The sequence below is a fragment of the Rhopalosiphum maidis genome, chromosome 1 (genome assembly GCF_003676215.2).
Source record: "Rhopalosiphum maidis isolate BTI-1 chromosome 1, ASM367621v3, whole genome shotgun sequence".
NCBI classification, from domain to species: Eukaryota; Metazoa; Arthropoda; class Insecta; order Hemiptera; family Aphididae; genus Rhopalosiphum; species Rhopalosiphum maidis.
In genome coordinates this window covers 45,351,803-45,495,981 of record NC_040877.1, presented here as the reverse complement: position 1 = coordinate 45,495,981, position 144,179 = coordinate 45,351,803, and the positions used below count along the sequence as shown (strand labels likewise).

The 144,179-nt window shown below is 28.5% G+C and overlaps 2 protein-coding genes and 1 pseudogene across 4 annotated transcripts; 1 reads left to right on the top strand and 2 right to left on the bottom strand.

The window, feature by feature from the left end:
* Positions 1-36,784: 36,784 nt before the first annotated feature.
* Positions 36,785-64,997, bottom strand: LOC113557484 (endothelin-converting enzyme 1-like). Its single transcript, XM_026963034.1, has 14 exons — positions 64,202-64,997; positions 41,877-42,012; positions 41,618-41,779; positions 41,364-41,512; positions 41,235-41,297; positions 40,893-41,093; positions 40,630-40,757; positions 40,231-40,555; positions 39,982-40,163; positions 39,309-39,425; positions 38,949-39,204; positions 38,741-38,836; positions 38,275-38,351; positions 36,785-38,082 (listed from the first exon to the last, which is right to left on the bottom strand). Exons 1-14 carry the CDS (start codon positions 64,607-64,609, stop codon positions 37,992-37,994), a joined length of 2,391 nt encoding a protein of 796 aa, XP_026818835.1. The 5' UTR covers positions 64,610-64,997; the 3' UTR covers positions 36,785-37,991.
* Positions 64,998-82,582: 17,585 nt separating this feature from the next.
* Positions 82,583-115,077, bottom strand: LOC113551154 (6-phosphofructo-2-kinase/fructose-2,6-bisphosphatase). 3 transcript variants are annotated; one of them, XM_026953230.1, is made up of 10 exons: positions 114,485-115,077; positions 93,213-93,338; positions 92,940-93,100; positions 92,039-92,173; positions 91,516-91,773; positions 91,091-91,309; positions 90,704-90,938; positions 90,459-90,586; positions 87,644-87,683; positions 82,986-83,100 (listed from the first exon to the last, which is right to left on the bottom strand). In XM_026953230.1, exons 1-9 carry the CDS (start codon positions 114,654-114,656, stop codon positions 87,663-87,665), a joined length of 1,455 nt encoding a protein of 484 aa, XP_026809031.1. In that variant the 5' UTR covers positions 114,657-115,077; the 3' UTR covers positions 82,986-83,100; positions 87,644-87,662. The 3 variants fall into 3 exon arrangements, with proteins under 3 accessions (XP_026809021.1, XP_026809038.1, XP_026809031.1); XM_026953220.1 differs by lacking the exon at positions 87,644-87,683 and having other exon boundaries at positions 82,583-83,100; positions 114,485-115,075; XM_026953237.1 differs by lacking the exons at positions 87,644-87,683; positions 114,485-115,077 and adding an exon at positions 96,802-97,096 and having other exon boundaries at positions 82,583-83,100.
* A 14,952-nt stretch (positions 115,078-130,029) lies between these two features.
* On the top strand, positions 130,030-140,523 carry LOC113548983 (annotated as a pseudogene).
* The last annotated feature ends 3,656 nt before the right edge of the window (positions 140,524-144,179 follow it).

Genomic DNA, 144,179 nt, shown 5'->3' with positions numbered 1-144,179 from the left:
AAATTAAACGTTGTATTCGTTATTTATAAAGTAAAACCGTGATGTCCTGTATGTAACGGACCCTATAATACGAGAATACAACAATTGCTTAAATTTGTGTCAGCTTATTTCCATAAAATATGATAATGGCGTACCTAACAGTTGTATGTCGTGTAGATAATAGTTTATGAACACGTCGAACCAAAACTGCACGAGCGCGTTTGATATGTTATACTGCTTTTCAAAATTGTTGGAAAACCGCATAAAAAATTACAAAATTGTGTAGTAGGTACTACATCATAATAATGTAGACGTTGACGTTAAAAGTTAAAAAAAAAAATAAATATTTTAGTATTGTGTTGGCTAGTATACATCATTGTGTACCTAAATATATATATGTATATAATTTACCGCACGTAATAGTAATCAATTATTAATTCAATAAAATATTGCGGGGTATTATATTTCATGTTTGCGACATTATAATACCTTGACATTTAAATTCAATCAAATTAATCAAAACTCAGAGAAATAGGAATATAAACGTTTTTCTCGACATATAAATGAAGTAATACAAAAAACAAACAAATCTCATAAGACACATAAGATATATATTTATCACGTATACGCGGCTCGAGGTATGTATCTACCTATAAGAACAGTCTGTACATGTAATATTATCATTTATCTATTCATTTGTATTATTATAAATCTATTAAGTAACGACGGTCGACGAGTTAAAAACGAATCGGTTTTTCAAACGATATCATATCTGTCTCTCTCCCCTTTTCGACGACCAACGTCTGTGTCCAAGTTCCGAATGGGAATGGTACAGAGCACGTATTAACCTATAAGAGTACAAGACCTCGGTCCGACACTGCATGGGCCCTCCTGAAATCTCGAATAACGCTACTATAATAGTCATTAATTTCTTTTGTGAATGCGCAAGGCGGCGGCGTTTTCTCGTCTCGCGGAGCGCCTTACAAGTTACAACACGATAATATATATATATTAAATATATATGTATTAGTCTTATATAGGTACTCGTCTGCTGTCAGCTGATAACGCAGCGCTGGTTCGATTGAATCAGACGCGACGGTAACTATCGTGATACCTATACGAGTTACAACCGACCGATTATTCAATACCCGCGACCGTTAAACACCTGAATAAAATATTCACCTTGGCCAGATTAAAATATGTATTCATATTACCATCATTACTATTACCACGCGGCGCGTACCTATTATACATATTATTATTATTATTATTATTATTATACGTAACGTGGGCGGTAAAAACAAAAATTAATGTTTCTACTCGTGTATAATAATAATGGTAATAATATATAGGTGTACGTATTTACGGACGTTTCCAAATGCCTGGCATTCTTTCGTGAGTTTATTAAGTTTCTATTGGTACCCACACCGAAGTGGCAGTCGCGGGGATACCGCCTAATATAATATTATTATATATTTTATACGGTATATGTCGTGTGTATACAATATAGTATGCGTAAGTATATATATATCGCGTGTGTGTGCGCGCGCGCGTTTGTATAGCAAGTCACCGCAGCACACGTGTAATACCGTATAACATATTATATATTAGAACCTATCGAGTCATATTATTATAGGATGTGTATGCGCTGCAATGATATCACATCGTACCCTATAGGAGGCCTCGAATTTCGTTTTGAGTCGTACTTAAATGCACATAACGACCGCCACCGCGGCCTGTGTGCAGGCGAGTGTGTGTAGGCGCGAGTATACTGTGTGTGTGTGTGTGTGTGAGTGTCTATTTTTTATTGTAATCGAATGCATTCTTCGAGTGCTTTCCGTACGACGTTTGGTCTCGGCCGTACTACTGCGTCGAGAAGACGACGATGCACTGGCGCATGGTATAATAAATATACGATTGCATTATTAATAGGTAGGTAAAGTCCGAGAAAGGTATATTATAAACACGTACTTATAGCTGCGCCCGTTGAATTCCACAGCGGCCCACCGAAAAGGGTCGCGTGTGTCTTCCGCTGTATTGTCCGCATTAAATATATATATACGTATACAACGCATATTATACATATATTATGTAGGTATTATATTATTATATATTATATTATATAGAGGTGTTGGTGTTAAAAAAAAATACCAACCGACGGTGGAATATGTGGTTAAAAAGTACCTATACAATTCGTTCCACTCGATTTGTCCACATCACGATGTTAATTATATTGTATAATATATTCAGTTCGGACGCCTCTCGTATATAATAGTTAACAATCGCACCCATTTTATACGAGTGTGCGCCTGCTCGTATAATTTCGTGACATCCAGGGACGATCGCTCTAATAATATTTCCCGTATACGATTATTACGAAACGTCGCGTACCTATATACTTAGGTACATGTATAATGTACATTATTGAGTCGTATTTACGCTCGAAGCAGCTTAATGGTCCACGCCGGCCGCGGCACCGTGTCCAGTCTTAACGATGTATATTATAAATGTTTTTTTTTTTCGTTAGTTTCATCCTGTATGACGGAAGAACGTGAATCGTTATCACGCGAAATCTATAGTAAAAATTTTATCGATCACTATTTCTTCACGGTTCAGAGAAGATCCGGCAAAAGAACTTCAAACTCGGCCATTTAATTTCTATTTTCTGATAATCACGTGGGTGTTGCCTAACGTTTACCTATAATTTCATAAGATTTCGTAAGTATTTTTTATAATATATTCCAACGTCTCGTTATCATACCTAGAATCTAGATAAATGGACCAAATTTTAATATAATATTATTTCAAAAAAGTGTATAAAATTTTAACCACATTAAGAATAATACATTATGAATCCTCAATCTTAAGTACAAAGTGGTTCATCGAGAAACTCGCCGGAATATTTTTCAGTGCTTAGATTTGTATATAACCTAAGGAGTGTCCTGCAGTGGATAAACAAACTTCAATCAACCGATTAACATTAATTGTTAAATTGAATTGGTTTGATAAAAAAATTTGATATAGTAACACATGAAAACACCTTTAATTATATAAAAATCTAAGGATTTAAATTAAAATCCTTAGATTTGTAATATAAGTAAATTTAAATCAAATACTTGCAGAATTTTATTAAAATGATTATTAAAAGAAAAATCGAAGGTTGTGCATGCTTTGTACTTTGTTTATCGTCCTACAGTATATTATTATATACGTATTCTATGTATGTCTGATTGTCTATCTAAGACCATCACGTATTCACGTGTGACACCACAAAAATACAAAATACGAATGGCGTTCGTTTGTGTATCAGCCCCCGGTATACTGCAGCCATAGTAGAATAATGAAATACCTATGTCCTATAGAACCTATATTTGGCACACGCATAAATATAAATAAAATACGATATACAAAGGCAAAATAGGTATACCTACTATAGATCGGAAATCGGAATAAAATGCGACCTAAATTTCTTTTCATAGTTATAATTTTTATATACGTTCGCGTATTGTATCAAATTATTTACGTGTTATCGATTTGTTGGATCATTTGCTTTTTTTACGCGCATTGTGACGACCGACGTGTACGGTACAAAATAATCTCCTACGATATAACAATATTATATACAGTTCGCCGATATTTTGTCGTGACACTTCGTGTACGGGACCGACACTTTCGACATTTCTACGTGTTCCCGTGCAAAAGAGTTCCATACGTCGTCAGACGCGCCCGACGTCCGAAGTACTGCAACTGTCAAAGTCGCATAAGATAAACGTGGTCTATATATAAATATGTGTGTGTGTGTGTGTGTGTGTGTGTGTGTGTGTGTGTGTGTGTGTGTGAATATATATGTGTAACTTCAGTCTCCAACATGCAGTGACGTGCATAAATTAAATTTAAGATCCCTCATGAGATTCACCTATGTAACACGCGCGGCTATAAACGACAAACGGCAAGCAAGGATAACGATTGCTATTCCTTTCATACATATACGTACATATTATATGTTATGTTATTATTTATTGTACACTTATAATATAACATTAATGTACATTGGTTCGAGGAATTTGGCCTGTACGGGTCACAGTTTTTTCACAATCGGTTTATATTGGTACAAATGGATGATTTTTATCGTCAAAAAACAGATAACTTTTCTGACGCACAACTCACGACTATTATACGAATTGGTTTTTATGTTCTATATAATATGACGTATACTATAATAATGTTATCCAGTATATCTTAGCTAGTAGCTAGTATACGGGACAAATTATATTACCGTCACTTCATTCGTCTCGACGTATCACGATGGTTATTACTTACAAATTAAAATATGGCTATGTTGTAATCATAGAAATGTTGCCTATTAAATGAAGCAATATTTTTTAACTTGTTCTATCAATTTTTATATACAATTTATTTTCTTACTAAAACGATTTACATAATAACAGAGAAAATAAATATTATATATTATTATTTGAAATATCTATATTTACAAGTATTATGTACCTATATATAAAATATTATTTTATTAAGTAACTACTAGTAGCATATTTATGCAGACTAACATTACAATAATTAATATAAAATTGCTTACTATTTATAGGTCATTATTTTTATAGATAACGCAGAGTAAAATTTTGAGTAATAAGTAAACTATAATATAGTTAATATTTTAACTTGAACTTAAAACAGTTGAGTTTATTAATATTGTTGTTCATTAATTTTTACTACGATAAAGAGCATTTGTTATATTTTTATTTATACATTTTAAATAAGTGTCTATAGGTTAGATTTAATTTCACAAATTCCATTTTTTTTTTCAAATGAAAAATATCAAAATTTAGTTTTTACAATTCCAGTCTTATTCTTATGCTGTGTCCAAGATGTGCAAAAGATATGTTAAATCTGTTGTGGTTGTTGGTATAATTCTGAGGACAGTTTTATAAGACACATTAACGTCAATGGGTCGTATACTCGTATCAGACGTTATTAATTTTTCTTATTTTCTATACTATGTTTTTTTTTTTTTTATATATATATCGGACTCAGAAATCACGAATAAAGAACCACGGACAACTATACCATATTTTATTACACGTTTGATTTAGCTAGTTTTAAATTAATTTTAATGTTACCTTCAACCTTTTGAGATACATTATTATTATTAGGTAATTTGTAAGTACATATACAATATTATACACTATATATAATATACTACATAACCTAGGAGCGAACGTGATGTACAGCACCGTGCGAAAGTGTGTCAAATAATGTCAAATAATCTTTCTCTAATTCTTTTGTTTGGCGCAGAGGAAGAGGTGTGTCTGTGTGCGTATACATATGTGTGTACACAATACGACCGGGCTAATTGAATCCCACGTACTAATTTTAATTACACGCGCATACATGTGCACAAGAGAGGTTTCACTATTACGATCTTTGCCGGGGTGACAACGGTATGATATATAGGTGTAAAATGTGAAAAAAAAAAAGAAGATTTTTACACCTACTCTGGTCCGGCGCGTAGGCATAATGTATACACTCGCGAGAAATTATATTTTGAGAAAATCGACGAATGACCGACCGAGTCGTTATAATGTTATGATACACGTTAACCGTACAGATCCCGGCGGACAGCTTGTAATGTGCATTATAAGCAATATGCGCACACTACTCGTCGACGATAGTTCTGCGCAATGATCGCGATGATTATTGTCGTACGAATAGTCCGTCAAGTGAACGCGACCTCGGGGGCCCGTCCCAGCGTCACTTGCACGCCCTTATACCACCGAGGCGTACCATAATAATAATATTATATTGTATTGTAATTCGTTATTTATGTATTATTTCTTCCATGTACGCGCAGCATCACATACATTGTACACCGCATACCGAGTACGTGTTAGGAGTTATTACTTATTAGCAAAACGTCGTAGCTATGTTATTATTGTTGTTGTTATTAACAAACCAATAGGTATATGATATCATACAAATGCATAATACGCGTACCACTCTGAGCTGATGGTGGCCAATAGCTTGTGTGTGTTTGTGTGTCGACTTATATCTCACCCGGGCAGACGCGTATTATGAATATATATCTATATATACACACACATGCTATATCTATACTATAACATGTTGTGGCGCCAACGGGTTACGCCATCGCGCGAGACGATAATATAAAAATATACGACTGTTTCGACGTGTGCGCAATTTGCATACAAACAATATTATTACTGTAAAAGCGATTGTAAGCATCGCGACGCCGTCCTTAACTTTTTAACTAACGTGGACGATCGCTTCGCTCCACGTCTATATACGCATATATATAATATATATATATAGTATAATATTAGTACCAGCATAGAAAGATAAGTACCTATATATATATATGTATACTTTAGAGTTTAGAACGACACGAATTTCAACGTGCATGTGTATTTGAACATACGTATGCCGACATTTTATAGTCTTAAATGCCATAACAATCGTGGTTAAAACTAAAAGAAAATATATTTTTTTAAACAACCACTTATTATTTGATATCCTAAAATATAAAATAAAGAGTTGACCAGCATCCCGTGGTTTTAAGGGACGCTCCACGAAATTTCCTTGACACCCTCACTCATTTATTATTATATTATTTTACTCATCCGTCGATCTATATAGTCAATATTACATAACATTATATTGTCATGGATTAAACACGTCAACTGTCGTCGACGAAATCGTCTTACCTAATATCGCGTCTACAGGAATAATTTCCGCAAATCGAGTCACGCAACGTCCGCTGCTGCAGCAGTATTATATACGTCCGCGACGACGCACATGAATTGCATACACACTACAACGCTTTGTATACGTATAATATATTAGTTTCCCTGTTTTAACGACAAACATTATCCGTGAATGATATTGCAATTATTTTCGGAATACACGACTCACGAATGTATAGGTAAATCATAATATCAATGGCGTAAACAATTGTTTCGTGTGGTGCAAATGTGCAACCGACTGTATTTACTTTCAGTATATAATATTATATTATTTACATAATAGGTACACGCGTACCTCTATCCGAATATCGTACATGAATACATGATGCATAATATATGCATAATGAACAGTGACAGTTTTCGTTTAGACGCTCGAGCCTAATTATATTGCCGGCTTTATACTGTACACAGCTTATCATCAGTCCGTTTGTTATTCAAATTTAAAACGTACTTATACCTATACACTACGCGTTACACAATGGCGGGTGGCTATTGTTTCACAGAGTATAATACTATTGGTATATTATTACGTAACAGGTACAATGAATATCGGAAGTGAATATCAGGATTTTTTGTCGAAAATAAAAACCAAAAACCGAACAGTAGCTATTACCACATTCATAATATACTCCTCCCGATGTTGCTTGCAATGTACAATGAAAATGTACTCTATAATTATTATAATATGTACAACGTGTACATGTATGTTATATCGATATGCATAATATTATGTCGGGACGCGTGAACCTATTCACTCATGTATTGAACGTCATCAGCATGACGACGATGGAAGTATCGTGGCTGGTGGCAAACTTGTTTTTCGGAAACGCAAGACATCAATTTTCTTTTCCATTTCAATATTATTGAATACTTGTATGCTTTGGTCTACACGATTTTGTTGTTCGCCGAATTCATTATTTATTATCTCTATATTTACCCAAGTACATATTATACTTTATAATATTATCATGTAGGAATTCACGGGAACGGGAAGAACTCATATATATATATATATATGTATAATATCTACTATTATTAGTGAAGTAACATATAATTACGGCTAAATTTAACAACGAGACTAGATTACGAACGTCACACAAACCGTGTTTGGGCTTAACATGAAGTAGAAATGAATGTATACAAAATAGTGAATTTAAGCTAAAATGAAAAAAAAATACTGAACGAATACATCTGAATTGAACCAAGTCTTGAGAAACATTTGTAAAATACTCGTAAATGTTTTTATTAATGCAATTTGTTGATTTCAAGCCGTGAGTGCATTAAATGCAAAAAAATCGAAAGTACATATTTACGATTTTCACACGCCATAAATTAATTTTACCATAACGTTTTGGAATTCGATATTAATATATCAAATAAAAACCAATTACATTACTTAATGAAAATATTTTTATACTTACGTTTTTAATATTTACATTAACCAATGTGATTGCAACCGCATGTATAACATACATAATAATAATAATCGGCTAGTATAATACATAGTGTGTATACTATACATATATTTTTAAACCGTAATTTGAAATTGTAACATTTTCGTATTTCATATTATTTTTGACGATTGTTTGCTTGATATAATTTAAATTTTACACCTCTGGCACACAATACAAAAACCTTAAACTATACGCCACAAGAAAGCATGCGCTTGATAAATCGTTTTGAACGATACCACAAAGATCGTCGTTTTCGATTGTCCGTTACAGCAAAACCGTGACTTTCAACATCAAGTTCTGCCATCTGCTTCGCTTTCGTTGTTACCATAATGGAACGCGGCGTCTTTATCCCGGATTTAAAGGACAACATAAATACCATTTTTGGTGCCAAACTACAACCTATATTCAGTAGATTTCCCAAATCACAACTTGCAGCCATATTCAGTCCAGGTAGGGTTTTTTTGACTTTGTATTATCTATCACCGCAGAGCACGGGGAATCGACACCGGAACACGAATCACAAATACAATGTATGGCATCGAGCTGTATCCTTTTTTCGAAATCGGTCAGAATCATCCCGGAAAGCAGTCAACACCATGATCTCAGTTCCAGGCGTCGATAAATCGGTATCGATGTGAAACCTTTGGCGAATGAATCAGTGCGAGGGTTAATTCATTAATTATATCGATGCAGTGTAAAGTCAAGAATACCAATGTTGAAATATTTGTCAGACAGAGATGAAATAAATATATTTTAACATCGGAAAATCATTTCCACAACAACAACATTACTATTCTTTTTATGTCAGATAACTTTATTTAATATTTAAATTAGAAAACAAAAACCGTGCCAAGGAATGCGAAACCTAGTAGATTATATAATTCAAATATATTATGTAAAAATTATATTAAATAATTTATTTTAGATTATAAAAGTTGTTATAGAATTTAATAATTTTATCTACCCATATTGGCTTTATATAATGAATACGTCATTTAATAATAAAATATATATAAAAAAAATGTCAAAAAAGGGTGAAAGTAGGTAAGTTCTTTATGTTTGTCCGTATACAATATAATAAATATACGTTCAAAGTTTCATATACGCAGGAATAATATTTTTAAAATACAAAAAATAACTAAAATTATATTCTGCGTTTAAATACCTAATTTCGTATAAATTTGAACATCAAATTAATAATAACGATTTGTACTACATTTCATAATCTTATCTAGGGAATTTTATGAGCTTAGAAATTATTTGTGAATATTCAAGATTTTGACAAATTCTGTTAAAAATCTAACTTTAATAACTTAAAAACGTGATATACACACATATATATATATATATATATATTGTAACTATATGTATTTTTACTATTTTTAATTGGCAAATAAATAGTATATGGAGAAATTTGTATTACATTTCCAATACTTATCGACATTTAAAGAAAAAACAATTATTGAAAACTTCAAATATCTATAAATAACTAAAATAAAGAGTCAATTAATTATTTTTAAAAATAACGTTTTACTATTTACTGAAAAGTTTAAACTACAGTTTAAAGTACAAACTAGTTCCAATTTGGTATCTAAACCCACTACCATTTTTGAGAATTAAAGCATTTTATCAACAACTTATCGCGTAGGTATTAATCCGACATCAACACAAATATAACCACATCGATATATAACCAATCGATCGCTCCGCTCAGAATTTAAAATTAAATTTTTTCCAATCTATGCTTTTGGCAAATTGTTTCATCTCTTCATCTTTTAAAAAACGTTTAGTATTCCTGAGACCTCGGAATTAAAAGGAAATTTGTAAAGGTAGTAAGAAAAATATTACTGTACCATACGTTTGTCGTTGATGTATAATAAAAGTTTATACTATACCTATACCGGATATAACTATCTGCAGTCTATATAACTTAAGTACTGGAAAGTACCTACTAGAAAAAGTATAAAATAATATTGTATTATAAAAACTGAAGTTTTACTTCACAGCTATCTTTGTGATCGTAGAACACTGAACAGTACATAATATATTATTGTATTGGATAAACGTATATATATATACGTGACATAACACAATATTGCTTATTATATTCTGTACTTTATGACGTATGAGATTGGTTTTTTAAACATATATTACAATAATATGCGATGTATAATATTTTAATGTGAACTGTTAGTTTTATATTGTTATACCCTGGACGCTCGACGAAAAACTCTCGGTTTCATTCGCAAACCGTCTCGATGTATACCGTCCGTGTTATTGGTAGAGCGATATGCATACGCACGGCCCGTGTACACTCGATTCATTATTATTGGAAATCTACTTTGCGCTCGCCTCGGGCCCCGTGACGCTTTTCTCTTATAATATCTACCAACAGCGTGCGCGCGTATATTAATTATAAAATATAAATATGCACATGCACATTGTACGAACCTCCTACGCAGTACGTAAGTACAACAGCGAGCACACTTACGCAAAACCAAATATTTATTCTACACTCGACCACCGCGCGCCGCCAGTAGAAACACAGTGTCGGAAACGAACGATGAGGCTGCGAGGACAATGGACGGCGACGCGACGCATGCAAGTCGGTTCAGCTGCAATCGTCCCGGTCGGGAGGCACACGCATATATAGGTATAATAATATTATATTATATACACGACGCCTTGGCAGCTGTGGTTAATTGAACTGTCACTTCGTTCTACGGGCAAATATAATAGTGCGGCGCGTGTACCGTCGCAATAAGTCCCCGCGCGCGCGGTAGTCGGCATCATGTATATATAATATATATATAGGCAGGGTACGTCTTATAATACGTAGTCATTTGATCGAATAATGTATATATATGTAGTTATATTTTACGAGCCGACGTTTGTATTTATTATTTCAATCTCGGGTTTCGAGTCTGATGGCACGATATGTTGACTATCTTGTATTCCATAAACATATAACTAATACACGGACCAACGTATATATAGTTGTTTGGCGCAATCGTTTCACGGTTTACGAAATAGTTACTCGAGGGAAAATAATACTGCACTAATAAATAATCGGTAATAATTGTTTTTAGAAAAGCTTAGTCTAGAAGTTAAAAAAAAAAAATTCTATTTGTATTATCGGTTGAAGTCATACTTATTGAATTGTTATCAGATCACGTGATGTTCTTTGACAATAGTTTATTCATTTTTCATAAATTTCTGTAGTCACACTTTAAAACCCGCTATTATTCATATAAAATTCGTTTTGTGACAGATATCCGCAAAAAAATACCCCCCGAATCAAACCCCGGAGCGGAACTTTTGTGATTTTATGTTTACTCGTATTAATTCACGATAAGAGAAAACAATACAATTACAAGCTTCCACATGATATTATTATGTTACAATATAATATTATAATATGCACACCGATGCAGAATTAATATGGTATTTGAATCATATACCCGGTTATCCACTGTTCGAGTTCCCTGTAGTTGCGGCATCTTTGACATACGAGTCGCGTAATATTATAGTCATCGCTGTACACGTATAAGACAGACGTCGTCACACGATTAGTTTCAGCGTTTCCGGCGTCATGTCGAGTCAAATTAATCGCGAAACGGACGCGTTCCAATTAATTTTTTTTTTATAAAAAAAAAAACCTATGCGTTACATTTCATGAAATGCGTCGATTCTCCGAACGCCTCGCGCCTGTTGCTTATCATTACGTTACACGGTCACCAAAAGGTGACAGCTAATAAGTATATATTATATTATTATTGTCGTCGGTATCTCAATAATGATATCCATTTCGCCGATCGTTTCTCCGCACCACATAACTAATAGTCCGGAAATTCTTCTATGCTATCGATGATAATAATCGTCGGCGTATCGTTTTTATCTGTTTTACGTGCTACTGCGGATTAATCATCAAAATATAACCGCACGTTCATCATCCGACTCGGACAAGTCGCAACGTTCCACGTCGATCTATAATATTGTTATTATTTCATGTCGAAAATCAGTGCAATAATAATATGACGAAGTTTAATAATTGCGATATCACGTTATATAATATTATTGCATGCGCCGATTATCATGGAAATATTCGCGTGCCAGTTTCTTAAAACCACTGTGAAAACACTAGTGTATTTGTGTGAACAAAATACCTATATATTATGTTTATATAACTAATTTATTGTTTACTTTTTTCAGATATTCATTTCGATTCTTGTTAGAAATAATAATACCTATTGCTACACAGTGCATTTACATTATCGGATTACCTATAACGGTATACTATGATATCATTTAATCCAAACAAATGTATGTTTTTCTTGCAAAATTATAACGAGTACCTTATCGACGAATGATTTATAAATATTTACATTATAATATGCATATTACGTGTACAATATTTACGAATCTTAGTTAAAAACATAGTTTCTCGAACTTTTAAAAATTTTACAATATAATAATACTAAAATATTAAAGTGCCATTCAGAAAATTCAACAAACTCTTCATAATAATAATAATATCAACTATTAAACTATTTAAACTTAAAATGGTCAGTGAGTTTCAATTTCGCAATTTCACTACAAAAACCGTGTACATACAAAATGGCAATTGTTGGTATCTTTTTATTAGGAATTTTAATTTTTGAGAAGGAGGGTTTTCTAAATAAAATATAATCAAATTCTTATGTTTCGGTTTATTCTTTATAATAATAAACTCGAGAACGAAATAATAGAAATATACAATTTTATACTCATCAATTTATTGAGAAAACATTTTCAATTACAAATTACTAATCGATTTATGTGTAGGTACATCGTATGTATATTGTGAAATACTACTTTGACGACGTATCTACCTACCTATAATTAATTTCGCGTCGTTTATTCTCTGATACGACCATTGTTATGATACGTATTAATGAAGAAACACGTCTGGTAAAAAGAAAAAAAAATGAAAAGTAAAAAAGGTGTGCACATTAACAATTTTGCGCCTACCCATAATTTAATAGATTTTTCTTTATCTTTTTCCTTTCAATTACAACAATAAATTATTATAATTACGCAATAATACAATAAACGTACACTGTAGTTCGTCGACTATAATAATAAAAGACATAACTATTTATTATTATTATTATTATACATGTATTCTAAAACTTGATAATTTTTTTTTCCAATCGGAATGTCAATCGGTTTTAGTTGCATTATAACTAATGATTTGTACATGTTTTTCTACCATATAGATATATGTTATAGTGTTATGCACCTATATACAAACGACGCAACTATAGTTGTTCCATGGCAATCATTATAATATTTTATATAAATAATAGGCATGTTAAATTTAAGGAGGCATGTATGATTCAATATAGTGATCAATAAACATTTTAAAAAGTATTCATCTGGGGGATGTATTTCTAAACGGCAAGAATAATGGACGTTGTAAAACTATGGTAATTTCCTTGCAGACCACGTGAGAATTAATATTTTATATTCCTAATTTTTTACGTAATACCTGCTTTATTTTAATAGCAGTTGAAAATTTAGAATAAAGTAAAAATAACAGTTTTTATCCGCACGCAACAACATTAGTTCTATAGTAAGTATATGCTTAAATCCGTATGTTTTGTGATTTTTCGTTAGCATACATAATACATTCTTTTACTGCGTATCTTATAAACGTTTATTAAACTCGTTTTACACGAAGATTTTGATCGCGGCTTGAAAGATTCTTGATGCATAGGTGTTGTATGTATAGTAACGATTTTTTATTATTATTATCATTTATATTCGACCGATTAGAATCATATTTTTACTTGAATAATTCGTGACCATTAAATATTAAACTAAATTATAAACTAAATGTTTACTCGCGCTCTTTTCCCATTTACTATCGGTGTATGTCAGATTTTACATTTTTTAGTTCATAAAATTCTACTAGTTTGTTAATGTTATGATGTAATGTGTATGTGAGTGTTTTTTACGATAGGACCCAGCATTATTCGTGAGAACAATTTAAATAAAATAAAACTATTGAATCCCACTGTTTATATGAGAGATGCGTATATTATAGTGTTCATCTACCACACTCGAGCCTATACTGAACAGAAATAGTTTTATTGTTTTTTTTTCTCAGAATGCTGTTTACATTTAATCGGCCTTCAACTCTGCGCAGATAATAACGTTGTTTAATTAAAAGAAGATCATCATTCATTGCTGCGTTTACCAAAATCGATAAGCACGCGTGATAGACTCCGCACACTGTGTAAGTTTGTTCACATGTCTCGTTGACAAAAACGTCAACTATTTTTTAATTAATTCACTATAATAAACAGTATAATATCAAAGAATAATAGAATAATTATTCTGTCATTATATAGACGCGATGACGATAGCCTTTGTATAAGAAATATTTTATAAGTGATGATACGCGTGAGATTTATTTTAATACTAAATGTCCATAATTAAAACATATCAAACTATTAATTTATAATATTATATATACAAGCTAATAACTTTAACTTACGAGGTATATTTTATTTAATTTTTGATAAACAAATACAGTAAAATACATTTAAAAACATATTATACAAAAAATAGTCGAGTACAAAATTTATCAATTATAAAATATATTTTTAACTTGATGGAAAATGGTATTTTCATTAATTTAATCCTTAATTTTAAGATCTAATCAGATAGATTAAATTTTATTTGTAGAAGACTTCCACATAACTACTCACCTAATATTATATATTTATGTATAAAAAATATTATCTGAACTATAAAATTATTTTATAGAATACATATTATATTAAAATATGTATTGATTTTATTCAAAAATTAAATAACAACCAAGAGACTTAAATGGAATTGTTAGATGTTCAGTGAACTATGTTATGTATCTTTTCCCTTGATATTGCTTCAAGTTCTAAGTCTTAGAATCTAAGACGTATCGAATATAGCCCGAGTAAGAACGCCACGCATATATAATATTATAATAAGTATTGCGTTAAATAATTCGAAAATAATTACGAATTATTAAACATGAAATAGTTGACTTAATAACAGTTTATAAGTAGTATAAAAAAGACAAAAACATCATTATAATCGTATTATATATGCTTGAAAACGTTTAAAAATATTTAATCTGCAAACATATTGAGAAAACCACGAAGAAGCCGGTGGCAATGGTGGCATACTATATTATGCATAAAATATATCATATAGGAATATATTATTGTATATTGTATTATTACCCACGAGTAATAAGTATACATTACAATATAATTATCTCTGTGCCTTATCAAAGCCGGAAGAAATCTAGTAGACTTATTATACGTATAGGCGGTAGTAAACTCCCCGAGTAGGATAATTATTATTCAAAATGGATAATAACAATAATAAGTAAGTAATTATTTTTATAAAATCATCCTACATAGACCAATATAATAAATAATGACCGATGTCTATATTTTCGTTATTCGTCGTCATTGTGGGCGATTAATAATAATATTATCAAGAAAAATATATTTTATGAATTTAATAAAATATTTAGGATCAGTTAACACTAAAAAAAAAATGTATAAAACAATTCACAGTTTATTTTCAAAAAAATCCAATAGGTACTTGCAATATTGGTGAACTTGGAGCTTATATAATATATATAAAATAAGTATTGAAGTGGATATTTTATAATTTAATAACTATTTTTATAGCATTTAAAATTTAAAATTACTGTATAACACATTATCTTTGTTTTTAATTTGTACATACTTTAACATTTTAAAATATTTGTTTATGTAAACTACAAATCTGGTATTTAAATTATATACACACATATTCAGATATATACCAATGAAGTTACAAAAGCGTTTGTGTATATGTATGTATAAATAGAGAAAGGCCATTCACCAAGCGTGCTGACCCCCATTTTTCTTCAATAATGCAGTTATTCCAAATCCGATTTTGAAATTCTTAAATAGACTTATAGAGATCATACTTAAAAATTCTTGAGATTAATCGTCTTATACAAGTATCATGTATCATGTAAATATACAAACTTAAATTTTTCAAATGAGAACCTCTTCTTTTACTGTAAATTATTTAACGGATATTTTTCTGAAAATGTTGATGTATCAAAGTCAAAATTCAAACAAGTTGTGTGTATACTTATGAGCTTGTGTACTAAAAATAATATATATTCATAATAATATGTTTAGATGAAACGGAAACTATTGAAATTTTAAAACTTAAGTTATTAATATTAATCTAACAGTATTTATAATTTACAAAAATGGTCCAAATATAATAATGAAGAAGCACTAGTTTCAATGTTACATCTATTTTATATTTTTGTAAAACCATTTTTAAGGACTATTATCTTTTATATTTTAATAACTGAAAACTACTTCATCAAATTTTGCATTAGATATATCAACATTTTCAAAATGACTAGCCACTTTATAACAAAATAAAGGATTTCATTGAAAAACAAAAGTTTGTGTGATCATGATGGTACATTCTTTAAGTAGTAAAATAATTTCGAGAATTTAAAAACAATATGTACTTTAAATATATTTTAAAATTTAAAAAATCAGATTTTGAAAAGTTCATTATTAAAGAAAAATGGGGGTGAGCATACTTGGTAAATCACAATGTATATACTGAATTGGATCAAAAGTGTTATCGTTCCTTAAAAAAAATAAAAAAAAGCAACGCACGCGCGCAACACTCGACTCGCTCACATATGTGTCGAACACTCGAACATTAACTATTTTAGGAAACCATAACTTCCAGGTGTCGGTTGGGCCCCATTAAATCGCGAGCAACCAATGCTATGCAGCCGGTCGCGGCGTAGCACTCGAGTGATATTATAATAATTTATTGCACTATAATGTATGAGACATGACCGAACTATAAATATTATACTGTTTGCAGCACTCGCGGTTTGCGCATGTATTAACACTATACATTATCATTTTTCGTCGTTACACAGGTATCATTGTAACCATTATTTCGTTGCACACACCGTGTCACCCGTTCAGTTATCGATGATCGATGTGTGTATATATTATATTGTAGATTATAACAACGCCGATAACCACAGCTCCAACTGGCTGTTATACACAATTATTATACGTATTTATTGTAATATAGCTACTCGTGCTGACGTGTGCTCAGCAGTCAGCACTACCATACCACGCTCTATAATCACCCCGCAAGAAGTCGACGACAAGTTTTGACCGAGTATTATTATTATAATATACAGTATAATATAATATACTGTAGGCACCAGCTATAATGTGTTTTACAACACCGTTGGCGTATCGTTATTATATAGTATGCTTATATTATATACGGCCACGACAATAATACTATAATTATTATTAATGCGCGATATTAAACGGTATATTATTATTATTATTATTTTAGGTGTATTATAATATAATAATATGTATTATAAGTTATTACAACCGCGCGGTCGGTAAACGCATCCCAGTGCAAACGTGCAGTGCGCAGGCTGCAGTGAAACGAGTGTCCCAGCTGCTGAACTGCGGAACCACCTGACGTTTCAAACTAGGGGCCCGCGTGCGGCTCCCTCTTCTAAAATTGAATATTTTTCTAAATGAAATGTGATTTTGTTTCACAATACCTACGCGCGTCCGTATGTACGATATATATTATGTACAGGAAACGACAAATTACAATATCCACTGGATATTATAATATTATCATTTAATACGTGGCGGGATGGCGGCAGACGTTATTTAAACGCAGTTGTGGGTAGAAACCCATTAGCTACGACTACAACAGTTTTTGACTAAGTCAAAAACGAAACTTTTTTAATTTAAAAACAGTCAAAATACAGGTTCCGGTTTTTTTTTTTTTTTTTTTTTAATATTTCTTCGTTCTTTACTCAAATGTCAATAAAAATAAATAAATGCAATATAACATTGGACTCGGTGCACCGGGATTTAGAAATGGAACTAAATAAGGAAAACAACAATAATATGCCTACCAATCTTGGTATTATTCGACCGTATTTATCAAATACAAATCGTATAAAATAAACTCTGAATATATTTTATAACTCTAATATATTGTTTTATAAGTATCACTATTTTATTAAGGTAAAATATTCGTTTTTTTAACCACAAGACAAATAATTGGAATTGCTGTGCAGCCTAATAAATTTCTATGAGCGTCGTTACGTTATATATATTTTTTAATGCCAATATATTCAGTTTATTCACATTTGAAAGAATTATATGAACGCCTTCTTTGGAGATCGCGGAATATACCAGACCAGATATAATACTTATTGTAAATAATAATATCGGATTTCGGTCGTTGCCGTATACCTGCATGATTATATAACATCACTCTCAAGTTTCTTGTTTGAATAATCCGAAGAGTTACTGCGAAAATGCTACGGAAAAAACTATAAAATGTTATGATAACATATTATAGTCTTTTAGGATTTATATGGCGATTTTAATTATTTTACGGTGGCTGTTGATCGTCACCACAGATTAGTCAGAAAATGTTGGGGAAAAAAAACATAAAAAAAAAAAAAAAAATAAAACTAAAACATTATCACCCCATCGATGGTATCCAATGTGTAGGGTTCGCGCATTGTTCACCCAAATCCGCATTATCCGAAATAGGGTCAAGATACCACCCTACCACCACCGCACACTTTTGCACTATTATTATACTCCGACACAGCCGAGTCGGGATGCGACATCTGCAGCAGCGATAGAAAATTTCCTCATATACCTATTACATATATGTATTATATTGTATATATGTGTTTGGACGAGATCGAACGCTCGTTGATTTACAGAAATCGTCCATTGTTCGCAGTACAATATCCTCCACGTCACCCGGAAACTTACGAACATTATACAAGCGTGGTCCGACTATTATTAATTATAATAAAATAAAACATTATCTTATTGTGTATATATATATATATACACCTTAAGTCATTAACCTTAGTATTACGGTCATACTAAACAATAAATTAATTCGTAATTAGTTATAACTTATAATCATAGTCAAGTTATAAATCGATATGTTATTTCATTTCTGGTAGGTAGAAAGATAGTTTAGTAGTTATGCGTAAGAGCAAAATCATCTTAGGAAATAGTTTTTTGAATGTAATATTTTGGAAATTCAAATTCAAAAATTGCAAAAAAACAAGTTGTTAGTCTGAGAGTTTGAAAAAATTGTATGTCAATATTAATTATCGCGTTATCAAATTGTTGATAAACGATACTTTAAAATACGCAGCATGAAAAGTACATTCACCAAGAGTTAAAATTAAATTCAAACGTTCGTGCTTTAATTTTCTCTATATCCCATAAGGTTTTTTTAAAACCTCTGACAAAAGGATAAAAAAAAAAAACCGGAATCCATAATTGGATTTTTGAAATTCGTTTATTCGAAATCATGCCTAGTACCGTCCACGTACTATACCCGGACTGCCGCGATGACTATATAATAATAATATTATAATATCACGTTTTCGTGCAACCACTCTCTAAATGTTTACATTTCCTTCGTTGTCGTCGTCGAGGTTGACGGACAATTTGAAGGAGACATCGACGGTGTATATTGTTATACGATTGTTTGCGTTGTGCGTACCTAAATACAATATAATATATAGTATATGTAGATATTATACATATATGCATATATGTGCAATATGTTATCATAATATATATTATTATAATAAAATAATATATATATATATATATATATTAGCTGAGTAGTTGTAGTTCGCTTTTCGTTTTATTCTCTGAACAATGTGATGGCGGGCGACGTTTGAAATTTAAACGATTAATATTATAATATTATGTATATGCATATAAATCGGTTAAAAATATGATTTCGAAAAATGCACATGAAAGCAAAATTTAATTGAGTGAAAACGCAATACATACCTATATATATATATAAATATATTATTCGGTTTAAATGTTTAAAAGTAATATACAATGTTATGTCGTGCATATATAAATATTATATAGTTATCTCGTCGATAATTTATTATAATATCTTATATATGATACTGTACGATTTATATTATAACTAGCAACACTGATGTGACATTCAACGAGACTGTTTTGTATAGATATCTAAGAAATTATAATAATTTTAAATATTATTTGGCAAAATGTCAATTTTGTCAATTTCATCGCTCTATTATAATTTTTGTCCTCCAAACACGCTTATGGTACTATTTGATATTTTTTATACTCAAACGGTATTGCAATTTTCTTACTGACTCGGGGAGTGTATAATATGTAAAATGGTGGTAAGAGCATCTTAATCGTGGAAAGTTGAGTTAAAATAAAATGTGCACGGTAATATTAAAAGAATAATCACTTTAGAAATCAAATATATTATTTAGGTACATATGGGTTTTTTTGCAATAAAACCAAAATAAATTTAAATATTAAAGAAGGGTATTTATGTAAAAGTATAATACAATTTATAATATAAGTAGGTAAAGACAAAGAGTTTATCTAATAAAATGCATAGTACATATTAAGTATAAAGTATACTTATATAGCTCATATTATACTATATATATAACATCGATTTTTTTTTTTAAATAACTTATTATATTTTATGTTATTTGGTTTTATTATTTTACATAACACAGCTTTTTATTTGCTTCTATAAAATAATGTCCTATAATATCAATATTGAAAGGAATCATAAAAAAATGATAATAATAATAATAAATCGCATTAATATAAATAAAAATTTTAAATACGATAAAAAGTGTATATGATTTGCATAGATTATACAACTTTAACTTTTGATTAAAATATATTTTTCTAGTTGGGCCTAAATTTAAAATAAAAATCAATTAAATAATAATTTAAAACAAATTGACACAGAAACAAATATTTTAACAAAATTATTTAGTTAAACGAGTTCACATGACTGTATAATAATAATTGTAATTGTTTATGGTAAAAAGTTAACAATAATAACTTATTATTAATAAAATATTATATAAATAATTTATAGTTGATGTCCAATCTATTATATTATAATATAAAGAACAGTTTTCGTCGACGAATTATATACTTTTCAAGACATGTTTATTGTCATATTTGATTTTTGAATAAAAATCAAATCATCAATGTGCCCTTATAACAGTAATAGTCGCTATGGTGGGTGGACCTCGACGGGTGACATACTACTCGTATAATGTTTAAAAATAGTAACCTTTGGAATTTAATAAAATATCATAATAAGTTATTTCGGTTCTACGACCTAACGTATGTGTTCCCAACCTCCTCCCTCACATCGACATTTAGAATTCTTTTTTTGGAAAATATTTAATACGCAAACAACGTAAATATTTATATATTTCTATATAATATGTAGTGTTTTTGGCTTTTCGTCTTTTCTTCACAATTTTAAATTTTCTTAAAATTAATCCATACTTTATTTTTCTGAAAATACCTTACTATTTTATTAAAGTAAAAAATAACCGTAAACGATACATTTTTTAGTTGAAGTTCTGCAACCCCAAGTGAATAAAACAAAAAGGTGAAAAAAAGTCGAGGGTGAATATTTTTATTTTGAAATTGCGCTCGTATTGCGCACGCCCTAAACTATAGGATAGTAACGAAAAAAAGGTCAATAGTCAAAACGCTCAAAATACGTTTTTCAAACACGCAGTCTCCGAAATTGTATTAAAAAATAATATGAACAGTATAATATATTATGTAGCATATAGACAGCAACGGATTAATGTTTAACACACGTAATTACTAACTAATCCAAATGTGGTTACGTTTATCCTAATAATATTGTTATCATATGGAAAAAGTGTTTGTATAAACATTTAAAGGAAAACAGGCACGTGAACCGTCGACTATACGCCGACCCCTTTATATAGTAGCTCTTTCAGATACAGCATATTGAACTATTTAGATCCGGAATATTGTTAATGGTAATATTTTGTTAATGTATAGATAGAAGATAGAATATATTAAAATATAATTATTATGATATGTATATAAAATCGTATATGATTGAAACAATTTTGACGTACATCGTATAAACACGCATACATAATAATGAGTGTGGATAAAGCATTAAATAATGATCTCATCGCGGCATCCAAGCGATTAATTATTATTCTTTTTCTAATGGTTTAAAATATTATGTTAATGAAATATAATATTTTTAATGCACTTCTATACACTTGTGTTTTTGTGTGCTTTTTAAATATCTAAAAGCTAATTACATATACATATATTTATTTAGCCGAATAATCGTACACGCCAGAACTGTTCGATGTAAACGTGTCTCCGCAACCGATTTGAATTTCGAAAGTGTTTGCGGTCGCATATAAAATATGATATATTGACATGCGTTTATATACACGAGACGATCGAGTTTGAAATAAAACGTCATTCAAACGCGAATAGTGAAATAATAACACACATTATTATATTATCTATAACGGGTAAAAACACGTGACGAGTCGCAATTCCATCGCAAGTACCATAATATATTATTTCAGTCTGCGGTGGCACAACACCGACAGTGGGCGTATGACGCGTATAATAACGATAATATTAATATTATTATACTCCGGGCCGGACGATTTTCCATTTCGTAACGGTTCTTATCGCGCACCGAAAACGCGCCGTTCAAACGGTCCTGCGAGGAAACCTCGTGAAAACGTTATGTAATTATCATCGCCGTACCCGAAGGCCTATCAATATATCTTCATCTGCACCAGGTGGGACAAAACCCGTGCGCGTCTCTGCATCCGACCGCCGCTACACACACGTAGAAATACATATTGTACCGTACCCATAACATAACGAGAAATACAACAAAATGTGTACGAACGTTATGAATGTTATGATATTATTATGTGCTGCAGCAGTTCGCCCCGCGGTCCAGGTGCAGCATTGTAATATGTATAATACGGAGGAGGATATATTTACACCCCAAAAAAGGAAAGGAAAAAAAAACAACAAACAAACAATCATCATCGTATCGTCTAGATATTATATATTATATATTTATAACATGTATATGAGTATATGAGTATAATATGGCGTGCGTGTCGTGCGTTATACTTGCGGGCGGGCGCGGGCCAAAAACTCGACAGATGTCGGTCGGTCTCCCCGATTTATGCTTTATATTATCATTATTGCGTACGACATGCAGCACGCACGACGTCCTATTGCTCTCTCAGCCACCCAATCAATATTATTATTATTATTATTACATTTACGACGATAACGTCGTCGTATGTACAACTAGTTCGGAGCTTTCCCCGGGGACATTGACGAACGCCGAACAGCTACGATGGCAACGACGTGGGAAACGCCGATCTTTTCTGCCGCTGATCGATGTAGATCACCCGTGATCGCACAAACGCGGTACACGCAATGACAGTTTAGTATAATAAATCAGTGTTAGGATCTTGTTACTAATGCATTTTATAGATTATTCCGAAAATTGGTTAGGTAAGTTACGAGTCTTTGTTTCGTGGCATGAGCATTGTAAACATGAAATTTTGCCTATTTAGGTTAAATACGGCATATTTTGACTTTTCGAACTTATTACTTCACAATTCTTATGTATTTTTGAGTTGAGATCTCATTCGAACTTTGATTTTTGATTATAGAATGACTGGAAAAATTAAGTCCTAAATCATTTTATTTGAATTACCTAAATATCGCAGCAGTATAATTTTTATTTAGTGAATTTCACGTGTATAATATATATATATATATATATAATTATATACATGTTAAACAATGTAAAACCCATTTTTTTTTTTAAATTCATTTTAAAATTGATTTTTGTAATAAAAAAAAATAATAATTTAAAACTTCATCCTTTTATATTTTAAAACATTTAAACGGTACATATTTGAATTTTTTTAAGTGCTCTAAAATACGATACCTAAATTAATGACTATAACACAACACACTAATACGGACTATACGCACCTTCAACAGCGACACGGGGGGGCATGGTTGGTGGAGATATCCACGAATTTGCGTTTGTCCGATTTCCTAACGGGCTCAACCTTGGGAGCTGTGTAATGTAACGTGCTCGTACAATACTATAAATCGTATTATTTTATTTTCGTATGTATTTATTTATTTATGATATTATGATACCTATATAATATACAACTATACACTCAAATAATGGCGTAATTCACTATCGCCGGATTTCACTTTGTGTACGATATAATATAATGTGCCTATAGATAGGTATAACTTAGTCACAGATAATCGCCAACGGCTATTTTAGAGCAGTGTATTAAGGTAGTTATATGAATTTATAATATATGGGCGCCCACGTGTTCGCGGACATTATTCCTCTGTTTTTTTTTTTTTTTTTGTTTAAAAAACATCTTTTAATATTTTCGAAACTATTATTAGCCATATATATTGTGTTCACGACAATGTGGTCTATTCCATTCACATTTCATATGTTTTACCATCATAATATAATATAATATATAGCATTCAAGATAAATTATTAAAACTGGTAAGATATTATTATACTCACTATATTTACACCGGTTTTAGTAACAATAATAATTTACCCATACAAACACTCAACATTAATGTACATTTTTCAAAAAATACTACATCGTAAAAATAAATTATTTTATACAGGTACCGAAATTTATTTTGTCTACAATTCACCAAAATAATAACGCATGGTAATATTTATATGCGTTCAACTATTATGGATACTGAAAAATAAAGAATACATTTCATGTTTTTTGTGATAAACTATGTGATTACTAATTGTTTGTTATACATAACAATTAATAGTGTGCTATTGCTATACTGTATACGTTTATGCGTATAATTGTATTATGTGAATTAAAAAAAGAAAACATAAAAAATTAGAGTGCATTAATTTTCTATTGTTAGAATGTCAATATGATTTATACTAATATTTACTTGGAATTAAAACCAATAGTTCTGTACTGTACTTAAATCCGCTTAGTTACCCTTATTTTAACCCCAGATTTAGGGGTTGGATAATGAATTGTTGACATGACTAAAAATAAATGTGAAAAATATATCGTGAAAATCCACCATAAATATATTGATTAATTGATACTTCTAAAAAAATATAATGTATTTCGGTCTATGCACGTGAAATATTGTATACATTATTTATCCCAAAACATGTAAGTATAACACAAGTCACGACTCACGAGACATCCCTTACATATATATTATATATATATGGTATTTTAAAAATACCTAATAGTTTTAAATGATAATAATTGATTAATGTTTTGTACGGAATTATTTAATGGGCGGTAATGTACAGTCCTAATCTCCGGAACTTCGCAACTTCGTGAGTACCAAAGATTTTTTCACGAATTCAAATCTTAGCACACGTTTGATGCCTCCGGGTGGATACATTTTCCTGATGTTTCACGTACATGACTCTTTAGCAATCATTATTTGTACTGTCGGAACAACTATATGTGGAATAATATGTGTTACACACAAAATATAATTGTATTGGCCGCCAGCGACAGAGCCATTATAATAAGTGAGAAAATAGCTCTCTAACGACGTGCATTTGCTATTTGCAAATATAATATATACAATAAAAATAATACATTTAAGGCGTAAAAGACCATCTGCACCATTCGGAGGACTTCGTCGGATGAAAGGAGAGAGACCCCGGATGACTCATTAAGGATACGCGACGGATTTATGTCCCTCCGAGGAAACGACAATTAAAATCGATCTACAAAAGGGGATGATAATATTATATTGAGCTGGGGACTAGAGATTTCCCATAATACAATAATTGAGGCCTTTGTAGACGAAACGATAACATTTGCATGGATGCCAGAAACATAAACAAGTAAATTTTCAAACCACCCGGCGATATCGGTGCGTGTTGATTACGATATCTGAAGTAAATTACAAAGTTTCCCGCGACTTTTAGTAATCATTTTTATGACACTACCGGGACTTGGTCTTATAATTTTCTATACGTATATTAGTTTGTTTACTATGCACTTAATCCTATTTTGGTTTACGATGCGTACAATATATAATAAACCAACATCAGAAATATTAGTTTTCATAAATCATTGCCGCTTAAATGTCGTAACGACTTATGTGCCGACAAAGATGATTTAAATTTTTTCAAGAACCGCAGTGAGCAATACATAGCATCTATAAAATATTTTAATGCGACATCATCAACTATATATTTTATAAATTGTATAATAAATAATAATATTATATATGTTAGTAGTGATGAGTGTATTTGTCGTATCCAAAATATTGTTTTATTTAATCCCTACAGTATTGCGTATTCGCGTGTAAGTACCTATACCTATTAGTATTTATAGTAGTCTATGAACTATTACATCATATAGAGCAATTATATTATAAGAGATATATTTCACTTAGACATTTGGTCAACTTTATACGATATGATTTTCTGGGAAAAATAAACAGTATAGTTTACAATGTTTACATATCAATAAATGATTTATTATAGCTTTGCAAATACATAGTGGTTTTCTCATATCTAACTACTTTTATTTTTTACAGTTATTGATATGTTGCACGGTAATATAATATCGTGAAACATGCAAATCAAACCATTCAAATCCTGTTGACACTCGACGGAATAAGAGAATATTATTGAAAGTAATATTTTTTTTTCTAATCTTATAGGATAGGTGTTATGGTCAATCAAGAATAATTTTACTGTTGAGTTAATAATTGTTTCCATTTTTATTATAGTGATAGAAATAATAAAATCGTATGATACAATTATATGTGTATATACAATCGTGTGTACAATTACTATAACACAACACAACAGCGCGTATAATACATGTACGTACCTATCGCGCGTGATCTTTTATTCTTATAGACTTGGACGTCAGGAGGTGTAAAATATAAACTTACAACGTGATAGAACTCGAGTTAATGAAATCTTTAAGTATGTCATTATAATATTATAAAGTATACACTTACGTAAGGTTGTGAGAAATGTGAGTTTAAAGTTGTTATACGTATAGGTTAACATTGTATGTTGTTATTACAGCAAAAAAGCTAAAATATAAATTAAATATTAGCTTTAATTTACTGATGTCATAACGTACCTATATCATAACTGTAATAAATTTGTCAGCAGTCAGCTAGTTTTCTATCGACATATTGTACTTAGAAGGTATGATAGCAACCACTGTTTATAAAATGGATATTACGACCAAGCTAGGTGTATCTGTTTTCAATATTATTATATTTTAGAAATATTAGTTATATGATGAGATGTGGTAAATCATTTTGAATTATCAGTCATTCCGTTTTTTTACAACATATTTTCACATTTACCGCATCGTTAACGTCATTACCATATTATTTAAGTCTCTGCGTGTAGGTACCTAATTGAAACATTAAGACAAAAAGCTAATATCGTTTACAACGCATAAGAATAATAAATAGAAGCAAATGTATAATACCACGGTATAATTTATCTATACCATAAAATAATAAAGTTTTTCGTATTTTTATTTTTATTTAGTATAAACCTTAATAGTAAGCATGTTTAGTTTATGACTTAAGTAGTTGAGTATATTTTTATCGTTCCAAGTTCCGGCTCACAGCTTTCGGCAGTTAATCGTATATATATATATGTATATGAAACGTAGTTAAACATTCAATTATATAAAAATGACTATGCATATTATTTAATATTTGATTTTTTTATTTGCTAAAAAACAAAGATTTTATTGAGTAACAACCTATTTAATTTTACAAATATGACGGTTAAAATGCAATATTTTTGTTTCTTATTTATTGTAACTAATTAATTTTTTTTTTTAATTATTGCGAAAATATATATTTGAAACACTGATATAAATGCGTGGTGATACCAAAATGATACCATTTATCTTATCAAAACAAAAATAATAGTGTAAATTGCTTACAAGTACTAAGTATTATTATTATATCGTTTATGGTCACAATTTCTCGTGCAAGGATGATGTTGGTATTTAATGAGTAAACCGAATTTTAATTTAAACTATGAATATACACATATATCATGGATGAGACAGATCTAGAAATTTAAAATAAAAGAAGGGGCAGTAACAATTACAGTTATAATTTAAGTATATACATAAAATATTATAAATAACAATAAAAATATGTTTTGATAACAATAATATTGACAATTTCATATATGTATATATATATATACGTATACTAGACAGATGGATTCTAAGACGTGCAAACCATTTATTTTATAAATAAATATAAAATAAATCAAATTTCCAAAAGTATTTTCCCCCTGTATTGGCGCCCGTGAAGAAAGAACCGTGATATTATCCTCCGTCGGCTCCATCAGCACACCGATCATTGTATCACGACCTTCTGATTCCTTCCTGCATTATAATATACACACATTACACATTGTAGTATGTCTAAAAACTGAAATTTGTGTGCATGTGTGTGACGCGTGTGTCATATTGTACCCGTCCCAGAGACGCCTAAACGATTAGAAACACCTCTGCCGAAGAAAGTGCCTGTACCGTCTAGACTCTCGAGTCTAGACGCCCGATGTGTACCTACAAAATATGTCTCTGTAAAGTGTAAATAATAAGCCTTCCATAACTAGATAATATTATTGTAACTATGTCACTGGCTGTCGGCGTTTAACAGCACCGGAAGAAACGACAACAATATTACTTAAATAATAAAATACTATATCATTATATTATATGTACAGTGATAGAAAATGGACCCGGTCGAATAGACACCGTTTCGCGTCACATATTATTATATACACACGATGGTCGGCACTACACATGACGACTATGGCCACAATAAATTATACGTTTCTGTGTGTAAGATAATATTTGTAACGGTTGTTGTACGAATTGAACGAATCGTAGTAATTACCTATGCGTCGTCGAGTGTATCCGGTCGAAGAGAACCGACCGGGTGGACACTGGACAGAAAATGCACGAAAACATCCTACGAAATTTCGTGAAATTCCGGTAAACGTTGTAGAGTACCTACCGCGGAATAACGAATATTTTAATATCCGTATTTTACACGCAAGCCGATAATATATATAGCCTTGTTTGAGCCGTTATAGGACTCGTCGACCTGAGCAACCTGATTCACCGTAATAAATATTTTACTATATTATTATATTATACAGAAGTTTTGCAAAAGGACATATTATTTTAACTGTTTAGGTCTAACATGTTATTATCTCTAAAAATCTTCAGAGATTTGATTGGACAATTTTCTAAATTTACAGTATAAGATACGGTTTAGGTATGTAGATTTTCAAAAATTAAAAAAAAAATACTCATTTTTGTATTCAAATACGTACGAGTATTCGTAAAACACATTATTTTTAAAGGTATTTTTAACACTTTTTCATGCGAATACTAGTATTAGTATTTGAATACTTTTTTTAAAGTATTTTTTACAAGACTATACAGAACACACATACGTTATTGATATACGGGTAGTTGCAATATATGGTTTTGTAATCGTATCCACGATTTTATGTACGCGATTGCGATTGTTATTAAAAATCTCGAATTCACTCTGTCGCGAATAAAATATCCCCGTCGCATATTTGTTCTATCGTGAAATTACAATCTTTGCGGAATAAATCCAAAATAAACGAGGACGTGTTATAGGTTTACCGCCAGCCATGACAACTACAATGTGAGTATTTCGAGTGGCGTGTTGTGGTTTTCGAATGAACTGCACAACTGCAGCGCAGAGGTATACGATTTCCGACGACCTTCTGAGAATTGTAAATCTCCCTGTCGGCGACGCGCGGCGGCGGAAGTCGCCGTCAGACCCGCAGACCGTATATACTTGACACACTCGAGGGTGTGTGTTCTAACGCCCGCCACACCCTTCATAATAATTATGTCAACGTCACTGACAAAGCGAGGCGCACATAGTTGTTATTATTCCGTGCTCTATTCCGATCGAAAAACGCATTTCTACGAGAACAATATTGTAGTTGTATAAATCTAACGCGCGATCGCGATAATCGAAAAACGGGTTTGCTTATCACCGCCGAGACGATGTCGGTGTCTCGAAGACGCGAATGTTCGGCAAAAATATTCCATAACGACGTTCGGTAGCCGTTGTACGCCGATGATTGTAAATGCGGTCTTCGAACGAATTCACTGTATTCTGCCCATTGTCGGCTATTGTACGTTTGTGAGAATATGAGTAACGCGCGCAAGTGAAAATAACGTCAAAATCGCTGTAATATTGTCAATAGCCCGTGAGATTTACTTCACCGCTGCAGATGAGTAATGCTAACGCACTGCAGTTATTTAAGTATACACACATGGCCAAAATCGATATTATTAGAAGGCGAATAGATTCGCAATTAGGTGTGTATGGGTACACGACAAAGCTTTTAAAATCTATGTTTGTCGATGGCATAGTAGATTTAAGTGCCTATATTACTATAGCGACAAGGTGTGACTTTACTTTACGACAAATATATATATCGCTAATTTTACAGGGTGATTCACCGAGTGCCTCACTCTGGACCCGTTTTTTATTATTCAATTACGCAGTGATAAAACTCTGATTTTCGGGAGTTTTAAATGTACGACTACTTAGAGGAGATATTTTCAAATTAATGTATTGATTATTATTGATAAAAATTTACAAATTTCTTTCATTCAAACGAGAACTATACAGCATATACATCATTTAACATGCATGTATAAATTCCAAAAATTAGATTTAAAATAATTGAACTGTTGAAGAAAATAAAGGGATGAGCGTAATTGATGAATCACTCTGTACATTATAAATAGTATCTTTTATCGATTATAGCACGTATGTTGTTGCAACTGTACATCACACTCATGTATTCTTCAGACATCAAAGATTCAAAGGGGAAATGGTATATAATATACACGGTTTGTTGAGTTTGTTCTGTGTGACGAATACGGAATGCTTTAAAGCAGCGACCCCGTTTAAAAACGCGTAAACTCATCAATAAAAACCTTAGGGCTGTTAACGGTGGCGATGTTTCACGATTATTCGACACGTGTCGCTCAACACTTCGGAGAAACGACATGCGCGACATCGCGTTACCATATTATTACAACGACGATGTCGGCGGTAACGTCGGACTGTGCGCGTTCGTTAAAATCTTGACGAAACTATATAGGTAATATACATTAACTACATAATATACCAGAATGACATAATAATATAGGCAACATTAATTGTTCATTGCGATTAAGTCAAAATGTCAAATACCTACGGTTGTGGTGAGTGTAATCTCCCGTTAACCTAAAAAAATAAAAAGAAGTAATTTATATGAACCGTGCCGTAAATATTAAATTGTAATTTGATTTAATGCCATAGCATTATGTTAATAAATATGTACGAGTGGTACGTACTTTAATGATACAGGCGATAAGAGTGTATAACGTCTCATCATGTTATACCGTTTAAAAACTAATCGAAAACATTTTTTTTTTCATACAATCTCATAATATTGGTGTAAAATATTCGGTAGGTATAACAAACCGTGTGAGCAGTCACAAAAGATCGAAAGGCTTGAGGCAATATTTCTGTTTTGGATTGTATTGTATACGCGTGAGATACGCACGTGTATAGCGGATACGTTTAAAGGACCTTTTTCGAATAGCGTCTGTATAATATGAATCTTTTACAACGATATGGTAAAATATCATGAAGTAGCCTATATTATTTATAACCAGATCGCCGAGATCGTGGCAAGAAATATTACATTTTTTACTTTATAATCTGCACGCAAACATACCGCTCAGAGATGATTTAAATCTAATTGACCCGGTTTGAAGTGTACGCGGTTTTATATACAATTCATATTATTATGCTGTACCACAATGCGATTAATACGGTCGTGGCGAGATGTGCAGCATCCCGACAACGCGTGTGCGTACCCATATATACTGTATCGTCTGTATCATGATATATTGGCGCACTGCGGGAAATCAATCCGAAACACCGCCCATCGGTCGTCTCGATACATGCGTATATACTTACGGCGTATATTTTACCTGTAATACAGCAACAGCGCATCATCGTAACAGTATTATATTGTGCGTTACTTTAGTGTAACAACGGCGGTCGGACGTTACACAATGGCTGATTATTCGACAACTATAAGATAAGTGTTATAGAAAAGATAATATTACGCTTTATGATAGACATTATACGCCCGTGAAGTCGGGGCAGCTGTGTATATATAGCACTTCGAAATTAATTATATACGTCGCGCATTGTACACGCGGCTTTGATTTGAGTAATATTCAAATACGACGCTGATAGCTCGTCGCCAGTCCCTCGGGCTACAGTTTAAGACTGCGTGAATCCCACACCGCTACGACATTGGCGGGATGATATAGAGAGGTGTGGTGTGGATGTACGTCAGATGTCAGTCTTCGAAGTCCCCCGACGACGGCGACAAATAATATATGAACATTGGAATATAAAAGATATCGTGAGCAGATATACAGTTTTCGAATATTATAATATTATTGCAACGACACCTATAAATATACGAAATCGCCGATATAACTTTGTGCAGGATTTCGCATGAAAAACCTTTCGCGTTCGTCGGGTATAAAAACTTAATGGAAAGGTGTGAACACCTATAAGCCGCGGATTACTGACTGTTGTGCCATTTTCGGAACATCCTTGTAAGTTGTAGTCGTATTATTATATCGCGTTCGATTAAAAAAGCACGCCATGCGATATGAATCTCATCTTAAAAGTCGACCTTTACTGCTGTACGACATTATTCAAAATATTATTATAATTGAAAACGGTACAAATATACTATAAGACTTTATGCGTGTTCTTTTGCTGTTGTATAACCGAATAACAATGTAAATTCAAAAATCAAAAATCGGGATAATGTGTTTATAAATAGGAAGCACGTAAATTTAAATTATAGGTAAGTAAAAGTGCAGAGTATGTATTGCAGACGCAGCTTAATGTAACACCCGCGAAAAATGTCATTAAAACGTATACCCACTGCCTATAACTGCTATTACATTATTACAATATTTTATATTGTGGTGGATAGTGTATTTATTATTATGTGTTGTACGTCGTTTTAAAAGTACCTGTATACTATCTAATGTCGTGGCGTGTGCTATATAACGCGTAATTCGGTATTCATCCACGCCGAGTACAAGTATTATATAGGTAATACGCATTACATAACGCACATCATCATCGTTATATCATACGCGCGTGCATTTCAACAGGATTGCCAATAACGAAGTCTGATCATATATTATTGTGTTGTCATATTTTCACCAATCGTTTACTTTTAATCCGTTTCAGACGTAAGCACGGTAAAAAAAAATTATAATCTCCCCCTCCCCTGCCCAGTCAGTTGAATGTCATGCTAACTTTGATAACTGCCGCTATTTAAAGGTGCGTGGACGACAACAATTATTGCGGTTAGCTAATTTATAAAATAACTACGTCTCAACTAACCTATATACCAATAAGTATATCCTATACCATAATAATACCTCACTGCATGAGCGCGATCAATTAAATTTTTTTAATATTTCTGCAGTTATTAAAAAACTGATTTTGGAATGTTTTTAACACGCACGGAGACTTGTTTTAAAATGTTGAGATTTTTTTGTACTGTTTGATGAATGTCCTACGACTCGAGGATACTGACTTATTTTCAAATGAAAACCCACTTTTTTACTATAATTTATTTAGAAGATTATTTTTCTGAACAATTTTTCCTTGACGTATTAAAATCGAAATCCAAACAAGTATTTTTTGAGTTATTTAATTTTTATTACTAGAATATGTTAGGAAGCAATTGATAATGGATTTAGAAGATTATGAGGGCTATGATGACTTGTATGTTTTACAGTAATTTATATTAATATTCTATCAACATTTATAAATTGATATGTAAAAATTGTCGTAGTATAATAAATACTAGATACAATGGGTATTACATCTATTTATATTTTTGTAAAATAATTTAAAAGGTATATAATTGTATCCTTGTATAAGCATAGAAATAACTGAAAGAATACTGGTTTGAATTTTTAATTAGGTTGGTACATCAACATTTATAAAAAAAAATTATATTGCCACGGGATATTCCTTAATAGCCGAACAAAAATATCAAGAATTTTATGTTCAAACACTCAAAAGTGAGAATTTGAATAAAATCATTATTGAATGAAAAAACTGGGGTGAGCACGCTTGGCGAATCGCTCTGTACATTATATAATATCTATGCGCTTTTTAACACGAGTAAAATTATTATACTATTATATAGGCCGTCCGTGCAAACCTTTTAAATTTAAGTTATATTCAAGTATAGGTTTACCTAAGACCACCACGGCTGTAGGTTAGAAAATATCAGGTTTTCTCAGAATTTAAGACAAAAACCGTTATTACGATCGGAGATAATATTATAATGTATATTAATACGGTACTGGTTTACAAAAAAATAAAAATAAATAAGAATTTATTACGGTTACCAGCCGGTTCTTCTAAACAAAATTGATTTAATCAGTATGGTTGTCGGTTGAACTGTTTAGAAGAATCTTTATAAAGATAGGTAAAAATAGGTATGGTTAATGAATTGAAAAAAACAAATTAAGAAACATAGGTTATAAGCTTAATACGTACCTATACACCAGTCATGTATTATATTAAAAGTTTTTTTTTTTTTTTGAAAACGACCCGGCGGATTGTGAAATTAAAATCGTCCCACGTGACCTCGGATGAATACTCAATTGGCTGCTACTGGAATTTTCAATGTAACTTGGCTGTTCGAGCACTTTTGACCGGTAAATAGTAATTGTTATGCCATGCACAATAGCATATGATTTCTGTTTAGGTATCATTACGAATAACCAGGAACGTTCTTCCGTATATCAACGCATATTTTTATCGACGCTTCCTACAACGTTATCTCAATACAATGTTGTTTTTGTTTTCGCATTTAGATTGCATACAATACACCGTCTTATCGGTGTCCACACTAAGCCGTGGTATTTTTAGCAGGAAACATATATTATTAATATTGTACTTGTTATCGGTAATAGAATTGCGTTTGAACATTTTTTTTTCTAATCGTATTATTTCTACTTTTTTTTATTAAATAATTCATATTATAGTCTTATTGATTTTCAATTATTTAATTTTGAACATTATATCTATAAAATATACAAGCGATAATGCGATACATTAAATAATGAAAGTAATTATTAAATATACCTACTATTTAAAAGTTAATATAAATTAATTAGCTTTATTGTATGAAAAAAAATAAACTAAGAAATCATCTTTATGTTATATTAATATTAAATAGCAAAAAAATATATGAAATTAACATGTTTTTCTATTAAGTTAGTAGAAAAAAATGTTTATTAAATGTTAGTAGAACTGACAATCTAAATTTAAACAGTTGAGGTACCTACGAATTAACTATGTTGTACACTAGCGCGTAGGCCGTACGTTTAGGTTTTAATTATAACTAAAATAATTGTTTTGGGTTTACTTTTAGGAAACTACCGACTTACAAGTACAAAATGTTAAATAATATCCTCTGACCTTTATGCACATAAACATTATTTTACGTAAACTTTTAATATAAATATATGATCTTTAGTAAACGACTAAAAAAAAAATCGTTTTTCATTTAATACGATACCCAGATACTATTCGAAAATAACAAAATTTAAAATATAGTAATATAATAATAATGGTGGATAAATATAAATAATTACATTATATAACAATAATGTAATTATAACGTTATCACATCTTACGAAGTATTTTAGATGTACCTAAATAGCATTTTGTACAGAGATAGTACAATATACCTGAAAAGTGCAAACAGATATGGTTTGTCTACATGAGATTAAATTAGAATTTTTTTTAAAGTAAGATATAGAATAAAACCTAATCTTTACATAAATTATGAGAAATCTTGATTAAGACTTTAAAGGTAATTAAAAATGTGAGAAAATCGATTTCGATAAACTTCACGAATAATTATAATATGTAATTTGTTTTCAGAAGACTTTCACACATCATTAGGTCAACTGGTACAGTGGTACGATTGACAACATTTTTTACTGTTTTGGTAAAAAAAAAACCTAGTCGGTATATTCGATAAACTTAAAAAATTAATTAGATTTAAATAAAAAAAATGAATTAACAAGCATATTATTTTATAGAATGTACACATTGCCATACTATGGCATAACATCGATATAACTATAAAAGTAATATTTTAATTTCACATAAAAAATAGTTATAATTATGTTCAAGACATACTAGTCTTTTTTTATATATAATTTTAAAATTAGATTTTTTTTATTTGCACATAAAATAAGACAATTTTTTATTAATTATGTTTAAACATAAAATACAAACATCATGGTATTTGATATTGTTTTACTCATTAATTAATAACTATGTAATAATTATTAAATTGTTCAATAATTTTAGCAAACTTGATTCTAGGACCAATTAATTTATTTTAAGCTCACCACTAACATTTTATAATAATTCAAGTGTGCACATGTGTGTGTTTATTTAGCTAATTTAAAATTAAAATATCTAATTAAAAATATAAACATGTTTTCATACTACCTACTTCTATTAGTAATTATAAAAGGAATGCTATCATGCAAGCAATTTTCGAAAAGGTCAACCCACTATTGTAATGTTTATTGTTGAGTATGACTTGTTCATTTTAAAAAACAATTAACATAGTATAATATAAATACAACGAAATTCGATGGTAAACCAACAATGTTCAATTGATGCACAAATGCGAATGTTGGCCAATGAGAAATTAAAAGCTGCATAATAATAATAATTATATAAAACAATAATATATAAAATATCTTAATTTAATGGAAAATCCTTAAGCCTATAGTGTTTTTATTTATTTTTAAATATATTTCATAATTTTGTCATAAGTCTTACACAATCAATGTAAAAAAAAAAAATTTAAAGTACAAAAAAAAATATTTCATATTTACATTTTAAATGTATATTAATATCAACAACAAAATAAGACTTACATTTAACGTACGTGTATAATTTATGTACAATGAGTTCGACGTATAGAGAGAAAAAATGCAAAATCTTCTACCGACTTTATTTTGTTTTAATACCCTGTGTGTGAATTTGTAAAACTAAATACAATAATGACAATTTCTTGACATCTAAGTATCGCCATAAAAATACATAATTGAACAGTTATAAAAAAAATATAAAACAAAAACACACACATATCCAGTCTTCACAGCACACATACATGATGCATGTCGAAAATTTATCAACGTTGAACGTTGATACATTAAAACTGTTACGATTCATGTGTGCGCAAATATGTTTTTAGAATAGGTACATAAAAATACTAATATGTATAATACGTATTGGCGATAAACTCTCCATCCGAAAATTATGTCATGGTCAATTTGCGCAAATTTTATCGTAAACAATAAAAATTTAGTAATAATAATAATAAATGATATCGATAATTATAGTAGTAGTAATAATAATAATAATAATAATTATAATGAACGAGAAAAGTCACTAAAATAAATTTGAAATACTCGTCAGTGCATAATTCTGAGAAACAGGATGCACTCTGATATTATAATGGTATTACAGGTTTACAATATCATCGATCAGTAGATGTATTTGCATGTTTTCGTTGGTCTCCCCATGCAGTTGAACGCGTTTTTGAACGATTCTGAATGTTCAGAGATCGTTTTTAATCTGTAAAAAAAAGTAACACCAACATGAAAAACAATTTAATCGGTAATAAACGAAAAAAAGTGAACACGGAACTTTGGACGCCTTACATAAAGCCGCACTACCAGCTTACATAATGTGTTGCCTATTCAAAACGCCGCGTTTTACTCTCGATATACCATATTTATAAACACATAATAATAATATTATACTTACAAAAGAGATTCATCAGACATTAAGTTATACATGGTGTCCAAATCTTGTTGTTGTGGAGATTTTATTGTGCACAGAGACTGTAACGAAACAAGCAGAAATATTGTTATTATAATATTAGCTTGTTGTATCATAGATAATATATATTATATATTTTATTAAATATACAGACACCGAAATATAATAAAAGACATTCTTTATGATTTTATACACTCGGTCGTGAAATAACCGTACTCTAAATATTGTGAGAATTAATAGCAGGTCAAAAACTAAAGTTTAATTTGATTAAATTTAACAGAACATTAAAAAACTTAATACATCACTTAATAATATTCAGACCGTTGCGGAACTAAAAATCTAATAAGGGACGTGTAACCTAACCAGACTCGAACATTAAGAAGTATTTAAAAAAATCGAATTAATTGTCTGTATTAATTTCATGTAATTATTGTACTGCAGACGTCCTTACTTGTGCGTATCCTATGAAGAACAGCGCGTCGTATTCATATGATTCCATAGCCGGTTGATGGTAATGTGGTTCAGTTTTTGTTATTTTTGACAAGCTCTGTAAAAAACAAGGCATTAAATACAATCATCACTTTATGAATTATTACGGTGATATAACTATCACTATATCACACACACACACACATCATTATATCATCTGATAAACATACCTGCAGGGCAAACCGAACACTCGATACTGATAACATGGCTGTCAACACTGTGTTGTTCGCGAACTCCACCTGCTGGTCCTTTAAGAATTGGCCAAAGCAAGCGCGAGCCTCAATGGTGGCGCCGATACTTCGGTTGACGGCCGCGGAGTGAGCTTGTAACAAGACACCGTCCGAACCGTGAGCCACTCCTGGTGGATACACGCTGGACAGAATGGCTGAACTGATTTCTACACCCAAACCTCCATACAATAAAGCTCTGTGAAATCGAACAGTCGTTAGTCTCAAGATAGATTTTACAAACGGTGTATATGGTTTAGCCAACACATATACACATATATTTTATATTTTTTTTAGACTTACTCGGGATAACCGGTCTCGAAATAAGGAGGAGACAACAACGACAGTGGTACGATAACTTTGTTACTGGCTACATTGTACGTCACTTTTGGATCTTCAGACACCAAGTCATCCAACCATCTACAGAAAATAAGACGATATCTAGTTAAGACAAATCTATATGTTTTACTCAAAAAGATATGCACAATATGCTGAAACCAAAATTGTTCGTTGATTGACCGTTAAACAGAAGTTTGTAAGTAATAACTATAATTAGCAATACGTATCTTAGTAAATTTGATGCTGAAATTCTTGTACAATCTACTCTAAGATTTATAAAAAAAATAAATAATAATAATAAACAACATATTTATGAATTACGAGTATACCAAAATATGTTAAAATTATTAGGACTAGTATAACTTTTCTTGATTATTATTAATAATATTGCTGTTTATTTGTATTGTTTTTCGTTTAAATATTTCACAAATTATATTACTGTACATGTTTTTTTTTAAATTATTATAAATTAAAGTACGTTATCAATATGTAAGTAACAATCTAACATTATAACAATAAATAATACCCTACAAAGATTTCCAACGTAAATTATTTAACTGAGACTCAGTATTTCTAAGTAAAAATTAAATAAAAGTATAGATATAACAGTTTTTTTTTTTTATCATATGAAACTTACCCATACTCTTCTTTCTTGGACTTGAGTTTGATCTGCGAATAGTCTTTAACGAATGATATGGCGTAATTTACATTTTGAAAAAAGTCGAGCTTTTGAATGGGCAACTGGCTGTAGAATTGATTCACGTAATTCTCTTGGAGCATATTCTCTGGTAATCCAATTTGTACTGTTAATGAATTCAACTAAAACAAAAATAGGTGAATAGTCAGTCATTAACCAATCTCAGTTATTTTAAAGGTACAAACTTACCTTGTTAATAACGTGTTCACGCAGTTCGGGTTCTAAGTCGTTGTTTTTGATGACATTTGATGTGATCGACTCTTTAATGTTCTCGAAAACATCCTTCACTACGGCCACAACACCGGATTTATTTTCGATGTTCGGTTCTAGCGTAGCGGTTATACCATATCCCATGAACTTTTGCAACAGAGAAACGCAAATCTCCCATCTAGGCGGTAAATCTTTCTCACCCGTCAGCTCAGCCGTGTAAATTTTGACAATTTCCCTAAACTTGACCGACAAATAAGGAACATAAGCCTCAGCCATTTTCCACATGAAATAGTCGTTTAGTCCACTATTTGAAAAACATAAATAAGATATTTTGTTAGAAATGAATTTATCGAAATGCAATGATGTTTAAAAACTAACCTGCGATCTGACGACGAAATCAGATTAGATAAGTTACTGAAATAAGTCGGTGACACCACTGAGATAAACGTGTCGTCGCTAATATTACTATCTGGAAACTTTGATTGCAATATGTCCAAAAGTGGGATCTACAACGAGAGACAAATTCGAAATCGATTAATATTATATACAAAACAAATAATAAAGAACTATATAATGATTATAATGTATATGGGCGGCTATATTATTATATTTGTATATTATAGCATATAATATCTTCGTACCATTCCAGCGATTTCTTTCAGTTTCGACAGCTTGAACCGTCGGTGAGAATTAAATGGATCCTCTTGTTTGCTAGCTGGCGTTATTTCCGCAATGCGTTTCTCGTAGTGGAACATGTCGTTACTGAATATCGATGCGTCACCACTGGTAGCGCCCAGCAATTGTGATACATCCACCATATACTGTTTGTATGCGGTCACAATCTGCAAATAATCGTCAAAGCACATATTTATAGTAAAATATATCTGTAATTCTATTCTCATTAACATTTTTATTATATTGTTATTAAATTATTATTATTACTATTATTATTATCATTATTATTATTGTGCACACAAGCTTACTCTGTTTTCTTGCTGCCTATAATAGTACCTTCGGTCGGGTAAGCCTAGCCCTGCTGGAGATATCTGAAATAGTGAATCATTCCGCATTTTATACAACAGTCAACTAAAGTAATGATATAATAATAATACCTGAATTATGTTCTGGCCTGAAACCTTATCGTCAGGAACAACGTCTATCTTGAAAAACGGACTCACGCTGTATTTGGAGTGCAATTGTACAATGGTTCTAGTCACGTCCCACGCATGAACGTCAAAATCTTTCAATACATGCCAACCACCTAATATATAATATGAACATAATTGAATAATATTATATTGTTTAGTATATTATATAAAAAAATCATTAAAAATGGACCACCCGAAAGATGAGTAACAAAACATACCTAGGATTGTACTAATAATCTTCTTTAAAGGTTTTCCTTCATCTGTTTCGATATTGTCTAGGTTCATGCACGATTCATAGAAATGCTTCATCTTCCAGTTCAACGAGGTGGAACTGGCAACGTTTCTTAGCGTAACGACCATGTTCCTGATCTTTATTTTTTCTAAACAAAGTAAATAAATACGGTTTACATTTCAATGTTTATTCTATAATAATATATAATATTTTTAACACATATAATATACATTCGATGTACTTACGATCTTGTTGAATACGTTTTTTTAAACTCCACGAACTCATGTACGCCGGCAAGTCGTTGGTTTGTAGCCATCCTCCACAAGAATATTCTCTAAAATTTTCACACGGCTGTTGAGTAAAGTTAATTTTGGGCAGAACCTTTAAACAAAAATGTATATCACATCAATATAAGTTTATAATATATATATTATATATAATAAATGTTTAAAATTTAAACGTTATGTTACAAAAAGAGTTTCCTGTAGTATATTTGGTTGCGGATCGTTAACTCTACGCTTTAATTCGATTTCAAAACCTAAAGAAACGTCATGGGCGTTGTAGAACATCATACGAACCGCAATAACATCTAAACGTTATTACAAGTGTTGTAAACCATTTTTTTTTATTTATTTATAAACGACCTACAACGATCATTTAGCTCTGGATATAAATTATAACATTTTAGGTTAGGTTCATTGTTACCATATTTTGATACCTGAACAATAGATAGGTATAAAATTCATGCTAGACGCGCATAACAACAGTCATTATAAAAAAATATAGGTACTGAATACATTATTACAACAAAACACAAATGAGATTTATAGTTAGATTTTATCGATCGATTAATTAGAATTCAGTACCTACACGAAACTTTCTAACAAATAACAAGTGCTAATATTTTGTAGATAAATAGGTAGTACATCATATTATAATTTAATATCATATTTTAATAACACCATCAGGTGATCAGTCGTATATTGTAGAAATGAATAAGCTAACGAGTATTATATTTCATTGAAGGGATGCGAAACGTTTACAATAATATTCGAAATTGCTCGAGTACACATGTAAGTAATTTAGAAGAAAAATATATAAATCGAACACAAGTAAATGTTTTACTGTTTCCTGGACCAGGTAGTATATAATCGCATTATTTTTAAAAAGGTAGCCGCTAATGGTATATATTATATATTTATACCCACAGTTAATGGAATCGGTCGTCTAGTGTATACGCCCACTCAAAAAACATTATTTCCACTGTACCTGTTGCGCGGACACTGAGAGTTTTATGAATGACATTCAAATAATCATGCGCCGTAGTAGGCTAAGGTAATAACATTACCATTATATTATAAGGTCCGAGGATGCCCATATTTATTATATGTAGCAAGACACTAGCCACAAAAATATGCCTACACCCTGCACACATGTTTATTTCAACATATTGGTAATGCATTACAAGTATTTGATGCCATGGTTAAAAATATATCGTATTCGATTGGTTTTTGAAAAATGTATTCAACTGATGTATTATAATAATATCAAGAATACTATCACAGTCACCACGAGAGTTAAGATGTAATACATTCGATAGGAGCGAGTTATAGGTTAGGTATAATTATAATAATGAAATTTTGATAACGAAACAAAATCGTAGAAAAATACTGTAGAAATTCGCGTCATCTGTGATGTGTATAATGTATACGTGCGCAGACCACTATTCAGTATCCACTATTATGTGCGGCTCACGATGAAAGGGGTTTTTGATACGGACGAGCGGCGTTCCGGTTCACCCAATGTCAAACGACCGTCAAGACAAAAATAAACGCTGCATCACTGTCCTCCGTGCAGCTCGTCACGTAATAATCCCAATATGTTAATATACATTCCGTGTGTGCATGATTTAGGCTTTTTAGTTTTTATTTTTTATCCCAAAAATCTCAATGCGTAAACCCTGTGAGGGATTAATGGACCGTGTTGGCGTTCAATCGAAATGGGCTAGGCGAGCAGTGTTTTTACGTCGTCGCCCGAGCCTCGCCCTCGTATATGGACGGCGTGTTACTGCTGTAGCAGTACGATGACATTAATGATAATAATAGTAATCATAATAATAATAATAAATAATAATATAATATATATACGCTATATCAGCCAAAAAAATGCACGGGAGTGCCCATCTCAGACGGAGTGCGCGCCCTATATATGGCTATAATCCTATATAATATATAAAATATGTATATATATATATATATATTCACGGTCAGATGAAAATTTCGTTTCGTTTCAAGTCCTCGTAACAGAGTCCGAGTGCACAACAAAATGATACAATATTATATTATACTCGAATACTTTCACTAGGAGGTCGTGCGTTCGACAATAGGCAAGGTTAAGGACGCACACGCTACACATTATAATATTATGTTCTCCACGGGTAATCTTATAACCTGCATAATATAATATATTTATATAGGTACATCTGAATATAGCTGTACGGGCGAGTGTTTTCATATAATTGAATTCGTCACAGTTACATATAGGCCTACGCTCGGACGATGAGTGTTCTCGGCCATCAACGAGTCCGTCCTACGTAGATATAAGCAAATGATGCACCATTTACGGAGACGTAACCCCCCTCCCCCGCACCCTACTCCACACGTGACACAAACAGTATAATATAGACAAAAAATTATAATAATAATAGCGTCACTTCGTTGACAGTGTTTCATGTGTCGTGTCTTACTGTGTATAATATACATAGATCGGATTTTCCACGTATTCCACACTTTAGGCGATTGTAATTTTTCCATCCCTTCGGTGTTCGCAAAACGACCACCACAGACTTGACGGTCCTTCGTACCATCAGCACAACCGTAAATATATATTTTGTATAATATTATAATCGTATAGTCTCACCTGTGACAGAATATAATAAAGACCATACGCATAATTTATACATATATATTTTTGTACATGATATAAATAATATACGAATATAACTTAGGCAAGTAATATGAGATCGAAAATAGCATACTATAGCATATCGAATCATGTTTATTATTTACATATGTGACTGTGTTTTTTCTTCTAAACTGCGTTTAATATGCAGTACAAATAATTATATATTGTCGACATCACCCGCGCGTCCAACCGACAGGTTCACACCAACATGTGTACACGTGTGTTATGCGCTCCAAAAAGTGATAAAATATATTAAAATATACTAGAAAAATTGACCGAGACAATAAGAATTTTAAGTCTCACAAGTTGCTTTCAAGAATTAACATTTTTATGAATAATCGAGCAGACGTTTATTTTACAATTTTAAAATTATAACAAACAATGAAATGTTGGGTACCTAATGATAAAAACGACTAATTACAAACGATAGAGCAAAAAAATATCACCAATAAAAAAATTATCAATATATATATATATTAGTATTAATAGCTTTGAAATTTTACTCATATGAACAACGATAAAATGTCTTTAATTTGTATTAACAACCAAGGACAGCATATATAAAAGACACATTATTATACTTAATACAGTTTTATTTTTTTAAACCTTTACTGTTACATATTTTTTATAAGTAGGTACCTACATCACAGTTTTAAAAACCTAAAACAAACTAGGTATGTATATATTTTAATTATATTATTAATAACGCAAAACATATTTTTATACAATATTGATGACATAATTTGTATTTTTTTTTTACGTGCTCGTGATTTAATGAATAAAAATTGTTTTTATCTACTAAATTCCCAATAGTTTATAATAAACAAACTATATTGATAAGAAATTATTTTAACCATACGTCACCACTGACCAATATATTTCTAGACGTGATATTAGCGAAATTAGATTTTAAAATAGTAGTTTCCGATCGCAGGGCCTTGTATATCGTTTGATAACTATGTATGAGAAAATCACAACTGTAATATATATATATGTACTTGAAACTCTACGATAAACCACAAATATTTCGTTGCACAATACATGTACTATATCAATGTACCGCGATACTTCACTTTATAAACAGCAGATTAACAATTATCATTCAATACATTCAATGTAATATTAGTTTCTTGTTGATAAAATTATTTTTTATGAAAACAATTCACTATTAGTAAATTATAACATGTTCATTGTTACACGAATTAAAACGGTCGTTTCAATACTAAAATTTATAGTTTGTTCATATAAACTACAAGCGTATAGGTATTGCAAATACTACCAATGATCGAAAACTTTAAATTGCAAGAGTTACAGCGATGATAATAATTAAATCATAACGTCAGAGTGTATGACAAAAATTTTTAAATTCATCGATATAGGTATATCACGGACACTAAACTCACAGGAAAAGAACAGCTAACGAAATGATTATCAATTTCCGACGGAAGGTTCCAGCGTTTGTACAGTGTTTCGTTATCATAGTTTTGAACGCGTATCGCGCTTTTGTGCACAACTTTCCGTACGGAAAAACTATAAATTCCGCACAAGATATTTGGCGAATCGTCGCGAACATTTCGAATAATTGTATAATACACTCGCATGCGTGTTGTAACGATACGTACAAAAGCGTACCCGTTCGTTTGCTTTGTGCCGAGTTCTCCGCACGCATATGACTTTTGGGCGGGGGTGAGGGAGACTAGGTTTGAGAACCATTGCGAATAAATCGTATATTGTATGAGTGTCAGTTACGGCGTAGCGGGAAGAGGAAACCAGTCGAGAATAATGTAGACACGTACGACGTACCGCTAAATTATGTCTCTCTCTCTCTCTCATATATATACACACCAACTCACTTACTCTCTCTCTCTCTCTCTCTCTCTTCATACCACACAACTGACCCTCCGGCCGGACAGCCGCCGACCCGGCGGAGTATCTGGTCCAACGGTCTCCCTGCGCACAAGAATGCGCGTGCTCTGCAGCACACAACCCAACACACTCACACAAGCATTAATATTCTAACACACACACACACACAGTGAGATCAAACCGAGATTACACCGCATCGGCGGACGGAAAACTAAAATAATAATACGGCGACACACACACAGAAGAATAATTATAATATTATAGCTAGTAGTCGTGAAACAATAGTACGTCGCGATGATACTTGATGTTGTGTAGGCATACCTGTTGCGCGCGTACATAGTACGATGCACAACATCATATTGTGCACTTACATCTGTTCCTGTGTGCGGTGCCGGAGGTAGACGACCCGAAAAAACGTTTCCAACCGACAGCGGTTGTGTGCGACAGATATCCGGCAAGTGTGAGTATTCAAATAGGCCGCCGAAAAAGTAATCACCCTTACTTTTTTTTTGTGGTTTAAAAATACCAATATGTAGTGCCCGTAATGAAACGTAACTTATCTACAGTACATATAGCGATGCATATAAAATAGGTATGGCGCGTATATTATCACTATTTTTTTTTATAATATGATATAATATTACATTTAGTACCTACTGCTATTACTACTACTACTACTACTACTACTACTACTACTACTACTATAATATAGAATACGACCGCAGCGAATACGAACATATACAATTTGTTATGATGCCCTCGTAAAATCCATTTGACGATGGGCTGCTAGTTACACGAGATTTCCAAAGAACCGGTTGGCGCTCAAACTAAATACAATATAGTATATAGTTTATATATACCATATACTATATACATGCTACATATACGATTGTAATATGGAATCAGACACCCGCAGTTCGGGAAATCATATATAGTTCATGCGGCGGGCGACTGCAATAAATTCAAAAAGCCATATTTCAACGGGTACCTTACCTATTGTACGTACGCACTCCGGATCCAGTGATGAGAAAAACGTGTGTTTACTATTCCACCGAAATTCTAAGACATATAATAATAATATACCTAATATTTTATACCGAATAATAACTCACCCGTCAGATTTAAACTAAAATAACGTAAAATTATAAAACGAAACGTTTTGTTCGGAAAAAAAACACCATAATAATCCAAATTGACCTAAACGATAAAATATGAACTCATTCTGTATTTTTTTTCCTACGGGACTAACAGTTCTAAACTGATTTGAAAAAATAAATAAACAACATATTTTTGAATTTTCCAACGATAAATTTGAACGTATAGTAACATCTCATCTTCGTACCTTGAATGAGGAATATAATATATATAATATTATTTTATTGATATTATATATAAGCACGCACACATCAATAGTATGTGTACAAGTGTATTTAATTATTATTATTTACTTGCCAAAAAAATATAATACACAAACAAACATGTTTATAACAGATTACATTTTTACTAAAATAAAAACATTCAATTTCTTAAACAGTAGCATAAATTTGTCTTTACAACTTAACCACTATAGTGTAGAACATGTCACATATTCTAATGACGTGACCCCCAATCCCTTTTTACCACTTAACATCAATCTTCCCAAATCCCTATTCTTTTAATATTTAGATATATAATAATTCAAGTGTCATAAATAATTGATTAATTCATCAATCATTCTACATATTTTTCCCATTATAATTATAACAATAAATTACAAGACCATTTTTGTTTTGCCCTGGGTGCAGGACACGTAATCAAGCACTATACATCACCGCCTAAAAATACGCCACTGCACGATGACGTCTAAAAACAAGATACCAATATAAAATGGATACGTAGGTACTATTTTGAAAATTAAATAAAGATTTAAAATTTGTACACAACATTATGATTATGATTTAAATTTATTGATAGACTTTGTACTATATATGTAAATAACATAATGTATACACACGTCACACTAGCACAGACCTTTTTTCACTGTTTGTATTCATTTAACGTGCATCATTTTATGAACCAACTCGAATTTCGATCGCGTATATCTCGATCCGCTAAATATCCAGTGTCGGCAGACTGCGGTGACAGTGAAAAGTTATACCTTATACGCTCGCTGCAAAGTCGTCGGAGCGAGCAGCATACGTACCCACGGCGACACCGGATCACGTATTATTCATTTTCATGGCACAAAAACACTATTATGTGCATAGGTAACTGGGTACCTGGTAGGTAGGTAAGTACAAAATACTATAATAATAATAATTATTATTATTATCATTATATTTATTGTTGGCATCATAATATCTGCGTATCGTCTGTCAGCCGCACGCTCGGAACGTATAGTCGATGGTCTAACAACTGTGCGGTCTGTTGTAATCTTATCTACTTGCGTGTACTCGCCGTGCTCTACAATACTATTGCCTACTGTATCGTTTATATGTTTTTTTTCTTTCAAATATTACTATTAGATATTTATCCTCCTAGCTTCAGTGGCCGCGCGGCGCGAGCACAAGGGGCACCAAGCACTTGCATGTTATAATGCTATACGTATAGCAGGTTTACGGAGATGTAGGAAATAATGTTACCCACGAAATTCTTACCGTACTATACAATATAAATATGAGTATACAACTAATAATATATAACATGTGTGAGCGTGTTACGAAATGAGTCGTTACCGATTTTTTTTAGAGTAATTTTTGTGTAAAGGTATGGTTTAACTATAGCGCATAGATTAAGCACAATGACGATTCCTGTATATATATACGTAACGTAATATAACAGTGTGTGTGTATGTGTAAACAAACGAATAATGATGATGATAATAACGTATATTGCCTCTGCCTGTATTTGTGTATGTTATGTGCATACAGTGGTCGTTATCTCTCTCACTCTCTATCACTTTCTCGAGGGTGTGCGTACATCTACACTTTAAAGTCAGGCGAAACTACACGCAAACAACTTTGATATATTCGACATCGTATAAACATTTTATCAGGCTAAATTATTATGTGATCGTATAGAGTTAGTTCCCTATGCATCCCAGCACCATAACATATTTTTTATTTAAAAAAAAAATTGTCCGTTTGATTACTGTAACGCACGATAGGTTAACATATTATATGTGTATTACACATTTTGACCGGTGCACAAAGTGATTATATTATTATACAATTTTAACGCGTGATAGAAGTTTTTGAATGCGTCCATTAATCTGCGCTAAACGGAGACAGGAAAATATTAATATTTTATACACGGCATACATATATAAGTCAACACGTGTGAATCGATGCATGCTAGAGTTGTTACTTTATTCTAAACGTGTAGAATGAAACAAATGAAATAAATGGTTTTGGGGGCCAAAATATATACATATGTACCTACAACTAACAAACAAAATTAATAATTTTACATTTTAGCCACAGCGGAACGGAGACCACATCATAATATTATTGTCCATGTTTATGTTTGATTTATTTATTTCGTTTCTAAACGAAATAGTAATTCAATAATATTCCAAGTGTACTACTATGTACACTTAGCAGTCTGATGAGTAAAATCTTAATAATTTTCTTAACGCATACGCAGCAAATAACTATAATAGTTGTGATTGTTAAAAATATTTATGGTGTAATAAAACTCTAATCAACAGTAGGTTTTGAAACTGTATACTGCAGTTGTTTAGATTATAAAACAACAAATAAATAACAAAAAACAATGCCAAAAACAAAATTGTATTTAATTTGACTGACATAGTTCATTGCGTTTACGGTTTACTGCGAAATATTAAAGATGACCGATGACTGATGAGAATACAACTGTTATTGTAATCCTATTTAGTTAAACAAAAATAAATTTTTCAATAGCCAGGGTATTAAAATAATTATTGTTGCATACTGCTACATATAATAGTTGTATTTTATTCTTACTCTTAAATTCAAAATATATTTATAATAAAACCTAATGAAATCTCAATTGATGGGCGACTTTGCTTGAATCAAAATATAGGTATCTAAGTATATTTATTAGAATATTACATAAATATAAAAATTATGTATCAAGTAAAATAAAAAAAAAATACAACGGTAACTTTTTACAAATATAATAGTTGCCAGCGGCTTTATTTTAATTTTGAATAATTATATGAATAATATGTTGTTGACTGATTATAAAATGCCATAAATAATATTAATATATTAATATATTATAGTAATCAGTTATATAGGGACTTACAATGGTCAAGTATGCATAATTTTGTCTGAGTACACTTGAAGATATGGTTATTAATTGAAACATAAATTAATACACAACTCAATTGATATAGTGATATAGTGTATAATATTATACAAAAAGAGTTAAAGCAACAAGATATAGGTATAATTATTTATATTATTGTTTAACATTGTACATTAGACATAGTATGGGACACTATATTTGATGCACTGATGAAAACATTTAAAAATATTATTTTTGTAAATGCACGTTATTAGTCTGCGATTTAATTCGTTTTGTAGCGGTGGAAAAAAAACATTTCTGTGTACGAAATATTACGTAATCGATACGTACGATAATAGTATATAAAAAAAAATTCTTTGCCAAGGACACCAAAAAAAGAAAAGAAACGAAATCATATTTTTATAATTAATTGTGTACACCATTCGATTTAGCTGCAATTTAATTCCTCACTACATGTTGTCACCACTAACAGCTCACATTATTATAGCCGAAGAAGGTGTAAAAATGTAGATTTGTACATTTTTAGACAATTTATTGTCACCCAGTCATCGAGTGGTATAGTAATAACTAATAATATTGGAATGACGACAAGTAAGATTATTTATTATAATTCATAAAAATATAAACAGTTCTCAGTTCGGTTAGAAACGCTGATTTTTTGTACATAATAGTAAAATACGTAGTCGGACTTGAACCTTTTAATGATTATTGTAAATACTAAATAATCCTCGATAACACTAAGTAAACATAATTCCCTTCGCGCTATAACATGTATGTTTTTATATTACTACCAAATGCCAACTTTTGAAATAATATTATGTTTTAATAGAACGAATTATAAAATAAAAACATAAAAACTACAGAAAAAAAAACCAAAAGAAAGCAACCCATATACTCATTATTTATTAGACGTTAGTTCTAATTTGTATAATTACAAATTTAGATCGATAATCCAACGGCAGGCCAGGTGTCCTGGTAAGATATTAGGTATACTCGTACTTAATCATTAATTAAATAAAATATATAAAATCGAATTGTTTAAATAATTGTATCATTTGTTGAATTTCCGAATGGTTTATATTAAGACTATCAAATAAAATGAATAACAAATAAAAAATACATACCATATAATATAAATAGTACCTATATATTAAACTTAATACTTATAAATATAACACATTATCAATCATTTTTACACAATAACACATGTCAATAAAACAATAACTTAACTTTCCCAACACAGAAAAACTACTCCCAAAACAAGTATAAAATAATATTAATAAAAAAAAGATAGTTAATTAGGTACACAAAAAAAAAAATGATTTTTATATACTTTATTTTTAATTATTTAAATGCTACTTAAATAAATATAATTTTAATTACAATTATTATGGACTTGAATTTATAATTAGAACTAATACCTATATAAATATAACATAGGTAAATAGCAAATTTAGTCTTTATTTTCGTGGTTTCCGTTTATATTCAAATTTAACATTATTTCAACTTAAAAAATAATTTTATTATTATTATTATTTTTTTTTTGTAAATTTATATTTCTTTTTTACGATATTTAGATAAAATATTATGTATATAAAATCCTCAAAAATATTAATATCTTGCTGATAAAAACGCATTCATTTTTAACTTACAAGTATATTGCACGTGAGTCAGACTAGTCAGAATGAAAAAACGCACATTTTTATGTACAACGCAAGTTCTATTGTAAAATACTATTTTTGCTAATTTAATTTAATATTATATTTGATACCAACCACTTAATCTCAACATACAAAACCTAAAAACCTAGAGATACAGTAAATTCTTATTTTATTTATAATTATCATAGATAATAAGGTAATAAACATAATTTCTTATCATTTATAGTACCTAATTGCATTGTCTTGAGCGCCATAAGTTCGCCTATATATCTCCACATATTATAACGTCTACGTCACACAACTAGATACAAAACGCACGCGATTTGCCGTTTTTACCGTTAGAGCATATCGTCAGCGTCGCGGTTGCCGACGTAGTCCAGTACCTAACCTATATTTTGTTATTATTATTTTTATAATAAACAATAAATATACAGATATACTGTTAGCAGTTTTCTTTCTTCCGTACGAATCGAACAACCATACGCACCGGTGTTATATTAAAGTTCACTCGGCACGGCGATGGAATACCGGCGTACGGATAATAGACGAAAAAGACGAAGAAGATTGAAGAATGAAGAAAAAATGAGGTCGCCCCTATGCGCGATCTGTTCGATTCGCCGTGTACACAGTACACACAGACGTAATATGGGTACAGCGTATATACCAGACCATACCTACATATATAAGTCGCACTTACATATATATATGATATAAATCATTCCGAACAGGTACCCATTATTGTCGGTCGTGTACGAGCACGACTTACCTATATATAATATATATCTACCTACATACACTGCAGCAGCAAGTTTGCGAGTACGTCGTCGTCGTCCCACAAAGGAATAAAAACCGTTTTGCGATATCGTCTCTGCCGATGGATTCAAAACGGTCACTGTATATATTATGGCCACGATTTTTTTTTTTTTTATATTCGTCACGATAACAAGTATATATATATATATGTACTATTATTATACGATAAACGCGCCTATATTTTAACACGTTTATTTAATTTTTTTTTTGTTCAAGCAAAACCCGGAATTTGTTTGGAACCATATGAATTTTTTCCAAATCGAATTTCAATGATTTAGGCGATGTAAATAAATTTGAAAAAAAAATTAACCAAATGTGTACCTATATTTTATTAGACTTTAGTTTTAATCACACATTTAAATTAATAATAACTGTCATATAAATTAAATTTACATAAAGTTGCATTTACATATATCCAATTCAAAAATTTTTTTTAACTATTTTTTGTATAATCAACCTATATAATCATATTTTATTTATACATTGATATATAATATATATATATATGGTCATAATTTACAATTTATATTGATGCAAAATTTAATTGTATTTTTTTTTTTATTATACTTTTATAAAATTGTTTTGATTTACTAATTACATGTCCTGTATTTTATTTATTAGGTCCTATTATTATTTATTTATTTTAAGGAATGAGTATGAGTATTATACAAACTCACCAGGATACTGATCGGTTGGATTTTTGATCTAAATTTGTAATTAGAAAATTTAAAACTAATGTTGAATAAAATATAACAAATTATAAAAATGTAGTTTTTTATTCCCTATGATTTTTCATGTTTTGGTTTTATTATCGTGATTCCTCAATACTCTCTATGCTGTTGTAACTTCTATTGAACCGCTTTAGCATGAAGTAACAAATACGTCTTATTCAACGTCTGCATTATTATATCTACTAACACATAGGTACATTATAATGTGTTTCCAAAATAGTTTGCATCAAAGGATGACAATGCGTATAATATGTTTAATAAACTATAGCAAATACAAAAACATTAACACAATTAAAATGTTTTAAGGTTCAAACCAAAATAATTAAATTCACGGAAAAATAGTTCCAAATGCGCAATTTCTATCAAATGAACATGTCCGAAAACAGACAATCGAAAACACATTTTACGCATGGTTTGTTCAGATTTCGTCATTATGCAATACTATTTTTTTAACTTAAAAACCGTTGATTTGTATTTCATGGCATATCAAAGACCCGTTACCGTTAATGATCATACAGTGCAGTAGAATGTGTACCTTATTGAAAAAAATCGTATATAGTATAATTAAATTATAATTTCATGAGTCTCGTATAACCATCAAGGTTATATACGTATATATTATAATATAGTATCTTTTATAGTTTATGATGTTTTATGCCCGCGGTCAACAGTTTAGGTCTTTGTCCTACGCACGTCTTGTGGCCACTAATTCGATCGACTTTTATGTACACGAAATATATTTTGTTGCTTTTATCATGATGTAAATTGTAAGTGTAATGTACATATTATTATAACGATAATGTATAATCAGTGATTTAGATTAATAATAGATATATTTTTTAATTTAAATACACCTCAAAGTACATGAATAATCGATTTTTAAATCCAAACAGCCAAATTTACAAATTGACAGAATTTTATATTTGATAAAAATCACTATATACCGATTCCTCGTCATGAACTACAATTTTGTTAAATTTTTCAATATTTCAATGATATGTGGCTAAGTAATAGCTTCCACAAAACTAACGTTTAAAATAAACATTGGAATATAAAAAGAACTTTAGTACACATAAAAATAAAACGTAATATAATACATATTATTATATACGCATATTACATGAATATTAAATTAAACACCCACAAATTAATATAGCGAAACTAACAACGAAAACCGTGCCAGTTGTGGAAAACCACGTACAAGCACTATACACAACTGAGTACTGACATAATACTGCATGTGGTATTGCTCAAACGCCGAGAGTCAACAAATCCACATTTAGAATCGAAAAACGTAATTTATTGAAAAAATGTCTGCACATGGCATGTAAATCGGAAAGAGCTAGCCGAGTAAAATGTGTTACAAAAAGCACAAGGTACGTACGACGCGTGAATCTATATCGCGATCGGTTCGATTTGAATGCATCAGCGGAATTTTCAATTCTCAGACGACAGACTCGTAAAGTAAGTGTTTTTGAACAGCTCTGGGCGATCGATCGATCAATAGTGATGAGACAATATTTACAAAAATAAAATTATGATATTGTAATATTGTATGTATTCACAATGATGATATGTGAACGAGTGTAGTGTATATAATATCACGATGTCGCGTTTCTGAGAACAGCCTTATGTGCGCCGTTAAAAAAATAATTAATAATTAATATGGGTTTAGTTACGAAATTCTGTAAATGAATGTTTAACATGTGCGTGTAAAAATTACCTATATAGGTAATTATACAGCATATTATACTTCACGTTTCGGAACAAATTAGTGTACCTATACATAAATTCAGGATGGACCAACCCGTCAGAGCACTTGTTCACGAAAATTGCGTAGGCTGCAGATCGCCACGTGTATGTATACTGTATAAGTGCCTATTTATATAATATATATATATATATACCGTATATGCACTATATACGGTATATATGGGTACACACACTCAATACGATAATGTATTATTATTATTATTATTTAATTAACGCAAGAGTGAAGTTGAAGGCAACAGAAAAATATTTTATTCTTCTCTTGTCTGTTTTCTTTTGGACCTCTCCCAGAAGCACTGGCCGGAGGACAGACGCGGGCACAGGCAGGCAACCAACCAACCAGTTCGGAAAAAGACAAATATCATAAAACAACAAATTGTTCTACATTAATATACACCACCTATGCCGTACTACTCCTACTGCTGTAACTGTGTAATATACAGATTTAAAGAACACAGTAATTTCGAGGTATAGAGTTGCGGTGAATATGGCCACGTGCTGTTTAATATTATACCGCTTGCGGTGACCGCCGACCGGCGGAGGTGGCGGTTGTAGGGGAGACGCCACTAGAGAAAACTGGAGCCACGTGTTATTCTCATTTTCATCGATCGTCTAAAAATACATGGTATATAGGTAGTATGATATACTCATCTCTGCTGCACAATATTATTTCGATATGACTTAATAAAACAATAAGAACTTTGTTACGTAAACGTACCTATCGTATATTATATTCATCGCGAATACTGTACTTGTACTCGTATTATATTATAGCAATATTATGTCCATAATTCCATACTATAGTCCTGCAAATGTCCGATCTAGCAGTGAACGTGATCAAGCTTAAGTTTATTATAAAAATCAATAAAATCATTTACCACTAAATTATTCGTACGTCTGTATACGACGTTAAGTAAATTTGTCTACGTGATATAAATTTATTCTAATAAAACACACAAATAAAATTATAATATTAATAATATAATGGATTACTCAATTCTGTTATTAGATAAAAATAAATCAGAACTGAGTCAAGCCAAATTAGAAATCAATATTGAATAATTTTCCTTCGGCTAAATGTTGGCAGTTCCAAAAATTATTTTTTACTAGTGTAAACCTATATTTAATTTTTAAAACTCGTGAATCTCTTAACCTTGGTAACGATGGTCAACGGTATTTAGTATATTATATAACGAGAAAATTACGTATACCGTAATAACCGTCAAAATGTGCAAAAAAATCTTCCAAACTATAATTATCATATTATTATTTAAATACCTATAGTCAATTAATTTTTATTGTTGATCTTACATGCAATATATAAGTAATCGACATCGAGAAAAAACGAGACCGATCACAATCCCTCAAGCGGTTTTCGCGATTTTATTTCGTTGTAATATTTTTTAATTGAAGACGCCCAATCTATATTATACAGACTCACAGATACCTAACCATATCAAGTATATTAATATAATATATATATAACATTTATTTACTTATCGCCACGTCATTTCTGTTAAGTCTGGCACGATTATGACACTCTGATAACAAGCTGTTTTACAATAATCCGAATAATTTTGATCTGAAGACTGATGGTGTATGGGTACCCGACATTTTTGACTAGGCACATATGTCATAATAGCCAACTCTCCGTTTTTCACAAACAACTGTTTTTTTCTCTTCCTAATCTACGTATTATCGATAAAAACGTGTTTTTGATGTTTCGTAATGTGTATGTAAAAATACAACACAAGTAGTACCTACCTATATTTCAGGTATTATTATAATTGCTATATCGTGATTCATCACGAAACCCGTTGTATTTTTTTATTTTTGTACAGGGAGCGTACACACCGTAACCGACCAACCGTTTTATTTTGCTTCCGTTGGTAATAATTTTTAGTTTGATTATTTCCTCTATGCGGAGTATTTTTAATTATGTCCTTATATTATATGCGAGTCCTGGGCAGGTTTTCAGGAAAATTCTGTGCTATCCGTACACTCAATGTACCACCGTGTCGAATTAATCTTTTTAAGATGCTTTTAGTAAATACACAGCATATACTATAACGAAACGCGAAGACAAGGATAGAACAAGGAAAAAAGGAATAAGAGAGCGTCCAAGGACAAATTTCGTTACACGAAGACGTGTAAACATATTATATGATAATATTATATAGGATCGCACTCGATCGCGTGACGAGCTGAATATGACAGCCCCGAGACGGAATGATAGATAGTGTAATATCGTGGAAATGTAAAACCAGCAGCAGACAGAAACACTATGATGTACCGACGGAGAACAAAAACAATATAAAAAAAACTACATTTATTTCGAATCAAATGAATTGACATTTTATTCAATAACGGATCGAATTTGCAGTAAATTTGAGCACTATCCAAAGCAACAATTTTTTAAACCGGTATCGGACAAATAGTATATCGAGGAAAATTGTATGTTTATATTTTATCAAAAATCACATCTGGACGAGATGTGACGAAGATTTTAAAATCGACTCGTTCCTATGTAATTCTTTGTTAATGGTTTTAATTAAAATATGGTAATCGACAGCGTGTCGTTGTTACTATCGTGCGATATCGGAAATAATGAATGAAAATCGTGCCGTCGACACAACGAATAGTCGTGCCGAAATCGACGATGACTAGCTTTTCGAGTATGACGAATCGACCTCGTTTACAACATCATACTGTATACTACACGCATTACGCATAAAACCGTCGTCGTTGACACTTTTAAAAGTCAATATATCTTTTTTCACAAGAAAATCCTTATTCACGCAGCAAACTAGATGAAATATAATTCAACACGCAACCAGATGATTGTGAGTTCTTTTTTCTCTCTTGTGCTTTCTCACGCTTGGTTACAGGATAAAGAAAAAAACAATAGTGTTATAAAAGCAGTCGGCACAGACGTGCACATAGTATAATATACGGTTGAGTGTGCGTTTAGCCAGTTTTGGGTTCCGGTTAACAAAACGAGATAATATGAAATATATTTCTACGTACGCCAGCGACATTGTATCATCATGATACACGTAGAACAATAACCGTGGTAACTGAACACGACCAGAACCTACGTAAGTTCACACAGCGTGTTACTATAACAAGGGTATAAAATAAGTATTATAAATTATTATGGATTTATAATATCATAGGCGTCTCTCTATAGTTTACGAGAATACAGTTTTATGGGGTACACGTTAACGTGAATATAACCGGACAATATTGCAGGTCCTCGTGAAACGATAGTAAAAAAAACTCCATAAAAAAAAAAATAAAAAATTCAAAATACTAAATAAAAAAATAAAAAAGTTAAAAATAATCCAAGGAAAACACCAAATGTTACAAATTTTTAATTTACACGTTCAATTTTTTTTTTTAATTTCTAACACATTTATTGTGACCCATATCAGTTGTCTGTAAAAAGCCACAAACATAAGTTTATCGATTCAATGTCATCATTAATTTAAGATCTATGATGTGTAGGTATATATAGGTACAACTTAGTACTATATTATTGTGCAATTTATGTGGTGCCGTATAAATACTATAAATGGTACCTATGAAGTTTGCTTTTTTGGATAGTCTATTTTCTCTATGATTTAATACATAGGTAACCTACCGTAGGTAATTTTTATTATTTGTATTGAAATAAAGAAAAAAAATATATATATTTGTAAGTTTAATTTTTTCTCCGTGAATTATTTTTTATTTTTATTTAATTTGTTTTTTCAGCTTATCGAAAAAACGTAATACGTAGATATAATAATTGACTCTGGTATAATTTTACACACCGGCAATAAATTGGTTCCCGTCCAATTTTTTCTATGCAATAGATTTGATTAAAGATTTTTTTGCAGCATAATACATATTTACAAATGCAAATTAAGGTATAACTTAACATCATTAAGTGTTGGGCCACACGATACGGCGTCACCACATTTATAGTAGAAAAGTTTATCGCGACACCGAATAGGTCATTTTCAACGGCATGATACATTTTTTCACTGGACGTGCAGAACAATAATTAATATATCATGAATCAATAACTAATAATTAAAATTATTTATTTTTTTTTACAAATCAAATTTCCAATTCACTAACAGAAAACTTATGAAAATACAATAAAATTCGGATAACGCAAATCGCTACGATTTATTGATCTTGTGGTGAAAATGTAATAAAACAATGACTATTGCACTTTGCGACTTCTAGATTAACAATCTGCAGCAGTAAAGGGAGATGTATTATTTTATAGAAATTTTTTAAAAATAAATTTTATCGTTTATGTCGACACATTGAAAACCGTATATGGGTTTTAGCGAGACATCAATCGAAATTAATAAATAATAACAATTATTATTACTTCCCCGCAGTGTTCGTTTCGTAAACGATAAACCGATATACGCTAAACCATTTTGTATTTTACGATCTTAATCTATAAAAATGTGATGCAATACCGCACAATAGCGTTTTCTAACCAAGCATTATATTAAAATTAAATACACACGTCATAATATATCATATTATAAATTTTTTTTTGTAGTATTAAGTACATTTTGATAGGGGTTTTGTTTGACATGTGAGATGGTTTTTTAGAATTTGTATTTATTGCAAAACAACCGTATTGACAAAAAAAAAAACATTTATCAAAGCGTTATGACTTAAGGCTAGCCCCCGCATGATTATTAAGAAATATTTTAATGATGAATGATGATAAAAATATTAAACTTAAAAATATGTCGACTTGGCATTAAGAAATTATTATATATATTTTATATAATTATAACCTATAGGTACTCAGTACTCTTTATTACACCCTAACGGATGATAATATTATTACTATTAACAAATGTGTATACCTACGTCTAAACATTAGACGTAAATATATATAAATAATATAATATGTACGTTATTCACAAGAGATTTTTAAAATTGTTATATAAATGGCGGTTCAATAGCAGACGATTTGGATCATTATTATAGAAAAATAATATTTTAACACATAAAATATTGATTGACGATGGCATGAAATATTTTTAATTAACGTTCTAATATAATAATTATAAAATAAAACTTATATTTATATAAAAAATAATGTTTTTTACTTCAGGCTGAATTCAATTTTCAACGAGTATAGTAATAATTACAATTTATTACTAAGTGATATTATGTTATAATATAATAAATACCTAACAATTATTGTCTACTGTTATGTTTATTAATGTTATACATAATGTAATCGTTTTGGAGATGTGTTGTAATTTATTGAAATAATCGAATTTTTTTTTCTGTACCTAAAGAAGTACTATTTCTGTATGGTTATCTCTTCGTAGTTCGTAGACAAATAACCCGAAATCCGTCTACAGCGATCGCGATGTCCACACCTTAGCCAGCGGGGCGTAGGGTACGTAATTTCCATTATAGATAGTATCTTGCAGAAATATTATTCAACGAACTTCTGTTGATACAAAGACGCTAAAAATAGCTTCAAGATTATGACCAGTAATTAGAAGAGCTACCTACGAAATTATGAATATTAGTTTATATATACCTATCACCTATGCCTACGCAGAATTAAATGTTATCGATTAGTATTTTATATATTAAAGCCTTGTACAACAAAATACGGATATGCAAATCGCAAGACTTAGGATAAAATATTACAGTTACAACGATCCGTAAAACCCAAAACGCATTAAATATGTAAATGTATACATAAATATTAGGTACCTATACACTATATAAACAACAGACACGTGCTTTGATTCGAAGCGTCTGCTGATGCCTGATTATACCAATGACAATTTTATTCGTTCATTACATCTGTCCTAGACTATACGAATGACTTATAAAACATTGAAATACATCAAACGTCTGGCATAATGACATTGAAATGTGCGTACTCCTCAATTACGCCACATGTATCTGACAATGTTGTATACTAGGTATATACTTGTATAATACATAAACAACCTACAACAATACTTATATAATCTGTTTAATAGAGTTTACACTTTACGAACACATTGATATTTCCGACTTGTGTAATGAATATAATATCGAGTTAGTCTTAGAAAATATTATCATAGCATTCCTGCATATTTTATTGCCTGGAAAAATTTCGGACAACGGAACAAAACGAAAAGAACATTTTTGGAGTGTTTACAGGGATATCGATGTAAAATAAAATAAAAACCGATGCGCCTGCGATGTCCGGATACGATATACCTACTCAATGTTTTCGTGTGTAACTTAATACAAATAAAAAAAAACTACGTTTTATTATTCGTAGTTCGTAGAGACGTATAATTAATACCTCTACCTACCTATAAAAAAAGGTTGACAGATCGTCTAAAATTATTCAACAGGTTTTGAATAAAATTGTTTAAATTAAACCACCGTCATACGTAACATTGTTATTACATTGCGGACATGACAGAATTTGATTTGACCGATAAAAACGAACCGTACCGTCATGGTTATTTTCCGAGAATACAGTGAATTCTGTAAACAAGTGAATTACCTATATTATGTGGGTAGTCTGCATAATACGACGTATTGAAGAAGAAAAATCTGTCCACGCAACAGCAGATCCTCGAAAATGTACGCGAGTGGCGAGTTTCGCGAATGAAATAATAATATACGTACGTCAGTAAAAGTCGAGACACATATTATTATAATGTACAGACCAAAATATTCTTCGTTATCCGTAAACACCTGCAGCTGTAAAACATATATTCATCGGCACGGCGACAACATCCTGCGAACCGTTTCCAGAGACCGCGTGTGCGGACATACGGCGCGATATCGAATTACCGGAATAACAACGATAGGACACAACAATAATATAAGTACAACGTGTGCGAATTGCAAGTATAAGGATTCGGCCGATCGGAAGCGTAATCGAGCGGAAACCGTAGTACGCGTGGCGCGTTATCCATCACGGGGGCTTATATCGTAACCGGCCTATACGATATTATACTTGGATAAGTCGTAGGAAATATATTTTTTTTAATATTCGATCGAAACGCGCTTAGAATTTAATTCTCAAATAAAATAGTTTTGAGCGTAGAAAAAAGGTAATAATATATTATCCGAATTGTCACGTGTTTCGACAATAATCGGTCAACGAAATACGCATAATTATTCGTATTATCATAAAACACGATAATATTGCAGTTACAATAATGCGCGTGTACGCGCCAGCGGTGTGAAATTCTTATTCTTTAACACGCGCGTACAGCAATAATATTACAGCCGACCGACTGATGGTAGTTTTTACGACGGTCGTAAAAACCGACGGCGGACGGGAAAGACGAGCGGAAAAAAAACCTACGTCCGACCCTTTTTACATACCTGCAGCGATCGGTGTGCAGCATGCTGACGGGTCCCGCGGCGACGGCGGCGGTCTTTTGTGTCGATCCAAGAGGGGCTGTTACCGCGCCACCACCGACGCCATTTACGGACGTTTTCTCCGACGTTTCGACATAATGGACATACTATTATTATATATACATGCGCGTTCCCGGAATGCACCGCACCGTTGTCTTTTTGCACGTTGAAAAGGTCGTACCTTACACGTGAATCGATAAATCGGATGTATAATACGTGGTACACTGGTGCATTATAAGTCCAAAGAGAATTTCGTATTATTTAACACACACGCCCGTATAGGAAATGTTTGTGCGCTGTAGAGTACACGTCTTTACGATCGCTCTTCTAGCTATAGATAGTCCCGAAAAAACCTTTTAATTGTCGCGCGCGTAAACGTGTAAAATACTCATAGTTTTATTCGAACGCGACGTTTGATAGGGACATTTCCTCTACTACAAGCGTTTTCCACCAAGAACACCGAACGCGGCTGACCGTGTCGCTGAGCAGCAAGAAAAATTAACATAGAATTTGCATTTTACAGTAAATAACACTAAACGCGACCATCCTACACCGGTACTGGAATAAATAATAATATACCTATACAAACAATGAACCCGACAAAAATGCAAACCTACAAAAAAAATTACCTCTATACGAGACTCACGAAACCGTGTTATTGTATTACCGTACGAGATCACATACCACACGATGATAATATTTTTTTTTTTTTTTAACTGTTCGTCAGGAGTTTTTAGAAACATTTTTTTTTTCCACTCAATCCAATCCGATAATAAAATGACACTGAAAAGTCATACCACCGATAGATGCTGAATTGCGCATTTATACTTGACTCGACTAGATACTAAAAAATTCCGTTAAATAAACGAGAGTTTTTTAGACGATTCCGTCACCGATCCCTTCCCTTCCCGCGCGGGGTAGGTATTATTTCTGTATTTTTTTTTACCGAACAACCCCCGAAATGGGACACATGTTAGTATATATTACTGCAGATGAAGTAGTACACCCGACAGTATTAAGTGTCACTTGGTTTTCGATACCTACGCATTATTAAATTATCGATGTTCAACAACTCACCTCGGCCGAAGCTCGGAGACAGGCGGCCCTCCGGCAGATGGGGAAGTGGCGCGGAGGTGGCGGCCACATGAAGATCAGCACGACCAGCGTGACGAGCAGGACGACGCACGTGAGCACTGCGGCCACGGCCACGGCCAGTCCCGTTCTGGAGAAGCCGGTCTTGTCCCGGAGCTTCTGCTCCAGACTAGTGGCGGCTGCGAACGCGTGGAACTTTCCGTTGCTGGTGCCGTTGTTGTTGTCCGCGGGCGGCGGTGGCGCGGCCACCGTACCGTTGTTCTTCTCGGTAATCGGCGTCGAGTCGGACGGCTTCAGACAGGGTTCGCGTTCCTCGTCGGCCGCCGACAGACAACCGTCGGGTTTGTCTTGCATCTCAACGTTCTGACCGCTGTTGTTGCGTTCTTGCGCCATTGTCGTCGTCGTCACTTCGCAGCGGCGCACATCTGATGGACCACCAACGGCTGGATGGCAAATACGCGCACTACCCGCGACTACGGCGGTGTCGGTGTTGCAAGTATAGATCCGGTGCAGACGCGAACAAGTCGCGGGTTCGGAAAAGGCTGGCAAAAAACGGACACGCGAACTCGGTCGAGTGAAAATTAAATAATAATATTTAATTCGTACTGCTCGCGGCGCTAACCCGTTCGCTAATGTTACGACGGTGTGTAGGTATAACGTTATAATATTAAACGATCGATAAAAGTCCCTATCGGTCGCCGGTAGCACGACGGAACGACAATATTAAAGTAATGTTAATATGGTACAAAGGTTCCCGTTGTCTGCCGTGGTGTGTGCAGGAACGCGACTGAGTACTGACACCGGTGGCGGCGGCTCACTACCAGTTTGGCGGGAAAATCAGTGTTGCCAACGCGCCAGCCCGTCGTCCGACCTATACGGCCAATACGGCGGACGCTGTAACGATATTACGCGCTGCACCGTCGTGTCCCGCTTACAAAATAATGTAACATTAGTTGTTGGCTGCGGGATGCGGCCATGTGGGTAAATAATAATATTATAACATATTTTGTATATACAATTGGAATATTCGCTTATAGTCGCCCCGATCGGTTACTGAGCCATAGACGCGAACGACTAATTGTTCTAGTCGTCTACAGGCCTTATTTTGACGGGTAGTAAACACCCGAATCGGTCAGCTTGAAGTACTAACTTAATGAGCATAAAACTATGGCTATCAGAAGTCGCGGATAAACGTAAGTAACCACTACCCTAATATGCCCATACGTATATTGATGTGTTTCTTAATTTATACCGCCGAATCGCTAGTGCACGTCGTATAATATAAAAACTGGAAAATATTGTAGTCTTGTGTTCAAACTGTTCGAAGGTATAGTTACTAGTTTAAAAAATTTGATTCAAATGTTTAAATGATGATATTAATTTAATATTTCCGATAATGTCGTTTAATAATAAACTAATAAATGCTTGCGTTCACTTTAAACATATTTACCTAGATCGGTACCATCTCCTTCGATCCCTCCACGAAAAATATCGAAGTATTCGACAAGTCCTAAGAGTAATATGTTTTTTGAAAATCAGATTAAGACACGGTTTGGAGCTAATGGAAATAAATCCGATAGTATTAATAAAGTGTATTAGATCTAATAAAAAAATAAATAGTATCTAAAGTGCCTACAATAGCTTTTGAAGGGTGTGTCGCCTCGTCGTCTCGGGCAATCACATTATGCAGGCCCTTTGTTTTGTATAGATACAGTTTGGTTGTGTTTTAATGGAAGACTTGTTTTTTTTTCAGTATGGTAAATTCCGAGCAAAGTGATTATAATGAATTGATTGTACAGTGATATGCGTTTTATTATACTTTTTCTAATTGAAAACTTTGAGGGTGGTTTTTGTTTAAAAATTTAATCTATATTATATCATTATGTGCCTTGGAATATCAAATTTAAAATTTTACGTTTTTTTTTCAAATAGTCGAAAAGAATATAATTATATAAAAAAAAAATTTTATTTATAGTAACATGAAATTAGTAATGTACGTATTATACTATTTTATTGTGCGACAATGAGAAATTTTGAAATTTTTCGACAACATTTCCACTTACCTTATTATTATATTATAAAAGTTACATACATTATAAATATATCATAAAATATATAATATATTATACTTTGGTAATTACAGTTTTCGTTCAGATTCGTTTTTCGAATGCAATGATTTGTTATTGAATTCAAATAATTCAACACGTAGGTAGTAGGTAGTATGTACCTACATTATACAGTGACTTGCTCGATGACAGTATAATAGACACTCGACATATTGTAGAGCAGAGCGTCCCCCATTTTTTTAGTTAGGACTAAGTTGAAATTAAATGTAGTAATGGTAGTTAAATTAATAGTTAATAATCTCCTTTATAACATATAATGTAGATAAAGATAAGTAAAACTTTAAGGTATTAAAAATAAAAGGAATAAAAAGAATTGATCAACTATGTCGCAAATCAAAGTCGTACTTCAATCCCCCGAAATGTTTTCGTGTTATATTACGTGGTTGTAAAATAACCATATATATTATAATAAAATTAGAACACACGTTTTTAGCTTAAAACCCCTCCCGAAATTAATTTCCAGTTACGGCCTTATCGCAAATTATTGTTAGATAAAAACATTATGATATTTGCAGTTATGTTATGTACATAAAATATTAATTCCCAGGGATCCCAATATGTATGTAAGTATTATAATATATAATGCAGTGTTGGATGTGTTGATTGCTATAGGTATCGTAATATATCGTATTACGTGACTTGTCCGTCCGCAAATATGAACCACGCACTGAAGTTACCTAGAGTACCTATCTACCATAGGATAAAAATTATTTTAACAAAAAATAAATCCAACCATTTATTACGCACGACACGTTTAATCCTATCCAAATATCCAATTGAAATGCTCGAGCCGCGTTGTACGACGGACTAAAATATATTATAATATTCATATTGAACCCGTTGGCCGCGTGTTTTATTGTTCACGTCGATCGTCTTCATAGGTCATGAGTCATAACTGGCATACATGTATTATGTATATTATACAGATATTTAATAAAAGAAAAAAATTAAAAATCATAAACACTTAAATAATAAAACGTAACTATGTAACTAACTATACTTTTACCTATTATCATCATAAATGATTTCAAAAGTTGATTATTGGAATACATATTTGCATTTTAAGCTGGTAAATCTGTTAGAGTTTTATTTAATTTAACTCGTTATTAATATTCTTGCTATAGTTAAAATATTTCCAATAACCGAAACGTATAATCTTTCGAACTCCGAAGCAATGTGTGTTTATGTAAAATGTAAATCCCTTCCCACACACAAATATGAGACATCCAACTAAATAGATGGAATGAGGCTTATTTTCCTTATAAGTATCTATACTTTTATTTTAGTTATTATATTCCACTGTACCGGCAATATTTTTCTACTTACAAACCGATATTCTGTAATGCCTTCCATAAAACTAACCGCCTTTGTATTTTCCATATTTTATAACATCAATTTATTACTGTGAATTCTAACGTTTACAAATAAGGTAATGATAGTTAAAAATACAATTAAAAGTAATAACTAATAACAAATTTTATCATTATAGGTTAGTGTTAACAATTTAACATTACCTAAATGTTTGGATTAAATGTATGCGTGTATAACTAGCTCGTTAAGGAAACTGTAATCGTTTTTGTTATACTAAAAAATTCATCTTTTAAATGGCCATGATTCAAAACACGACCTATTAAATTAAACAAAATAAACTTAGTTGTGAGCGTCTTATGATGCCTATCAATTATTATAGCAGACTTATTACTATATTAATAAACTCAAAAACGTTTGTTTCCTCATTACAAAGTTGATTAGCAAAACGAAGAATATAATATATGATATATTACACATCTAATTGTATTTTGTATATGTTGTTTCTTTTTTTAAAGTTTTCTCTGCTAAACATTCCTAATATATAAGTCTATACAAATTCAAATTTATTTTCATTGTTTTTACGTAGAATTTTGAAAAATTTTAAGTTTTTTTAATTTCTTTTTTGTTTTATTTTCAATTTGTATTTTGTATTGCTATATAATATATGATGTTGATGTTACGATCTAGAAATATAATTCACCACTTCACCAGATGTATACAGAGAATAAAAATAAAATTGTTTTTATGGATTTTAACGTTGAACTATGATAATATTTATTGAGTTTACATATTTTTTAGAAAATTATTATTTAGTATGCACGAAAAAAAAAGATACCTAAGTATTAAAATAATATTGAAATATCTGTATAAACTTATTGAACTTTCTGGGATATTTAATATTTATTATTTGAATGCAAAATATAAAATGGTTTAATATAATGTATATGGTTATTTATATTGAAGAAAACCAATTATAATGAATAATTATTATTGCATCAACATATTCATTTAAGTGATAAGTTCCCATAAGTCGAAAACCTTTATATATGTTTAGCTACGTATACGTTAGTAGAAGTTAATACGCAAGTATAATAACCAATACCCGGATTTTATATTATGCAAAAAATACTCAAATATGCACTATTATTATAAGTAAGTATGTGTCTTGAAAAATAACAGTAAATCATTTATCTTTTATCTATTATTTTTTAATCACAAAAATTAATTTTAAAAAGAATGTTTACATTGTTTAATACAATAAAAATTTGAAACACGTAAAATTTCGATAAATAAAAATTAAACTAGATACAGTGTTAATTGTTTTTATAGTTTTACTTCAGTTGACTAATAATTGTTCGATGTTCGTTATACACGTACGTTGCACCAAAAACAATGAAATCGATAAAACGTAAAACTAAATAAATGTATAATATCTATTATAATTGTTAACTACCCAAACCGATAAAATAATCGTAGATTAGATAGTGAAAAACCATTATTTTCTACTATCGATATTTAGGTGATTCATATAAAAGTAATTTACGTCTGAATTCAATTCTATTCATTCAATTATAAAAATTAACAAAATAAGAAATTCGATTAAAATTTAAACGCAAAAATATATTAGTCGAATTGGTAAAATATGCAAAATAAATTTCCATATTAAAATATCTTATATCATTATGTAAATTTGTAACTGACTTGAATATTTTTTTTTCGAATAATATATTTTGTAAAATTAAATATTTGCTATAAAACCCCAGCCAATCACTAATAATAAATTAATAACGAAAAATTCAACTTACTTTCGTTAGTTAGTAATTCCTAAATATTAATGTAATTTATAAATTTTTCACCGTGTTAAATCATATAAAATTTATTTTCAACTGCATCGTTTCCCTTAAATTAGAATATACGGGCATTAATATTCTTTTTGATCTTTTTTTCACCAGTAATATTGTCGTTAGAGAGCTATAAAATGTATCAAATAAAATTAACGACGTTCCTAAAACAATAAATTTAAAATTAGAATAACGATCATACTAAGTATTAGACCGTCGTTTATTTGTGAAATATTATAATTATTATATCCTTTGACATGTTTATATAGTGCTATGCATATAAAAATACCTCAATAGTTAAGGATGTGGATACACAAAAGACAAAAGATAGCATTTAAAAATATAAATAATAATTAATGTTTATTACTTATAAGTTATAAATTATAAATTATTAGTGTTATTACTTATTATTATTCGCATGTTATTGACTTATGTATAACACGAATACATGTAGCATGTAGGTATAAACTATACAGGAAAGAAATCGAAAAATATATCAATATACCAAAGAGCTTATTCAGTGGTGCAATACCCTAATAAACACAATTTTGGGTTAATAAATTATCGATATATATGAGGTTCTAACATATTATTTCATAATATTAAATTAAAAATATATATATGGATAGCTATAAGTGTTAAGTTTTAATTTTTTAAATTACACACACCTTTTATATTTTACTATTGATTTATAGTACTATACTATATAGTATCATAGTATTATACATACCCATGACTGTATGCTACTGGCTACTGCTACATATAACATAATATACATAATCTACAACATACTCGTATTTTTATATTATATTAATGTATATTGCGCCACAGAATAGTTTTATTATTATCGTATTAGACCGTGTTATGTGAATTTTTTTACACATATCATGACTTTGATATTTTAAATCAAATACAAAAATAGTTTATTATTGGTTATTGGTTTGACCTGGGCCTAATCTTGATATTGAGGGATCCAGTTATCGATACTTCCAACCCTCTACATAGTGACATCGAGCTTATTATGTTAGTTTGATTTTAAAATCTATAGCAAAATAGCCTAGGTAAGCTAAGCTAGGTATCATAAATTATAATAAAATGTGGTTATTGGTTAATCACTTCATATTATTTCTTGAATAATCGTATTTTTATCGGACGATAAACAAACAATAAATAATGAATGGCAAATTCTACCTATTCAATAAATGTTTCGAAAAAAAAATTTTAAAAGTTTCACCCAAGTATGTATAATTAAATAACGTAGTACGAGGATATTTATTTTAGTCTTAACAATATGACTGAAATGCCCTTCGTTAATTAAAGGTTTTTTTTGTATGTATAAAGACAAGTAATTTACGAATGACTTATAAATATTTATTAATTAACACAAACGTTACATTTAATTAACAGTTTGTTATTGAAATTAAAAAAAAATTAAATTTGTTATCACATTATTATTATTTTTTTACATTTATAAACTTTTTTGTTTATCTTCTATGGCATTACTTTATTATATTTTATTATATAGATATTTATTACTTTTCTATAGCAGGCATGTATTACACAAGTGTACAACGCATCCAAACATTTTAATTCAGAAAGGAGTTCAATTTAAGTTCTAAATACCGCTATTATTTACAAACCAAGAAGTTTTGTTGGAAAGTACAGTTATAGCCATGATATATTATTTAGCCAGAAAGATAGATGTGCACTAGAAAGTCTATTTTTGAGTAGGTAGTTAAAATCGTTTTATGGTTGTTTTGGGGACCATGTGCCGTATAGTCAGTGACTGTAATATGTGTTGTCTTCCTGTCGATATAATTAATAGTACACTATTTTAAAGACGCTATAACTAAATAACTTAAAATAATATTTCGGTCACCTACATAAAATAAAGAACAAATCGTCATTAAATTTACAATTGAATAATGTATATATATATATATGTACATTGTATATATACATTATGTTTATTATTTTTATTTGAATATTACTATAATAATTTATAATGTTCGTTCGACAGTTAATGATAATAATAATAAAACAATAACTAATTCTTTACAAACATTAATATGAATAAGTAGGTACTTCGATATCATACATTTCGGGTTTCAGCTTTACTAAAAAAAGCCTTAAATCTCAATTTTGAAATTTAACGAATAGGATTCAATTATACGTTTGTAAAATATGTATGATTGTATGATTTTTCATTAACCCAATTGATATTATAGATACCATAAATGAGAAATCACCACACTGTATTCGGAATTCTACTATTTAGCTACTGTTAACGTATGTATATGTACAACACGCGGTTTTATATTATTATATAGTTACGCCCATATAAGTAAATTTCCGGCCATGTAGTAATTATTATTGTTTTTTTAATCACGATAATAATATTATAAATACGCCAACCCCGAAGTTAATTACATTACGTTCAATGATCCCAAAAATCGATTTCGATTGTTTTTCTGTGTTTGATTTGGAATATTAGCTTTATATATAGCAGGTGCTGCGCATATTGTCCAGTAAAGTCACCGATCCTATTGTTTACTATCTAAATAAAACAAAAAATCCTTGACATAATTCAAGTACAAAATAATGAATTCATAACATAGGAATATCAACATAACAGCCATACAATAAGTATAGTTCTTATATAATTGTATAGATCCAATATGTAATATATCAAATATATGTACATATCATTCAACTCGATTTTTTCTTGATTATTCTCCGTGAAAATTTTATTGAATCATATTATTTTTCGATGTTGTTAACTATGAAAAAAATATATTAAGACATTTTATAGTCACAAATTGGTTTATTTATTATTTAGTAATAAAAATAATTGGTTTATATGTTTGTAACATGATATCTCATGTACATATTTGTCGGTAAAAATGATGAACAGTAAAAGCCCCAGAGAAATCATTGACTTTTAACACGGCTGTGTGGCCCCAAAATCTTATTTCAGATTGAGATATGATTTAAAAATTCTAAACATTAATTTGCGAAATCGTCACAAAACCAACTTAATGTACGGCAATTATTGATCTGTGTATTGTATCGTTACATTGTTATTCATGTTAGTCATATTATTTTAATAATTGGGTTTTATAACATAAACTGTTGTGTATTACAATGTTTGTTATTTACTATACTTACACGCATCACTCTACAGAATATATTATATTATATAATAATATTATATTATATTACCTATATTATATTCTTATGATATTGTACGGATATTTTTTTTCTTGGTAGGTACTCTTGTCTACCAGCATAAGAATTCGGTTATTTGGTGCTTTTTATATATTATAATGATACATTATAAATGGTAGTACTACTATATTGTATAACATTTTTATTTTATTAATTGTCATTTAATATAATCAACCTAATGTGTGCTAGTTATAAAAAAAGTTCTTTTGCGTAGAATTGGCCGGAGGAGAAGAATTGTAGGTTAGATATGATACTCTTATTTGCCCAAGTATAATTACGCAATTGAAACGTAAAATCGAATAATAGACCAATTCTAATATTTTCAAATTAGTGAATACACTCGGTTATTATACTACTTTTGCATAAATAAGTCAAGTAAATCATTTGTAATTTAAAATATTTAGTTTTGCTAATTTAAGTTTTTGTAATGAGTGAATGTGGCACATATGAATTTTATCCGGTAGTTAGACCACTGTCAATTTTCACAACCTATAATACTATAAGTATTAAACAAACATTAGACAATAAAGCTAATAAATAAAAAAATAATATTTTCTATTTAAACTATTGAAGTTATGACTAAACTATTTCATAGATGTATTGCAGTCTGAAACATAACTGTAATGTTTATATATGGCAAACGATTAATTGTTAAATTATGTAACTGTTGTGTATAATATATTTTAACATCGCTAATTAACTCGCGTCCAGGCTGTTGGATAATAAACAAATTCGATAAATGTTTCATTGCAACGCATTTAAAGTCGCTGTAAAAGGACAGCAATATTATATAATACAGTGGCGGATCCAGAGGGGGCGATTAGGTTCTCTCAAAAAAAATAGTTAAGTCCCTGATTTTAGTTTTTGACGTAATTATACTTCAAGGGTAACAAAATTATAGTGATATATATTTTTTTATTACTATTATCTACTATAAAAAATATATTTTTTGTTCTGTACGAGACTGTGTAAATTAACATATGTATGTACCTAAATAAATACTTTATCAAAATTAATGTGTGCCCTTTAAAAATCTCCCCCACCCTGTTATCTTGGTCTGGATCCGCCCCTGATATAATATGAGAGTGACATAAATCAACGTAAGTCAACATTATTGAAATGCAATTTCTGAATTATTTGATTATGGTGTTTTAAGTTGGTACCGATGAAAAATACAAGAAAAAACAATAACAAATAATATCCCATCGCGGCCGTCAGTACCGTGCTAATATAGTGGCCAACCGCAGGTTAGTGGTAGACGGTAATCGACTTGGACTGACAGCGCATCCACCGACACCTCGTGGCCACGGCGCACGTGCGGGGAAATCGGCGATACCATACGGCCAGTGGGCTGCGATACCGATCACCTCGACTCAAATCCGGGGGCCTAGAAAACCACCAGAGCCCCCGAGTATCACGCCCAAGACGATTTTCGTCCGAAACGTAAAACGCGCGTGGCCACGCGGCTTGGGGCCGACACGCGACATTGACATATTATATTCAAGAACGGGTTTACGATCGCGCAGACTATATTACGGGGCATCAGCCTGTCGAGAACGACCAAAACGCTACTCCGGCCAATCCGCCTGCTACCCAACATTTACGCGTCACTGCGGGTGACCCGGATACGGTTTTCCGGCAGTGGGTTCCATCCGGTTAGCTGCCGATGCTGATGGTCGTACGACGTCAGTCACCGGGACCGCTGTGCGGGCTGACGTTCGAAACGCGTTTTCACAGGTTTCACCGCCGCGGCTGTGGCCCTATCGACTACGCGCGGTGGACCGGTGACGGTGTGCAGACGATCGCGGATCAGAATATACATGACGTGGATATATCGCGATCAAACCGCGGTGATGTTGCGCGCCTCGAACAGCTGCGTGGCCGGCAGATTTCAGTGCCGGACGCGAACTCGGCTCGCGCGTACGGTCATCAGGCCCAAACTGTTTTCCGCGCATCAGGACCCCGCCGCGTGCAATAATACGTGTTCGGCGCGTCCAACACGTCCGCGAGCGCGCAATACGCCGCCCGTGCCGATATGCATCTAAGTGTGCGCGGGACCGTTCGGCGACGAGTGCAGGCTGTACGAGACCACGTGCACGCCGCGCGTTCGCGTTCCGCGCCGTTTATCGACTCTGCGGGTCGGCGCGCGTATGCGGCGGGCCCGAGATCGACCGCCTGTTGCGCGTGGTATCGAATTTGACTGTGGACTGTGGTTGTCGGCGTGAATATAATTAGGTCAGCGGCAACCCCAAATGGCGCCCGCGTGGTCGTTGGCGCGCGGCGGCCGTCCTCGACGGCTCGTGTTTACCTATTCGCGTATCCACTTTTCCCAATTTTGGAGTGTGACTGCGACCAGTTTTGTTTATAATCATTATTGTTAATTTTCATGACACGTTTTGTTTACCGTATATACTCTCAATTGTTTGTAGTAGGTATTTTTATCAATAAATCGCCGAGTAAGACGCAATCAGATACTATTATCCTGTGTACGTCTAATTAACGGAACACACACTCAAAACATTGAGCGATTTTGACGATCAGCTAAAGAGCGGAATAAAAGAACTCGTCGGTCCGTGTTAAGTACCAATAAATATTACTGATATTAGGTGTGTGAAGTCATGAAATCAACTTCCCCAGTTATTTTTAATTGTGATTTTTATTCAATCCTACCTAAAATAGGATTAGGTAAAATATGTTAAATAATTTCCAAATTTAAAATTTTATTAAACACCTTATAATCGAATATTATTATGTATTACGATTACTTCAACCCCTGAATCATTAAATGTAAGTAGGTATTTATATTTAAGCTATATTAGGTAAGCAATATTATTATGAGAAAAAAATATAACAAAGTAATCAATTCATTATATTATATAATTTCACAATAAGTATTTATTTTATTATTGTATGTTAAAATTTAAACTAATTAATTAATTAATTTCATTAGATTTTCTACAATTAAGTGTATAAAAATAAATTGACATTTTATTAAAAAGTATTTATAATTTAAAAAGAAAATATCTATCTCTACAAGTTAATAAAATGTATTCATTATTTTGTAAATAAAAAAACCATTTTAGAGTTAACTAAACATTACAGAACCGTAAACAAAAAAGTAGTGAACCGATGTTTTAAAAAAACGTTTTCAAAATCAATTAATGAATTAAATTACTAGTTAAATAACTTTTATTTTTTGTATTATTTTTTTGAAATTTCATATTTTTGATCTATAAATTATAATAACTAAAAGTGAAATGAATAATGTCATAATATATACTTATATAACAACAAAAAGTGAGATATAGACATATAGTAGTCCATAAAGCCCTAAAATTAGTATCTACATAGTATTTATCAATCGAAAATAGTTAAATATCTATATATATATATATAGGTTTATAACTAGGGCTCGGGACTTAAAGCATTTGCTTATTTTGATGGATTGACATAAATTGTAGCAGAGTGCTATGGAAGTGTATGTCATGTTCATAAGCGCAACTAGGGGTAGGCTTAGGCAAATCCTTCAAAGGTTACCTTTGGTTTAATATTGAGGTGGAGCTGTAGCCCCCCTTAAGATTTAGTACTAGTTGCGCCACTGGTCATGTTACAACACGTTCTATTATGAAATTTGAAAGTGCTTTTTTCAACGATTTTTCAAACAGATGCTTATTTCCAGTTTTTCTGATTATTTTTGCTTTATTGACTAATTTTCCTACTTTTTATTTTTTTATGATTTTTTTTTAGAAAATCCTTCGGAAAATCTATGAACAATAAGACAAAATGTCTCGGAAGTGAAGTTTGATTTTTTTATAATATTAAGATTTATTTTTTAAGTAAAATTTTAAGAGAAAATATGAAGTTTAGAGACCTATAATAAATTTTAAAAGATAAATATTTTTAAAAAAACATCTGAATATTTTTGATAAAATATTGTAAAGTTGCATTACAATATTAATTAAGACTCATATAGTTGTAGAAAATTGTGTAGTGTATAATTCATGGTCTCCCACGGGTCACAAAACTATTCTACTTCAAATTGTTATCCCAAATTTAAAAATTGAAATTATTTAGTTGTACCAAGATGTTTCCATAACATAATTGACATATTATTATGATTAGGCGTAAGATAAAATACACACGACCTCGTTACCTAGCAAACCGTGATTTATTATATGAAACCTATTGTTTTACCAGTCAACGTCATTGATCCTTTGATATCAAATAGCACACGGTACATACATTGTTTTGTACTATTCAAAAACCATACAGTATTCTCAATATCACGATATATGGTTAACCTTATAACGAATACAAATTTGCCGTTTAATTGTATAGGTAGTATAGGTACTTACAAATTACAATATACATATAGCATGTTGTATAATATAGTATGAATAATATAAATTATCATATTTACCTAATCGATGTGGGTATTTATTTTCACGTCATCGATCGTAATATATGACTATATCTCTATATAAATATTATATTACGATCAAATTTATAGATTTAGTTTAAGTAGAAAATACAACACTAATGAATAAAAACTACTAACAAGCACAATACATTTTTTTTAAAGTTTGATCAAATAATACTTTCTATTTGATATATTTCATACTATAAAGTATGCTAGTAATTTATTTATTTATTCTAAAGTTGTTGTTGAGATTAGATATTCGTATTGAAATATTAATTAAAAAGAAAGTTTCACATTTTATAATTTATTGTTATTTTATACTGGAAACCAGTCCGTTTTAAATATGGACACTTGACTTGCACTACAGTTATCGACTAAAAGGCGGATCAATTTGTTGTATTGGTAAGAATTTAGAACACCTACATAAATTTCTTAGTGGTAGTATCAAAACCCTAAAATATGAAAATATTTTGATAATGAACTAAAAAGAAGAATTAAAAGAAACCTGGTTTATTTTCTATAGAGTATAGTAGATACATAAATGTTAATTTGGGTATTTAATAAGATAGTAATTTCAATATTATGAAAAAAATCAATGTTGAGATATAATAGACCAGCTTGATTAAAAAGTAATAATTTATTCACTTAATGAAATACTTCTGTACACATCATCAATGATGTCATCATTGTCGTCATCATAGTCGTCATAACGCATGTGATATGTGAGTGTATTTGTATTATATGAGTAAAGATTTTATGTATTTTATAATAAATTATAGAATTTTAACTTTTAAGTATTCGATTACATATATTATAATCGAATTATAAATAACACAGAATTGTGCAAAAATATATTTTGCTATTTTTTATCGTACTAAATTATGTTTCAAGTATTTAAGTTATTTTAAATTTGGCAACCCTATTGTTTCAATTTCATATTTTGATCTTTTGGTATTTAAATACAAAAACTAATAGTTATTTAGTCTAATAGTTTACTATACTATATTTATAATAAGTTGACATGGTATTAAACAGGGTAATCTCCTTGAATTTTTGAGCCATTCATCCACTCATAAAAATGTTGAATGTTTATAAATGATATAGCAGGCTATATGGAAAAAAATGAATACATGTATAATTGTATAGGTAAATAGGAAATCTAATAAAAGAACACAAATGATTCATGTATTATATATGAAACATTATTAATTATTTTATATTGTCGACATTCACATAAGAAATGAGGATTTTTTCGCACACTTAAACCTAATGAATTGGTAGCACCATTATACTATATATAATGTATTATACTTGCCAAAGTCCTGTATCGTTGAACGTTTGTCAGCGGCTAGTTTCTGCAGTGACGTCGATTGCATTGCATACACCCACGCTTTTAAATTCAAAAAAGAAATCGCATCTGTCCATTTTCCGCTCAGATGATAATAATAGTCATAATATTTTTTATTTATACCATTCAACGAGTATTTTCTGTTTCCGTTCATCGCGTTTGTCGAAAACTCCTTGTTAACGTTAAATACTTGTTCAGAATGAATATTATACAAAAAGCATGACGTCATCTTACACAACTGATTTCTGTATTATGTATACATATTATCTGTGTGCGATATAATTGCATTATATATATTTATTTAAACTATCAATATTTATATCGTTAGATAGGGGTGTATTTAGAGAAGGACTGCAAGTGGTTCCTATGACTTCGTGCAGTACATTTGTTAGGGATATAGGGGTGGCAGCAATTCAGCATTGCTGTCCAAAACCTACAACCATTGTATTCGTTATTTAAGAGGTATAAACATTTTCAAATATTTGCCAATGACATATTTTTTAAGAGGGATAATAGTTACGACATTAAAACTTTACCAAGGGTAAAAATAATTACTATGTTTCTGCCCTTAGTTGTTTTTTTATAAGGCTGAATTACACCTACATCACAATGCAAATTATAATTCTTATAAATGCAGGATACTTAAATGCTTATGCTTTCTTAAATTTAGATTTATATACAGAATTTTATAAAAGTATAATATTCGTTTATACGCCGTTATTACAGATTTTAAATGTAGGTAGCTTTTTGTTTACACGTGGAACTGCCTATAATTTATTATAAAGATTTCATTTGTTTAACTTTGGTACACTACAAATAGGCTGTAATTGTTTTATTTAGGTGCCTATGTACCTATTATATTATTAATGTACAAAATATATTAAATCTGTCTAGTTATTAAAAAACACGAGTTTTATAAACGAAATTATATTGATAACGGTTAATAATTGAAATATCACTAGGCACTGATACCAGCAAGAACGTATATTGTTTTCTAAAACTTTGTACTTTTTGTTCGCTGTTTACTGGTTGTTGATCGATCTATTGGAAGACTTCTAAAACAGATATTGATTCATCATTAGTTTTACTTTTGAACAATTTTCCATTTACTTCTTTAAATAATTTAATTTATATAGGTATTAATCATAAAATAAATATATATGTAATACTATATTATACTATATTAAATTTCTCGAGTTTTAAGTTTTTAAATCAAATTTATAGGTAATAAAATGTTAGGTTAAAAAAAAGAAAGTTAACCTCAACTCTAAGGTTAAATTTATCGAAAATTTATTTTAGTTATCAGAAATTTATGTTTGAACGGAATGATTGAAAAATATTATGATGGATTTACGTTTTGGAAAAAAAATAATGGTCATTTTGAATCCCTTAAGAAAAGTATCATACAATTATTAAGGGGCCTGGCTACGGTTATTATTTAAGGGATAACATTTAGGCAATTTATAATCTCGTCTTAGCCGTCCGAGATCTATGTATTAGTTGTAAAATGATTATTAGTGTAAGTGAAATTCAATGCAGGTACCGGCTGGAGTCATCGACAGTTGCCACTCTCGTATGCACATGCACATGGCAATAATTCGATAACAATAAAAATTCACTATACGAATTTTACGACAACTTACTTATTGACTAGAGAAAATTTAAGTTAGTTAACGTTGTTTGATCTTAATTCTGAAAAAATATTTAAATTCAGCAGAAAAATGTCTGTAGATCGTACAAAACATTCCAGTTTTAATTTTAATTTTAAATTTAATATTATGATTTAAAAAAATTCATATTTTTAAATTTTGATTACCACTTTATTAGAATATAAGATTTAATTGTTACAAAGTATTCCGTACGATCTATTGATTAAATTTTCTGCAGTTCAGAATTTTTTTTTCAGAATCAAAATCGGACATCTTAAACTAACTTTAATTTTGTCAAAACTTTATGTCTTTCGAGCTCAAATTGACGGCAGTAGCGAGGCCCCTTAAAATAATTATCATAACCGTAACTTAACGTTACGACTGATAACTTATGTAGTTATGTACCTTTAGTAGCCTGTCTACAGCGCCGTGTCATCATAAATTTTTTTTAATATGATAAATATAATACTCATCTATGAATCATTATTATTTATGACATTCTGCTTATCATAATTTGTCGATAATAGAATAAATATAAATATAATAATACAAGTATAATTATTCTATAATCAATGGTATATAATTTATTACATACATTTGTCTGCCATTGTCACAATTATGGCGGTTGCAAGAGTATCGATCCCAGTATACTGATCATTATTGAAACGTTTGTTTACCGCTTAAATATCATAATCAAAACTACAAGTTCATGTTTATAATTTTTAATTTATTTTTATACTTACCAACCAATGTTACCATCATATGTAGAAAAATAAATCACACGAACAGCCGTAGAGGCTGAGCAATGTTAAAATGTATTATTGTTTTGTTATGTGGATACATTTAAATTGTCGATTACCCTTTCTAATTGCTATAGGTTTCTCAAGGCAGACGCGAACAAAGTCGTTTCGCTAACAGAACAATATTATACGAGTGTATCACGGATAGAAAATAAGCACACCCAACTACAATAATAATTATAAATAAAAGGTATATAATATCATTATACCATCAATGGCGGCAACTATAAGAACTTGGTAAAATTATTTATATTTTACTGCCGACGCAAACAAACTAGTGAAATTCGACAGTGTGCCGACCGTTCGCCGAAACCATTAAAAAACTAAGGAACAATGGTTATATACGATGGCGGGTGCCGACGAGAAATTTGGTTATTAAAATGCTTTCTTTCGATGCCGTTGTGTCACAATGGTTGTGAGTTGTGACGTTGTGTACAATATTATTATACTACTGTATTCAAGTAGTGTTTGGAGGAGTTTTTACAACTCTAGATGAAATCTACACGCAGTTCATAATAATTAGACACGGATACGTTTAAATTATAGGTGTGTATCGTTTATCTGATGGTTTACCACGAGCACATGATTACATGATTTGTATTATATGATAATGTCATGCAAAAGTAAAGCGCCTTCCTCACGAAACAAACAAGTTTTCCACGGATATAATAACTAATAATTCAAAAACGTAACCTAAAATTTAAAACACTTTTAAAATTTTATAGATGACACGTTTGTCAATGTCAAATTGTTAAATAACGGTTGAGATACCGTCGAATGTTGATCGTTATATATAACTTATAAACTATGTATGGGTATTCATTTTTTTTCTCAATATTTGTATTAATTTAAACGGATTTATCAGGTTTTTTTCAATACCTTATCACTAGAGAGGGTTAAAGTGCACTTTAACATATGTGTCTAGATAAAAAATCTTCCACGTGTGTAGACATCACTTTCAGTTGAGTGGGTAGAGCAAAGACACTAAGACAAACTACAGAGTGACTATGAGGAAATACCGAAATTTTATACTTTGTATACTGTACCGAGGTTTGAATAAAAAACTGCGCGCGCCACGGCCAGCCGTGTGACAATTACTACCACACTGCCTCTTAAATAGGTATACAGTGTAAGATTATTGTATGCACTTAACGACTTTTTACGTTAAAATAGATTTAGAACAAAAAATAAATCTTCTTTATTCTGAAGAACATTTTGGTACATAAAAACAAAAGACAAAAAGTTATTTTTCGTAAATATCACAATAAAATTGGTTTAAAGCGATAATATATGCTATAGAGTATAGATTGTATATTTATTTGAAGAATGATTTTGAACAATTGTAATATTTGTTTATAAGACAAGCTTATATGATAAAACGGATAGTTTCCTTATAGGTAATATGTTTCGAAAATATGAAATAAAAATAAAACCTAAAAGTAGTCTACAAAATAAAAACAAACAATTAAGAAAATTTTTAAGGTATCAAAACTGATAAATATTATGGTAATGTGTGGTTTATGACGTATGCATATGATGTTTACTTAAATTATTATATAATGTAAATATGGCTGTGATAAATAAAACTGTATTTACAATAATCGTCTAAAAATTAAGTAGCGTTTTAAAAATTTAAAAAAAAATTGTACACAAGCATTATACATATATTATTAAAATAAAATATATACACAGGTATATATTAGTCGAATTCGGATAGTTTGTTTCTGTCACATGTTATATTACATATTGATATCATACACACACACACATACATATATATATTTCTTAAACATTAAATTATACATAAAAAAATCGAAATTCACCATTCTTCCCCTTCCCCCTTTACGGAAACAATAAATTATAATAATGGATAATTTATATTTATTTTTAGTGCGTGAACGATGCCTTCTTCATCACGACCTCCACTGCAGAACGCAGTCGTTTCTAACGGCGTGCGCACATACAGAGAAGGTGGTGCGGTATCCCTGATATAGTAATAGTATAATAATATAGCTGTGATCGTGGCCGTATGACGGTGGATCGTAAGTTAAGTGGGCAGTGTAGCGTCTCCGTTGTTCGCTTTTTTGCTGTTCGTATTGTCGCCGCCTCCGACACCGTCGTTTACATCATCCTTAAAACGATCCTCCAGATATCCCGGTTCCTAGAAGACAAGACGTAAAACGTTAGTGAATTTAAAGCAATATCGTGTAACTGATCGATTTGATATCGTTATTTCTGCGTACCTCTGCATATATCAAAAAATTTCATACGTAAAAAAAAATCAAGAAAATTTGCAAGTAATGTGCTGATAAAACGTAGCTTGCATGTACTAGGTACATTAAAATAATAATAATAATAATAATTTAATTTACAAAACGGTGCGACAAAATAAAAAAAGATTAACAAAATATAATATGACATTATATATTATTATCCTATCCTATATGTATATGCGCGTAATATTTACATTAAGCCAAATATTAATATATAATACAATAAAATTAATGAGTGTTATAAAAACGAAAGTTCGAACATGCCATGGTGTTATAACTAGGATCCGGATTTGTATGCTTAAAAATTTAAAATACGGGGTGATTTTTTTTATTATGAACCACTCATTATTTCAAAAAGTAATCATGTTTTTGAAAACATTTTTTTACATAGTTTCAAGTTGTTAAAAATCAACGTTTTTATTAAAAAATTATATTTTTAAATATTTTTTATTCTTATATTTTCTTAAGATTTTTACTTTTTTGAATGACAATATAGAATTTTAATTTCATATTCCAAAGCAAAATAACTGTTCGAGTAATTTGATACATTAACATCGAATTTAGTTTAGAAAGTAGGTTATGAGCTATACGTATTTAAAGTTTAGACAAGCAGAGTAGTGGACAAACATTTTGCGGGGTAACCCCATACCATTCACTCCGCACATCTAAACTTTAAATATTTATAACTCATAAACTACTCGCCCTAAATTCGATATTTATGTATCAAAATACTCAGAAAAATATCCTGCTTTGGGATATGAAAAATAAAAATATCATGCTTTAATGTGAAAATTAAAAAAATTAATTAAAACATAATTGAAACATAATATAAAAGAAAAACGACATTATGACTTGATAGTATTATCATTGAGTGTTTAAAATATTATTGGAAGCATGATTAATGAACCAACTAAAAACAGTAATAACTATTTTTAAACAAAATCACAACTTAAATAAGTAAGTAAGTAATCGATACCCTGTACAGTACCTAAGAGTTATAGAGTACTCGACTATATACCGTTAATAAGTAAGTCTATTACAATACGTATTAAATTTGATAAATCATTGTACATGGTGAAAAACGATTCTGAGCGGAGATGATTAAATTCTTTTGGAATCATGGATATCAAACAATTATTTTAATAATAATGTTAAAATGTTAACAAATATTCGAATATTTTTTTGCCAATTAGTATAAAAAGTACCTATAGTTAAAAACAAGGATTAAAACTGGAACTTAATACCGGTAAAATCTGTTAAAAACCAAAAAAATATATGAAAATTAAAATTGAAGTTGGTAAAAAATCAATATCGGTATTTGAAACTAAAATTTATAAATAAAAAAAAATAAAATACCGAAATTCGACAATGGATCGCAAAAAAAAAAAGTAAACCGGTAAAAATTAAATCGGAAAAATGTATTTTGTTTTAAGCCCTACTCAGAAATTTTACTCTACTTTCGACCAACTAAAGGACAAACTTTATCTAATTTTTTACCAGAAAAATTTCTCGAAGTCCATGATAGGAGCATTTTTTATAAAAAAAAATGTCTTCAGATACAAAATAAACCATAATGATTAATTATCGTAAAATGCATACATTCATCGCTCTGCTCAGAATCTAAAAATTATAACTGGTTAATGATTAAAAAAAAGTATAAATAATCAATAATAATACAATCAAAAATTAAAATAAATTAATATATTTTCTCGCAATTTACAAAATATTCAAAGGTATATTTAAGTAACTAAATATACTCTAAAATAATTTTGAATATGCGTAAAAAACTTTATTGTGTGATCTCTATATAATATTATTTAACATTTTCATTTTCACCCCCACCAAATAACATATACACTCAATGAAAATGTGTAAAAACATAAAAATCCGAATACTAGTAATAACTATATTATTACCAATAACACACACCGTATTAGTAGATTTTGTGTCCCTGCTATCAAAGACAGTAGGCATATCCTTTAAAAACAAATTACAACAATAATATTATCATACGTTTCCATATAAGTAGGTAGCGAATGCACAATATACAATAACGGCAAAATATTTTTTCATTTATCAAGAGTTAAAATCGTGTATATCGATCGTTATAAATATTGTCACGGCGTACAATGTAAATGGAGAAAACTGTTTCTACTTAAAATTATTTTTTCTTATGCATAAAAGTAGGATTTCCGATTGACATTTCATCAATAATATACTATAGAATAAAAGAAAAAAATTATTGTTGAGTAACAGAACAATCAAGTCGGTAAACATTGCTTACGCAATGTGAGTATTCTTTTTTTCCTCTGCAAACATATTGTGAATATTTTCAAAGCTCCTTATGTCGAGTGCCTCATATTCTGACACAGCCGAGAACATTTTATGCGTATATTTTACCTAGACACTACCCCTTACGAACATATATTAAGAAGACGCCAACGTACATCATAATACATTTTCGTTCAGCAGAATACATTTTGTGATGTTAGCTTTAATATAAAAGTAAATTTAACTATTATCAAATTTAAAGGTAAGAATATTATCTAGACTAAGACAGACGATTTTATTGATATTATCATTTTAAAGTGAGTTAAGAACATTTTAAAGTTGTTATATTTTACATAGCTGTAACTCACTTTATAATAATAATATCATTAAAAGCATATGTAATTGTCTAGATAATATTCTTACCTTTAAATTTGATGATAGGTAAATTTACTCTTATATTAAAGCTAACATTACAAAATGTATTCTGCTGAACGAAAATTTGTTATGATGTACGTTAGTAAGACAGAGACAACATATGCAGATATGGCATCCTCTTAGCTTCCTACTAAACATTGCGTAGACAGAATTATGTTATTGATTATTTTTGTTTCTGTAAGGAAAAAGTTAGCAGAACGAACTATGTAAAATCCTTATGTAAAATCAATTAGTACATGTATGTGTGTATTTTTGGTGTCATAAGTTTGCCCTTAACGGAAGAGCAAAACCCATCGTATGCGCTGTTTAGTACCGTAAATATAAATTGTTGTAATCTAAAGTAACTATTGCTAGTTTTTCTTGCAAAACGAAGGATCTATACATGAGACGTATGCCAGATTTGTAAGAACCTACAAAGTACAAATTTCCCATAACGTTAAAATATTTATGTCGAATTTCAAAAACCATTTTTACATCATGAAATTAATACATATTGAAGGTACTTCTATATAGTGTATAGTATTGTATATTTATTAATTGTGCTTATGTTTAAATTGTAAAAAAATAATTTTTTTGAAGTTTAACAAATAATATGCAATAACTTTATAACAAGTATTTAAATATATTTACAAATACTATAAAACTATATGTATATACGTAGTACATACAATTTTAAACTCATTTCAAAGAAAAAACTGGAAGGAAATTTATTACATTATACAATAATTTTAATTTGGCCCACGATTTAAATAGATGCTATAAAGCATAAAAAAACTACTACTATACTAAGGTTAAAGATAATTAAAGCCGATTTTACACGATAAAACCACAATATTTTCTATTTTTTTTTTTAAATTTAGATTTATAAACTTGCGTTAATTTCTTATAAACAATGAAAAACCAATAATATAATATGGTATTAGCCCACCACCATTAATAAAATGTCGAAATGCATTGAATTGTCATTGTGTTAACGGTATACCCAGAGAAATTATAAATAATGTAAACGACATTAATTCTTATAAAGTAACATATTAAATATTATATTTTAATAATAAGCTGATTTTTTTAAATACTACTTGAGATACGGGGAAAAAATATTCTTAATTAAACAAATTTATATGTACCAATATAAATTTAACAAAGAAACTAAGGAATAAATAATAGTATGACCATACTACAAATTAAACTAAAATTGATCAGCAAATATTTAATACCAATAAAGATATAATATATATATATATAATTTAATATTAAACTTTGTATTGTATACTTAGGTAGAATGTGATGCATTTAGTGACTACACTACTTACTTTAAAAATGGCAGTCAAATAAAAAAATTTTGTTTTTTTTTTCAAAAATATTTAGGAATGACAAAATAATGTAAAAATATTTTTTCAATTAAGTTAAAAAAAAATCGAATTAGTGATAGTAGACACTTTAATGAATCATATTGTACATACATGAATTTATACATATTAATTCATTTTGTTAAGTATATTATATATTTTTGATAACAGTAAAAATATATGTACAATATTAAATATTAATAATCATTGATAAGCAGTATTACTGAGATGAAGCCAACTATAAGTCATCGTTTGTTTTGTTTACATTATGATAAAATATCACGTTTTAAAAATTAAATGTGTTAGTTAATAATATTACCGACCCTTGTTTTCATGTCAAGCAAAAATGTGTAATCAAATATATTTATAGACTTACTTTGGAAATAATTACTCTGTCATTCATTTTTTAGCAAATTCTAGAAAAAATTATTCAAAAATATAAACATGTTTTAATCAATGTTTTACTGATTGAACTTTGAGAAACGAATACAATATTTTTTTACATGCAAAAACAGTCATTTTTCAAAAGAAATAAATACCTAAATTAATAACAGATTTTAGCTTTTTTACCAACCGGTGTTTTAATACAGAAAGAGTAAATATAGGTAAAACACTTTCAAAAAATCATTTCTTACAGTTCTTATTTCAGGAGTTATTAAAAACGAAGTTATTTTTTAAGCACATAGTACCCAAGAGATAATTAAATACGAAAAATTTTTAATCCTAATACTGATATAAATAAATTATCATTTTATATAATAAAATTTATTGAGCATGCGAGTAAAAATAAACGTGTATACAAAATGAATATCTATATTAATATGATGAATTTAACTTAAGTCTTTAATAACATACTTTGATTCATAAATAAATTAAAAAAATAAATACTGAGAAAAGACAATCAAGACTCTTCCAACATATATAACTTATAGACACAAGTGCTTCAAGACATCAAGTGAAAAAACACTCAGGTATGAATGGTGTTGTCTGTGTGCATGGGTCCAATCGGGCCCACCTTAGAACTGTTATTTAATTTTCATAGTATTATAACTAAATCTAAAAAAATGTGTTCCAATAATTAAGAATATGTAATTTTCAAAAAAATATAAATACATTTTTATCATTTTAAATTCATATAATATAATATAAAATTGTATAAACAAAAGTTTATGTACAAATAGTTTGCTACGTTATTTATAAATTTAAAAAATGAAATATTGAAGTACCTATAACAATATACATTTTGAATAATTCTCAAAAACGCCATTTAAGGGGATTTATCCCTACATAGTTTTTTAAAATATATTTTGCAGACTGCAGACGTTAAACATTTTGGGATTAGCTAGACAGACTGTATTTTCTTAAAAGAAAAAAGTTTTTTTTTAAGCTATTTGTAATAGGTATACATACTTATTACTTACTATTATACGTACCTAAATATAACATTCTGTAGTTTTTATATAGTTGATTATTATTATAGGTATTAAAATTATACACAATAATTTGTAGACAAACTTTACAGGCAAGTTATAGACCTATTTTACGTTACGAAATAGGAGAGTGGAAGCTGGGAAAGTTGTCATTAAACATTTATTATTTGTAAAAAAATGATGACCCAATTGGTGAATTCATGATTGTTATTATTGATAGTTTTAAAAGCTAAACTGACGTTTATAGCTATGAATGTATCTAAAGAATCGAATTCAGCTATGTCAACCCGTGAAGGATAAGTAAAATATTATAAAAATATGAAATCAGAAATTGAAGATCAATATGTGGAAATTTGTAAAATAATATTAACATATAAAACAAAATATTATATTTTCCAACAATGTCTAATACATTTTAATGAATAGATATAGATATATGAATGAATAGATATATGTACATCATATAATTCTCAAATTCGATTTTACATAATCCATTTTTTCAAACAGGTCACCCAAATTGATTATAGTTGTGGATATATATTACAAAATTCTGTCTAAATCGATACAATAGTTTATAATATTATTGATGCACATACGCAGATTATTTTGCAGTCAAAAGACATGAAAATATATTGACTTTTGATCAATACTCAGTATAAATGTGATTGATAATTATTAAAATACACGAAATATAAACAAAACGTATTGCTTATACTTTATTTGCATAAAGGATCTAATTAGTCACTGAAATCAACAATTTTTTGCAATATACATATTATGTTTACGACACATAAATGTGTGAAACAATATAAGGTTGATTCAAGTATAACTACACTAACTGTACGGGGCCGCATATAAATGAGGAAAATTTTCATATGGAACCATATTTTTCAGGAAAATAATTATCTGGGCTAGATTTCTTGTAGGGAAAGATATTTCAAATGAATGGTTTTTCTTATAAAATAATATTTCTTTTTAATACTATTCCTTGTGAATATTTTCCTATAAATAACTATCCTGTCTCATCTAGTCCAATGCTTTTTTTTTCGATTAATACGGTTTTAGATTAATACGGATCCACGTGTATAATATACTCAAAAATGTCGTCCCGATTTATACAGTCCTGAGCGATATTTTCCTAATTTATACAATTCTTGAAAAATATAGTTCCGTGTTTTATATTTTCCTTAGATAAGACTGTTTAGAAAAATATCATTCCAAGAACATATTAATCCTTGCAAATACAATTCCTCTACTATATCATTTCTTTGATATACCCCGTTCCATGAAAATACCAATCCTAGATTTTTTTTCCTTCCGCATATTTTCCTGATTCATATAGCCCCCCTCCGTTAGTATTAACTACTATAATGTTGATAAAAATATCAAGAAAGCTTTCAAGATACAATAGTCTGTAAACTGTAACATTTGGCGAAAAACTCTTCAACGCGTTTGTTGTATTAGTAATTATTGGTTTAGTAAAAACACAAAAACAAACAATGAAAATAAAACAGTTTAACAAAGAAGTTTTTACATTTTTAAGAGTAGAGAATGTCCCGTAATACCGGCGCACTTCTGTTTATTATAAGTTCAATTGATTATATAATGTGATTTAATTTACACATGAAAATGTAAACATTATTTTTTAAACAAACATAATTTAGTACTTGTATTAATAAAAAAATAATAACATTTCCGATCTTCGTGTATGTTAAACTCTTATTCTATGATATTTTTTTTGATTTTGTTTAAGTAACTAACCTGAGGCTTTGGACGATGCGTGCTGACAGCCTCGATAGGAAAGTTGATTTGCTCCATTCTACAACCGTACGCTACGGGCGTAAGTTTTATCAACGAATGCAAGGGCACTTCTAAGTACGGTAACTCTTCTGTAAAATAAAAAATATTTATGATATTAATTAGGTTTCTTAGTTATATGGTAAATGGTGAAGAAATAAATAGCAAAAATAATAACTATAGAATGTCCTATATAAACATAAACAGACCTGAGTTTTTGTCCAAAAAATATGCCAGTAAGCACCGGAACACAGCCTGATGGCTGACCACTAGAACGTTTCCCTGTCTCTCCAACTCCATAATAACTGGTTCTAATCGGGCAACCAAGTCTTCATACGACTCACCTCTCGGATAACGGTACGCAAACTTATCCTTGTCACGGGCTGCAAACTGCTCAGGATACTCGCGTTTGATCATCGCGTACGTTTTACCGTCACATACACCCTAAAAAAGTAAATAATAAAAAACAAATAAGCAAACAAACATTCACCTAATAATATAAGTATGGCCGTCACAAACAAATCGTTTATGACGCGAGGAAAGTTTATATTATACTATTAAATATTTATTATCTATAAAAGTATCGTGTTTCTTACGGCATCAATTTCATTCAGCGACTTCCATCGTTCTTGCGGAGCCTGAACGCCGCTAGCGGTCTGAATGGTCCTATAATGCCATGATGTCCACACCCGAAGGTTTTTAATATTCTGTTCGTTTATGTAGTTAGCTAATGCGATGGCATACTTGACACCGTTAGGCGACAGTTGGGAATCCCCGCCAATTTTTCCTTCCTTGTTCCATTCGCTCTCGCCGTGCTACAAAAAATACGTAATTAGATTGATAGTATTAAATTGTTATTATTTTGTTTTCGAATCGTAAATAAGTAGAACAGTAAAACTTCTCACATATTTGCGATTTTCACAAAAATAAATTGTTTTCAAAATTAGTATCTCAGATTTTTAAATTACACGAAAAAAAACTATTTTTGCCAGAACAGTATATTTTATATTGAAGCACTCACTCTAGTAAGATAAATGGTTCTCGGAATGATATGAATGTTCATCAAGTAGTAGACGATGCGTGACTGTATGTGACCCTCATGCTTGCGCACCAACACCTTTTCGCCAGTGTTGAATATTTTCATGAAGCTCAATTCAGACTCAGTCTCTTCGTTCAGTGGTTCATACCGCTCTTGATAGTGCTCTATCCGCTGCAAAAAATCCCTGAGTGCCACATCAGCACCCATGCTCTGGTAGTCCGGGCTGTTGATCTTCACTTCCTGCGTAACAAAACAGTGTAAATAAATCAATATAATAGACATTTACAATTTCAAACTCGTTTATTTTACGTATTTATTATGCCACTAGTTTTCAACTTATAGTTTATGACCCATGGGTTAAGTCAAAAAAGTTGAAGACCACTAAGTTATATATAAACATACAATCGACATTATTATTTATAATATACACACATTAAATATATTATCCTTTTTAATACTATAATAATATGCTCTTATTAATTACTTTATTAATTAATTAATTTACCATTATGTTCTGTTCGACTATTTTTGGGTCATCACACACCGATTCAACGAAAAACAACTTGAATCCTCGTTTTTTTACGACGATATCCAATATCAATTGCCGGCGCTCAATGGTCGAGTTGGTTGCGTCAAACACCTATAAACCGGAGTTATATTGTTATTATGTAATTAAATTTCATGCACCATATATTTTTTTAAAGAGTGGTACTTTTAAGAGTAAAAACTGATTCTCTCGAAAAATATTAACGTTTATGAAAATATTTTTTATAATTATTATTTATTATGTTTTTACTTATTTTAATGAAAATATACATTTATACTTATACATTCATACTCTACTAAGTAAAATATTTTCTGAGAACTTTGATGTACAGAAATTGAATTTCTAACGATTAATATGTGATTTTACTAGATGCGAATTAGGCATGGTTATAACTAAAAACCGTAATTTATTAATCTATTGGTTATAGCCAAATTATGATGAAAATATTAATTGTTGAACATACAGAATGATAAATTATCAGCCAAACCGAAACCTAAAATCTATTTTTAAACATTGAATGTAAGAAGTATTTTGCACTTGCACGTTATAATACAAAAATACAAACTATTTATATTTGTTTATATTTTTTTATTATAATGATAATAATAATGAATAATTTTTGAGCAGTAGCCTATCGAGAATTTTCAGGGTATCCCGCTGACCTGGTCCGTCCCTGGATGTATATGTACTCATTAAAAAGTAAAATAATTAAACACTAAAAAATTCAATTTTTACAAAAACATTATTACGTAATAACTTGAAACAAATAATACAATATTTTGAAAATAATTTTTGATAAAACGGGGGCTGACTTTAAAGAAATCACCCTATTTTAAAATTATTTATGTGATATACTTACAGCGACTTCGCCACCGTTATCTAGCCATGTGCAGACGTCGTCAAGCGCGTCGATGGCACATTGTGTTCGAATTGCCATCGCTTCAACGTTGTCCGGACGGAAGAACTCGTGACACTTATACGCTGTGGTGGCATGACGCCGGTATTCTCCGAGATTGAAAACTGAAATATTTAATATGTTCACATAATACAACAGTAATTAACCTATACTCAATACCAGATGTATCACGTACGAGTATATCACACAAACTATTGTTATTTTCTCTATACCCACCTTTAGTGTTAATACCAATCCAGTTAAGGTACCGGGAAAGTTTTTTCGAAATGTAAGTTTTCCCTCGTGCCGGCAGTCCGACCATAGCAATAACGTGCGGTGTGTTAACATAATTAAGACGTTCACCTAAAAAAATTTAGTACACAATGAGTATTACGTATTTTAGTACAATTTAAATTATATTTATTATCATAGTTAATTATTTAATAATAAATAATACGAAGATAGATAATTTATAACTAATTAAAATTTTCAAAATTCTTTAGAGATATAGAAACAACTAATATAAATGTCAACAATTAAAACTTCAAAAAGGACACTTCCAGTCTTATAAAAAAAAAAAGTACTAGGAAAGTCACCGAGAAAATTTTTTTTATAAACTACACGAATAAAATTAATCTATACTAAACTAAATATTATTGATAGGAAAAGATGTTATGGCATACGTTTGTCAATAATATGGTTTTGAAGGCTGGTAACTACGAAAAAAAGAAAACCTACCTATAATAAATTAATAATACATAAATCACTGGATTTATTTGTGTTCAATTAAATAATCATTTATCAAAAAATCTCATTAAACTAAGGTCATAGTATATAAAGAAAGATTAAGAAATACATCGGGCATTGGATACCCGTTTTCTTTAAACCTTTAATTTCTTCAATTTGGATAAAACATAAGATCAGTAATATAATATCCAGATTTCGAGATTTATTTATTTATATTAAAAAGTAATTGTAAGCAACCATTTATAATAATACGATAAGAGTACGAATTATAGTTTTGTGTTTATAAATTCAATTCAATAGGAAATGTATCGTCGGATTCCATACGTTGATAACGATTATTAATCGCGTGTCATACTTTATAGTGATTGTTAGTTTTTAGTGATTTCATTTATGTCGAAAAAAATACTTACAAATGACCCAATGTAAGCAAAGTATTATAATAGATAATCCGAACAAATCAGTAATCCGGATGACCCCTTTCCCCAATCTCATTCGAATTATCGAGAACCTACTGTATTACCTTATTACATACTAAAATATTATATATGAACATAATATACAATTCCACGATAAGCCATTTAGTTTAAACGTAATTAAAAGAATTACTTTTATTTCTATCGATAGAATAAGACATCGCAATTATTAGAACACATTTTTTTTAGTTGCATTATCGTTAACATAATAGTTATAAAAGTTACACGATAAGTAATATAATTTAAAAAAAAATATTATAATATTATCATAAACATTTATATCAATGAACAAATATTTTATTAATAATTATAATTTACAAGTATAATACAATTTTGTACTTATTTCTATACAAAATTGTACGTTATTAATTGCAAATTTATCTGATAACAATTTATAAAATTCTTACAGAAATAGGTTAAGCAAGTTAAATAAATAATTTTTAAATCAACACGAATATTGAAACATTTTTTATTCTATATTTTATAATTTAATACTTTAATAAAACGCCTTCAAACCGTCATACAAATTTAAATATATAATATTAAGAAACAAAAATATTTATGTTATTTTAAACAACAAGGATACTATTAAGACTATTATTATTTAAGATTGCTGAATAACAATAACACATTTCTATACATTACAACTAACGCATTTTCTTTACTATAACTATAACCACTATAACAACCTAACTAATACAAAATTTACTTTTCAATGTACTCCATAATTAGGTACCTATACTTAATAGATATATAATTTATTATATCATACAAAATAATGATCGTAATAAAATTATATAACTATATTAATAGAAAAAAAATATATAATGTAACACCATAAATCATGTTTATATAAATTAAATTAAACTATAATAGACTTCTTATACTGTTTAAAATTATTGATGCATAAAAAACAATAATGCCAAATACAAATGGATAAGTAATTTTTCTAAGATGTGTAATTAAAAACATTTTCTAATAGTTAAACTTTAGTAAAATTTCAAAAAAAAACTTTTCGTTTTTCCAAACTACAGTAGGTATTTCCAATCCTACTAATTTCTAATTAAAATAGACTCGTATAACTTTTGATTATATTATATTTTCAAAATAAAAAATATAAATAAATCATATACATAATTGAATAGTTTAAAAATGAAAAGTATCTTTTTATACATGTATATTAGGCAGTAGTCAATATTTTAAAATAAAATGTTAATTCTATTAAACACACATACCAATATACAATTTCAATGTTTGAAATTATATACATTTGGAAACCTTATATACTTATCAGAAATAAATATCAATGTTTTATAATTGTTGTTCGTCATAAATCTAACGTAAATCATAACCTATATAACGATATATTTTTAATTTTAAAATAAATTTAAAAGTATTATCGAATTAGAACCAGGAATCTAGGAATTATTTTTAAAAAAAGATCGTATTTTACTGTATTATGTTAATACATAACGGAAATAAATTGTTATAATACCATACCTAACCGTTTAAACACAAATTTATGAGTTTATAAATATTTATTGTTCACAATACTTATAAGGTTATTGATTTATTGATGTCTTAAAAACTCCTAACTAATAATCACATGTTAAAACTTACAATTGCAGATAATTTAAACAGTGTTAAGTATTATAATTTATTTATGATCCAACATTTCTTTGTCACATTTCAGACTAACCTTGTCAAGGTGAAATAACAATTAATAATACAGGTAAACTATTAAAAATCAATAAGTATATTAAATTAGTATTTAAATGTAGGTAGTTGTATCTAATACAAACTACCTACATACATTATATATTATGTAAAATGTATCGTTTAAACAATATAATATTTTATTTATTTATAAAATTAAATCTAATAATCTATAAATTAATACCTACTTTTTAAATCAATCAATTTTCATTATGTATCTCATAAATAATCATTTATTTATATGAGTATAGCCCCAAAATTTAAAAACTCATTTTGTAGTACACATTAAAATTTCTTATCACTATAGGATTAATAAATTAAAGATAAAATTATACTAAAATGTAAATCACTATATTAGTGATTATTACATATTGCCAATCAGAGTGATACTTTGATGTAGATGAATATACATTGAATACGTTAATTACGTTTATCCGCATGATAAAGGTAAACATTAATATTATTAAGTCCATTGAAGTACTGAATTTATGCTGATTGCATCAGATACAGGATGGTCGACTAATATTTTTTTCTTTGCAACGAATATAAAAACTCATTTACAAGTGCAAAAATGCAATGATAAAAATCTTAGTGTAATAAAAAATGTATTTTATGAAAATTAATTCACCTCGTAAACACGCATCAAAATATAGAAATACAGTAGTTACAGTTAATTATTTTTAATTTCATACGTTTTAGGGCAAAACAGATTTTGGAAGGTAGATAACTTGTATACGCAATTAATAGACTGATAAAATTACAAATATGTACACATATATAATATACATATATTATGCAAGAAGAAAACTCATATACGAAAATGAAACGGTTATGATTTTTTCAAGGTCAAAAAGTTTTGTGCGTGTGTTTTTGCTTTTTGGCTAACTCACCGATCATAATGAACTCTTGTCGCTCAAAAAGCGACTGCCGCCGGGGGAACATGGGTTTAACAATGACGTTTCGAACGGTAACAATAACGACAACGACGACGAAGCGTGACGAGGAGAACGACGACGCGGACACGACTACTAGACGCGCGAAAAGATTTATTTTGGAAAACGTACAAATCCGGACGCGGTCAATACATATTATTATATCGACGATGACAACGATGTCACGTGCATCATCGGGTATTGTGTATATATGTACTTACGTCGCAATGAGTATTATTATTTATCTCGCGGTGGCGGCGATAACGAGCGGACCCGACCGACCGACCGACAAATGCCGCAGTCGAATGAGCGCGATAGCAATAATACACGGCCGTAATAATACAAGTACGTAGTTTAAAATCGAGCTGTGCATGTATGTAGGAGAGAACGAAAACCGCACTTACGCGATTATAATAATACTTGGTGTGCGTGCATTTATATATATATATATATATAGGTACCATGCAACTACTCGTGTGCGTTTGTATATAGGCAGGTACGAGTCGGGGTGGATGGAGGTCGAACAAAATCGTTAAGGCGGCGCCGCCGCCGCCATCGCCAAGTCGCGTTACGTCGTCATCGAACACACGCCGAGGTGGTAGAGAGTATATAGGTATTTATTAGAAAAAAAAATTGCACCACGTAACGACCAATAATACTACTGTACGTACATGCGCTATAGCTAAATAAACTATTCTCTATTCGCACATGTACCCAAGCCCGACAATCGTATTTTCAGCCCATTGTGTGACGTGCGCGTTGCTTGCGCGGCATCGGAGCGTTTATAAATAGTAGACACCGGAGGGATATATAGCTAACGCCGCGAGACAGCGGCCTGTCGGTCTATTCTCGCGAGAGCGTCTCCGGCGTCCGGCGAAGACGTCGACCCAATTGCCGCGGACCGGAAGGAACCGGACCGAGTCGTGCGCCAACAACCACGCATTCACAGTGCGGCGCCGGGTATCGATTGTTAGTATAAATTATTTATATATCTTGGTCGCTACTGTCAAATTTTATCTGCAATATCGGAGATCGTAAAGAAACTATGTATACTAACTTTTCAGTAGGTTTCTATAGCGTGATTCGTTATATTGAGTATGAATCGCTATATAATTGATGACGTGGTAATTTTAAATTCACAATAATTAGTAAACCACTTCATAGATACGAGAAACGATATAGAAAGAAAACGTCCCCGTCGCGTCAGTGAAGGGTTAAGCAATTTTGCATTTTAACTACTTATTAAGTAGTATGCGCGTAACCTATTATAATATAGGTTAAAAAAATGTATGAAATAAACATCGTATATAATATTTATAATAATTATAATTTTATATTATATTATCATATATATTATTTTTAATAACTTAAGTCAATACCGATGTACTGTAGAATAGTTTGAATAAGTATATAGATTAAATATTTTGAAATTTGCAATGCGTATATAAAATAATAAGATCTGTAATTAAAATAAATTTCAAGTCACGAGGATTAATATTTATTTTAATTACAACTACTTTACAAAAATCTAGTACAATATCTACATTTTGAGATGTAAATATAATTTTAATTTATTGTAAGCAGCCAATGCTCAAATACAATAAGAAAACAAGACAAGAAAACCCATTCTGAAAGCGTACTAAATTCTTGGTTTTGAAACGTATTTTAAATAAACTATAATTGCATAATATTATACAATTTTAAAACAATTTGGTATCCTAGTAGGTATGTATATATAATGAAATAATGTAAATACTTATGTGTAGAATCCAAAATAAATTAAATATCTTAATTTGTAAATCATTGACCTGCTACAGACATGCTGTTGGTCATTCAAAAAAATTATGAGTGTTCAGTATCTTTGTTTAGAAAAATGTTGGACCCCTCCCCCCCGATTTTTTTCAGTAACGGCTTTACTCATCAAAATACTCTTATAGATACCATTTATTGTAAAACCACATTTTTATTATATGTTTATAATACTAAGGGACTTTGCTCCTTTCTTGTTTTGCTAATCAATCCCCCGGAGACTTTGCCCCTGCGACCAAAGATCACCCTCTTTAAATGTAAAAATTAATTAGCTGTATTTTTAAATATTTAAAACAAATATACAAGACTTTTTTTAAATAATATAAAATGTTAAGTATTTAATAAATAATACATTTTATTTATTTATAGGTTTCCGTAGCAATTATATTACGTTGAAAATTAAATGTACAAAACTTTTTCATTCATTAGAGAGATAATATATAATAATGTTATAAATAATATTATTATCCATGTTAACCAAACAACAACAACAATAACAATATAAATGATAAGGTTTTAAAATATATATTTAAAAACCTAAAAACTGACTAAATGAAAATACTAATAAAGTGTATGTACTTAGTACCCACTAAAAAATATGTATTGTTTTGTTGTTATCGTACTCCTTAAAATATAAAAGATTCTGCAAAACCACATTCACCAAGTATATTGTGTAACGTATTAGTCTACTATAAGGAAAAATAATAGGTTTTACATTAATACAAAACAATTGGCTATTAATCATTATTCGTTACAAACTTTGAAAGCTACTTAGTACTAAGAATATATATTATTTACCAAATATAAATGAAATAATTGAGGGTAATATTATCCCTAATTTAACATTTCTTTTCTTTTTAAGTCCTAAACCCAAGGAATTAAATAATCGTATTCTGATAATATTTATCTTAATAGCTATAATAGTAAAATAAATGATAAAAAAAAAATATGGATCTTTGTTTTGTTAGCAAACTATAATTTACTCTGCTATAGTATTATGTTGTATTGTATTGTATCTATTATTAATAGATAATTATTTTCTGGTTGTTAGAATACAGTACTATAACAGCATTGTGGTAGATACTAGATACAAGACAATTATTGAATTATTACACTATATTACCAATAGGTATGAAAAAAAATTATTAAAGTAAAGTTAGACTATGAAATTTAATTTTTATAAATAGAAGCTGAGTGAATATATTATATTAGTGCGTATGAAAATGTATAAAACGGGCAGCAAGTCAAAAATCTTAGTGTTCATGAAACAAATAGTTTTTTAACCTTTGCTACAAAAATTGCATACTGTACAAAATTTAACTTTAATTGCGTATATAAGTTTTATTTTTAAATATTTAAATATTAAATCAAAACTATATTTTGACATTTTTATCTGAATCATAATATATATATAACATCTCAAAAATACTAATATAAAAGTATTTTCTAATATATAAAAAATTATAATTTAAGTAACAGTAGAATGTTTCTAATTCTTTTTAGTTACAACAAAAAAACTAAAATTGTTAAAACTCAAGTAGAACCTTATAAAAAAATGATCAAATTTAATATGAATATTAAAAAGAGATAAACTATAGATAATTTCCCTGCTGTAAAATTATAGGTGTCAAGTGTATCTCGTTATTAAGTAATAGTCATTGTAATATATGAGTGTTAAATCTGTATTCAATGATGATATGCATATAAAAATATCAAATACGATTCTGGCCGATGTCGGTAAAACACCCTGTGTCTCAATAGACATAACTTTTATGATTTGAACTTTTAAAATTGAAGCAGTAGTTTAAATTAATAATTATTGATATATTGTTAATATCTTTTGAGTCGATAACTTACAGCAAAACAGTGTGAATTATTGGTTCATGATATAAATAGACAATAGCATAAAATTAACCTAATGTTTTAAAAATGTCATTGTGTAAATAAAATTAAAAAATAAGCCTACATAGAAGTTTAAGTCTCCACAAATAATTTTTGAATTATGAGTACCTAAATAGCAAAATAATTAATAATTGTTATTGCTATTTCGTCTAAATTTTAACTCCAAATGTTTATTTTTTCAAGTATATATATTTTTTAAATTTAATTTCAGAATAAATTACTTATAAGAAACCTTATACCTATTTAATTAACAAACCTTAACTATATAAATTTATTTAAAATTGTATGTTTAATTACAAAAATGTATTACAATTTCGTGAATTTTATGCAATTCTTTTAATTGTCATTATTTATAGAAAAAAAATCAAAATTTCAAATGTCTACAAATAGATCAAAATGATTCAACATATTTTAAAAATTATACCATGTATATATAATGTTAATATAAGCATTTAGTGAACATTTCAAGTATGTAAGGTTACTAAGGTTATTCGTTTTTTTGATTATAATAAAATAATAAAATCAATTTCCTTGAAAACTAGTTTTGCGTAAAAATTCTTTCATTTCTCCGATTATTTTTTAATTTAAATCTCGTCCGAAATTACCAACTAGATTCACTTTCCTATCTGCAGAAAATATATTGAAGATAAAAATCAAAGCATTTTTTTTATAAAACGTGAACACAAAAAATAACACATCGCTATACTTAGAATCTAAAATATATCTATCATTATTAAACATTATATTACTTACATCTTAAATATTTATATTATTTTAAGACTGTTTAATAATAAAACAATTTCAAAACAATCAAGTTGTGGAATTTGAAATTGAAATACGGCTTTTTTTTAATTGCAAATATTTTCTTTTGTTTTGTTGGTTAAGAAGAAGTTATTCCCTACAGTTACCACTCTTCTCCATTCATTCCTATTGGTTGCATTTACTCACCATTTTTTATTCCCAGAGTATTAAACTTCTTTTCTACTCTATCCATCCATCTCTGTGTTGGATATACTAATGGTCTCTTACTCGTTGGAACCCATTTTACCTCATCTCGAATCATATGTTCATGTGCCCGCCATATTATATGTCTTGCTAAAATTAGTTGTCTAATTTTCATTTTTGAAACTTTATCGACTTTAACGTCTCTTTGGTCTTTCTTCTTTTATATGTTACAGTGTTCTGGTTTCTTTATTTTGTCTACCCGAAGAATCGACACGGGAGTTTTTTCGCTGATATTTCACCATCGACGCAATAACTAATAGGTATTTTTAATACAATGTTCGAATATGTTTTGTATAATTTTATTGTGCCTAGATTAGGTACACGTATAGAAATTAATGTTATTTGTTCCAACGAATATTAAATATTTCCTTTTAAATAAACTATTTAATAAATATATCATACTTTGAGTTATTTATTTACAATTCCTACCAACTCCTCAACTTTACCATACTAAGGAACATACTCTGAACTATACATAAAATCTAAAATGTGTTATTAATTGGGGTTAATACGAACCAAATTATAATTGAATGCAATTTAAAAATAGTACAAAGTGCTTGTTTATTATTTTCTACCTTTTAAATATAAATTACTTTTTAATTACCAAATTATAAAAGTTTAAAAACAATTCAATTATTTGTAAACGTGACTTTGTACACCTAACTAAACTGCATTTAAAACTTAATGGATGTATTCAATTGTTGGTTTATGTGTCATAAGTCAATTTAATTGTATAATAAACAATTCTTAATGATTCCATCAGTTCACATTCATTTGCAGCGACCACCTTAGATTTTTTTATCGATGATTATCTCTAATAAAAAATATAGTGTAACTATAATCAGTATATTTAAATATATAATAAATGAATAAAAATGAATTATATTACGTTTGACAATTTTAATGTTAACACATTCCATAAATGACCACTTATGCCAAAGATCACAAGAAAAAACTTCCAAAAATAGCAATATAATAAGTACTAATCTTTAAAGTAATGAATATTATAATTATATACTATGAAAATTTAAATTATTGTCTACATAATCTAACAATAAATTGTAACAAGCAGATATTACCTTAATACATTATAAATGTAATTACTAAGTAGGTTATACAAAATAACATATGTAATGTTTAAAGACATGTGCATGGTGTAAATAGGTAATTCTATAACAGAAATGACCTCATATAGTATATTTATAAAAACTTTCATAATGAGAATAAAAATAATAATGATTGTATTATACTAATATCTTATTATTCTTATTTGCAAACAAAACAACGCAAGAATAATACTATATGGTTATTATGATTGTATTAATAATGTATTAAGTATATAGTATAGATAGATGTAATAATTAATATAATACCAATCTAGCCTATCTGCTAGGTACTTATAAAATTGTAAAAATTATTATGTTTGAATTTTTTTTATAATAGAAAAAATCAAAGAAAAATACTTCAGTATTCAAATTAACATTTTCTTTTAGAAAAGTGAATATAATTGGTGCTTTATGGGATAAAGTTCATAGAATATAGCTTTTAATAATAGAAAAAAATAGAAAAATGAAAATTTTTACACAAAAAAGATTTTTTTATTTTATTGTAGTTCAAAAACAAATAAACCTATATTCGTGAAATGTATAAGTGTTTATATTAGTATTTTATATAATTTTCTCTAGTCAAAAAGGTTGAAAATGTAATACAATGTTCTTCATAAGTTGTTTATACTTAGTGGAATCAAACAAAAAAGAGCGTAAATAAACAATAATTTTTAATGAGCATTTTGAAATTAGAATTTCGTTAAAATAATTGTTTTATAGTTATAACATCTAATTTTTTAATATTCATACCTTATAAGTTTCAAAATTTAATATATTATGGTTATTACATATAAGTTTTGCTACTAGAATTATAAAAAATGAATGTAATTCCACTAATATTTTTTTATTAGTTTAAATGTCAATACCCTTTTATAATCACACTTAAACCACGGTTTTTGGGTTTTTGTTTTCAATGTAATTTAAAGAATATAGGAAGAATTTGTAGAAACTTAAAATATTTCGTTGTTACTTCAACCGTTTTTTTTTTTTGTATACTAAATAAAATTTTAAAAATCTTTAAACTAATTTTAGATTATTTTAAGTTATTTTTAAGTATTTGAATTTGTCATAGTTTTTTATTTTAAAAAGTGTATGATAACAATTTTTAAGCTCGGTCAAAAGTTTTAAAACTTAAACAAGATCACCCACATGTGTAGCACTTACTGAAATCTAGAAATCTAAAATAATAATATGTAATACAAGAAAAAAAATTTTGTTATTTTGTTGTAATTTAACAATATTAGTATGAACTTTCAAAATATTTAGATTAGTTTTAAGTTATTGTCTTTTAATACCATTTAACGTCAACCGTATTATTAATAGTTTAATAAATTACTACAGTAGCAATATAAATACATAATAAAATATATAGGTACTTAGTAATTAGTAACAGGCAATTTCTATTCAGAATCGTTTTTCCTACTTTAACAATAATTTATTAATGAATTCAAATTAAACATATTCAATTCATTAACAATTATCTTTCTACTCGATATACATGTCGATGTACAGTTGACATCTGCTGTTCTTAGAAAATACACAATTTGATAGGTAAACGGAGCACGGCGCATAATACTCACCCTCGACGTGGATTATAGACACGGTCCTAGTCTTTTTATTCAGGTATCTGGAGGCGAGCGGTTCGAACTGCGGCCCGCAGTCGCTGTTATTATGCATAATTGACAGAGAATGCGATGTTCACAGAATGCAACATATACGTACGAAAACTTCACCACTATCAAACCAGTCCAATATCGCAGAATCCACCACCGCCGCACTGTGCCGAAACGGCTCGTACAGCTGCGCGCGCATGACCGATTATATTTATTTAATTTACAATTATTAATACTATTATTTATATTTTTTTTTATATTACCTATTTATAATTTATATGTATACACGAATACGAATAATAAGTATTACATATACCACTCCTCCTCATATCATAATAATATAATATTATTGTGTATGAATGCGCTTTACGTTTATACTTGACTTATAATTCTATGATTATCGTTTTTCTTTGCATTTGCGAAATAAGCATAATAAAATTACACCCAGAAAGCAACCATTAACTACTCAGTCACACTATAAATTAAGCAAAAAAATTTTAATTTTTTTCAACTAGAAAATATGTAAAAAATATCTCTCCACTCCACTAATCTAAAATGTATAATTAATACTTATAAAGTTATAACTCATTAACTACTGATCCGAATTTCAATTTTTATGTATCGAAATATTCCGAAAAGTATTCTGCTTTAGAATATATGTTGTCATAAAAAACTTTAAAAAATTATAACGATTAACGATGAAAAATATTTAAAAACATATTTCTTTATATTTACACCTAACTTATTTTTAGTGTTTACGGGCATATTGTGTACTTATGAATATAATATAAGTCCATTTTTTTAGTCATTTTAAAATCTTAAAATGAACACAATTGTTTCACAATATCTACTAATTAATTTAATTAGTGGATATTGTGAGACAGTACTACAGTAGTACAAAACATGCGAACTATAGAAATAGAAGTGTATAATAAAAATAAGTAGGTAGGTACTGACACGCTACCAAAGGCTAAATAACATTTTAGTCTGCTATTGATAGTTGGTATTATAATGAGGTGTACTAGAAGAATAAGACAAGTCGATCTTTTCTGAACAAAATAAAATAGTTCATAATAATTACAGTTTTAGATTCTGAAAGGAGCAATGAATATATTGATTTTACAATGTTTTTATGTATGTATCTGACGTCAGGAGCAGAAAAAAATGACCTATTTTCAATTTATAGAATTGGTTCTGGTAGCAGATTTAAACCAGTTTCGATATATAAAATACTAGTTTTGGACAACATTTTACAAATACTTAAAATGTATAAATATATTTTTAGATATATATATACTTTTACTATACTGAAACAATTTTCAAAATATTTTGTCTGTTTTCATAATATTTATATGTTTGATGACATTTTTCGATTTATGTTGGTAATACGTTAATAAAATTAATAATAAAAAGCTCAACAATTTTTACAAAATGTTTATTATAGTTGTTCTTACATTAATCAAAAATGATGAAATGTATATATATTAGCACAATTTTTTTCATAGACATTTGTTAATGAATTTATGTTGAAAAAATCTAAATAAAACGATTTTAGTTATTTTGTTTGTAGTTCAAAAATTTAATCATAGAGTCATTTTTAGCTATTATTACCTATAATATTATTTATTATTATTATTTTCTATAGAACGTTATGAAATTTTCAAAATATTTATATCATGTATAATATTACATTATTTTGTTATTATATTCACACTATTTTACGGTATAATACGAGTTCGTTAGTATTGACTTATAAATTAATAAGAATAATATTTTATAACATGATAGAATACTACAATAATTAATTATATACAATATCTAGCGATTTTTTCTGTATTATTAATAGTATTTATTTTACTTTATTGAATGCAAGTGCTAGACGGCATTTTAACAAATAACATACATAGAAATAATAGATATAATACAATAAAAGCTCTGAAATAACAAATAAAAAACTTAAAACCAAAAAGTATTATAAATTAACAAATGAGAAAAAATAAAACCACGGCCTCCGTATGAAGTTTAATTAAGTAAGTATGTTAAATTGGGGGAGAACACTCCATGAGTTACTTAAAATTTTACAGAAGATTTAATTCTAACTTTTTAAGGTAACAAATTTCTACTAGATATGAACTGATACAAATAAAACATCCTTAGGAATAGAGACCAACAAACTACACACCAATTACTTGTAATCGTTTTCGTATACAATGATTTATTATAATTTATTATTGAATTCAAATTTAATGAATATTCATTAGTGACCTATTCAATAACGAGATTCACTCAAAAAATATACTATACAATCATTGCATAAGGATTTCCACTGTTTTTTTACTTTCAAGTGACAAAAAATTAAAAAGCTTAACTTAAAATTACATATTATTGGAAACAATTGCGATTATTTTATTTGAAACAAAATTAATATCTACAGCTTAGTTACGCATGTAAATATGTAATATATAATAGTTATACGTAGTATGTACAATATACTTGCTAAAAGTTCACGATGTATATTTCTCATCAAACAGTAAATAAATGTTTAATGATACAAATATTGAATATTATAATAATATATTATATTTAAATTGGGATATTTCCTACATTACAATAAGTAAATAATACCTAATATCAATCAACAATAGGAGAGACATATAAATACTTAGTTAAAAGTAATCTATATTTACTAATTTACTTATTTATCGAACCTGAAAAGTATATTATATTTAATTTACCCATGTAAATTGTATAATATAAAACAGATAGAAATATGCATAATTTCTATGTATATTGCGTACTTATGAAGTTTATTAAACTAGCAGTTTATTCCGACTTCACCCAAGAAAAAAATGATTCAACATAAAATATATAGCACTACATCGGTGTATCACGGTTTTTGTATACCTCAACTGGAAAATCGGCATCGGTGTTGTATTCACTTTGTGAATTAATTCGAACGAAATAGACAGTCTATCTGTGACAGATTACAAACCAATAGAGTATAGACTATAGCATTTGATATATTTTCAAACGTGATTCTAACTATACTCAATCCAGCTAGGCAACAAGAGAACATGTCGTGGTCCGACAAAAATCGGCTCTTCTGAGCATCTTCACGCTAGTATTTATTCCTTTAATATTACCCTAATTCAATTTTTGTAATATTTATTTTATTTATTTTATTTTATGTTGTTTAATTTTGTTTATATACTTATTAATATTTATTACAAGTTGAGTCTTATTGTATACAATCTGTTGTGTTGCTCTAACTTGGTCATACGAAATCTATATAATATTTAAAAATATAGAAATGTTCATAAAAATATTTTTCATAAATTAATTTTGAGATAAATTTAACTATACTTAAATAGCATTCATTCAAAAATATTTTAAGCGTTATTTGAATAAAGTTCACAAACAATTATACAAGTTCAAAAATTCCAATACAATTAGGTGTATATGCATTATGCACACAAATACATTATACAGACATAAGCGTCATTCACGATGAGTTATTTAATTGCGTCATTTGAACTATAATCTTTCTTTTAGCCTACGACTCAAGTATAAAAAAAAAAAAATACATTCGTGTAAACCTTATTACCTTAATCACACAGATATTTAAATTGTGTTTAACTCGTTTGTTAATTAATAAATAATATTAATTCATATTCAACACAAACTACATTTTATAAATATACACAAATATTTATAAATATGATACAATTATTTACCTAGCTAGGTACGATTTTATATTTTATTTATATTAGTATTTAATATTTTATATTTTATACTATACTATATTTATAGTATATGTTATATGACCTTGATAAAAACTGCGTAATTAAATAAAAAATAAAAATAATATAATCAAGTTGTAAATACAATAACATTGAACAATTAGAATGTATCATGATTAAATGAGCCACTGTATTTTAAATCTATGTAATCTAAAAAGATAAGAGATGAGAATAGTAAAATGTGTGAAGTAGTATAATAGTAAATTCCTATTCCTCTAACCTATACTCTTATTTTAACGCTTAAAATGTAGTAAGTACAACACCCCAATTCTTTTTAATATGTTAATATTTATTTGTAATTTTCATTTATTTCTTGTCTTAGATAAAACTATTTAATATTAAGGATGTTTTCTGAAAGTAAATTTAATGTAATTGGTACTTTGACTTTTTTAAGGTGTTAAGAGTAAAAAATATCCAGATGTCCAGTAATCTAATATCATAGCAGAATATAATAGAACTTAATTTTAGTCGGTGCTACAGTATTATATAGTCCTTTCTTTTTTTATACTATTACAATTATTTAATTATATACACAATGATTCACTAAGCAGCTCGCCTACATTTTTTCTTTTGTAATAAATGTATTTAAATTTTACCATATTTTCAATTATTTAGATTTTTATATAATTTAAAGTGTCTTGTGGTGATACAAACGTATTATTTTCAAATGAGAATCACTTTGTTTATGTGAATTCAGGTCATATTTCCATGCTCTAATTATAAATTATATATTACTAAATACTAAAATTGTACATTTAATTTTAATCATATAAGTAATATGTATATATATTTGCATAAATATATGATATTATAGTGTTATTTTCAAAACAAGGACTTCAACAAAAAAAATCTCTTACGCCTAAAATACAATTTTATTTTTTTCAAAAATTCATAATAGAAACACCAATTAATGTACCAAATGTAAATACACATATTATCATTTATATTTAATTTATTTAATTTATTTCCTTAAAGGTAAAAAGGGTACCTACTAGGGTAGTGTTTTATATCTTACCTAATATTTTGTATAAAAATCTAATTATAAATATTTTTTAATATGCTTGAAAATTGAATAAAAAAATCAAACCTTTAATAATTAATTTATAGGTTTACATATTTAATTTGAAAAAAAACCATAATTTTGTTTAATTAAATTATTTTTTACTTTTCTGTAACACTTGTTTATACTAACGAGCACACTACACATCCGCCTATTTTATCTGTCTGACAAACACGTAACATAGGTTAACTTTGAGGTTAGCTTATTGGAAAAAATAATTTCGCAATAATCTATAGACACACTACAATACTACAGTGATAATTGTAGAAAGCTGAATGTTTACAGACATAAAAGATAATTTTATGTATTCTGAAAATAATAATAATTCAATTAGAAAACGTTTTATTTTTAAATATTAGTAAATAAATAATAATAATGGGTACTTATATTGAATTACTTGTTGTTATTGTTTGATTTATAGTAGATATATTATAGTTTGGTTATTAAAACTCTACAATTGTTTCTTAAATAATTTTACTTAAATAAATATAATTATTCATTTTTTTAATTTTTTCAAATGTACTGACAAGACAACAGGCATCTCACAGTGAATGCGTGATATCCTTTTAATAAACATTAATTAATTGTAAAAAATAGCCTAATTTATGTAATTTTACTAATTTTTTATATCTGCAATCAAAATAATATTCATGGCTAGCTTTGCATATTCTGGGTTTGGGTGTTCAAATATCAGAATAAAAAAATATAAACAAACTTTTGAGTGCTCATGATTATTAATATAGATTAATAAAGAATGAAAATATTATGTATAAAAAAACTCAACTACCTAAGCATCTTTTTAATTTATAGAATATTTCTTAGAATATTAGTTCAACTCATAAAATATAACTATAATAATTATTATTACAAAATGTCCATTTAGTTATTTTTTAGATCAAAAATAGTGTATTTCAATAAAAATGTAATAATTTCCCATGTCTACCAATAAATATTAAAAAACTCATTATAAAATTAAATAAGTATTTATTTTATAATTAGGTAATTAATTTAAAATAAAATTGTTAAATAGATTTCAAGTTTTTGGATTTTTAATGGGCTTTCATTATAATAAATAATTACTAATGCATTTATTGGTAAAATATAAGGCAATATGAGATGCAATATTGACTTTTTAGTTTTTTTTTTAAATTAATAAACACAAAGAAATAGTACTAAGTAACAAAAATTAGTACACCTATTTTAGAAATAAACAACATTGTTTGAAGTGTAAAATATTACATAAAAATACAATACTATATACATTTTAACCATTATTTATTTATTCAATGAAATAACTAAATTTGTTTAAATAAGAACAAAATTGTTTGATTTGTTATATAGACTACTATGGACTATGGTACAGGACCATAAAATATAGTATTCTATACTATAATGTGCAAATTATATAGATGAATATTATAATTTAAATCTTAATTTATTCATCTTTTAAGATTTACATAATAATTAACAGACATATTTGCATATAGTACCTACATAATTATGAATCTATTCTATTACCAATTTAATTTTAAAATATTAATACTCAGTAGACGCAGAAGAAGAATATATAACTAAGAAAATAACCATGTTTTATGTATTAAGTAGGACCAATTATAATCACAGGCATATAAATATAATATTTACAATTGACACTTATAATTTTTAATCACTTAAATAAATTTAATTACAATAATAGTAAAGTACCTCATTTTAGTAATTAAAATGTATTTTAAATACTTTAAAACAGTCGTTCCCAAACTTTTTTTCCAGTGGTGCCTTTTTTAGACCAAATTCAGACACGATGCCCTGCTGTAAATTCCATGAAAGACAGAACAAAAGAATACTTATTGATAATGATAAATTATTTATTATGAACTGTAAACCGCGGTGCCCTTAGAAAGTGCTCGTGGCCCCTAGTGCACAGTTTGGGAACCGCTGCTATAAAAAATGATTGGGATTAAAAAAATAAAACCACACTTAATATAATATACTGAAAGCATATAATTAACATACACCAAATGACAAAATTAATTATTATATTATAAGGTATCTTAATCTAAAATAATTCAGTTGAAATAATATAATTTCAATAACTTTTATTGATCAAAATTTATATTTAATATAAACTAAATAGTTCAACACCATAAGAAAAATATAAAATGAAAAGAAAAAAATTGTTTAGGATCTTCTGTTCAATTTGATATCAATTGATATATTTTAATAAAGTATAAATTAGATCATTTCTTTGAAATTTAGAGTGAAAATAATGCCCGAGATAAATTTTTAAAATTATTTAGCCTTAGCGATAATTTCTTTTAAGAGGAGGCTATACTAAAAGTAAAACTATGCAATATAAATTTATAATTGTATCGACATAAAAACAAAATTATATGAAACTTACATTAAATATATAGTTATATAAGTGATAACTAATAAGTATTACCTACAGGGGCGGATCCAGACCAAGATAACAGAGGGGAGCAATTTTTAAAGGGCACACATTAGTTTTGATAAAATATTTATTTAAATACATACATTTGTTACTTTCCACAGTCTCATACAGAACAAAAAAAATATTTTTTATAGTAGATAATAGTAATAAAAAAATATATCACTATAATTTTGTTACCCTTGAAGTTTAATTACGTCAAAAACTCAAATCAGGGACTTAAACTATTTTTTTGAGAGAACAGGGAGGGGCGATCACCCCAATCACCCCCTCTCTGGATCCGCCACTGATTACCTAACATGAACTAACTAAAATTAAATTATATATTGGAAAATTTAAATACTAATTATTTATTATTCCATAAAGGTTTTCTAGCAAGAACACTATAAATATGATTTATTATTTATTAATATGAGATAGATAAATGCATTTGTATTTACAAACAGTTTATTAAATAGATACTTAATCAAAGAATTCTTGTACCAATGTATAATAAAAACATTTAAGTTTTAAACAATATCCAAAAAATATAATAGAAAAAACCACAAAATAAATTTAAAAAACTAAAATATCAAAGTAAAGTATAAAAAAATTAACAATAACATTATTAAACATAGCTTTTCTGTTATAATACTATTATATGTTTGCTTAAAATCAATAAAGCATATGTGTATTGTTGTATTCTATTAACTATTATAAGTATTTAATTACTTAAGTGTTGATTAATTAATTGTGCAGGTAACTTACTCAGACTGAAAATATAATTTTTTGGTAATACCTAAACCCAAATTTAAACTCTTGTCATTATTAATTTATGGTAATGTATATTGCTTTAATTTTAATTTAATTTCATAGATATTATAGCTAAATTGTTAATAGCCTAACTCAAAGAATATACACTTTATAGGTATTATAAATCAAGACTAAGAGTAAATGAATTAAAAAGTTAAGGTTAGATTAATCTTAACTAAGTTTTAGTAAATAGTTACTTTTATTTCATAATAATTTTTAACCTGACAAATACAATTGTAATTTAAAATACTAAATAATATTATTCAATTTCTTACCTAATTATTTATATAGTCACATACTCATATATTAAGTTAATTTATAAAGTAATAGTATAGTTATAGTATGACCCACATAGAATAATATTCCTTCTTCTTTGATTATCAATATTCATTTTTACTATGATTTTATAAAAAAAAAAAAATACTATTTATTATTGGTTTAGACCTCAGAAATACAGGTTAATAATTAATATAATGTACATAAATATAACTATAACATTTCTTGGTAAATACAATAATAACTTAAACTTTGATAGACTATTATTAATAAATTATTATTCTATAGATATCCAATCTAACTGTCAATAATATCTGACACCATATTCAATATTTATAAAAACTAATAACTATTATTAAAAAAGAAATTATAATTAATTTATAAATATTAAATACATATAAGTAGGCAATATTTATTTATTATACAAGCATAGATTGTAATAATCAATCACATCAACAACTGTTATAACTTGTTTTCTTATTGTTGTTACAGTTTGTACCCTAGAAGGCTAGAACATTTATGTAGACTTTTTACCATTTTCATTAGGATTATTTATAAATATATTATTAAATGACAAATTTTACAATAAATGACTTTTAATAGTGTTTAAAAATGGATAGTAACACATCTCAATTGAAATGAAAATATTCAAATATAAATATTTTAACCCTTAACTACACGCAATGGAGTATTTAGAGCGTCAAACTTTACATTTATCTTGTTCTATTTTGGTTCATAATTGTTTTCAGTAATTTTCTTAATCTAACCTTTTCTTATAATACATAATAATTATAACAGTTAGAAATCAATTGCAGTCGTCATTTGATATTTGTAACAGTATTAACAAACTTAATATAACCTAAATTATTTTTATGTTAGTGAACAATATATACCATGTGTATAATATAATACTTTTGCCAATTAAAACATAAAACTACAACACTATTTCTTTTATTTCATATTGTAATAATTAAACTTAAAACAAAATTTATTATTCTATATTATTTAATATATCTATTATTTATAAATAAATAAAAGAAATTATAAGTTATGGGTTAAATAACTATCATGTTGTAATAGGTATAACAAATTCATTGAAAGAAACTTCTAAAAGTTAAACATCACATCAGAATATGAAAAATAGATAATACATTTTTAAAAATGTATTCATTATTTTGGATTACTTATTGATTGCTTATTAGATTAAATTGTATGTACCTACCTAATAAGAAATACTAAGAAAGTATAATTATATACATTATGTACCTACATTTAAGTAAAAACAATATTATTTATAATGACTGTTCATTGTGGTAACAAAAAGCATGTAATACACTAATTTTTAAGTAAATACCCTGGTAAGTGCTTATCAAACCAAATTGTTATTTTAGTTTTATTTCACTTTTACAAATTCATAAAAATTAAATAACTAAAACTAAAAGAATAAGAAAAAAATTTTCAATACTCAACTACCTAGGTATAAGTACATTTAAATTAAACTTTAAATATAATATTATGTTATTATTTTTTTTTTTTGTGTTTATGATAACTACAATTAAAGTACCTCCTTATAATAAATCAATAAAAAAAAATTTTAAAACAGAAATTTTTCTATCATACCTTGTAGCATACTTAAACACAATATAATAATTACTTACCTGGCTTTGTTAAAATTCAAAAAAATTTATTAAATTCTTAAAACAAACTATTAAACATAACACAAGTTAATTCTACCTAGGTACCTTAGTACCTAATTATTAACTTGAGTGCAATCCTACATAACAGATGCAAGCTATTATAAATCAAAAATATATGTAAAAATAATTTACCTCTAATTGGAAACGGTTTTGTCAGCACAGTATCTGTGGTTGGAGGTAAATGTCTATAAACTTGATTGTTTTCATCTTTGGGTGGCCAATAGTGTTCACTGCACAATTTAACACAGTCACCATTACTATAATCGGGTACAACAGTCTTCACTACTGAACTACAAACGGCCATTACTTCATTAAGCGCTTAATAACGTTAGTAGAGCTATATATATATAATGTATATTACTATATTGTAATATATAGAATATTTATAGAATATAAAATAATCAAACGGGAGCAGATTATAAGACAAAATAATGATGAGACAAACAATTAAAATATTCCTTCCTATAACAACAATATTCTAACTATTATGTTTATATTAAAATTCAAAATTAAATTAAATAAACACCAAACCGAACGGATAGTTTGGACTGTCGAACGGACGAGCGAGAGAAGCAACGGAAAGCGACAGTGACGACTGACGGTACTACGGTAAAGCGATAGAAAGAATTACTAATATTACTATTTATTTTTCTAGTCAGTGCTCAGTAGTCACTTCACGGCAGACGGAACTCGATAACGTGCTGAACGTCTTGGATGTTTCATACAAGCTCCGGATGAATGAAAACTATCGATTGATAAGAAATTTGATAACGCTTATAGTTAGATGTACGCGACGTCATGCACTAGTAGTTTTTCCCACGATTTTGTAAATTTATGATTTTTGACAAACCTGTCATCTCTTAAGTGCTACAAGTTAAATATATAATAAATGTATGATTTATTGTAATTCATTTTTAATTTTTACAAGAACCTACGTCCTGTGTAATGTAAATTTTCTGAAAAGGATCAACGTCGCACAGTTGTTTTTATCTTCCATGACAGGCCTTGCTTGAATCCGACACTCTGTCGCTCGACCAATGGTACAAAATTCAACAGCCGACTCAACTACAGATTTATACCACAGACAATATGAAATATATAATTATGTATATATTATATTTAGTATAGACGTGTAGTCTTGTTTATTTAAATTATATTGTTTTAACTATACACATATATATATATGTATACATGAATGTCACGATGCAGCACTAAACATATCGACTTCTGATGCGTGAGGAACTAAATAATTGATAAGATTAACTACTACAGCATGCGGGTTCGCTGATAATCAGTATTGCGCTTTTTTTTTAATACTAGATTACGAAATAAGCATTGGCACATAAAATAAAGTTTTAGATTCTGAGCGGAACGATGAACGATGACCAATTAATGTATTGATTTTACAATGATGTACCTATATTTCTGTTTTGTCTGTCATCACTTTCTGGGACAGTAAAATTCTTCGATTTTCCACTCAGGGGATGCCGGGGATGGTTTCTTATGGTAAATTGAATCTAGTTAGTATTTTTTTAGAGGGAGGGGAAGTCGAAAATAAAAATCTAGTACTCTCCATAATAATCGAGAAATGAAAAGTTGACAAGTTGATAACGCTCTGCTATATACATCATTGAACTATATGATAACTGGAACGCTCACAGCCCATATGACTAATGTAAATGAAACCGAGCGGGTCTGTTAGAAAGAGATAACGAATACTTTTGGTGTGTCTATCTCTGTCTTTATTGATAATACGCCGTATCGTATATACTTTTAAATTTTAAATGCATTTGAGTGTTCGTTTTTTAACTTAGATATAATATTAATATGTTACCATTTATTGTATAATTATTTTATAAAGTTTTATTAATTTAAATTGTTTATTATATTACAGGAAAATTACCATGATAAAGATACAAGTTATAGTTTAAAAACTTGCTTGTTCAAATGTAAATAATAATCCAATCTTTGGACGACCAATCATTACTTCTGACCTAATTTCCAGTGAAACAATTTTCACTCAACCGACTCGAAAGCGGCTTCCAAACACTGGATAATTATTTTAAAGTTTTACCTTAAACATTTTTTGAATTATGTAGGTACAAATGACAAATGATAATTATCGACAAAATTAAATGCAGATTGCAGCTATACTTTTAAATATGTTAAAGAAAAAAGAAGTGTACATAGATAAATGTAATGATTATATTTAGTTATGTAAATCATAATAAAATAACGAATAATGTATTTAGTTGGTACGGTGCTTTTTTTTCCGAATACCAATTATGTCTACACGGTAAAGCCGTTGTTACCATCCATGCATTATTACATATATAATAATGTATTATAATAATATTGTAAATAATATTATTATGTATGTAATATAATAATTATTATATAACTGTTAAGTTAGAAAGTTATCATGTAATTAAACTAACTAGTTAATGCCTAACTTTGTCAATATTTAAAAAAATATATATAATAAATGAAAAAATATTTTTCCATTATGATTTTAGAGAACCATAACATTGTACATGAGTAAATCTGAACTTTGATTGAAAAAAATATTTCCCTTTTCCCAAGATTTTTATAGCATTATTAATTATTACATTTCATATTTTGTTTTTAACTGTTTGGTTTTTTGTCAATTAAGCTGACAGTTTAATTTCTAAATGTAGGCAAGATTTAATTGCTAATTAATCAAAATATATATGTATATTTAATATTTATATTATATATAACTATCTCGTAATTCAATAAATATGATTTAAGGTTTAAGCTGCATAAATATATAAGTACAATTAGTTATTACTAAGCACATAGTAATATAAAATAAAATTATACATTTACGCAGTATGTTAAACAATGATAGACACACCTAAAGTATTCGCTATCTCTTTTTAACATGCTCGCTTGGGCAACACTACAGGTGAGTATTCCAGTTATCATATAATTCAATGTATACATTAGGTGTCAAATGGATTACTGTTATGAGTGTAATAAATTTGAATTCAATGATATTACATATCATGGTAAATGAGAAATGATTCTGAGCGAAGACTGTCTGTCAATCTTAGCCTTATCGCAAAGTATATTTTAAGATAAATTAAAATCATTTATTTTACTTTTAGTATTAAAGTAAGCAAGGCCATATTTACCATTAGACAGGATAGACAACTGCCTATGGCTTCCGTTATTAGAGGGCCTCGTATTTTTATGAACCTTATTATTTTTTTTTTTAGAGTACTACTTTCATCATAAAATAATAAATTTAAGAAACATATATTTCAAAAAAATAAAATAATCCTTATTAGCGTAAAATGTAAATGAAAATAATAGGTACAAGAAATCTGTAGCCTTTAAAGATAAAAAAAAATGTATAAGTAAATACTAAATTGTAATAAATTATTATTTTGTGAAGGGGGGCTATGCCTATATATGCTACTGTTGGCAATAAGGGGCCTCATTTTTTATTTTGACTAAGACTACAAAATGTCTAAATCAGACCCTGAAAGTAAGGCACATGTTGATATATTTTTTACCGAAATTATTTAATTTATGATATTAGCATATTACTAATATTTAATTATTTAATAATATGTATTTATACTATAATAAATGAACTTATAAAAATCAAAATTTAAGAACACAATTTTATTAATGGTACCGTAAAACAGCATAGGTAATATATAGTATAAATGTACGTATAATTGTATCAATAGATAATAGTTCTCACGAATTTTTTAAAATTATATCAAAATAATCAATTATTTAAGCAATTTCATCCAAATTTAAACATAAAATATCTAATAAAAAAATATTATTTATTTATATTTTTTTAGATTTTATGGTTTCATTATGAACTTATATTAAATATAACTTATGATTAATCTTGCATTAAATTTTCAAAACTTATATTACATTAAAGACATTTTTTATGAATTTTTAACATCTATAATTACAAAATAGTTTATAATTTTTGGAATTTTGAAAAATTTCGTCAAATTTCTAACTTAAATTTATATAAAAAAAATTGTATCTATATAATTTAAATATTTTTATACAATAATAAGAATAACTTTTGTAGAAACTTGTTTTAAATTTTCAAAAATTTTGACTCGACGAATAATGTTTTATTGACAGTTATAGAAAAAAATAAAAAATTGAAAATTTATCATACCTATAAATAACTCAAATATTTTGAAAACTATACCACGAATAAAAAATGATGATATAAACATTTTGTGAAAATTTTAAGTATCTAGTTCTTTGTTTTTAAATTAAAATATAAATTAATTATAATGCATGTTATATTATTTTTGTATAATTAAACAACAATTTCCTAACTCACTAAATACCCTCAACATTGGAATTGAATTTCACAGCAGTTACAACTGCATGGAGAAGATTATAAATGTTAGTCTAGAATATTAATATAAAATTGTTGGTAACTTTTGTAATACTTTATTATGATTATAGAAAATGTGTTATTCTATCGGCTATCAGCAAATGTGCTAATGACGGTTAATGCTGTATCGGTTGATAGTCCATACAGTTGTACATGCGCAGTACATTTTTGGGTCACCATTACAAAAAAGTTAAGAAATGCTGATCTAGAATATGATGTTTATAGGGGAAATTTAATTTAATTTAATTTTTGAAGCACCTACACGACAACAACTTACTGCTGTCAAAACATACACTTATTCATCACTCGATGCTCTGCTCAGAATCTAAAATAGAAAATGAAATGTAAATTTAAATAGATTGAACGGAAACTAAAATTTCACCAAATGTTAATATTAGCGTTATCTATTCACGATTAAATTTTTAAAATATTTTGACTTTTTTAGGCTATTTATAGACAATTGAAATTTTCAATTTTTCTAATTTTTTTTTTTTAAAAATGAAGATAAAAAAATTTGGATTTCCAAAAAAATTTTAAATTTATAATACAAGGTTTATTATAAATTGTACTTATCATAGAATAAAAAATCAAAAACCGTTACTCACAATTTTTGTTTTTAAGCATTTAAAGTTCAAATGTTTACGAAATATGTCAAAATCGTGAAAAGGAATTTTGAAGTTAAAAATTCATAAAATGTTTGTGATCTATACCTAAGGTTAAAAAACCCAATACAAGGTTTTCCATAAGTTTTCCTATAACTGAAAAAAAACTCCTGCGTTAATATAGAAAATATTTTTAAGCATATGAAATTTAATTTTTTACGAAATCATGTAAAATAACGATATATTACAATTTAAATATATAATATATATCTTAGACTGACAATATCATCTCCGTTCAGAATCGTTTTTTGTGTACAATGACACCTGCCATAATCGCATTCAAATTTAATTCATCCATTATAGTGTCCTACTCTTTACATCTATATTCTATATCAGGACATAATATACCTAATTAATAAGTATATTCCTTATATATAGTATCTACGTTAAGAAAAAAAAATAAAACATGAGTTATATATTTTGAAGAAAGAAGTCACTCAGCGTTGTAACACTTTCGATAAAATACTCATTTAAATATTAAATTTTTTTAAAAACCCGACATAGTGATATCACACCAACATAAATTACAGATAATATTTTTACCATTAAGTTTCATAATAAAAGATTAAAATTCTGTAGTATATTTTATATTTGTATTGATATTAAAATTAATTATTTTATTACTCTAGACTCACCATAAATATCCATATCAACAGAATTAATGAATTAATTTGAATAAACGATCCTTTCGGTTACCAATGGGCAATGACTTATCCTATTTTCTCTTATAACATCAAAATATATCAGTTTCAACCATAAAATACTATATATAAACTTTTATTGAAACCTCAAACGACTCAAACTAATGTGATTACATTAATATTATGGTTATGAACTCTAATGATATACAACTCTAGTGTTCAGCCAAGTCTTCAAATATATACAAAATCCAAACATTTTAATCTAAATGCCTCCGATAAATAACTAATAAACCTCCAAACTCCCTTGTATAGTTCCGCGTGTATTGTAGACCACAAAACGTACACACAGTACCATTATTTTTACTTGGTGCGCCTTACGAAAAAAATAATTTGAAAAAACTAATGCTCATGATGATATTAAGTCGTAAACTTAATTTTAGCAATATGGAAAAAATGATATACGACTACTTCTCGTACTATACACAAATGTAATATAGATGGAGCCATATTATTATAGTCTGATTTAAATTACAACATCTTCATTCAAAAAAAAAAAAAAAAAGGGGCCAACATATTTTTTAGTTTTATTTTTATAGTAAGTCAGAATTTTGAATGCCAACTGATTATACTTGTTAACAATTTTTCAAATTATTTTTTGTTTTTTTTAGATTCTGAACGGAGTGATGAATGTATTATTGATTTTACAATGATGTGTGTTTTTATTTTTTTTTGTTTCTGTCATCACGTTTTGAAGTAGTAATAATGCTTCGATTTTTGACTACAGCCCTTCTTTGAATAGAAAAATTCATCTAGTTGGTACTTTGAGGGTCAAAAGTAAAAATTTCCAGTAGTTTTTAAAAGCGTCGGAAAAAACCCTGAAAAAATAACGGAAAAACGGGAATTTTTACGCATAACCACTTTTCGACAAAAACGATTTTTTTATTTTGCTGTAACTCAATAACGAATCATTGTAAATACTTGAAATTTTCACAAAATATTTATATTATAGTTATCTATCTACAATTAAATTTTCAAAATATTTTGACCTTTTTCAAGCTACTTATAGACAATTGAAATTTTCGAGTTTTCTAAGTTTTTTTCTTAAAATGCCGATAACAAAAAAAATTGGTTATCCAAAAAATTTTTAAAATTTAATACAAGGTTTATTATAAGTTATACTTATTGTAGTAAAAAAAAAATCAAAAATCGTTAGTCACAATTTTTGTTTATAAGCATTTAAAGTTCAAATGTTTACAAAATATATCAAAATCACGAAAATTTGCAAAGAATTTTGAAGTGGAAAATTCATAAAATTTTTGTGATTTATATTTAAGGTTCAAAAATTTAAAACTAGGTTATCCATAAGTTTTCCTTCAAGTAACTGTAAAAAAATTTCAGCGTCAATATAGAAAACATTTTATGAGCGTATGAAATTTAATTTTTTATGACATCGCGTAAAATAACGATATATTACAATTAAATATAGGTAATATTATATCCAACTAATTATCATTGACTGACAAATCATCTCCGTTCAGAATCGTTTTTCGTATACAATGATACCCGTCATTGCATTCAAATTTAACACATCCATTATAGTGACCATAGACCTACTCTCCATCTCTACTATACAGCAGAGCGATACCCACTTGCCCACTTTTTTTCTATCAAAACTATAAGAATCTAATGGCCAAAATGATTATTTTATATACTTATGTCCTATACACTATATATACCTATAATATTAAACTACCTAGCTAAAATAAAAAATGAAAAACAAAATAAATACATAATATTAACTATATAATTTCATTATTGGAATACAAATGTATAATAGTAAACCTATACTAACCTTATTTCTACTATTATGTATATATATGTTATTAAATTATTATTATGTACGTTGGCGTAGATTTTCGTACAAAGTGCTTTTCACATGAACAATTATACGTGGGATTTTCTCGAACTGGGTACCCGAATCATCTTATGATTTTAATTTCAACAGGAGATAAAACAAAAAACGTCATATACTCAGAAGTATTATAAAATTCTTTATCTGTTTTTTATCTGTATTTATTTTTATTAAAAATATATTTATTATTTATACCGCTAGAAAAATTTCAATTTGTTTTCATTAACTTTTTTTTATATTTACTTGCCGATCACTATTAAACAATAATATTTGAATAATATATAGTCATCACAACTAAATATTGGTTAGTTACATTCCAACTATTTCATATAGTTAAGACGGCTATTGTTTTAATGCATTCTAACTGAATTACCTATATAAGTAAAATAACTACAATTGCTTATTAATTTGACTTCATAATTAGTTATTTACCTCAATTAAATTAAGTGAAACTGCCAAATAAAAATACTGATTGCATTAAAATATATAGTTGCACTAGGAAATACAATTTTAGTTACCTTACTATACAATTATACTAATTATAGTCAATGCTTTAAAATAATTCAGTAAAATATGTAGTAAAAGTAAATAAAAACAAAGCAAGTAAAAAATACTGTTTTTATTGACATATTTATAATAATTTATAATATTTATTAAATGAAAAAAAATACAATAATTATTTGTAAATTATACAATATATAGTAACTAAATTAAGTTTATATTTTATAATATTGAAAACAGGTATTTTAAAAAAAAACATTACTACTTAGGTATATAATATAAACCATTCAATTTTACACATTCAGTTGGATGTACACTATTTAAATTTTTAATACAGCAACACACTAATTTATTTGTTAAAGTTACATTATACGATTTAAGATGTTCATTAAAATAATTACAACAACATATTGCATACCTACTATAAATGGTTTGTTATCAACATCTTCAGCAATATCATAGTGATAGGATTAAACCATAAATTGGTAAAATATATGGATCTTCACTTAATTGTAAAAGGACTGATATTTGTTTTTTTTGTTTCATTAAAATCAATCGGGTTTAAATCTATTATTTTTAATATTTTTGTTTTCAAATTACATAAAAACGAATAGTTAAAAAATTGAATGTTATCAAATAGTGTTTGAATTATTTTTGTGGGAATTGAATTATTACTATAAGTACCATTTTGATGCTAAAGATACTGTATTAAATTGAAGTGTTTCTATAAACTCAGTAATTGTAATTTGTTCTGGACAAGGTTTTAAAGGGTAATTATGATTTTTAATGAAAGAATGAAAATTGTTTAAATCAGAGGTTCCTTGAGAATTGTTATGACAGGCAAATTACAAGACAGTGGTGTATTTATATATTGTGTGTCTAGATTATTATGTTGGTTTAAATGATTTTTAAATGAATGAAAAGAGTTAAAAATTCTAAAGCAGTTTAATTCTTTACATTTAAATTCATCTATAGATTTTGGATCATGAAAAATATTTATATATATTAAAAAATGAGAATTTAAGTTGAATTTAAAGTTGCACAAAAAACAAGAAGGCATCTTTGTATTCAAAAGTCGTCTAATGTTTATTATAGGTATTTATTAAACTATTTAAATGAAATATTATTTTTTAAATTTAAATTAAATTACTTATTGTAAAATAAAACAAAATATAAAATATTATAACTAGGTGTATAAATAAGTGGGTACTTATATTACTTACTAGAAGTGATAACTTTATGTTATTTAAATTGTTTATAAATGTTTTAACAAATAAAACATGTTAATCTGACTTGAGCTTTGTATTGAAGAAATAGTTTTGGATAAACAACCAAATCTGTTCACTTTCTTGAGGATAGTGCAAATTAAGAGCAAAATAAGATTTGTAACAAATATCTAATGTCTTTAACAGTGTTTTTAACTTATAATATATGCTGTTGATCTCAGCATAAATGTCATTGTTATCAACGATTACTATATAAGGCTGTAATGTTGTACTATATTGAACTGCCTTTTCTATTTTTTGGGCATGAACATTCTTCAATTCCAAGACATCCTGAAATAAAATTTATCAAAAAATTATATTTAATTAATATAATAATTAGTTCAGAAAGTAATGAAGACTTGTCTTGTAATGAAAAACATTTTTTTAGTTTATCAATATAATTGATTAACTTAACTTTAAATGTGTCAAAATAAAAGTTTATCTTTTCCTGAATACAAAGTCTGGAAACTAATTTTAATCTATAACAATAAAAATACAAGTAAATCCAATGTTGTTTCAAACAACATATTTGATAAAATATATAAACAATAAGCATGTTTTACACATTTAGTATAACCATGATTAATATTATAATACATTAATTTCATTGTGCACAATATTGTATTATTTACATAAACAATTAAACATAAAACTCACTAATAAATGACCAGTAGGACTTTTAAGGGGAGGATAAATTTCAATACAATTTTATTTTATTTTCAATCTATAATTTGATGTTTCAGTCCAATATTTATGTAGAGACTGGGTAGGTCATATGTTATTCTAGACACAATATTTTTTCTTTATACTCTAATAATTAAAGATTTAAAGTTCCAATGCATATTTCGATTGACTGGTATACTTGCCAAATACATAAATAATTAAATGGGTAAGTAATATGAATTAATATGAAATAATATGTATAGGTATAAAGTGTTTCAGTGACTGTTTTTTCAAATATATTGACATTTATATTATATAAAATTCTGACATCCAACACAAACATGTTATACTAGTATACTACCATGATTGATATCTATATATATATAGGTAGGTATAATAACTTATTTACTCACTTGAATTTCTTTTAGCCTAGTTAATTTTTTATTAAATGATGCACATTTACATATCTTTGGTATTAATTATTTAAACATTATTTATGTTAATGTCATAAACTTATCTTTACCAATTTCCTCACCTAGTTACATTTAAAAACAATAAGATTAAAAAAATAATTATAATTGAAACATTAATTTTTTAGCCAGATAATATACTACTTATATATAAGCTAACCTTAACTCTTAGGTATGTATTTTGTTAAAAACTTAGAACTTAGAAAACATTTAAACTACATTCAAAACTGTGTATAGGTATCATAATATTAAATAAACCCAATATTTTTAAATAAATAATAATAATTATAATAATTACCTTTAAACGTATCGATCAATTCTTCAAATCCCCATTCAGTCAGCACGCCAACAGTAAATTCATCCATAGCGAAAAAATTCGATCAATAATTAAATGCAGTGACGATGACAATAACGGATGACAAAAGCCAGTGGCGTGTCCAGAACTTTTTTTGTGGATGGGCCACAAAAGTTAAGTTCAGAATGGTTTTATTCCCTCCTCATATTATTATTTGATCTATTTAAGTTTTAGTATTTTTTATTCTAAATGACTAATTTTAATATTTTTATAATAAATGGTAGCTTACCTTTTATTAAAACATAAACTCTTTAAATATTCAAATTTTTCATATTTATCGAAATACCTAATCTAATCAAAACTATTTTTTTTTCTAACTATAAATCATATTTTTATTTTTTATTGAACATCAAACTTATACTAGTTATAAAAAAATATGGGCGGGCACTTGCCTACCAGGCCCACCCACTAAACACGCCACTGCAGCGAAGATATAAAAATATTCAATTATATATAAAGTCAGTGGCGTAATTTGTATGATTTTTGGGGGGGTGTCCAGATAATATAGGTATATACTTATTTGTTAATTGGTTGCAATATTCCTGTTTTACATCTACTACCACAAAGCTCATAATATACTTATTAAATATTGTAATGAAACATTTTTATTTATTTAATTAAAAGTAGTAATTTTTATGTAATTTAAATCATACGGGTATAAAATACCTACTGTAAACACTAAATATAATTATTACTATATATTTTGTTTGTTTAATTCAATACCGATGATGTGAATGATGCTATAATAATAACAGTTTTATAAATAATTAAAAATATAATAGGATAATAAGTACATCATTTAAAACTAAATTTATTTCATCTAGTTGGTACTTAGGGAAATAAAAAGTAAAAAATTTCCAGTAGTTTTTAAAAGCGTCAAAAAAAACCCTAAAAAAGTGACGGAAAAATGGAAATTTTTACGCATTATCAGTTTTTGACAAAAATGATTTTTTTATTTTGCTGTAACTCGAAAACGAATCATTGTAAATAGTTGAAATTTTCACCAAATGTTAATATTAGCGTTATCTATTTAAGATTAAATTTTCTAAATATTTTGACCTTTTTTTTAAACTATTTATAGACAATTGAAATTTTCGATTATTCTGTTTTTTTTTTTGAAATGACTATAAAAAAAAATTGGCTATCCAAAATATCTTTAAAACTCAATACAAGGTTTATAATAAGTTATAATTATCGTAATAAAAAAAATTAAAAACCGTTAGTCACAATTTTTGTTTATAAGCATTCATTAATGCATAAGCTTGAATACGTTTTCTCGTCTAACTGGACTAATTGTACAAAATTTATCAATTATAACGTTGTGTTTGGACGCGAAATTGCCGAAGTTTTTCTTTTTCTTTTTTGACATCCCGAAACAAACTTTTTTTATTAGATGGCATAGATATATCACAATATCACATATGCTTATTATTTTTATAAATTATAAATATTTCATTAAGTAAAAAATAGTAGTATCTAATATTTATTACTTTATACTTGTGTATGCTGTATTGTCTACTGAAAAAAATAATAAAATGAAAAGTGATGCAATGCACCGCCCACGAATATTATCATGGTATGATGAATGACAATACGTATTGTATAGGATAACACGATAAGTTACGATACACAAACGTATTTTCAAACACGTAAAGAACATTTGTAATGTTCTGTTTGTAACGCAATGTTTTTCAAGTGATAATAATATTATGAATATTATAAAAAATAAAAATTATAATGTACAAAAATACATAAGTCACAATAAGTACTATTTCAACCATTTAAGATTGTTTTACCAATTATCATTATTAATAGAAAAATTACCTACCAAGTTTATTTATATAATTTAATTATGTTATATCTATTGGATATTATAAAATATTATTATCTGAAATACAAGACATGTCTTATCATATTATGCTCTAGTGCTCTACCACTAAATTGAAGATAGCCATTTTGTAGAGTTCGTTTTAATTTCATTAATCTCTTGATTTTTAATAATTTTTCTAGTTTCGAGATAAACACTTAAATCGTTCGTCGATCGTACGAGCACACGGGCCACATGTTTGATACAACGATACCATTATCGTATTAAATAATTCGCAGTTATTTTTCGAGACTAGAAAAATATTAAGAATCAAGAGATTAATGATTGAAACGTTAATATTTTCAGAAAAATGAACTCTGCAAAAACATTAAAATAAATTAAAACATGAAATATTTGTAGTTCTTGTCACTGTGAATTTTATTAAAAAACCAAAATTTATTATGGTATCTCCATTATTTCAGGAGATATCGCAATGAATAAATCCTCACAGGTCACTGTATAGTTATAAGTGTTATAACTTATAAATAGCTTGTAACATTTATCAAATATCACAGGTCAAATTATACAATTATAACTATAGATTAAAATGACTTAAGTCGAAGTTATAAATTTTGTAAATTTTATAAAAATTATTTTTATAGTGATCAAACCGTTGAATTGAAAGTAATTTTTGACAAATTTAAGTTGCTGTATCTTCTATAAAATACAATAGACAAAGTAATATCAGTTATAATTTATTACCAATATCCTCAAGACCCCAATAAATAATTTTGTTCAATTTATGAGATAGAACCAACAAATAAATTCTATTTCTGTAAATCTCTTTAATGGGTTTGTTACCAAACATTTTTAATACAAATTTTAAATGTAGCTGTACTTATTAGTGTTTAAAAATATAGGGTAGTATTTTACATAGACCTTATTAGTATAAGGTCTATGGTATTTTAAGTGTTTACTTTCTGTCGCAGCAAAAAGCTAATGCAGATAATGTAGAATATAGATAATATCACGGACTAAGATATCTTAGTCTGTGGATAAGGACAATACAGAATATGTATTATCATTTGCCAACATGTATAAACATGTATTTTAAATTTTACTATGGCCTGATGACTAATACAGTGATACATACAAGGATTTAAAATATATATGTTCTTTTTCATTTATTTTAATACCTATTTTTAAATCCTGAATGCTTTTCCAAAAAGGATTTTGATGAACGAGACTTGAGTTTCAATCGAATATATTATAGTATATATTTTCAATATAAATCATGATTAACAATTATAGTCTTATTTTTAAGTTAAAAATAGCCATTACTAGTAAATAAGAATACGTATCATTATATTTACCTATACCCCTTTTCTCTGGAGTTTATTTTATGTAAGTTATAACTTAATGAATAATTTAAAAAACAATAAAACTAATTAAGAAAATAATTTTTTTAATTATAAACTTCAGTTTTTTAAAAAAAAGCTAATTGTTTTTCAGTTGTTTTTGTGTAACTTCCAATGTAAAATTGTGTGAAAACTTTTAAATACTTTCAGGTATAATAGACACATTAAAAAAAGAAAAAATTTAAATGACCATGAGTTATTAATTTTTTTAAATTATCTGTAAAATTGTTTCAGTTCTTTTTTATAACACTAAACTTCTAGAAGTAGTGTCGTAGTGACGACCAAAATGAGAACGTAGAACATATATTTTTTGCTCTCCTAATTAATATATCAAGAAATTTTAAGAAGTTGTAATCTTTGTAACTTATAATTTATTAGGTAACATTTAATCTGCATATCTACATCTGTATGTCATTCTGAACAGTCCTATAGCCCTCAAATTCGTATCTAATTATGAAAGGGATACAATTTTTTTTTTTATAGAAGATTAAAGTATAAACAAATCATTAATCAGGTACGAAAAAATAAAATTGGTACGATATGTCGATATGGATTGAACAACTTTTCAAAATTATAGGTGCCAGGGCTCAGGACAACTTCGTTCTAGATTTATAGTTGGATTTCGTGATTTCTATGAGCAATAGGTGGCATTTTTTAAAAGGATGTTTTTACAATTAATGGTCAATCGATACAAATCACGAATCTGTTTCAAAAATTAAGTTGGTCTGATGGAGAAATTATATTATAAGTCTACGGGTGTTAGAACAAGTCAGTACTCACTATTCAGTAATATTCACCATATTATACAATATACAAACCACAATTAATTTAGTCGTGCATCCGTACAGGTGTTTATGCGTCTTTCTTTCTTTATTTTTTAACCGCCGTTTAGAATTTAAGCGGAAATTATCATTAGAATCGTATGGTTATCGTGCTTTTTCTTTTATTCACGATATTAATTATTTCAAACTCCAACAGTTCAACAAAGTAGATCGTTCGTTTCACTGCCAGCTGGTTACTGTTAACCACTGAACAATCTCAAATTCTCAACAACTCAACTGCTGGTTAGTGTAAATGTGAAATAGTGTTTATCTAATTATCTTATTACTTTATACGCGTAAAAACTAAACGGTACAATTATTCGTCCTTTACACAATCTATTTCCTGTTTGTCAACATCGTACATCCGCATTGAACGAAATATACGCATCACATGGGTAGTCGTAAACTCCGACACTGGATGACGGATACTTGTATAGTTGTATAAGTACGATTACAAAACAGAATAATATTATGATACTTGTATATCTATTATATAACATTATAAGTTATAACGTACGAAAACGAAATACGAAACAATAGATTATTTGGATGAATGCCGGGTACCCTCAATTACCTAGCGGCGAGCACATCCACCCGTATGGGCTTCAAAAATCGTGATACAGTTGTAATCCATCACCTATCGATAGTTAACATCGAAATCGCTCGATTGTTGTAGCAGATATCGTTTGTAGCAGTCGCCTGCAAGGCTGCAACGCCTGTAACTATTAACCCGTCGGCCGCCGCCACTCATCACTCGCAACAGGCTCACGATACTACAGCTGCTGCTACTGCTGCTCCCCGTGTCTAAGTCCTATTGTACACCAATAACATTATTATTATTGTACCTATCGCGGACTCCAGTAACCGATACTAAAATGCGCCGTGTAACTGTATCGGCAATAATATTTTAATTTTAATCGAGTTGCCCGTTGGCCGTGACGGACACCGCTATTCCACGACTGTCCACAATAACAATAATACGTTCCCCGTCAGAGTCCGTTTCGTAATAATATTACCGATTGTTGTTGTTAATTATATATGAATAATAGTATTGTGATGATGCTATTTTGCAAATATCGTCGAGGATGTTTGACTCATCAGACCCGAATTGTTACGATGATTCGATAGCTGTGAAAATAATTGGTACGTATTGACTTTATACATTGATGTATTATGTATATATGATATCATGATGCTTGGTAATAGGTACTTAATAATATTCGCATATGCCTTTGATCATTTTTAATTTGTTTTTGTCAACTTTTGATTTGTCTTCGGACAGGTTAATACTTTGTTAAGTAAATAATTTGTACCTTCTTCATTAGCTAAACTTAGTAAAAGTATTGAAATGCATTTACTTAATAGCACAATCTGTATAGGTTACCCACAGATACCTATTGCATAATCCTTGTTAATAGATTACTTATACCTATTGTAAAATCAAATTTACCTAGAAAATGAAGAAAAATCTATGTAGATAGATATGTTATTGGATATTAACTAGTTTTATAATATCTTAGGTAGGTACATGTGTATATTTAATTAAATAAAACTATAAAAATAAAAAATTATCCTATAAACCAACAACCAGATAAGACACTTTTTGGACACTTGAAAGAGTAAGAAAAATAGATAGACGAGTACATGAATTAATTGGATCATATCATATTATTAATAATAAAAGTAATCTTTATCACAAATCAATTTACAACTTACGAGTATATAACAATTAGTTATAAATTAAGTTGTAGTTCAATAGAATATATTAATATACGTTATGACTACACTACAGTTAAAAGAGAAAAGATATACATGGAAGTAACATGTTTGGTATTATCATATTTATAAAATATCCAGCATTTCAAAATAGTTGAGAAATTTAAATTTTATATAATTACGTTTAATTATTATTTATAATACAAATATTATATTATATTATATTTTTAATGCAAACATGTTGCCAAGTCTGAAAATTTTAAAATGAATAATTAATTTTCAATTGTTGTAGAATAAATTTGTGTTATTGATGATGTTGCCTACTAATATTATAATATTTGAGTGTTAATACTGTAAAGTTTTTTGACATTTTTTGTAAGTATGAATGAGTTTTATTACTGGAATTAATTGTATTGATTTTAAGATTTATGTGTTTTATTAATTTGTGGCAATCTATAATATTAAAATAATTTTTGTACAGACATTTTAGATTTGGCATTTTAAATCTATTATTTAACAACACATAATATATTACAATATAAGTAAAAAAACACAATATCAAACTTAGAATTGCGTTATCTATGTTATCTTTTACATTAGGGGCATACAAATTATGAAAAGTTTTTTTGTATCTTTGAAATGTTAACTGTGAAGTGCAAGGTTAAGTTTTAAAGTGTTGAGTTATAGTTACAATGTCATAATAAGCTTGTATATAGTTTGCTGGTAAAGTATAATAATTTAAGAACATGTTTACCATGTACATCTTTATATATACACTTCAAAAAGCGTTAGTTTTGTTAGAACCTTATTAGTTTTATTTATAATATCGTAACCAAATACATTTTGTAAAATGAGTTGTATAAAGTATCATTAGCTTAGATTTATCATATAATATTAAATTATATAAATCAATTGATATCAAAAAATATTTTTTAATTTTAATATTTTTTCTATTTTAATTGCTTACTAGTGTTTTTTTCAAGTATACACTGAATAGTTATGTACCATATTATACAAAATTCATTGAAATAAGCTAATTAATTATAAAAACTGTTGTATTTGTATATTTTAAAATATCTTAAAGGTATTATTGTTATATTTTATAGTGTGTATTTTTGTATCATACCTACTTATATTAAAATGTTTTTAATGAAATGCATGCAAGTACTCTTATTGTAATTTTGATATTGACATATTGATTATTTAATAAACATTTCTTTGTATTATACTCAGACCTTGCTGATATTATTGTTTATTTTACATAGTTCTCATAATTCTAAATATAATGGTAAAAAAGTATAATATGTAAATACTAGATACTTACTTGGTCTTACAGAATTTCTATTAATTGCTATGTCATCTAAAATTAACATTATTTTTTATACTACTATCATATTACTTCTTTACATAACAATAATTAGTTATAAATCAGTCATTTAATATCAAGGTCAAATATTTGTTATAATAGTATACAAAACAATTAAGACAGTTTTATTTCAAATCACATTTTTTGTTTGAAATACCTAGTTACAATTCATATTAAGTTTTAAGTGTAGCATATAAATATAAGACAGGTACTATTATATTTTAATTAATTTTTATTTTACCTAGGTGCTTATTTATATTGTTACTATATTTTTGTATATTTTTACCACTTAAGAAGATAGTCTAAAACTCTTAACTTAAATATATAAATTATATTAATTAAAAGCTTATATTAGATCTACTTATTTTAATTATTATTAATTTCCCATAGTTGTATTATAATTTTAAACACTATTGTGTATATATCTTATAATAATAAATCAATATCTTTATTTAATAATGTTATATGATACTATAACAGGTGGGTATTCAAAATGTTTTGAAGCTAACCATATGCCATTTTGTCTAAAAATCCACTTTTAAAAACATATAAATTACTTGTACCTATTAAATTTCAATGAGGTTCCTGGTTCTTACATAAGCATAATATTATTAAATTTATTTTTATATTGTACGGAGTTAGATATATTTTATTTTATGTTGTTCTATCAATACATGGGTAATATTATTGATTCATTCCTATTATATAGCTGTAGTATCAATAATTATATTTTATATATTTCAAAGTAGTTAAGTTTTATTAGTGTCTAATTCAAATGTTTTTAATTTGCAATGTTGGTAACTTTTTACATTGAATTGTGCACTTTAATTTACTGTCACATTATTAAATAAATTATAAATCTTATTTTATAATTATTTTTTTTTCATAAGAATTCAATGTTTACTGTTTATAAATAATTTGATTTAGTTTCAATTTTTAATAATAATAATACTCTAGCCGTTTCACATACATTTTTATTTTATTTCAGTGCTTCAGAGAAATGATCAAATTATTGAACATTATTGTATTTAAATTAATGTTACATAAATTTACTGTTTGCTTAAATAAACAAATTATTTGGTTTAAATATTTATATTTTTTAATATTTGTTTCCTATTAAGTACTATATGGTATTCATTTTTAATTGTGTTCTATGACTTCAGGTTTTTACTTGAAATTTATATCTTATTAATAGACAACACTTGTAATTGCTTTCTAGTTAATGTTAAATACAACAGCTTAGTATTAAGATGCAGGAAAGTGCTAGATATGGTCCAGTTGCCATAATAGTGGCATGACAGGTTGCTAACAGTGTAATACTTTTTGTATCGTTTTCTCCTTGTTAGTATTGCCATATTTATTTTACTCAAACCAGGACGAACATTTTTATTTAGTTTTCATGGAAAGAATCTTACCACTTCTCCAGGGTCAACCACCAGTTTTATTATTTTATTTTTTTTGTTACTGGAATACCACGCTCTATGGTCAGCATTCTACAACATGCGTTTATATTATAGGAAAAGCTTATTGAATGTTAGTCGTTGAAATGAGTAACCAACAAAATAATCAATTAGCAATATGTGATAACAAAATTAAAAGTAAAAATACTGAATGTATTTGTCCATAATTGTTATTTCCAAGCTAGAAAATTAATTTTAAAATAGAGTTTGTCATTCAATCAAGTAGTTAACTTGATTTTCTATAATTTATCTAAACAATATTGCTTTTTTATTATAAATGTGTAATAGAAGATTATTTTTAATATTAATTATTAAAGTTTCTGTAACAATTAACTATCCCAAATACAATCAGAACAATAAGATATTATATTAAATCCTGTACAACCCAAAAAACCAAAACATATGGAAATTGTAGATTGTATTTTCCTTATACATGCTATGCGTTAAGAATTTTAAGATTATTAATAGATTGTAGTTTGTAATACAAATTTACCATATAGTTAACGTTTTTTTCTTTTTTTAAAGGATGTTAGCTGTACATAACAATGGCGCTAACAGATGATGGAGATGATAAAGAATGGCTTCATAGCCTTCTAGTAGATGTTCAACTTGAACATTTCCTCAGTCGTATCATTGAAGAACTTCAAGTAAGTTTAAAAATATTAATAATTTTTTATAAGTGATTGTTATTTAAATAGTGTTGGTATTTATTATATGTTTAGATAACCAGATTAACTCACTTTGAATATGTTAAGCCAGAAGATTTAGAAAATATTGGTATTAGTAAACCAGCAGCTCGAAGGTTATTAGAAGCTGTAAAAAAACGTAAAGGTGCCGAGCGAAGACATAAAATTTTATCAATTTTGGGTGGAACACAAGCCAACAAACATTCAACAGGAACATTAAAAAAAATACATCTACAACTGAATCTGCTCAACCATCAGCTCTATCCCTTACTTGTTTAATCCTAGAAAAGGATATAAAGTAAATAAATATTACTTTATTTTGTTGTTTAATTATAAATTATTATTTATTAATTATAATGGTCATGTTTAGGTTATCTGAAAAAATTGGTGATGGTTCATTTGGAATTGTGAGTCGTGGAGAATGGACCACTTCAACTGGGCGTGTTGTACAAGTTGCTGTCAAGATGTTAAAACAAGATGTACCATCATTGCCACAAATGTTTGAAGATTTTGTCAAAGAAGTTCAAGCTATGCACACATTAGATCACGTGCATCTTATAAAGTACTTTATTACAATTTATAAATAAATTTGTGTTAAGTGAAAATTAATTTTAATAATATTTAGAGATGAAATATTAGGGTCTAATATAGAGATCATATTTTGGGGTTGATACTGAGTTGTGGTTTGGATTAAAACATGTAGAAAACAAAATCCGAGTTTCGGTTGGGAAATACAATTATTATGTTTTAAATATTGATAGTTACATGTTGTACTACAGTTACATTAAATAAATAAAAAAAAATATTTATAATCATACTAATTCATTTTTGTAAGAATCAAATTTAACCAATCAATTTCTTTTTTTTAAATATTGTTTGTTTTTATTTTAATACATTTCTGACTAATATTTGTTTTTATCAGCTTCCAAGTCTACTGAATTGATTTTTGAATATGTTGATATAGTTTATTAGTTTTTTTTTCTAAATATTTTTGACATGTTTAATTAAAATATGTTGGGATGTAGTGATTGGTTTTCAGTTTTGACTTTAGAATTGAATGCTTTACTTCCATTTTTCTTTTCTAAACATTATTGTCAAAAGCTGCCTAGAGTGTGATTGAAAAAGTTGCATCATAGTCAATATAGTTATTGAGAAAATAGTCACTAAATTCAGTAACTCTTGAATCTATAAGTTGTTCAGTATTTAATTTCAAAAACACATTTTCCACTTCACCTGGAGAGAAAATAGTTAATCCAAAAACGCAGTGCAATTATTTTTCAATTTCTGAGTTATTATTTTGTACTTTATAGTCAATCCTAATCTTATAATTTTTTTTTCATCAGGCTTGACTGAGATGAAATTTGCTTTTAATCAGTAGTGATAGGGTATTTTTTAATTGCAGCTTGAAGAATTCCTTTTTCAAAGTTAAAAACTATGTTATGTCTTAAAATATTAAATTTGTTTCTAAATATTTACTTTCAGCATAGACATAACAGTTCTATATGATAAAACATTTTTATCTTTTAATAACTAAGTGCAACATGAACTTATTTGTTATTTTTAAAATCAACTCTGTTGAAAGAATTTTGTGCAATTGTCAACATGCCATCCACAAAAATAGTCACGACACTGCACATGGATTTCAAATTACTTTCCCAAAAAAATATTATTACATTGTTTACATTGCAAAAAATATTACTAAATATTCCTCTTTTATAGATATCATTTTGTCCTTATTTGAATAGTCATTCACGTCATGTATGCATTCATTTATTAGTAAATTTGTTAATTCGTAGTAATATAGCATGATTAATATTTTCCCCTAAAAATAAATCTTCACCTTTAGACAAATTATTTTCCTTGGCTTTTTCAAAAATGATAATTCATCACTTATCAATCTTATTTTTTACATAGTTATTTACCTTATGTCTATTTAATATTTGAATACTATCTGGTTCATGATTTGTACGATCATTGTTATTCTTGAAAACACGTGTTCTTTCTTTCTTAGCCGATAGTGTACTGTTTTACATTACAATTTTTAATATTGCAATTCTAGAACATTTTCACGTCAGGCTATAAATAAAAGATATAACACTAACCTACTGCAATTTAGGTTAGTATTTATCAGATAATCAATAATCAAATATAAACCACAATTAAGACAGTAATTTTACCTTCAATATTATTATGACCTCAACTCAGACACAGTGTATTTTAGATACACATCTTGCATAATGATAGTTCATTCAGTTTAATATAGCATAGTCTATAATAGTTATACAATAATAAATTATTGATTTTTAATAATGAGTACAATTTAAATAACTATTTTACACTTAAACATCACCAAAAATAATTTTGAGTATTATTGTAAAAGTAGATAGTTATTATATTTTATTCAATGAACTTTAACTTCTAACATTAATTGATTGTTTAAACTTGTGAGAAATCAGTAATGCACCTTTGTTATTAAAATTGTTGTTTTATGATCTAAACAATATTTAATGGATTTTATATTAATATAGACATATATTTATTGTTATTTTTACAAGTGATTTTATTGTATATTTTTCTAATGTATGGTTTCATTATGAAATGTTAAATCTAATTTTGTATGTTTAGGTTGTATGGAATTGTTTTTAACTCAGCCAATGATGATGGTGACTGAACTAGCTGCTCTAGGTAGTCTTAGAGATTATTTAGAAAACAATGTGGCCATATTATGATTACTGATTTATGGGATTATGCTCTACAAGTTGCTACTGGCATGGAGTCATCTTGAGAAAAAAAGGTGTATTCTAGAGACTTAGCTATTCGAAATAGTATTGCTTACTCCACTCATCAGGTACTTCTCTTTTTATTTAATTACTATAGTTTATAATTTTATATTTTATACATTTTAATCCTATTAAGTTTTTTATAATCTAGGTAACAATTGGCGTATTTTGGACTAATGCGATTATTACCAATGGAGAAGATTGTTATGGTTATGACTGAACGACGAAGAGTACCATTCCCTTGGTGTGCACCAGAAAGGTTTACGTACTCGACAATTTTCACATGCTTCTGATACATGGATGTATGGTGTTGTGCTTTGGGAATGTTAACCTGGTGGTGAGAACCTTGGGGCACGGTCTTGATGTGCTTCTCAAGTACTATCAAAAAACTTGTTAGAGGAACGTCACGTTTAGAGGCAACCAGAAGCATGGCCAATAATTTTATATAGATTAATGCAACAAGTGAGTTAGCAATATTAAATGTCTTATCTTAAAATTTAAATAAACATTTTTATATTTATTTCTAGTGTTGGATTCTGGATCCAGGTGAACGCCCAAGTTTTAAAAGCATTAGAAATTATTGAAAAGTAACTCACAAAACATTGTCAAAGCTACATCACTTCAGTATCCACTGAATTTTGTGATGACTCTAGTAAATTAGAAATAGAAGTAGGTGATAGAATTATTGTAATTGATGGTCAACCTGATCATTACTGGTGAAAGGACAAAATTTGAGGACTTTCAAATTGGAAAACTTTGCTAGGTAAAATATATTTATATTATTATCTAATATGTATATTATTTATAGTAACAAATGATCGTTATTCAATATTCATTTGATACAAATTATATAGGCGATCGGTTGATCCAATGAGACGGAAAGCATCAGACGATATCAGCAAACCCCTTCGAAATTCTTTTATTCATACTGGCCATCATGGTGATGCTAGTGGAAAAAATTGGGGCTTTCCATGATAAAATTGATCAAGTCTATTTGAACAATCCTATGGAGCCACAGATTTGTTAGGGGGTCGTGTCCGAAAATTGTAGAAACTACTGGTCCTCCTATATTACCAAGTCGAAAAATTCAGACCTAGTTGAAAAAATGTGCGATCAACAAGCAGAAAAATCCAAAATACTGTGCTTACATCTATACTTCCAGTCGAAACAAACAATTCAACTACTCCAAGCTTACAGATGGCCGTAAAAGAAGTTTACGACCAGCGCCTGGCAGACCTCCTGGTCCATTTCCTCAACTTTCTAATAGTGAACAAGTTTTGTTGATTTAGACGGATGTACACCACCACCAATAAACCATAATACCAGTAATTCGTCATCCATCAACTCAAATGTATCTATTCTTGATCAACCCATTGAGATGTTGCAGAAAGTTAGTATTTCTTAACAAATATGAATAATCTAAGTAATATCAAAACTGTTTGTACTTATTATCTGAATGGTTTTTTTTTCAGCTGATAATTCTGAACCATTTAATTATAATCACACATACTCAAATGTTAGTGGATTATTTTTCTTCTGAACACTCTACTGATCCATTTGATACTTCTATCTTCGAGACTACCACTGATGCTGGTCCACAAAATTTCTCCTTATTCTGATACACACATTTACAATACAATGAACCTGTTTTGACTAATACTCCCAAACTTGACATGAACTTTATTGCTGAACTTGAAAAAAGTTTGGGTAAAAAAGAAGCACAAGCCAACCACTAATCAAATGTGGTTGGCACCTCCTAATATGGCTCCAAAAAAATTAAATACAGAACTTTTAAATTCCGCTATTCCTCGACCTTCAAGTTCCAGAAGTAATCTAACTAATGGTTAAACACATCTAGTTATTATTCAACGACAGAACTTGATATGTCATTATTCGTTTCTAAGTATGATTCAGATCCAATATATGGCAGCCAACCTGAATATGGCAGAAAATAAAGTCAAGAGGTGTGCATAGAGTGATATAACATCACATAAAAATATCAATAATACAGCTTCCGATTATAGAAATGATTTATATTCGAATGTCAAGACTGATAATTTAACTGTTGCTTCAAATTATAATTCACCATACTATAGTCCACCAGTAGACTTGTCAAGGTACTATAGTCAAACACCCAATATGTATCAAATTGTTCCAGAGCAAAATACGGTAAATAATAATATAATGAGGATGCGATGCCCGTATTGTTTCCAACTTACAAACTTACAACAAAGCAATTTTTATTCAGTAAAATCCATTATAATATTTTAGTTTTAATATTATAATAAATTGACTTATTATAAATAAAGTTAATATCTGATTATTTATTTGTAAAAAATATTATCTTTAATTTGCATAGGGTATTTTTTTTTTTTTTTTTTTTTTTAAAAGATGAATGTTTTAAATTTTACTATTTTACATATCTAAAACTCAGCGTACTAATTAAAATACAAAATAAATCAACGAGAAATATTGATAATATTCTTACTTTCTAAACTTTATTATATATTAATTTGCTAGAATATTAAAACCAACAACACAAAATAGGATCTGCCAAATGCAATTTGCTTTGTTATAAATATTTGCTACATAGCACATGCGGGGCATCACATGTAAAAAAAAATAAATGATTTGCTTGCTGTTATTAATGTCTGTGTTTATTTTAGTCTGATTCCTCTGTATCTCAGCTTTGTAGTTATTTTAATAACACAGTGACTGAAGAAGAGTGTTTAGATGCTTTAGAAGCTACATGTTGGAATTTACAGGAGAGTGTAAAATATTTAAAAATTAACAATCTTTTAAGGTAAGTAAATCAGTTGTAAGAATGATGACACACATTTAAGAAAACAATTTAATGAATTATATTATAACTTTATAACTGGTATTTTTAGATTAGGAATGGCATCCAGAGAAGCTTGTGTTACTGCTTTGAACAACTGTAACTGGAATGTGGAAGAAGCTGCTTCTACTCTATGTGATGCTGTTTGAACCAATCATTTATAGAAAGCATAGGTTTCTTCATCAATATCAGAAACACTTTTTTTTCCCTAAGGGAAATGTTTACTATTGAATTATTCAATTTGTGTAATATAGTCTATATATTTAAATTTAAGTATACCTGTGATAAAAGTTATTTCCATATTAGATAGTTAGCCATCAGAAAGTATAATTATAATTAACACTATTAGTATTATCGTTTTAGATAAATGTATAAAAATCAAAAGCATCACAAAACTTACTTTTAACTTTGTATTTATTCTATATTTTTTTTATATATTAATTCTTAAATAATCTTTATTTTGTCTATATGTTTTACAAAAATACTCATTCTATAAACTCATTAGTATACTTAATAATTAATTTTATTTAAAATTTATGTTCAAAAAAGTATTATTTGAATCGAACAAATGTGAATTATATAATTATTAATCACATCACAAACGACTATTTAATAGACTTTCTTAAAAAAGTCAGTATTGATCAAAATGTTTTGTTTATGTCATGTTAAAACTTGCGCCCCAATTCAGTATTCTATTTCTTAATTGTATTTAAATTAATTAATTTGTTAAATATAACATAAATATTGTAAGAAAACAATTTTTTTTTGTGTTTAACTATTTTTGAACAAATTACTTATGTAATAATTGTATTAATGTACTATATTAATTATCTAACATCCAAATTCTTACAACATACTTGAATATTTCATGTTAAATTATTTAATGCAATTGACAGTTAAATTTATGTAAACTTTAATATTACATAGAATAAGTATTTGTATTCTCTACTTTATTTTTGTTCAAATTACCAGGGTGTTCTTTTTTTATTTTCTTATTCTTATTTTATCAGTGTAATAGAAACATTTTAATTGTAACTTGTAATGTTTTAATTTAATTAATTATTTATACACCTTATTGAAAATATCTACCCTAATAAAATGTTGTGTATGTTGTGTATATGATTAAGTAGGTTTCTACAGTTGTACTACATTTAATGATCAAAGTATTTATTATTTAGTATTTTGTATTGTTATTGAAATATTAATATAACAACAATGTTAATGTTTATAATTAAACTGTATCTAAAAGTTTCAACAGAGTATTATTTACCCGAATTCACCAATTAATGTACCAGCATTATAAATTATTTTAAATCTAATAAAATATATATTAAAATTACAAAACAAATTGTTATTAACTATTTGTGTTGTTTATAATTCATCAGACAACATTTACACCATACAATACATATTATTATATCAATTAGTCAATTAATAATATTGTTTAAAAGTAAAAAAGTAAAATAAGAATATGAATTATAATATTATAGCCTTATGCCCTTATATACATTTATAGTATGTTAAATGAATATGAATAAAAATATATCTATTTTTTATTTAAAAGTAATGATTTAATTATTGCACAATGATGCATTATAATAAATTATTATTACATAGAAATAATTGTTTTTTTAGTTATTTCAATGTTAGGATTTGTGTACCTAACTAGTGGTTATTACTTATGACTTGACAAAACTTCAAGGGGGGGGGGAGAAAATTCATACTATGACACAATAAATGGTTATTATTTCTTCAAGAATACTAATGGAACATACTTATTATATTACTGTATGGGTACCTTTTTATTATGGTTATATCCTATAACTTAATTAAAAATTGAGTCTTTTTGTAATTACAATTCAAAACTTATATATCTTAAGTATATGTTATTTTTATATTTTATAGGAACTATTTTTCATAGCTCGATACTACTTATGGAGTTCAGTTGTTTTAAAATTAAAATAAATCAAACTGTGTTTTATTATGATGATAATTGCAACTGATTACTCACAAATATAAAGTAATAATTTGTTATTACTTACTTTAAAAGATAAAAATGTGTTTAAAATAACTACTGAACTCAGAACTACCTATAGGTTACTTGATTTTAAATTTTAAATTAACATTATTGCGGTATTATTATGAAACAATATAGATAATATGAAATTTACATCATTATATGTTTACGAATAAATGGGTACTAATAATCAATCAACTGGAAATGATAATGTTCATTCCTAAAAGCCAACACCTATGCATCTACTTTTACACATTTTAAGTAGGTAATTTTTATTTCAGAATTTCAAATAGACTTTTTCTATTACTTTATACTTTTACTTTATGATAAGTACCAATTTGAGTTTTTTCTTTTGAGCAGGGATTTTTTTTTTAAACATTATTCGAACTGTTTAAAAGCTGTTTGTTAAATGTACTATTTTTTGAATATTTGTATAATAGTGGGATATTTTCAACTAGATGTTTTAATAGGCTAATGAAATATTTAAATGAGTTGTTATATTACTTATATTAATTAAAATGTTAGAACTACCTATTTATAGTTTTACATGTGAATTTTCTAGTTGCAAGCAGTGTTCTGAAGAACTAAGACAAGGTATACCAACAGTATGTATTATGTAACAAATTAATTTTTTTATTTATTTTTTTTTTTTTTTTTCATATACTACTTATTGAATTTATTACTGTAGGTAAATGTCATATATTTCTGTAGTGATTTAGATAGAATATTGTTCTTAAGATAAAATATGTTTGGTTTTGAATTTTTTTATTGAGATTGGTGTTTTGGGTATAATATGTTATATTTTTAAATAATAGTAATCATTTTACAATTTCTTTATTTACTTATATATTCTTAACATTAAATTATAGGAGGACAATGTAGAACCTTGTAATACAATTTCAAACCTTTTCAATTTTTATAAATTTTTAAATACAAAATAACTTACAAATGTTCGCAACTTTGACAAATTTCGTAAAAATATGATCTTTAAACGTCTATGAAAAAAAATTGTGACTAAAAAATTTGATTTTTTTCAATTATGAAAATATTTTTCATATGTTATACATTTTTATTTGTTATTATAGTAATATAGCCGTCGATAATAAAGACTAAGGCATCATAATACGTAGCATAATATTAGTATGTATAAATGACGCTTCTACGTTCTACAACTATCATTTCACAATACCTAATATCCAATAACTGTTTTAGGTACTTACTTGGCGACAGTAGTAAGTAGTAAGTAAGTTGTGTATATTATAATTATTTTAATATTTTTTGTATAATTACTTAATTACTACCTTTTTCTTCATTGGTTGTAAATTTTTCAATCTGTGTTTTATTTACCTAGGTGTACTTAACGTATATCTAGTTTTTTCCAAAAAGCCAATCTTTACCCATTCTGCAAAATATTACAAAAAAAAAAAAACACTGGAAACTTACAGACAAATGTATTGATCAGCGCATAGTGTTGAAATGAAATTATTCATAAATCAATAAACATAGGTATAGACGTATAGTATACTTTGTATTTGATTATATTTTATATTTATATGGGCATTGGTAGTGGTGCTGAATTGATATATCACGTGAAGCGATGTGTTTACGTTTACAGTTTACTGTTGATCGTATAAATTGAATTGGTGGGTGTGTGTCGAGTGGATGGGTGAAACAAGAATTTAGATTTTACTTCACAAAAAAAGTCTGAGTTCAACGCCACTGTTGACAAATATGTTTTCTAGCTCATGGGTAACAAAACTCTTAATTTGGCCCTGTATATAGATATGCAGATGCATAGATATTTGAAGTTACTTTCATCTCTCCCTGTAATAGATCATCATCAGGGTCAAAAGCAAATTGACCTACGGAAAATATATATTACAGCATTCTGGCAATTAATTTATATTTAATACAAAAGGACTGTCTCACACCTATCCAGTTGTAATGCAAATTACAGAATCTGCATTGACATTTTAAATACATAAATAAATACTTAATGGATATCATAATTAATAATAAAGCAAAATAATTATAAGTTAT

Coding starts and splice junctions, on each gene's coding strand:
- LOC113557484 (XM_026963034.1), bottom strand. CDS start 64,609: ATGGCGCAAGAACGCAACAACAGCGGTCAGAACGTTGAGATGCAAGAC. Junction 41,298..41,363: donor CAGGCCAGAACATAATTCAG/GTATTATTATTA, acceptor TCACTATTTCAG/ATATCTCCAGCAGGGCTAGG. Junction 40,758..40,892: donor TGAAAGAAATCGCTGGAATG/GTACGAAGATAT, acceptor CTCTCGTTGTAG/ATCCCACTTTTGGACATATT.
- LOC113551154 (XM_026953220.1), bottom strand. CDS start 114,656: ATGGCCGTTTGTAGTTCAGTAGTGAAGACTGTTGTACCCGATTATAGT. Junction 93,339..114,484: donor AAAACCGTTTCCAATTAGAG/GTAAATTATTTT, acceptor AAATTTTTTTAG/GTGAACGTCTTAATTATGTT. Junction 93,101..93,212: donor GATTGGTATTAACACTAAAG/GTGGGTATAGAG, acceptor TAAATATTTCAG/TTTTCAATCTCGGAGAATAC.